Source organism: Dromiciops gliroides, chromosome 6 (genome assembly GCF_019393635.1).
Source record: "Dromiciops gliroides isolate mDroGli1 chromosome 6, mDroGli1.pri, whole genome shotgun sequence".
Taxonomy (NCBI): Eukaryota; Metazoa; Chordata; class Mammalia; order Microbiotheria; family Microbiotheriidae; genus Dromiciops; species Dromiciops gliroides.
In genome coordinates this window covers 102350658-102472553 of record NC_057866.1, presented here as the reverse complement: position 1 = coordinate 102472553, position 121896 = coordinate 102350658, and the positions used below count along the sequence as shown (strand labels likewise).

The following is a 121896-nucleotide window of genomic DNA, read 5'->3' as shown; positions in this document are numbered from 1 at the left end:
TGATAGCCATCTCACATACTCCCTCCCTCCTTAGCCCTACTACATGAGGGACCAAGTTTCACCCACAAGCCCACTGATCACATGCTGTCCTGTTTTCTTCACTCTTTCCAATGGGTGAGCCCTGGACTTCAGGATTCTGAATCCAGGACCCCAGTTCCTCCTTAATTTAGCCCTCTGGGACTCAGTTTTCTGATCTGTAAAATGAGAAATGGATTAGATGATCTCTAAAATCCCTGGTTCCGTCTACCATTCTATAATCCTATTCTCATCCATAGCATGATCAGAACATATAGACCAGGCATACAGGCAACTCAGCAGGTGGTTAACTGCGTTCTGCCTTCCTATCTCCCCCAGTGCCATCTCTGAGGAAATAAGAAAAGTCACAGGGAGTGAGATCATAGAATTCTTTATTGGCCGCTATTCCGTTGGAAAAGAACATCACATTAGTCACCACGTCATGCAAGAAGAGAAGCAGGCAAAGCACCATGGGGTGGACATCCACATGTCTCCACTGTGCACGGGTGGTCCTTGGCCCCGCACCGTGCACGGGAGGGGCTCCATGCATCTGGAAACTGGGAGGACAAGCTCATTGCTATTGGGAAATGCCCCGTCTACTCGGAGTTTGCATTTGTGAAAACAAGCATTTTGGATAGACATTCCCCTCCCACCCCCACCCCCCACCCCCATGATTTATTGACTGACAACACGATGCATTTCATCTCGGGGACAGGATAAAACGCGCAGAGACATAGAGCGGGGACACACAGGATGACAAATGTCACAGTCACAACCACGGCCAGTCACGATAGCAGGTTCCTAAAAACATAACACGCACACAAGGGAGCGGCACAGGGGTCAGCAGCGTTTTTATGTCTCTCCCCCCTACAGCTAGAAAGAGGGAGGGGGTGGGGGAGGTCCTTGGCTACGACACAGAGCTAGAAACACGGACAGAGAAACTCCAAAGTTGAGTTAGCACATGGTCTATTCTCCTGTAATGTAGAGTAGCATTCGTAATTAATATTGCGGTCTGATTTATATGGCTTTCTCTAAGGATCGATGTAAGGTCATGAAGGTCAGTGCCAAACTAAACTAACTGCCCTCCAAGAAGTGGAGATTTGGATAACGCCTTTATCAGGACAGAGAGGTTGCTTTTGCCAGATGTCTGGTGGATCACCCAAGGCTGGCCCCTGACTGTCTGAATAAAGACTCACCAAAAACAGAAGACCTCACTTACCTGAGATTCAACATGGTATATGGAAACCAAAGAAAATGGAGGACAAAATTAGGGTCAGAATCCAGCCTGGGGATCCTATACCTGCCTCCAGTCTGGGCACTGAGGACAAGTCCCAGGGCAAAGGACACAGGGATGGGTTTAGCCAAAGGTCCCTGCAGTTCTAGAAAGGCTATAAGAGCCTGGGTCAAATTAGTCTTGATTCCAGGAGCCAAAGGGCTATTTCAGCATGGATGGCCTCATTTTTGGATCTGGCGACAGTCAACTCTGTGACTAAAACAAGACAAAATCCCTTCTGTGCACTCCCACTCCCCAGGGATGGGTACTGGCAGGCCAGAAATAGGCTAATACTTCTAAGGGAGGTGGTGGACTCCAGGTTGGTTTTCTCTGGGAAGGACCCGAGAGAACAGGGCTTCCAGAGAAACTCCAAAAGGAGTTAGCATGTGGTCAGTTCTCCTGTTGAAAATGTTGAGTAGCGTTCTACTAAACTCCAGCAGAGAGGCATGTCTGTGTGTGTGTGTGTGTGTGTGTGTGTGTGTGTGTGTGTGTGTGAGAGAGACAGACAGACAGACAGAGAGACCACAGAGACACAGAGAGAGACACTGAGTGTTTGGGAGGAGAATGAAGCTCAAACAATGTGAGATCCAGACTCACTGGAGGGACACTAATAGATTTCGTGATTTATTTTCTGCACAAACAGTCTTTTCCCAGCTCCAGGTTGTCCCAGAAGGCACAGTGATAATGCAAACCCCAGGAGGCCTGTTGTGTGATTCTTGAGCTCAGTATTGTTTGGAGAAAACATGTCCAGTATATACCTAGGCCAGTCGTTTCAACCTTATCATCATTCTTGGCCTCAGCAATCCAGAACTGAGAGTTTGAATGGAAACAATGCATCCTCACTCTGGGCCTCCAAACACCAGCCCCTACCCTTCCCCCATTCTCACCTCTCTAGTACTGGTGGTTTGATGCAGACCTCCTAAGGAGGACAACCCACCCCTCAATTCCTCAATGGGAGGAATATGGAAAGTAGGAAAAATAACCCAGGAGAGTGCACTTAGGGCTGGAGCTTGGGTAGTAACCTCAGTGAGAGATTAGCAAACTGGCCTCCCAGAGCGGCAGTCACTTCCCCACCCCTTCTCGAACCCAAGACATGGGTCTCTTCCTCCCTGATCATGTGTACTATTCCCCTAGAAATAAATTTGAAAAGATCCAAGCTGTGACCTGTTACAGTTGTAACTGAACTGGTTTCTTTCCCTCACCCCTTCCCCACATCACCCCCTGAAAATACTTATTATTCCTGCCTAGTATAGAAGAGATTTCTCATGGGAATCTTCACAGGCTAAAATAGCCTGCGGCATGAATGGGAGAGAGAGGGAGATGAGAGAGGTGTGGATGGGAGAGACAGACAGAAAGACAGAGACAGAAAGTCAGAGATGAATGGTGGATGGATGGGTGGATGGATAGATGATGTACAGATAGATAATGGAGACATAGAAATGCAGATGATGTACAGATAGACAGTTTTAGCTCATTTGTTAAAAATTGAAAAGTCCATTTAAAAAGAAAAACAAATTGGGAAAGAAGTGGTGGATGCTACAATGTGAGATGGAGGACAGAGGCCCTGGAGCTCAGCATAAACCTGCTGAATCTACTTGAATCTACCCTGGAGGGGCAGAACAGTGCACACCGGCTTCCTCTTTGAAGGGAGTTTGCTCTAGGGACAGTTTCATCCTCACTTTCCTGAGTTTGGTTACCGTGACAGCAGAGTCTTGGAACAATGAGCTCCAAGCTCCCACTTCTAATGATAGCTCTGTCTTTCATGCAGGAAGAAAGATGAGGCATTAGAACATCGGCCTTTCCTACTTGTTCTGAGATCCTAATAGTTAATACCATTCGCCCCCTGACCTCTGGGCTTCCGTGTCCTTACCAGAGAGCATAGGAAAACAGGAAGGACAGCCCCTCCTTGTCCCAAGCAATGGGGCAATGGGAGAGTGTCTACAAGATGCTACGGGTGATGATAAGATAACATCATATGGTCCAGAGTGGGAGAGGACAGTTTCACAGTCTGTGTCTCAAGAGGTTTCTATGTGTGTGTGTATATGTGTGTGTCTGTGTGTGTATACATGTGTGTGTTCATGTGCACGCGTGTGTGTGTGTGTGTGTGTATGTGTGTGTGAAGCTCACAATATCAAGGCAGGAAGGGTAGCCTGGCCCTCTTCTAGGATGCTCCAAGAAGTTTTGTACGTAAAACCACCAGACTACAGGGAACACCCCAGAACCCCTTTTCTCCCCTCTCCCTGGTCATTCCCTTTCCTATTTTCCTCTCCTCTTAATTATGTGGAACAAGACCCTAGGCTGGATTCTGAGACCTGGGTGGCAGTGGTATTAAAACAAGGAAAACTTGGGGAGGCTTGTCCCTCCTACGGGAAGTTTGCATTCCAAATGATTGCCTTTCCAAAGGGTCCCTGCACAGAGACAAATTCCCCTTTCCCTGGGAGAGGGCAGCGATAGTGAAGACACCTACAGGAGTGGGGGAAACCCCATGTGACCAAGGCCGGTTGGTTGGCCCATTGGTGGTCATGGCAAATATCCCGTGGATAATTAAAAGAAGCCCCTGCTTGCTCTCCGGGAATGTGGCGCTGCCTATTTGAGGGCCAGAAGCCACTGGGAGGTCTCCCCTTTTCTCTGTCGAGTGTAGAGGTGCCTGATTAGCTGAGTTTCCTAACACACCTAGTACTATGGCTTATAATTAAAGTTGAGTAGACTGCGGCACTCTGCTCCTGACATCTGATGGATGGGAGGCATCTACTGGGGAGAGTGGGGAGGGGGCTATGTACAAATAGGCCTGGCCAAGGGGCCTGGGGCAGCCAGGGGAGGGAGGGGGCAGGGAGATGGAGTGAGCAGAGGGGTGCATGGTGGGTGGCGAGATCGAGAGCTCCCACCAAGTGGCGGGAACGGCATTGCTTTGCTGTTCATAGTAGAAACAGTCTGAGAGTTCGTGGGGAATTACTTCTTGAACATATCCTGGAGAGGCCCAGGGAGGTATTTGATGACAGTGTCCAGGATGCTTTCTTCTTCCTCCTCTTCTTCATCGCCACAACCTGGTGGAATGGCCTTCTTCGGACGAGTGAGGCTGCCTTCAGCGTTGGCTTCCATCGCAGCCTGGGCCTCGGCCTCACGCTCCTCCTTCTTCTTGATCCCATACTGTGGGGCAAGCACAGAAGGAGCAGAGTTAGAGTCGAGGACATCCTTCCATCAGCCCCACTGAGCTTCTGAAGGCTCCCCTCCCCAGGGCCCAGAGGAGTGCTATTCACAAGAGAGGCACAAGAGAGGCAAAGGTCCCCAACACTTGGGGCTCTGCTATTGGAAGATGAACCAGGGACGCTGCGGCCTCTGGCAGGGGTCCTGGGGCCAGATCCAACCCTAGCATGGATGTTGCTCTAACCATTGTCCCTATGGCACTGAGAAGAACTTCCTACCCTTGGGCTAGCAGCCCATGGTTTTCCCCTTCACAGCAGGGTCTTGGAAAGTTCTGGGGGTTAGAAGAACTAAGGACCAGGACAGGAAACATTTCAAAGGGGCACAAGGAGGCTATTAAATTTAAGTCAATACACATCTATGAAGCACCTACTATGTGCCAGGCACTGTGCTAAGCACTGAGGATACAAAGAAAAGTAAAAGACAGGTGTTCTCTCAAGGAGATCACAGTGTAATGACCACAGGCAAACAGCAATTTATAACCTGTTTTATATATATAATGTGTGTGGGGGAGAGAGAGATAGAGATAGAGACAGAAAGAGATAGAGAGATAGAGATAGAGAGATAGGTACATAGAGATAGAGAGATAGAGAAATAGAGATAGACAGATAAAGATAGAGATAGGTAGAAAGGGAGAAAGATAGAAACAGAAAGAGAGATAAAGATAGATAAACAGAGAGAGATATAGATAGAGAGATAGATACATAGAGATAGATAGTACAAATAGTATAGTATATATAGAATAAATTGGAAATAGTCAAATCAAGCGACGGAAGGTTCTAGAATTACAATAAGGAAAGGCTTCCTATAGAAGATGTGGTTGTAGCTGGAATTGAAAGAAGCTGGCAGAAATGCGGAGAGAGGACATTGCAGGCAGGAGGGACAGCCAAAGACAATGCCCAGAGTCAGGGAGGGAGTGTCTTGTTTGAAAAACAGAAGGGAGGTTGGTGCTGCTGGATTGAAGAGTAGGTAGGGGAGTGTAAGGTATGAGAAGAATGGAAACATGGGAGGGAGAGCACGTAATGAAGGGCTTTGAACACCACACAGAGGATTTTTATATTTGATCCTACAGAGGCTAGGGAGTCGCTGGGATTTATTGAGTGGGAGGAGGGGACTGACCTCCACTTTGACAGCTGAGGGGGAGAGACTTGAGGCACGCAGACCCACCAGCAAGCTATTGCAACAGTCTGGGGGTGAGGTGCTGATGCCCTGCACCAAGATGGCGGTCATGCCAGCGGAGAGAAGTGGACATATGGAAAAGATGTTAGGAAGATAAAATGGACACAGCTTGGCAGCAGGTTGGGGACCCCAGAATTCCACAGAGTAACACTCATCTTTCCTCCCTCCTCTTCCCCTCTCTTCTTCCCTTTTTCTTCTTCCTTCTCTGCTCCTTGCCTTTTCTCTCTCCCTTTCATGCTCTCTCTCTCTCTCTCTCTCTGCTTCTCTTTCCCCCACTTCCCCTCCCTCTTTCTTCCCTCTTCTGTCCATCCTTGTCCCCAAGGCCTTTCTCTCTCCACTTCTCCTCATACACACATCATGTCTCTCCCTCATGCCTTCTCCTTCCCACATTCATTCCCTCTTTCTCTCTTATCTCTCTCCCTACCACAAACAAGCTTCAGTTGACCATAATACAGCCCTCAGGAACCATCTAATCCAGTCTCTCCCTTCCCGAACCACAATCCCCTGTAAAAAAGCAACTAAGGACCCAGAATGAGGAGATTTAATCAAACAAGTTGAACTCCCCACAAAGGAGTAACTATGGGCAAGCTTCCCTCTCCCTCCTCCCAAACCAGATTGGGGGTGGGGTAGTGATTTTAGAACATTGAAAACGTTATGACAAAAATCAGTGAAGGCCACTGACTGAGGGACCCCTGGGCAAATAAGTAAACCTGTTTGCCTCAGTTTCCTCAACTGTAAGATAAGGATCAAATGAGAGAATATTTGTAAAACACTTAGACTAGTGCCTGGCACACAGTAGGCACTACACTATGTACATGCTAGCTATTATTATTATAAAGGAATCATGGATTTAAACTGGAAGGAACTTTGGAGTCCCTGAAACCTAAACCCCCCATTGTATAGATGAAGAAACTGAGGCACAGAGCTGTTTAAGTGACTTGCCCCAAATCACGCAGCTGGTTAGGACATGAGGTAGAATTTGAATCCAGGTCTTCCTGACTTCAAACGCAGTGCTCTACCCACCACACCATACTACTCACTTTGTAAACTGCAAAGTACCATAAAAATGGGATCGACTAGTGACAATATTAATGGCAGGATTAATTAAAGTATTGAGAGAATAATGACCACACTAATGAGAACATTAAGGATCGTATTAATGTGAATTCTAATGAAACCATTATAGACTATGCTAATGAAGCAATGATGAGAATATTAATGAGAGCAATAATGAGGGCATTAACAAGAGTATTAATGAGAACATTGGTGAGGGCATTATGGAGAGGGATAGTGAGAACAGGAATGAGTGTGTGGATGGAAAGAACCAGGAGGGCATTAATGGGGGTATTAATGAGAGCATTAAGGAGAATACTGCTGTGTAAATGGGCAGGAAGGGCTAATTGTCCTTGGGACAGGTGGCAGCCACAGGGCCAGGGGCTCCCTGAGGAATCACCAGCGCTCCCTCCCATTGTTTTGTTGGGGGAGGAATCAGACGCCCTTGGCAGAACATTTGGCTGAGCTGTTTCTAAGGCTGGAGCTGTGTGTAGGCGGTGGAATCGGGGGACACCTTGAGGAAACTAGGTCAGTCAAGAGTGAGAGAGTTTCTTTCTGACTGGGTAGTGTGTGTGTGTGTGTGTGTGTGTGTGTGTGTGTGTGTGTGTGTGTGTGTGTGTGGCTATGAGCTGATGAAATCATGTATGACCTGATGGCATCACATACAGACTAGTGGAACCATGTCTGGGTTAGCAAGGTCACATACAGATTGGTGGGCTCTTGAATGGACTGGTAGGATCATATATAAACTAGCTGTGAAAGCACGCAGGAGAAAATGGAAATATAGAAACATGACGGAATTGTATATGAGCTGGTGAGATCACACATGGGATGGTGGGAACCTGTACATGCTGGCAGGAGAGTGAGGTATTCCCAGTGCCTAGCATCATGCCTGGAACATGGCAGACACTGAATAAACCTTTGGTCCAGTGGGAGCCTATAGAAGTGGGCGAGCTCATATTTAGCTGGGGTAATGTTTTAATGAATGACAGGAACACCACCAGATATCTCCCAGTTACAATGCCTCCAGCCAATGCTGCTACTGCAGAAGAATGAAGCCCATTTTAATATCAGAATCAATTGATCATCCTTTATTTACATTCATAATAATGTTCCTGTGGAGCTCACTGATACCAGAAATGTCCTTTTCCTAAACACTTGTTTTATTTTTTTGTTTTGGGGTTGTTTTTTTGCACAGGGCAATAGGGGTTAAATGACTTGCTCAGGGTCACACAGCTAGTAAGTGTCAAGTGTCTGAGGCCAGATTTGAACTCAGGTACTCCTGATACCAGGGCCAGTGCTCTATCCACTGTGCCACCTAGCTGCCCCCACTTGTTTTTTTAAACACTTTGGGGGGGGCAATGGGGGTTAAGTAACTTGCCCAGGGTCACACAACTAGTAAGTGTAAAGTGTCTGAGTCTGGATTTGAACTCAGGTCCTCCTGACTCCAGGGCCGGTGCTTTATCCACTATACCACTTAGCTTCCCTAGACTTCCCTTCCCTCCTCTGACACTGATCTAATGACTGTCCCACTCTGGCTATTCCCTGTCCATGGAATAGTTTTCCTTTCTCATCTTACTGACCTCCCTGGCTTCCTTTAAGCCCCAACTAAATTCTCACCTGCTATAGGAAACTTTGCCTAACCCCTCTTAATTTCAGTGCCTTCCCTCTATTAATTATTTCCTATTTATCCTGTATATAGCTTGCTTTGAATATATTTGTTTGCACGTTATCTCCCCCATTAGATTGTAAGCTCCTTGAGAGCAGGGACTGTCTTGCCTCTTTTTGTATCCACAGCACTTAACACAATGCCTGGTACATAGTAGGTACCTTATTAATTGATATGTGTTAGAAGAACTATATATGGTTTGGGGGTATCATGTATGTTGTATTACATTGCCTGAGAGGAGCAAGGGAATGTATATTGTGTTAGTACCATACTGGTTAGCACAAGTAGTCTGTGAACTTTTTTGGGGTGCATATAATTGGTTTCCTTTACGCATTTGAAAACAATTTGGAGAAGGGTCCAGAGGTTTCACCAGACTGATATAGGAGCTCATGACACAGAAAGAGGATTTGGGCTCATCTCTGAAAGAGGGGGCTTGGAATAGGTGACCTCTAAACCTAAGATCTCATGATTCAAAGATGAGTAAAGATTCCCCCTGCCCCCTGGAAGGACCAGAATAATGGCTTCTCTGTCCATGAGAGAAGCAAGGTGAAAATTTTCTTGTGCCCTGGGGGCCATTGGGAGGGGGCAGGAAACTGCTTGCCTGTGCTTGGAATGATGAGTGTGAAGACTCTTTTTCTGTGTCTATGATGAATAGAATGAAGACTCCCTGTGCCTTGGGTAAATGACAAAAAAAGGCTCCCCTGTGCTTGGGAAGGTCAGTGTGAAGACCCTTCTATGCCTAGGATGAACAGAACGAAGACTCCTCTGTCCTTTAGGACCCCCCCCCAAAATAAAAAGGTTCTTTGTGCTGGGGGCAGGGGCAGTGTGAAAACTGTTCTCAAGATGAATAGAATGAATACTCCTCTGTTGTATCATGAGACAACCAGAAAAACTCCCCTGTGCCTGGACTGAGCAGTGTGAACTCTTCTATGCCTCTGATGAACAGAGTGAAGCCTCTCGGGACAAGCGGAAGGATTCACTTGCTTCCTGCTCAGCTCTTTCTTTACCCCCTCCTTGGGCCCCCGTTCCCCAGAGCGGAGGCGGGTTGGCTCTGAAAGCAGCCTGGAAAGAACCCAGAGATGTCAGCATGCCTTCATGGCAAAAGGCCTTTTTCCCGATTACAGGCACGCATGAACAGAGGTACATGGTTCCCACTGACTCTGCCTCATGGCTTGTGAAATCTGGCCAAGCCAACTGTATGGGGCCCGCAGGAGAAAGGAGGCCAGGCCATAGAGGCTGTGAGCCTAAAGAAAAGGGGGCTCTGTGTAGGCTTTGGGTGTAACCCATGAGCTGGGGAGAAGGTGATGGGGACTGTCTTTATTTGCTCTTGGGCAGGGGAAATTTGCAATGCTAACAGCAATAACACACATTAAATGACACTTTAAGGTTTATAAAATGGGTAGGAATGTGGGTAGAACACTTCTAAACATGCCATATAATTAGGAGTCCTCTTGATTAGTGATTATCACAGGTGCCTGGCACAGAGTAGGCACTTAATAAATGCTGATTGATTGATTGATTGTAGATTTAGCCAATGAGCTATATCCAAATTGCCCTCAGTGGATAAAGCACCAGCCCTGGATTCAGGAGGACCTGAGCTCAAATCCAGCCTCAGGCACTTGACACTTGCTAGCTGTGTGACCCTGGGCAAGTCACTTAACCCTTATTGCCCCGCAAAAAAAAAAAAAATTAAAAGAAGAAGAAGAAGAAAAGAAAGGAAAGAAAGAATCACAATAGACTAGCTTAGGAAAGTCAAGGACCACTCTGTCTGGGGTTAGGTGGTTTTACTTTCCCCTTAATACATAATAACCTTTCCTTGGTATATTATTTCTGAATTTGTATATTCTCTTTTCCCATGAAAGATAACACTAAAGCAGAAAGCTAACACTAGAAAACAGACTCTGTGGTGTGGAATGTGTAAAGATAGGAGGGAGAAGGAAAAGAGAGCAGAAGCCAGAACTGGGCCCCCAGTGATGGTAGCAGCAACATGAGGAGAGAAAATTGGGTACTGGGGACAGATCTCTAAGTTCCAGAGGCCCTGCTGAATCACAGGCCCTGGATGAGCTAGAAAACTTGAGGTCTGAACTGGGGTCTGGGTCAGGGTTTGAGATCAGTGCAATGAGATATTTGTAACTGTAATAAAATGAGATATGCATAAGAATGTTTAACACAGCGCCTGACACGTAGTAGGTGCTTAATAAATGCTTCTTCCCTTGCCTTTTCCCATTTTAGAAATTAATGAAGGAGGAAGTCTTAGGCTGAGAGCATAGGTCCCTTGGGTTGATGCTGAAGAGCTGATCCCCTGAGATGCTGACCCAGATTAGAAGCATAAAGCCCAAGGCTGCATCCTTAACGGGGGACAGACAAATGTTTCTGGCTATGCACTATGCCTGAGCTCTCGCTGCCAGGTGTCAGTTGGTGGCCTGAGAAATGCATTTCTTCTCTGGCTTAGCCCCAGAAATTCAGGTCTGAAATTTGCTAAGCCAGAAGTGAATGTCGGCCCGAACCATCTGCCTGCCCATTTGCCAATGTGGCTGTCTTGGATATCACACAGAGTTGGTCACAATGGCTCAGATGCCCCAGACCCTGAACGCAAATGATATCACTGAGTTCTGCCTTTCATTACTGCTCATTCTACTTCCTATCCCCTTCCCTGTCTTTCTCCCTCATCCCATTGGTTTGTTTTAATATTCTGTCTTTTATATCTGGAGCTCTAAGAACTCTACATGTGAAGTTGAAGGGTGGGGATTGGCTTCTTACCATATTGCAAACTGAGAAATGTACAGGAATCCCTGGATAGGATGAGAAGTTAGACTGGATGACCCCAATAATGGCTTCTAATTCTGATATTCCGTGGTTCTATGATTGTAACTCATCCATAGTCTGATGAAATCTCTACTGCCAAATTTGGACTCAGTCCAGGATATAGAGATAATAAAACTTTGAGGCTCAAGTAAACTAGAACTAACTGAAACTTGCTGACCATCTTTTACCTAAATCATAGACTAGTTAAAATTTAGAAGGAAATACAGATGGGGCCCAGGAGAAAGATTGGCAGAAATGTTTAGAGCCAGGAGAGAAACAGGCAGAGTTGTTTGGTGTCTAAAGAGAGACAATAAGGGATATTCAGAGCTGAGAGACAGAAATTTAGACAGACACAGACGGAGAGAGAGACACAGAGAGAAAGAGACAGAGATAGACAGAGACAGAGAAATGGACAGGGCTGCAGGTGAGTTGTGGAACCTGGCAGGCCAAGAGACATACAGAGACTGATAAGATAGGAGAGAAGTGGAGACAGCTGGGTCAAAAGACACAGAAAGGAAAGATGTAAAAAGTCGAGTCAGAGTGGGTGGAAAGATGCATAAATAGTCCTCAGTAAACCAAGTTACCACTTCACCAATAACCCTGCCTGGCCCAGGCTTCCCGCTCAGGCTGACTTCCTTTCTCCATGGAGCCAGGCACCTGGGGCTGCCAGTCCCACATCTGCCCAGGCTGGACACTCTCCTCCTCACCGACCTACTTTAGGGGAATGCAGGGAGATCTATTTAAAGCTCCCCGGATGTCTCCCTCAGGCAAGAGGGAGGGTGGTAAGAAGGGCTTTATTTGTACCAGGAGAGGAAGGGGCAGCAGCTGTAGGGCTGAAGCAACATCATCTCCTCCCACTCCCAACCCCACATGCAGAGTTCTTCAGACAGAAAAAACAGCACAGCCCAGAAAGCAGCAACTACCCCAAGGGCCCTGGGGGCTGCTTTGTCCTCTAAGTCAGAGACCCATGGGAAGTAAGGCAGTTTTTTGTTTTTGTTTTGTTTTTGCAGGGCAATGAGGGTTAAGTGACTTACCCAGGGTCACACAGCTAGTTAAGTGTCGAGTGTCTGAGGCTGGATTTGAACTCAGGCCCTCCTGCATCCAAGGCTAGTGCTTTATCCACTGCACCACCTAGCTGCCCCCAGTGATGCAGTTTTAAAACCACCCCTTTCTGTGGATGACGAGGTAGGTGCAGGTGTGAGGAGTCTTTTTTTTTTTTTGTGAGGCAATTGGGGTTAAGTGACTTGCCCAGGGTCACACAGCTAGTAAGTGTTAACTGTCTGAGGCCGGATTTGAACTCAGGTACTCCTGAATCCAGGGCCGGTGCTCTATCCACTGCGCCACCTAGCTGCCCCCTGGTGTGAGGAGTCTTAATGTTTCTTGGCTCAAGCTGAAGGCTTTGGTCCTTGTGGTGGTTACTCTACCCTTTCCTTCAGTTGGTAAAAAGGGCTAGAGTGTGGACCCTGTGGGAATCGTTCAGTTCTCCTGGAGAGAGCCACTAAGAGAGTTAGAACAGGAGTCCTCAGCAGCTCTGATTCCCCCAAACAAGCAGGCCTTCAGGTGCTATGGGAATGCAGAGGAAGAGAAACGTCAGAAACCCAAGGTCCAGGATTCCTGAATCATACTTAGATCACAAAAGAAACGGTGGAAATTTGAACTTTTCCCCCAAATCAGGGAAATCTGCTCACTGACCATCAGCACACCTCCTCCACCCACAGAACTTTGTCTCCCAACAACCTAAGCTGGTCACATGCACACCCTGCCCCATGTTTTGTTTCCAACCTCATTGTGTGGAGGGAGACAGAGAAGTGGCTTCATTCTACATTCTCTTAACGAAGAATTCACCTCACCTCACCTCACCTCACCTCACCTCACCTCACCTCACCTCACTTCATTCAACTTCATTCCCATTCAATTCTCTCCCCTCATTCCACTCCAGTTCAACTGTACTCTGGTCCTCTCACAAGAGCTGGACCTCTCTCCCAAGCTTCAGGATCATTTAGCCCTATTTCAGGGGTCAATTAGTCCAACTGCTAGGTGAAACATGAATGTCCTGTACAATACTCTCAACAAATGGCCATCTACCCTCTGTTACAATAACCCCAGTTTCCAGGAACTCACCACCTCCTGAGGCAGCATCTTCTACTGGAGGGGATCTCTGCCTCACTTTGACTTTCATTTATTGTTCCTAGTTCTATCTTCTGGAGACAGAAGCAGAGAAAATCTACTTCCAGTTCCACAGGTAAGCTCTTCAGTTGCTTGAAGAATAGCTATCACACATTCCCTGAATCCAAGCCAGACACCTCCAGTCCCTTCAAAGAGTTCTGACTTAGTATGGTCTTCAGTCCTCTCACCATCTTGTGGTCGATCTTTGTCAATGTCTTTCCTAAAATGTGGCCCTCAGTGCTGAACACAGCATTGAAGGTGTGGGCTGACCTGGGCAGAAGACAGCAGAACACCCGCCATGCTTGTTTTGGACAGTCTCTCTCAAAGCAGCCTAAGATACCACCATTTTGCACTGGAAGATCACTGAAAACACAGATTTTCCCCACATGAACTATGTGATCTAACCAAGTCTCCCCCACCATGTTGTGGGTTTTTTAACCCAAGTATAAAGTCTTTACATTCACTCCTATTTAATCTCATCATATTAGATTTGTTCCATTGTTCTATTTTGATGAGATCTTTTTGGATCCTAACTAACTCTGTCATTCAGTGTACTAGCTGTCCCTCCCAATTCCTTGCTAGCCACAATTTTAATAAGCTTGTCAGCTCTGCCTTCATTCAATTTATTAAGAAAAAAAAACGTCAGAACAGATCAGGACTAATGACATCCCTGGGGTAATCCCACTAAAGAGAAATCTCCCTCCAAACCATCATTGGTCCATTGGTCACTATTGTTTGGGTCAAATCATTAAGCCAGTTCCTAATCCATCTACCCATATGATCATCAAATGGACATCTTTCCATTTTGTCCATAAGAGTATCAGTAGAGACTCTGTTAAATTCATGCCCCTTAGGTCCCTTGTCCAATATTCTAGTACATATTCCAATACTTCATGGCACTGTCATTTCATTAGTGTGAATACAAATCACACCTCCATCTATATCTTTGTAGGAAGTCATTACAAGTTGCTATGGCTGAAAAAAATTCATCATCAGGTGGCCAAGCTACTGGTGATATCTCTCTGAGCCCAGCCAGGTTAGTCCATAGATCACAGACCCAGAATTGGCTAAAGGGACCATTCTTGAAGTCTTTCCAGTTTGTTAAGCCATGCCAAAGTTCTGGTTTAAACAGGAACCTCTGAGAATGTGGATTTCAAGTAAGGCTTTAATAAAATACTAGTCTAGTAAACCTGTCATAAAAAGGGAATGTGATTATTCTGGACACAAAAGGAAACAATTTCAATGAAGATGAAAAATGGGATTTGTCTGAAGAGACCAATGTGGATTGGCAAGGTACTCAAGAACAAACTTAGATATTTTTTTAATGTACAGAAGGCAGAAGCAAGGTCAGGTAATAAAAGATGAATATAATAACATGACATAACCCTGTAAAAATAGTGTCAGGAATGCTAAAACTCCGGACATTATGAGACTGACAGCAGAAGCTAAGGACAACAAAAAGGGATTTGTTGGTTTGTTAAAAGCTGCATTAGGGGGAATTTCCCTTCTAAGAAGAATGACCTTTGCACCTGAAATGACAAAACAAAAATGACTAACAGGGAGCTGATAACCAAGATAAGTTAGGAGATAGTAAGAGAGTAACTTAGTTATTCTTGATGAATTTAAAACAGCTGGCCCACATGGATTATATCCTCTGGTCTTGGAAAAAAATGGCAGCTACGATTGCCGAGCCACTGTCAGCAAGATTTGAAAGATCATGGAAAAAGGAGAGATGCATCTAGATCAGAGAATGGCCAGTGACTCAATTTTCCAAAAAGGGAAGGAAAAGAAAGTGTACAAAAGAGTATGCAAAGTATGAAAAGGTCAAGGAGCTTGACTTCAATTCCTGAGAAAATTCTAAAATGGATATTAAAGATTTGTCTAGTGAACATCTAGGAAAAGGAGGCAGCTAGGTGACACAGTGGATAGAGTGTCAGGTCTGGAGTCAGGAAGACTCATCTTCCTGAGTTCAAATCTGACCTCAGACACTTAGTAGCTGTGAGCCTGGACAAGTCACTTGACCCTGTTTGCCTCAGTTTCCTCATCTGTAAAATGAGCAAGAGAAGAAGATGGCAAACCATCTAGTATCTTTTCCAAAAAAAAAAAAACCAACCCAAATGGGGTCACAAAGGGTCAGACACGATTAAAAATATGACTGAGGGGCAGCTAGGTGGCACAGTGGATAAAGCACCGGCCTTGGATTCAGAAGGACCTGAGTTCAAATCTGGCCTCAAACACCTGACACTAGCTGTGTGACCCTGGGCAAGTCACTTAACCCTCATTGCCCTGCCCAAAAAACAAACAAACAAACAAACAAAAATATGACTGAAAAAAACACAAAAAATAAAAGGAAGTATTATAAAGAGGCAACATAACATCATGAAGAACAAGCCATGCCAGACTAACCTTATTTCCTTTTTGGACAGTTACTAAACGGACTAATCTATTCCTTTTGAACAGCCATATTTCAGTTCTGAGCTGCTTTCCATGTCACCTCAGTGATGCCTTATTTTTACATTATCACTGATAGGACCCTCACTTTATATTTCTCTCTTTGCATTCAGATCTCTGGCTCCCCTCATTGTCTACACATTGATATATAGACATCCGAGACCACAAATATAATTTCTATCACTCTTCCCAGTTATTGCCCCCTGCAAAGTATTAGGTACCCCCACTGTTTCTCTGTGTAATACTTGTCTATGGTATCTGATTGGGTAGTTGTATCTAGAACGTTTTCTCTCTTTCTTTTTCAGTTCAAAGCCATCTCTATTAGAACAGTTTGTCTCTGGGGGATTCCATTCTTAGACATACTTGTTAGGCATACTCCATCCCTGGCCAAGAGCCTGTCATGCCTGTATATAAAAGAGCACAATTAGAAAGCCAAACCCATCTCAGATATCACCTCCTTAACCAGCACTATACTTAGCATCATAGATGTTAGAGCCGGACTGGACTTAGAGATCACCTAATCCACTCCCTTCGTTTTACAGAGGGGGAAACTGAGGCCCTAAGAGGTGAAACAACCTGCACCAGGTTACATAATTGTAGAGCCAAAGCCCAAACCCAGGTTTTTTGACTCTGAATCCACAACTCTTTCAGTCATTCCATGTTGCCTCTCTCATTTTCTCTTTTGTTTGTTTGTTTTGCTTTTTTGCTTTTTGGTTTTCGCAGGGCAATGAGGGTTAAGTGACTTGCTGAGGGTCACACAGCTAGTAAGTGTCAAGTGTCTGAGGCCAAATTTGAACTCAGGTTCTCCTGAATCCAGGGCCAGAGCTTTATCCACTCCGCCGCCTAGCTGCCCCTCTCTCTCTCATTTTCAAAGGCAGGTATGTTATAGACTTGGAGTCAAGGTTTCTTTCTTTCTTTTTTTTTTTCAAAGATTTTATTTTGAATCCTTCCTTCCTCAGACATTTAGTAGTTATATGACCTGAGCAAGTCATTTGACCTCTCGAGCCTGTTTTCTTCTATAAAATGGGCAATGTGATATTTGCATCACTTACTTCATAGGCTTATTTATATAAGGATGGAATTTTGCAAACACTGAAAATCAATGTAAGATATTGGGATCATGCACCAAACCCTATCTTCAATCAATCAATCAATCAATCACTGATTGGACAAGTATTTATGAAGTGCCTCCCACGAATCATCAGCAATGATGAAAACACTACCCATGTCCTTCAATCTAAGGTCCACAAACATTTATTAAATATCTCCTATGTGTCAGGCAGGTCCTGTACCTTGTCCCTTGTACAAGCAAAAAAATATATATATTTTTAATTGGATTGGTTTGGAGATGCATAGATAAATAAAACACAGACCCTAATCACCAAGATTTTATCATTCAGGAACAGAAAGACAAGCAACCACTTAACTGTGATGCCTGGGAAAGTGAAATGGGTACAAGGGAGAGGATTTTGCAAAGAAATGGGAAATAGGAGGAGGGAGAAACCACTTTTACCTTCAGGGTTTTTGTTCGTTTTTGGTTTTGTTTTGTTGTTGTTTTTCCTTTCATTTTGTTTTTTTGCCCAGGGATTCTTCATCACTGTCCTAATTCTTCTTCTTCTTCTTCTTCTTCTTCTTCTTCTTCTTCTTCTTCTTCTTCTTCTTCTTCTTCTTCTTCTTCTTCTTCTTCTTCTTCTTCTTCTTCTTCTTCTTTGGTGAGGCAATTGGGGTTAAGTGACTTGCCCAGGGTCACACAGTGTCTGAGGCCAGATTTGAACTCAGTCTTCCTGAATCCAGGGCCAGTGCTTTATCCACTGCACCACCTAGCTGCCCCCATCTGGTCTTAATTTCCATATTTCTTTTGACGATGGCACCATCAGATTCATCTTTGACTCCATCCCTCTCTCCCAAACCCCACATCTAACCAGGTGCCAAGTTCTGTTAATCCTACCTTGCTTGGGGGTTTGTTTGTTTTTTAAAAACTTTTCTCCATCCTACTAATGTAATATGCCCACCACAATAGTTAGGGCCAACATCTCTTCTTTCCTATACTATACATATATGTATATATGAGTATATATAGACACATACATATACATCTATATGAAAATATATGCACATACATATATACACATATATACTCTAATATATGTACTATAGATTATTACATAGTATAGTGTATATATACACTAGAGTATATATATAAAATATAATAATGTATATTAGATATTAGATATTTCTACACAATATATATGCTATATATATCTTATACTCTACTATATAATACACAGCCTCTTAACTGGTCTCCTTGTCTCCAATCTCTCCCCCTCCAAATTGTACTACAGATTGCCAGATTAATCTTTCTAAAACACTGATTTGTGTGTGTTACTCCCATGAAAATAAAACAAAAATGGCCCCCTATGCCCAATAGGATAAAGTCCAAATTCCTTTCAGCCTAGCATCTGAGACCCTTCACAGTTTGCCCCTAATTTAAATACATGTGTCATTGCTCCCTCATTAGAGTTTGCTCTAATGGATTTCTGGTTTCTCAAAGACCCCCCACAAAAATTCAAATAGCCCTAGAGAGGGGAGGGAAAAAAAACTTTCAGTTATTATCAGCCATTAATACCTTAGCAATAGTTAGATGGGGGTAGCCAAAAGTCAGGCCCTTTGAGAAGACAGAAGGATGCTGGGATATTCTGATACCCCAGAAAGAAAAGGTGCTGAAGCCCACAGGATGATAAAAAAAAACTTGGCAAAAACTCATCATTTTGTAGCTAACACTGTTGGCCCTTGGACTTTTCTGGGTAAAATGGCCATAGAAAGTGATGTATTTCTACACTTGCTGCATGGGGTCACTGTGAATTGCTCTGACCCTTGTTAGGGCTTCCTCTCCAATGCCATGATCATAGATATCATTGCTCTTAGGAAGAAGTCACTGTGTGGGCCAATTCAGGCTACCCTGACTCAGTCTCCCCTTCAGAGTCACTGATAGTAGCCTTGGGAGTGGGACTTTGTACTGATCACTCAAGACCCTCAGAAATAACTCTCAGGGAGTCTAACAGACCTATCTTCAGGCTAGGAAATGAAAAATGAGCAGTGGGTGGGGCAAGTGGGACTATAGGATCATAGATTTAGAAATAGAAGGGACCTTGAAAGTCATAGAGTCTAACCCCTTTATTTTATAGATGAGGAAACTGAGACAAACAGGTTAAATGACTTGCCCAGGGTCATATCACCAGTGTCTGAGGCAAGATTTGAACACTGGTCTTCCTGACTCCAAGTTCAGCATTCAGAAAGTGATTTCACTGTTCTGAGAAAATTATATAAGAATCCGTGTCTTATTTAATTCCCTTTGTCCCACAATTAAAAATTGATTCTTAAAGAAAATAATAAACCCTTGAAAGAACCCAGCAGCCCCAGGGGAGCCTTCCTGTTTTTCTGCCTATGAGTGAATATTTCCTCCCCAGGATGAACCACTCCAGGCTGGATGCTGCTAATAAGAGCCTTCAGACCTGAGCATCCATCCTTTGGCATCTTTACTCCTCATTAAACCTAGTGTTTCAGGATTTCTCAAGCTGCGTCGACTCTCTAAGCTCAGGAATACACTCAAATAGCATTAAATAAAATTGGAAATAGAATTTCCTAAGAGTATAATGGGCTCTCTGCCCAGGCATGCATTAGTTGGCCTCTATGGGATCTCAGAGCCACGACCTCGCTCAGGGGAGGATGGGGATGGAGATAGCAGCTGGCAGAGCTGGGAGCCGGGGCTGGAGGAGACAATGGACCAAGCGGCAGTAGCGGCACTGTTGAACAAAGGCAAGGATGGGGCTTTGTTTCTTCCAGAGTGCCTCACATAGGACCCTGCTAGCTCCTGATAACACCAGCTGTGAGCTAGACAAGGTAGCAATCATTCTGATCTGTATATAGAATGGTGTTGGGGAAGGAGAACTGCACCAGGACAACTGAGTTCAGATCTCAGTTCTGTTAACTTAGTGGTCCTTTCTGAACCTCAGGTTTTTTTCCTTTTGTAAAATGGGCATAATACCCATAACATACCCACTTACATAGTTAGGGTGAGGCTCAAATGAGATAGTAAATACAAAGCACTTTGAAAACTGCAAATCATCATGTACAACATATGAATGTGTATATATGTATATGTATCTATGCAGAAACAAGGATCTGTCAACAGCCTTAGTCTGTCCTGAAATTTTTATCAATAACTTGAATGAAGGCAGAGTTTATTTTAAGCTTAATTATATGTTATTATAAATTATATATTACTTATAAGGTTATAATGAATTAAGACAAATATATTCAAAGTGTAAGTGGCAAGAAACTGGGAGGGATGACTAGTTCATGTGTTCACATACATGCACACATATTAGCTATTGTTACTCTTCCCATTTTACAAAGAAGGAAACTGAGGCCCTGAGAAAAAAAAGAGACACACAGGGTACTGGTAACAGAGCTGAGACTAGATCTCATTCTCCCGGCTCCCTGCCCAGGGCTCTTTCCCCATACTAAAAAAAACCCTGGGTATGGGCAGAGCCATGCTTTGGGACTCAGGAAGTGGTTAACTCGGGGTTATTGTTACCGCTGGCTAGTCCATTCAATTTAGTTCAACCAGCATGTCTTAAGCACCAGATAGGGGGCTGGTAGTGGACAGAGAGGCTTTGACATAATAGCTGTATCACCCTGGACAAGTCATGGAACCTCCTGGTAATTCTCAAAGACTCTAAGTTGCACACAGGGACTGATTTTCATCTACTGATGAAATCATAGGTCAGTCTGCGCCCCCCCCCCCCAATTGTACACAGTGGTAAAAACCTGTCTTCCTGTTCAAAGAGCAGACATTTCTACTGGGGGTGGGGTGGGTGGGCAGGAAATATAACATGTTCACAGATTCAAGGCGCTCTGACCAGGGAGAGAACATTAACAAGGAGGGGGTTGCAGGAGGCTTCCAGCGGAGGGGTGGGGCGGGGATGGGGAGAGAACCGGAGCTAAACTTCGAAGGAAGGCAAAGCTTCTAAGTGTCATGGTGGAGGAGAGAAGGCAGACCAGGCTTGGGGAACAGCCTGTGCAAATTCACAGAGGTGGGAGGTCAGTTTGCCTGGAATAGAAGAATACCTGAAGGGGAGTGATGTAGAATAAATCTGGAATGGTAGCCGGGAGTCTGGTTGTGCAGGGCCTTCAGCCTCGACCTGAAAAGTTTGTGGTTCATTCTGTTTGTTTTTTTGTTTTTTGGTGAGGCAATGAGGGTTAAGTGACTTGCCCAGGGTCACACAGCTAGTAAGTGTCAAGGGTCTGAGGCTGGATTTGAACTCAGGTCCTCCTGAATCCAGGGCTGGTGCTTTATCCACTGTGCCACCTAGCTGCCCCCTGTGGTTCATTCTGAAGGCTAGCCTGAAGGCCTCTGAGCAGGAGAGGTTTGTGACCTGGGAAGGTTATTTTGGCAGCTGTGTGGAAGATGGATTGGAGAGGAGAGAGCCTGGGCGAAGGATGGCCAATTAGGGCACCATTACAGTAGCACAGGCAAAAGGTGATAAGGGCCTGAATTAGGGTCATGGCTGTATAAGTGAAAAAAAGAAAAGAAAAACGGACGTGAATTCTACTGTGGAGGAAACACAGACAAGATTTTGCAGCTAAATGAATTTGGAGGAAGGGAGGATGACTCCATGATCACGACAGGGAAGGTAATTACATCCTGCCTGAATCACATTCCAAACCATGGTTGTTCCCCACTGTCTCTTATTACCAAACAACCAAAAAACCAAAACAGAACAGAACAAAAAGAGGAAACCTCAGGCGCAGCTAGGTGGCACAGTGGATAGAGTGCTGGCCCTGGAGTCAGGAGGACCTGAGTTCAAATCTGGCCTCAGACACTTGCTAGCTGTGTGACCCTGGGCAAGTCACTTAACCCCCATTGCCCTGGGGCGGGGGGGGGGGGGGGAGAAACCTCTAGCCTTATATTGTACAGTGCAATGTGCCATCTTTCCCCCATAAATGAGTCCAGTCTCTCCACGAATTTTTCCTCTTCCCTTCCCCCTTCCCCCAGTCCCCCAGACTGTAGGCTCCCTGAGGGCAGGATACACCTACTCCAAAACTGGGAGCATCCTGAGAGGAGGGCAGAGGCCCTTTCCTGTTCTGTTTCCCCCATAAGGATGAATGTATAGCCTGACACAGGCGTGGACATACAGGGAGGCAGTGGACCAATGGAACTGAATTGAATTGGGTTCAAAGCTAGAGACTTTGAGGGCCCTGCAGAAGGTGATGTGTGAATAGAATTGCCAGGAGACTAAAAGGTCGATGACCTACTTCTGGCTTCCAACACATTCTGCTCAGGAGGATCACAGACTGCTTTTGGTTAAGATGCTCTGAGCAGAGTTTAAGTGTCTTCAACTTTCAATGATTTCACCTCCTTCTTTGCTGAGAAGATTGACGGTCACAAGCTCCCTCCTATTTCCTCCAGTTTCAGAGGAATGAGATGACCGTGCACCTTTCTGAGAATAACACTTCCTCTCTTGCCCTTAACCCCATTCCCTTCTCCCTCCGTCTGATGCTGGCTCATCCATCTTCCACTATTCGTTCTCTTTACCCACTGCCTACAAATAGAGTCACATCTCTCCTGTTCTAAAACAACGACAAAAAAATTAAGTCCCTTGACCCTATTATATGTCTCCATTCTCCTTACCTGTGCAGCTAATTTCCAGAAAGAGTAGTCTACACTCCCTTTCTCCACTTATTACTGCTCAACCCTCTACTAACTGGCATCTAACCCCAGCCCACTACTACAGCATCTCTTTTCAAATGCTTCTTAATCACTAAATCCATTGAGTTTTTCCTCAGTCCTCATTCACTTTCCCTTCTCTGTGACAATTAACACTGTTGACCACCCCCTCTCCCTGTGGACGCTTCTCCCTTGGCTTCCTTTTCTTCCTTCCTTCTTTCTTTCTTTCTTCCTTTCTTTCTTTCGGGGAAATGGGGGTTAAGTGACTTGCCCATGTCACACAGCTAGTAAGTGTCAAGCGTCTGATGCTGGATTTGAACTCAGGTCCTCCTGAATCCAGGGCCAGTGCTCTATCCACTGCGCCACCTAGCTGCCCCTCTCCCTTGGCTTTCATGAGGTGGCTTTCTCCAAACTTTTCTGTTTCTCATTTATTTACTCCTTGTTCATCCTTTTCTGGTTCATCCTCTGCCTTCTGTCTCCAAAGTCTGGAGTGTTCCCCACGGTCCTGTCCCTCACCACTCCTCGATCTCCTTTGTGCATCTCATTTACTCACAGAATCGCTGGATCTAAGACCTGGGAAGGTACTTTGGAGGTCATTGAGTCTGACCCACAGCCTACTCCAAAATCCCTCATATGACATTCCCTCAAATCCTTTCATTTCTCCTTCATCAACCAATTCCTCTTTTGTTAGCGAAAATTGCAGATTCTCAGTTCCCTTGTGACTTCCTTTGCCTCCCGAACTATGAAATAATTATTGAGGCAAGTGCAGAATTTCTCAGAGTGCTCCATTTTTGACAGAGAGAACATCAGTAGTTGTCAAGGTAGTCGAAGTTCCCCCATCACTACAATATCACGATTCCAGAGAAGGCTTGCAAGCGGTTTATCTAATTCCTCCTCCTCACCAGGTGATAGAGAGTATATTCCCTACAACAACATTTCTTCTGTTTCTGCCTATGTCAATTCTCACTTGGATGCTCGCTATTGTGTCTCTGCCATGAGAGTCCTGGATTTATTTCCATAAGCATATCTTTTCAATTTATTATATCATCCCATCTCCCTCACCACCTCCTACCCTCATTATCTAGTCTGTTCTTTTTGAGACAGATATACCCTTACAGAGCCAAATTCCAGTCACAATCCCCATTCCACCAAGTCTTGGTGGTACCTGTGAGGTCAGATTTGCCTAGCTGCATTGGGATCTCTATGTAGTTCACCTCTCGTGTTACCCATAATTTGTGCATTGATATAAAGACATGGGTTTTATTATTGGCTCTCTTCTTATTACCCATGAATCACTAGTATTTCCTTCTGCTTGTTGAACCTGCTAGTCTTTGTGGTACCAGACTTGTCAGATCTACATGGGTAGTTTTTCCTCTCCCCCTTTCTTTTCAATCTAAAGTCCTTTTGATGAAATCCACAATACTCTAGATAAATATGGTTGTTGTTTTTTCTAGTCTTTGGTAGGTATACTATACCCTGCCTATCATTTTCATATTTTAAGCCATGATGAGCAACTCTAAAACCCATTCTCTACCACCATCTTCTTGACCAGCTGTTCACTTCCTAGGGTTGCATTCCTCTTCTGAAGTCTGCCTTTAATCAGAAGCAGCAGAACCAATGAAAATACCACCCCCCCCCCAGATCTTTTAGAACATAAATACCCATAGGGTCTTCCATTTCTTGCCAGAGACTTCATAACCCTTAGCAGTACTTTTTGTATTCTTCCTGGCAATTTCACCTGTACCCATGTGAATTGCTAGGAATAGGTAGTAGTCATCAGGTTTGTCAGGCACTGGGGGGGTTGTCTATTATGTCCCAGAGAAAGGCCCGGTGAAGACAGCAGACCTCTCAGTTGTTAATGCCAGGTCAAACATAGCTGCATTGGCATATCAAAGCAGAGAGTTGCCAACCACTACAACTGGTCTCTTTTTCTTCTGATCCTTATTGGATAAGTTCCCATCCAATAGCACCTGTGAATCTACACCATCACTCCTTGTTGGACAAGAAATTCCCTCGTCTTCAGAGGATGCAGTTTGCTCCTCTTCAGGAGGAGCCTTGGTTTAGCGGGTTTCTTCTTCCCCTTCTCCTATGTGCCTCCTTCTTTTACCCTCCAACGTCCTGACATGGGGCACGGATTTCCCTCTGCCATTTCAGATGCTTTTTTTCTCCTTGAAACTCATCTATTTTTACAGGACTGGACTACTTTTCTCTAATAGCCTGGAGAGTATAGAAGTGCTCCTCCAGCCCCCGTAGCCTCCCTTCTAGGATGGAAACCAGTTAGCAACTCAGCACAGGTGATATGGTTAGAGCAGGAAGGCAGACATCACACTCTCTATACAAGTCACTGCAAAATTCCCTGCGCTCTCCATAGTTGCTGGAGGCAAGAGCCTTCCTTGGTGTTTTGTTAGACCCACGGGTAGCTCTTGGGGCCAATTTCCCCAATCTGCTACAGCAGATTCACTGTGGTGAGTCTTAAACTTGGGCTGTCCTTCTTCTTACCATCCTGTTAGCACATAGTTAAACATATCTGATTTCATGTCGCTTGCTCTCCAATTTCCTTCTTATTTTTTCTCTTGGATCCTACTTCTTCTTAAGCACAGTTCCAACCATCGGACTCCCAAACTCAATCAACTCCTGTCTGACTCTATGTCTCTTTTACTCAATCAACTCCTCCTATTTCAGCAGCAATAGGAAGGCTTCTCTTTTCATTTTCTGACTGAAGCCTTTCCCCAGATTCCCTCCCAACCTGTCTTGTATTTAATTACTTTGAATACATTGGTATTTATTCACTTTATGCTGGAGATATTTGTTCATCTACTTGCCAGCTTCCCTATTTGAAAGTGGGCTACTTGGAAGTAGAGATGGCTTCGTTTTTTGTACCTGTACTCCCAGTGTCTAGCTCCTAGTAGGCTTTTTACTAAATACTTGTGATTGAGTTTGATCTAACTCAATTCCTTGTCCTTCACCTTAAGCTTGATCCCTGTCCTTCTGCTTTTCAGGAACCCAAGAGAGAGGTCAGGCTTACGTTTGCCCGATGCCCAGCTATTTCCCTTCTGGGCTACAGGGAGGGTGTGTGGTGGGAACTGGTGCAATATAGTGAAGGAACATTGGGCTAAGAGTTGAGAAATATCCTGGCTCCATCACTCTATGCCTTCATGCTGCCCATTCTAACCCACTTCTCATCCCCAGCCTCAAATTATTCATTGAGAAAATATTTCTTGAACTGTCTACTTCACAGAATTGGTGTGAAGCTAAAACAGGGTAACAGATGTTACCTTGGGGCAACTAGGTGGCACAGTGACCACATTACCATTGGAGCTTTTGGGGCCACCTTACTTGTTGCCTCCCAGAAAGAGGCTAGGTACTTTGTGGATCAGAATCTGTTCTAAATCATGGCTCACTAGTCCCTATCAACATATTTACTTTGACTGATCAGTCAGAGGACACACATTTTAAGGTGAAGGCTGAATGAAATAGTATAGGATTAAAAGTTCTTCCCTATTCTCCCCCACGCCACCCCCCCCCAATAAAAAATCTTGGAGCTTACCCACACCCTCACACATCCTCAGTGGGAAGAGGCATTCATAAAGATGTGGGGTGTACACAGATGAGGAACATGTGTGCTTAGAGTGCCCAAGTGAATAAGCCTGCATTCAGGGAACACATGACTCCAGGACACAGGCAGCGAGGGGTGTCTGAGCCTCCAACCCTAAAAAGCTGCCAATATCTGCGAGGCCTATTCCTTGCCAGGTGTTGCTCTCTGCTGCCACCATTGTTCTCCACTGAGTATCATTCAGCTCTAGTTGGTCTTCAGCAATCCAGCTATCCTCAGAGTCATCTAATATTCTTTTCATTATTCACTAATGATGCTATGGTTAGTAAGCCTCTACAGTCTGATTCAGAACATTCTTTCAATCTCCTATTAAATTTTAGCTGTAATCTTCGCTGGTGTTATCTTCACGGCCATCTGCTACTGTATCTATTATCCAATGGGGAGGGGTACTAAGTAAGACTGTTTCCATCTGGGGAGATCAGTGACTATAAATCGCTTACCCTCAGTTGGAATGTAGCACATGCCTAGAGAAAGACCATATCTACTCTTTAAATTCCTCTTTCCTATACTGTCTTATCTAATTCTTGTAGCTCCACTCTTTTCTGACTTAAGGTCAAAAGCCCATACATGATTTATAGCTAAAAGCCCAATTTTACTACTTATCATACTTCCCAGCTGTGGTAAGTGTTCCCAGGGCGCTACTTCTTCAACTGGAAAAGATTCTGAGTAAAACTGTAGTGAAGAAATTGCTTCCAATCTCCCCCTCCTTGCTCCTTTCTTCTATGAAAATCACAAGGACTGAGATGGTTAGAAAACACTAAAAAGCCTGGTGACCTCTTCCCCACTTAACCTTCCTTCCATCGATCAAAACTTGGTTTCTCTATATTATTAGATGTCAGAAGTGACTGTACCATGCATGTCCAAAGCAATCTAAATTTTGACACAAGCAATTACTCAGAACAGCCTAAATTGTCATTAGAATCAACTGATTATTCAAGTTAGAATAAAAAATTATATATTCAATTGAATCCAGTTATTTTTACTGAGTTGCCCATGTGCCCCAACCCTGTCATGTTTAATTATGGTTTGAAGGGCAGGAGAAGTGAGCTTTGTCAAAGGACAATCCTCTGATCAGCCAGAGCTGAGTCCTTTAAATCCCAGAAAGAACAGCTGTTATAGTGAAAAGACTTGTACCTTTTTGGTTTTCTCTATCTACCACAAACCTCCTCTTTGTGGGAGACAACCTCTCTTTGAGAGGAAGGACTAGGTTTTTGGTTTTGGCTTTTGTTTTTACCTATATTTGTATCTTCCTTTCTCAGTGCAGTGCCTGGAACATAGCAGTCACTTAATAAATGTTTATTGATTGACTGACTGACAACTACCTTCACTGCTTATGTAAGACAAAAGGATAAAGCCAATCGGTGGGATCATTCCCTTTCTCAGCTGACACCACTCCTACCACTTTGGGGTATATGGAATTACAGAAAATCAGAAGGGGAAGGGCTCTCAGAAACCGTATAGTCCAACTTCTTCATTTTGCAAAGGAAGCAAGTTCACAAGGTAAAGTTCACTGGGCTAAGGTGTCACAAATGGGTTAGTGTCATTAAGCCTCCTCCTGGCCAGAAGATTCCTGCCTGGTGACTTTTAGTATAGGTTCCTGTCCTTCACATCAGCACTTCAATTGCCCAAATCTTTGATGCTGCATAGAAAAAACAATTTGAGAACTATAAGGGATCATGAATTATTACTCCTTGTTTGTAAGCATGTCTCAAACCAGCCGTCTGGGGGCTTCCTTCACTTGACACAGAATGGTCAAGATAGCAGAGAAGGAGGGAAGCTGGAGTCTGACAAAGCTCTTTGAGGTTCACAGAGACCTTTCCATAGGTTAACTCATTTGATCCTCACAACAACTCTGAGGGAGGTTGTATTATTATCTCCATTTTACAGATGAGGAAACTGAGGCACAAAGAGGCTATATGGCTTCCAGGGTCATAGAGCCAGTAAGTAACAGAGGCAAGGCTTGAACTCAGGTTTTCTTGACTCTTAACTCTTGTGCTCTATTCCAATGCAGGGGCACTGGGAGCGATTCATTTAATTATACCACCTAGCTTCCATTTTCTCTGTTTGATGGCCAATCTCCTCCCACAGTGCAAGCCTGTGATTAAAGGACAGTAGGAAAGACAGAAAAAAAGGTTAGAGGGATGAAGGGAGGGGTGTGTAGGTATGCAAGGTGCCCAGGACAAGATCACAGGAGAGGCTTTTCTCATTGACAAAGAAGCTTTCCTTTGCACTGATTGGTGGTCTCCCAAGTCTGGAAGGCTTTTTCTTTTCACTTCTAACTCTTGGGATATAGGGCAGCTAGGTGGTGCAGTGGATAGAGTACTGCCCTGGAGTCAAGAGGACCTGAGTTCAAATCTCACCTCACATACTTACCGTGTGATCCTGGGCAAGTCACTTACTCCCACTTAACTCCAATTGCTTTAAACATCCGGGGCCACATCCAGCCACTCGACCCAGATGGCTCTGGAGGAGAGAGTGAGGTTGGTGACCTTGCACAGCACTCCCTCACTTAAATCCAATTCACTGTAAATCATGACATCAATGTCATGGTCCTCTTCCAGAACTAAGGACAAGCAACAACCATGTGCTAGGCATTGTGCTAAGTAAGTTCTGGGGATGTAAAGAAAGGCAAAAACAGTCTTGTCCTCAAAGAGCTTCCATTGTAATGGAGGAGATGATATGTCAATCACGAGGTAGATAGAAGGCAATCTTAGATGGGAAGCCACTAGCAGTTGGGGGCACCAGGAAAGGCCTCCTGCAGAAGAAGGGCTCTGAGCTGAGTCTGGAAGGAAGCCCGGAAAACCGAGAGACAGAGGTAAGTGAAGAAGAGACAGAGGTAACTGAGGAAGGAGAGCATGACAGGTATGTACAAAGGAAGGGAGATAGGAGCTGGAGTATTATGTGCAGGGAATAGATAGCAAGCAAGTCAGTGTGGTTGGATTGTAGCGTTCATGGAGGGGAATAAATTGTCAGAAGACAGGAAAGGTAGGAAGAGATTAGGTGGTGAGGGGTTTTAAATGTGAAACAGAGGACTATTTTTGATCCCGGAGGTGATAGGGAGCCACTGGGGTTATTGAGTGAGGGTGACATGATCAGACCTTCAGTTTAGGGAACTCATTTTGGTAGCTGAGCAGAGAATTATGTACACACAAATGCATCTGAACATCCGTGCACAAGCACACACATACACATATGTGCACACACAAAGCTTTCTTCTCCAGGGCTATCTGTTCCACTTCTGGTCTCCTTTGCAAATGGGCTGTTCTGACCCCAACCTTCCCCAAGGCAGAGACACGCTGCTTCATCCAGCCCTCTCTGCAGCATGCTGCCAGCTGGTGGGTGTTTTCCTAGTTATTTACTGAACAGCTTAAAAAATAAAACAGAACTTCCAATGTTGCTCCCAGCAGTGAGATGTGATCTTGGTGTCAACTCAGGCCTGCACTAGTGAGGGAGGGGCTAGGCCAGAGAATTCTGTGTGAGGCTGTTAGGAAAATGTCTCCAGATTATACTTGCTGGCTTGGGATAAGAAGACGAGGCAGGGGACAGGAGAGGGAGGGAGGGCAACTGTTTAGCGTCCAAGAGCCCTGCTAGGAGCAGTAATGTCAAGTGGTGCAGGCCTTACAGAGGTCACTGCAATGCCACGGCCGGCTCCTTCCCCTGGCTTCCTCCGCCAGCAAGCACTAATCCTGTTCCATCAGCAGGAAGCTTTCAGGGTTAATGGTCCTAATCAAGCAAAGTCTGTGCCTGGTTCAAGGCATAAATTAAATCCTAATTTCTCTGTCTCCAGACTCTCCCTATCCAGTCCAGCCCACAATGGTTACCAGAATATTCTTCCTAATATATTATTACTCCAATCGCATCCCTCCCCTGCTCAGAAATGTCCAGGCTACCTCTGTTCGCCGGGATAAAGTCCTTGGCCTGGCATTCAAAGGCCTGAACAAACTTACCCCAAATCCACCTTTCCTGCCCATTCTTTGCTAACTAAGGTCAAATGAATGAGTCACTTAATCACACCCCCCCACCCCCACTCCAACCAAAGTAATTAAGATGCCCTACTGCCCCATCCTTTCAACAGAGGTGCCACCTTTAGAGATTCTATCAATCCATGCAAGGCACTGGGCAGGTTCCAAGAGTTCTTAGTCATTTGGGAAGGAGGCAAAACCATTGGATCAGATGAAATGATGCTATACAGGAAATGCATGGGGATTGGGTGAAGAGACTCAGTCACGGCCAGCAAAGACTCAGATAAAACAGCAAGTCGGCTCAGCACCCAGTATTTCAATAGAGAGTCATGCCCTTAGAAGAGAAGTGTGAGTGGCAGCTAGGTGGCTCAGTGGATAAAGAACCAGCCCTGGATTCAGGAGGACCTGAGTTCAAATGTGACCTCAGACACTTAACACTTACTAGCTATGTGACCCTGGGCAAGTCACTTAACCCTCATTGCCCTGAAAAAAAAAAAGAAGAAAAGTACATAGAGATAGAGAGACTCTGTCTAATTTCCCCTCTCTCTGTATGTATATATAGACATATGTATACATATAAACACACATGCATGATACACATGTACCTAGTATGTACATATAAATAATACGATCTGTAATATGAACATAATGTGTACATGTACAATACTATACAATACGTGCATCTAAAATTTATATAAATAACACCACATATATAAATACATAAATTTTATTTATGTGTGCATGTATACACATCTATGTATATATGTAAAATATATTTATATGATATATAAAATTTATATATACATATATAAATGTATGTGTGTGTTTATAAAATGGGTTTGATGGACAAAAAAGGCTGGCCTTTTAGTCAGGAAGACCTAATCCAACCTGTCTCTCACACAATAGATGTCTCTCAATAGATGGGAGGTGCAAGGACAAGGGGAGGATAGAGAAAGGGTAAAAAAAGAAAGAAAGAAAAGAAGAAAAAAGAAAAGATCAATGACGCATCTCTTTTTTTTTTTTAAAGCAGAGAAGAAGACAGAAGCAAAGCCAGAAAGAAGCCCAGACAAACAGGATAGCTTTAAAAACTACAGGTTGGGGGCAGCTAGGTGGCACAGTGGATAGATCCCCGGCCCTGGATTCAGGAGGACCTAAGTTCAAATCCAGCCTCAGACACTTGACACTTACTAGCCATGTGACCCTAGGCAAGTCACTTAACCCCAATTGCCTCACCAAAAACTTCCAAAAACCAAAAAAACCTACCTTATTATATCCTTAGTAAGGTAAGTAAGCTGTACATAATGGAGATCTGCAGTTTTATGCACAATCCTCTTTTTCTTTTCTACTCTGTCCATGGAAACACCCATCTTTTTGGTGTTTAAGAATAAAAATGAATTTTAAAACAAACAGAACTATTTCTGCATCTCCTGATGCAGAGAGTAGAGCATTCCTCTCCCCACCCCCACCCCCACCCCCACTCAGCTCTCTGTGTCCCTTGGAAGCCAACAACAGAGAGCAGAGACGTCAGCCGGGCAAGTGATGGCTCTTGAGGGAGCTTCCATTTCTGGTGGTGACATTTGTTCTAGCATTCTGGCTAAGCTACATCTTGTGACTGGTCCTCAGGACCTCCTTTTCCTGAGCATGTGTACCCAAAGTGCTAGGCTGCTGGGCCAGATGAGGCCAAGGTCCTACCTAAACTCATACCATTAAACTCCTCTCCTCCTCTTTGCAGGCTACCCAGGGCAGGGCTGGGACCTCAGAGGCTTAGCCCCTCTCACCTTATCTCGGATCCCTTGTCTCATGACCTCCCGCTCAGCCTCCATCTTGGCATACTTGGCTTTCCTTTCCTCCTCTTCCTGCCGAAGAGCTTCCTGACGTTCCTCCTCTTTCTTGGCTGCATCAGGGTCCTTCTCTTCATCTCCACCAAGCATCTTCCCCATGTCCTTGGTGGCCCCTGAGGACAAGTAGCAGAGTCATTAGGGTGGATTAGTGGGGGCTCATGTATAAGTGAGCACAAATGTTAGTGTGTATTCAAGATGAGTGTGAGCAGACATCATCACAGGAGGCTACATTGTTCCCACTGGGGATCAACAGATCTCAGGCAGGTCCCAGCACCTACTGCCAGCCTAGGCTACCTACCAATGGTCATACAGGTAGTAATTGGCAAGGCCCAAGTTCTCTGACTTTAAATCCAGTGTTCTTTCTACTGCACCACACTACTTAGTAATGGATTGTTTCCTGTCCCCTCTTCCTCCATCATCCTTGGAATGCCAAAACTACCTGCTCACTCTACGCCTCTTACCCCTGCCCACCCTCATGCCAAGCTAAGAGTTGGTATACTGATGGGTATGAATATGTATATCTGATCTTTTTGGGGGGGGCAGGGCAATGAAGGTTAAGTGACTTGCCCAGAGTCACAAAGGTACTGAGTGTCAAGAGTCTGAGGCTGGATTTGAACTCAGGTCCTCCTGAATCCAGGGCCAGTGCTTTATCTGCTGTGCCACCTAGATGCCCCTGAATATGTATATCTGAGGGGCCAGGGGAAATTTGTGACTCAGTGTATTTTTCTCTGTGTGTGTGTTTTTCTCACTATATACATCTGTGTTTTAGGAGATCTGGACTGGGAATGATAGGTAGCCCAGGAGTGGACATCCTCCAAGCTTCCAGCCCTATGGCTTAGTGAGCACAGAGTAGACTGAGCCATGCCTAAGCCCTAGCCCTGGGACTCTGGGAGCTGTGCCTGGTGGGGGTGGAGGTGGGGGGATGCAGGGGCTGGTGCCAGAGTCCTCACTCCTGCCCTGACTTTGCCAGCCACCACTTTTCTAATGAGCAGCTGATTCACAGGCCCCTTGCATGCCGCCCTCAACGCCCTCCTTGTAGTCGGGTAATTACACCCCTCTCCAAGGCTCAGCCAAGACCCAGCCCAGCCTCTTGGCTCAGGAAATCCCCTGTCTGGGAACAGGGAGGTCTGGAGGAATCTACCCCCAGTGCCCAAAGTTGGGAGATATGGAAAATCCTCCCCCTCAGAGCTACAGAGGCAGAACTGGATCCCTGGGGCCATGAATAAACCAGTCACATTCCCAGAGTTGGACAACTGCCTACAGCTATCCCTGCAAGAGGGACTCATGGTGAGAGAAAAGTCATTCATGAGCTCTGTTGTTCAGAGCTTAGCACAGTGCCTGGTACACAGTAAGTGTTTAATAAATGCTTGTTGACTTGTACTCTGGATTAAACCTGTATGCTCAGAAACCTTCTTTGGCTCCCCACTACTTCTACGTCCCCATAGGACAAAGTCCAAACTTCTCAACTTGGCACTGAAGGACAGCTAATCAATCAATCCAAGGGCTAGGACCTTGCCCTAGCCGGTTAACATTATCTCCTCCTACTCTCAATACTTCAGTCAAACCAGATGATTTTCTGTTCCCTGAGTATACTTTGTCATTTCTTTCTCTCATGTCTTAGTTTGTGCTATTGCCTCCCATTGGAATGCCCATTCCTCAGTCTGGTTTTGTTAAAACCGTGTTGTTGTTGTTCAGTCATGCTTGACTCTTCATGACCTCTTGGGGGGTTTTCTTGGCAAAGATACTGGAGTGCTTTGCCATTTTCTTCTCCAACTCATTTTTACAGATGAAGAAACTGAGGCAAACAGGGTGAAGCGACTTGCCCAGGGTCACACAGCTAGTCTAAGGCTGGATTTGAATTCCGGTCTTCCCGATTCCAGGCCTGGCCCTCTATCCACTTTGCCACCTAGCTGCCCATACTGTGCCACCATGCTCTAAAAGACCAGGATCAAATGCCTCCTCTTTCATGAAGGCTTCCTCAAACTCTACAATAAGAACCAAACCATCCTGACTCTGTGTCCCGACAGTTCTGCCCTGATAATAAGAGTGGGTAGGCAGAACAAAGTGGATTGAGTCAGGATGATCTGGGTTCAAATTCTTCCTCTAACACTTACCAGGGATATAAACCTGAACAAGTCACAATCTTTATGAAGTTCAACTTCCTCATGGATAAGATGGGGTTAAAAATACTTAGAGCACCAACATTATAAGTTTAAGAGATTCCAATGGGAATATATATAAAGTGCTATGCAGACTTTCAATAGCTATTTAAGTGTTGGTTATTATTACTACATAGCTAGATTGTAAGCTCTTCAAGGGCAAGAAGAGTTTCACTTTTGTCCTGGTATATTGAGCTCTTAGCCTAGTGCCTGGCACATAGTAGGAGCTTCATAAATGCTTTTTGATTATCTCACTCATACATACTTGGGGTTCTAAGTTTAGAGCTTAGAAGGGACCTCAGAGGTCATCTGCTTTAGTGACTTCATTTTACAGAGGAGGAAACTGGAGTTCAGGAAGCTTATGACTTGCCCAGGGTCACATATCTAGTAAACATCATAAATAGGATATTTTTGTGTGTGAGGCAATTGGGGTTAAGTGACTTGCCCAGGGTCACATATCTAGTAAACATCATAAATACGATATTTTTGTGTGTGAGGCAATTGGAGTTAAGTGACTTGCCCAGGGTCACACAGCTAGTAAGTGTCAAGTGTCTGAGGCTGGATTTGAACTCAGGTCCTTCTGACTCTAGGCCCGGTGCTCTATCCACTGTGCCACCTAGCTGCCCCCAGAAATAGGATTTTAACCTAGGTCTTTTGTGCTCTAAATCCAGCACCTGTGTTTGAGGCAGCTAGGTGGTCCTGGGGCAGGAGTCAGGAAGACCCAAGTTCAAATTTGGCCTCAGACGCTTGTCAGCTGTGTGGCTTTGGTAAGTCACTCAACCTCTGCCTCAGTTTCCTCATCTATAAAATGGGGATTTAGTACCTACCTCCCAGGCTTGTTGTGAGGATCAAATGAGATCAAGTACTTAAAGCAGTGCCTGGCACATAAATGCTAGCTGTTGTTGTTGTTGTTGTTGTTGTTACTCGTGCCCAACATAGCTAGTAAGCGGCAGAACTGGGTTTGGAACCCAACTAACTTCAAATCCAGGTCTCTTTTCACTATGTAACACTACCTCTATTTTTATACCTATCTTCTTCCTTTCCCTACTAGACTGGCGGCTTTCTGAGGGCAAGAACCGGGTCTGGTTTATTTCTACCTCCCCTTAGACTAATAAAGCATTGAGACTTATGTAAAGGCTTATTGTGTGAATAAAAGGTCCAGGTCTTGTCAATTCTTGATTACTTGAACTAATTTCAGTTCCATAAACATTTAAATGCTTATTATGTGGGGCAGCTAGGTGGCACAGTGGATAAAGCACTGGCCCTGGATTGAGGAGTACCTGAGTTCATATCTGGCCTCAGACACTTGACACTTACTAGCTGTGTGACCCTGGGCAAGTCACTTAACCCTCATTGCCCAGCCAAAAAAAAAATGCTTATTATGTGCCCAGAACGATGACAAACCCTAGGGATACAAAAAGAGAGAAAAGACAGTCCCTGCCCTTAAGGAGTTTACAATCTAATGACTATCCAGAGGAGAAAGGATGAGGGATCAGTCCCAGACTCAGACAGGAAAGGACTCGGGCCCCAGAGTCAAGGAATTCTCAGATTAGGGGAATCAGAGGAAGAATAGACCCGGGCCCCACCCTCCTCAAAGAAGTCCAGGTACTAGATAGTGAAGGAACAGGTGTGGGTCCTGGGTGAATAAAGGATTGCACATATGCCCCACAACAGCACATTTGGGCAAACTAAAAGAGATCAGAAAATTATGAGATTTGGTGCTCAAGGGGCCTTGCAAAATATCTAATCTGATCCTCTTATTTTAAAGATGAGGAAACTGAGGCTTGCAGAGTTACTAATCATAGCCCAAGTTTATATATTGCTTTAAGTTTTGCAAAGTATCTTATACACATTTTTTCATTAGATCCTCACAATAGCATTCACTGTAAGATAATGTGCTATTATTAGCCACATTTTCCAGAGGAAGCATTCTCAGAGAGGTTAATGACATGCCTACTTATAATGAGACATGAGATTCACCTCCAAATGAGAGGTAGGTGGTAGTGAATTCGGTACAGATGGAGACAATTAAAAAAAAAATTTTTTTTTGACATAGCCAATGCAGGAATTTGCTTTGCTTAACTATTGATTATAATAGCTTTTGTTTTTCTTGTTTTCTCAATGAGAGGTGGGAGATAGGAAAAAGATAATACAATCCTGAAAATAAAATAAAATGTAATTTTTAAAAATTACTTACCGGGGCAGCTAGGTGGAGCAGTGGATAAAGCACCGGCCCTGGATTCAGGAGTACCTGACTTCAAATCCGGCCTCAGACACTTGACACTTACTAGCTGTGTGACCCTGGGCAAGTCACTTAACCCCCACTGCCCCGCAAAAAAAAAAAAAAAAAATTACTTACCTAGGGTTGTGGTGCTAGTAAGTACCTAGTGTAGGATTTGAATCCAGGTCTATTTTGGCTCCAAATCTAGTACTCTACCCACCATACCACTCAGCTTCAACTTTCCCACCATCCCATAGGCAATAAATGTACAAGTTGGGATTGATTGGTGCTCAAGTACCTTATTCCACAAGATAGCCGCAAGTGGGTACAAATTCCATTAATGCCACATCAGCGATCTCCCCACCCTACCCACTCTGAAGTTGCTGCTTGTACCAGACTGGATTGGTTTATTCACCTGGGACCCGCCTACCTGCTTCACCGCCTGTGGTTTCTGATCCTGCATTGACACAGATTCTGTCCCCGATCCATCCTCAAAATTCTGTTTTATGCCCCAATTTATCTTGCTGACACCCCTTCCTGAATGAGTAGGACAACGTGATTCTAGCTCAAAGTTCGATAGGCTTTGGTACTTAGAGGGTCCGGGACCTGGCAAGGCCTGACAAATTGATGCAGAGGCTTACAGGAAGGAGAGCTCACTTCCCATTGGGGTGTATTGGGGAAGATGTCACAGAAATGATGCCATTTGATCTAGACTTCCTGAGGATAGCAAGGAGTTCAGTAAGGACAGATGAGGGGGATGGCATGCTGAGAAGAGGTAACCGCAGCGGTAGAGGGCTCAGGAGCAGGAAGGTGAAGTATGTGTTTAGGCGAGAGTGGATAACCCAATCTGGCTGAAACGTAGAGTACATACATGGAGCGGGGCAGTGGGAGTGTGAGAGGTAGCTAAAGAGAAGATTTGAGGCAGCTTACAGAAGGCTTTGAATGCCAGGGTAAGGAATTTGGATTTTATTTAGTAGGCAATGAGGAACGATAGGGACCCATAGAAAATTTTTGAGTAGGAGTGTAATAAGATCAGAGTGTTCTATTCCTAAGACTATTTATAAACAGCATGTAAGATGAATTAGAGAGAAGAGATTGGAGGCAGGGAGACTGGTTGGAAGGCTGTTTCCCCTAAGAACTATATATTCCTTTCACATTGTTTTCAAGACATTCCTGGAGGTGGGATAGGCAACCCAGAGTCACATTAGATGAGGACAGTGGGAAATAGGACAACAAGACAACAGTCTACATTGAGAGATGCTATTCTCATTGCTTTGGGCCTGGCCAAACCCATCCATATGTGTACTTTTGTACTAAAAAGAGTTAAAAAGGGCCCATCAAGATAGGAGGTAGCTAGGTGGTGCTGCTACATCCATGGACCTGGAATCAGGAAGACCTGAGTTCAAATCCCACTTCAGCCAATTGTGTGACCCTGGACAAGTCTCTTAACCTCTGCTTGTCCCAGTTTGCTCTTCTGTAAACAGAGACAACAATAACACCTTACCTCCCAGAGAATCAAATGAGATATTACTTATAAAGTGCTATATGATGCTGGTTAATAAACCATGAGCCTAGTTTGAAAATATTTTTTGATTACTGTATCACAGTATAATTGGTTTCCTTTGTATTTGGTGCTTTTGAAGACATTATTCTGAGGATGGGTCCATAGGCTTCACCAGACCATCCAAAGGGTCTATGACACAAACAAGGGTTCTAGAACCCCAGGGTTCTAGGTCAACCTCCTTGTTATAAAATGAAGAAACAGGACTCAGAGAGGAAAAGAGGCTTTCCCAAGGTATCATCACAAGCTGTCGACTGAGCAGAGAACCCAGGTTTCCAGAACCCCAGCTCGGGGTTCTTTGCTCCCCCCAATCCACCAGCTGCCTGCTTTCTTCATCTTGGCTGTTTCTCAGCAGAGTTTTGCTTGTACCAGACGCAGTGTTGTCTCTGAGTTTGTGAGATGCCACAGGAGCTCTAGTTGGCCCCTGGGACACCTGGAATCCTGCCCAGGAGGTTTACAGACTGGGCCTGGAGCCCAGGAGCCATCGATCCCTTTGTTGCTAGGGAAGTTCAGGGCTTCCCGGATTCTGCAGTCAATAAATCCTAGCTCCCTAGGTGACCTTGGACATTTCACTTCTCTCTGGGCCTCAACTTCCTTATATGTAGAACAACAGAAAAGCTGTCTGAGGTCCCTTCCAGCTTGAAATTCTATGATCCCATCTCCTTTCAAGGAGACCGCTTTTTACTAGGCTATTACAAAGATTCTTTCTTCAAGTTTTCTTGTGTCTTCAACAGAAAAAGCCATCGCCACCCACCCATCATTCCTGAGCTCCCATTGAGCCACATGGTACCAGAGAAGTCACTGGGGAGCGAGAATTAGTCAACACAGAAACTAACAGAAAGCCTAATGGCTTGAAAACATCTTCTTGGCATCAAAATCTTAATGTTCTATTAAGTCTCCAGGCAGTGGCACTGGGGTGATGCCAGCTCCAGGCCCCCAGTACAGATAAGTCTTTCAAATGCTAATTCTGTGTGGCAGAGACTCAAGAAGGCAGCCCCCAACCAGGTTTGCTTAGAATAGTCTACCAACAGCCTTTTTTATCTCCCCAATTACCCATGTGTCCTTTGAAAGTAATTGGCCTACCCAATGCTTGGTGCCAGGCAGATGGAAGAGATGGGACTCTGCTACTCCAGGCTGCCAGGGCCCCAAAGGAAGGGTTATTGAATGCTTCCTACATACCCTGTTAAAAGAAATCCCCTCCCCACTCCCACCTCTACCTTGGAAACACCTATTAGGAAGGTCAGGGATGGTTATGTGGGCAACTATGCATCTCCAATGCAGAGCTGAGCTCAACCCAGGGCTCTGAATCTGCAGAGTCTTCCCGATTCTGGGCTGGTGATATCTGTTATAGCCACAAGTGATAAGCCCCATGAGTTCAATGGCGACATCAGGCCCATGAGTAAGTAACTAACAGAAGTAACTCCACAACATCTGTATCTCGCTTTGGGCTTCTTGAAACACTCTCACACCCAGCAAGGCTCTCAATAGATCCTGAGCCAAGCAACACAGGGACTATCACCCCCATTTTGCAGATGAGGAAACTGGGGTACAGAAAATGGAGGTAGGGCTGGAACTAGAACTAATATCTCCTGACTCTCAGTGCACTGCATCAGAGAGTATTCTAGAAAGAGCTGCCCACCAGGAAATGCTTCCCAGGAGCAAAAGTAATCGGACACAGAAGCAAAGGTGAGGCACTGAAACCCAAAGCTTCAACTCCATGAAAAAAAAAATAGATGACACTGATAGCTAGTCAGCTACAGAAATCTCTTCAGGATGATTTGCTTCAATTCAAGCACAGACATTTTGTCTAAATCACAAATAAGCTAAACAACCTACAGTCTATAAGCAGTTGAACTCTGTTAACTGGTCCAGAGGTATGGGGGATCTGACTCTCTCACTGGAAGAGCTATAATCTTTCCCTGAGGAAAGGGAAGCAGATGGCAGCAATTGAGGCCTCAGATGTTGGGTGGAAAAGCAAAGAGTTCCTGGAGCAAAGCAATGAGTTCCTGGAGCCAGCTGGGAGCTTCAGAAGCTGGAACTGGGGGAAAATGAGGCCTGGAGCTATGCTGTGAAGGCTGAACTTGGGCCTTGTCCCATACTAAATTAAATGGGATAATGATCATAAAGCATTTAGCACAGTGTCTGGCACATGGTCAGTGCTATAGAAATGCTAGCCATTGTCATTATGGTTATTAGCTATTATTCTGGTACTGTGAGTCATAAGGACCGTAGAGGTCCCTGGGTGATGGAGCACTGCTTCTCCAGCAAGGGTTGGGTGGAGTGGGGAAGGAGTGTCCCAAGCCCAGGTGGTACTAATCTAGAATGATCTTAGGTTTCTGGGGAAGGTGAGACCCACTGAAGAAGAAAGTTTTCTTGTCTAACTATGAGCTCAGGTACAAATCCTTTCTATTTGTTGTGTGTAATTAAATTATTCTCTATTCCATGCCTTGTTAGCTTGGTGCTTGCAAGAGAGCTAGGGACACCTTTAAAAGGGGGCTAGACAGGCAGCTAGGTGGCGCAGCTGATAAAGAATCAGCCCTGGATTCAGAAGACCTGAGTTCAAATCTGGCCTCAGACACTTGACACTTACTAGCTGTGTGACCCTGGGCAAGTCATTTAACCCTCATTGCCCCACCAAAAAAAAAAAAAGACTCACAGTACCTGGGGCTGGATTTGAACTCGAGCCTTCCTGACTCCAGGCCCAGCCCTCTCTATCAACTGCTCTGCTTTACTACCTATGACTCTAGAGCTGTTTTTCAGTGGAGAGGGCAGTCACTTTCAGCTTTGGGGGCAGGGAGGGAGCAGGACAGGGAAGGGGGACGAATCAGGAAATGCTTCATAGAGGTGATGGCACTTGAGTCAGGCCTTGAAAAAGGATCAGGATTCTGAGTAGTGCTAATGCAGGAGAGTGTTCTAGGTATAGGAGAGTGCCTGTGCAAATGAATGGAGGTGAGAGAGTCCAGAATGAGATCCAGGGATAGAGAGCAGTGGTACAGTTTGGTTGGAATGTTGGGTATGTGAAGGAGAAGAGCAGATGATAAGCCTGGAAAGGTATACTGGAGCTGGATATCAGAGGGCCTTGAATGTCAGGCTAGGGAGTTGGAATTTTGTTCTACTGCCAATGAGGAATCATTGAAGACTTTTGAGCAGGCGGGTGACACATTCAGCTCTACACATCGCCCCACTATGATCCACAAAGAGTATTCTGGCAGCCATCTGAGAGACAGTTGGAAATGGGAGAGTCTGGAATTAGAAAAATGTTAGTTGAGTGGTTCTTATAATAATCCAAGCTAGAGATGGTGGGAGACTGGACTAGAACTGTGGCCCTGTGAGCAGAAAAGATGGTGATGAGACATGGAGAGGCAGAAATCACAGGATTTAGTAAATCATTGGATGTGGAGAAAGAGGGAAGGGCTAGATGTTTGTTAGTAATGACCCTGAAAGGTTGATTCTGGATGGTGATAGAAATGGAGCAGATTGGTACCCTGCCCTTGGAGGGCTCAGAGTGCAGAGGAGACGGCATGTCTGGGTCAGACTCACTGAGGGGTCTACATGTTCATTTCATCAGTATTTCCTGAGTCCCTAGCACAAGGCTTCTTTAAATAAGAACCAGTTCAGGAGCTTAATTCTAAGTACTCTGTCGTGTGTCCATAACGCAGAACCAGATTTAGCACCCAAGCAGTGATGGATAAATGCTGTTGACTTAGTTGACTATAATGCTACATTCTCCCAGGTGTGTTAGGTGGTGTTTCCAAGTGAATCAGGGATTCAGAGGCCCTTAACAGGTCTTAAGCATTTTGTTCTCAAGTTTCTTATGCTCTTAGATTGTATTTGCTATGTAACCCTGGGCAAATCACTTAAACTGTGTCTGCCTCAGTTTCCTCAACTGTAATTATGGGGAAAATTACAGCACCTAGGGTTGTTGTGAGGATCAAATGAGTTAACATTTGTTTTTGTTGTCGTTGTTTTGTTTTGTTTTTAATCATAAAAGTGTTTTATTATTTTAGAGTTACATGTAGAGATAGTTTTCAACATTTGTTTTTATAAGATTTCTAGTTTCAAAGCTTTCTCCCTCCCCTCCCTCCACCCCCCCAAGACAGCAAGCAATCCGACATAGGCTATACATGTACAATCACATTAAACATATTTCTGCATTAGTTATTCTGTAAAAGAAGAATCAGAGCAAAAGGTAAACACCTCAGAAAAGAAAAACAAAAAAGTAGAAATAGGAGTTTCAATCTGCATCTAGATTCCAGTTCTTTTTTCTGGATTTGGAGAGCATTTTCCATCATGAGTCCTTTGGAACTATCTTGGACCATTGTACTGCCAAGAAGAGTCAAGTCTATCATGGTTGATTAACACACAATGTTGTTGATACTGTGTACAATGTTCTCCTGGTTCAGCTCATCTCACTCAGCATCAGTTCATGTAAGTCCTTCCAGGTTTCTCTGAAATCCTCCTGCTCATTGTTTCTTATAGCACAATAGTATTCTATTATATTCATATACCACAACTTGTTCAGCCATTCCCCAATTGATGGGCATCCCCTCAATTTCCAATTCCTTGCCACCACAAAAAGAGCTACTATAAATATTTTTGTGCATGTGGGTCCTTTCCCCTTTTTTATGGTCTCTTTGGGGAAAAGTCCTAATAGTGGTATTGCTGAGTCAAAGGGTATGCACAGCTTTATCGCCCTTTGGACATAATTCCAAATTGCTCTCCAGAATGGTTGGATCAGTTCACAACTCCATCAACAATGTATCAATGTTTCAATTTTTCAACAGCTTCTCCAACATTTATTGTTTTCCTTTTTTTTTTGTCACATTAGCCAATCTGATAGATGTGAGGTGGTACCTCAGAGTTGTTTTAATTTGCATCTCTCTAATCAATAGTGATTTAGAGCATTTTTTCATATGGCAATAGCTTTGATTTCTTCATCAGAAAACTGCCTGTTCATATCCTTTGACTATTTCTCAGTTGGGGAATGACTTGTATTCTTATAAATTTGATTTAGTTCCTGATATGTTTTAGAAATGAGGCCTTTATCAGAAATACTAGCTATAAAATTGTTTCCCAACTTTCTTCATCCCTTTTAATTTTGGATGCATTGCTTCTGTTTGTACAAAGCCTTTTTAATTTAATGTAATCAAAATAATCCATTTTGCATTTCATAATATTCTCCATCTCTTGTTTGGTCATAAACTGTTCTCCTTTCCATAAATCTGAGAAGTAAATCATTCCTTCCTTTCCTAATTTACCTATGGTATCACCTTTTATGTCTAAATCATGTACCCATTTTAACCTTATTTTAGTATAAGGTGTAAGATGTTGGTTTATGCCTAGTTTCTGCCATACTATCTTCCATGAGATAACATTTGTAAAGAGGTAACACAGTGCCTGGCACACAGTAGGTACTGTGGTAAGATTATTGGAATTTGGCAGACTGATTGGAATGAGCCACACCTGGCCTGGCCTGAGTGACGTAAGCTGCTAATGTCAGCAGGAGAAACCACTCTCCACAGGCAGTTTTGAAGGACCTCCCCTTTTTTGGGGAAGGAGAGTAAACGCTCGCTGAGGGGAGCTCAGTCTCTTCCAGAGTGACTTGCTTCCTGGTGGTGCAAGCTGCAGCAGGAGATGAGAAAGAGGTTCTTTCTTAGCAGTTTTTGTCCTGCAGGCCCTGGCTGTTTTCCATTGAAGCTACGGACCCCAGGTGGTGAGTTAACATATGAGCCCTGCTCTTTTGAATTAGCTGAACTGGAAGCTAGTTTGGGTATTGTATAGACTTATGTTAGAGTTAGGAGGGTTATCCATATTTCTTTTTCCCTATTCCCTTGTCTTTGATTTTATTAATTTCACCTTTGCTGTTTATTTCATTCCCATTAATAAAACCTGGTTCATTTGTGGAAAAGAGGCTGTTAGGCTCCTTTCTTATTGACCTGGGAGAAATATCTAAAAAGGCAGTTTGGAGGGGAGCGAGCTTTGGACCTAGAGGTCCCTCATTATTTCCGGGACCCCAATATTATGGTGAGCCACTCAATTAACTCTCCCCATATTAAATTTGGCCCCCATAGTACTATATAAATTCTAGCTAATAATAATATCATTATCATTACAGTTATTTGTGCCCATATCAGGATAGGGCAGCAATTGTATGTCTGTGAATTGATTTGAAAGTCCAAATCCTCTACTGGCTCAGTTTACCTTCTATGCGACAGAAACATGCTGTATTAAACTTTCATTTTTCTGCTTGACTTTCTTCCTTCTGGAACCAGTCTCCTCCATGCCCTTATGAGATAGACACTTCCCTACTTCCCTCCAACTCCTGTGCTGTGGGTCTCCTTTAGAGACTTCCCTGCAAGACCGTCTCAGGAGAGATAAATCATAGAGTCAGGTTTGGGGGAAATTTATTGGCATCCATACCCAGCTAAGAAGTTATGGGTGGATCCTTATTTGGAACAATAGCTGATATGATATATGTTCTTTCCCTTTAGATAGACCTCATATCCTGTTAATTAGTAATATTAAAATTAGTTGATTAATATACCCATCTAACCACCTGGAATGAAGTAAGGGAAGGAATCTACTTTTTGCTTTTTGCTTAGGAATCTTTGCACCTGCTGGATAGAGTTGTTTTTTATCTGTTTGTTTGTTTTTTGGTGTTTTGTGGGGTTTTTTTTGGTGAGGCAATTGGGGTTAAGTGACTTGCCCAGGGTCACACAGCTAGTAAGTGTCAAGGGTCTGAGGCTGAACTTGAACTCAGGTTCTCCTGAATCCAGGGCCAGTGCTCTATCTACTGCGCCACCTAGCTGCTCCCCTGCATGGAGTTTTAATGTAGAGTTGGCTTGGGGGTAAAGCTTGAGGTAGGAGCCCCTTGAAAACTTGCCCATTGCCAAGGGAACAAGTGATCTGGAATACCCCAAAATACATCAAAGAAAGAGGAAAGGAGATAATGTATGCATATACATACATATATGTATGTGTATCTGTATATATGCATGTGTATAATGTGTATGTATATATATACATATATATACACACACATATATATATACATATATATATATATACACACACAAATAGGTATAGAAGCTCTTTTTGTAGTGGCAAAGAAGTGGAAAGTAAGAGGGGGTTTACCCATCATTTGGGGAATGGATGAACAAATTATAGTACATGAATCTAATAGAATATTATTATCCAATAAGAAATGATGAAGGGGATCATTTCAGAGAAACCTAAGAAGATTTGTATGAACTGATGCAGAGTGAAGCAAGTAGAACTGAGGGAGCATTTTATATTATAACAATGATGCTGTAAGGATAAACAACTTAGAAAGTCTTAAGAATTCTGATCAGCACAGTGATAAACCATGACTCTGGAAGAGCAATGATGAAGTGTTCTGTTCACCTCCTGACAGAGAAGGGATGGATTCGGGGTACAGAATGAAACATGCATTTTTGGACATGGCCAAATGGGAATTTGTTTTGTTTGACTATGCAAACTTGTTACAAGGGAGGTCCCCCACCCCTATATACCCCCACCCCAGTGGAGAGAGAAGGGAAAATACATATACTTGTTGAAAAAAATAAATTGTAATTTTAAAAAATGATCTGAACCAGCTGATGTTGCCCCTGTGAACACTCCAGGAAGACTACAATAGAGACAGACAATGATGAAGAGCAGGCAGGCTCCTTTGGGATGATGTCCTTTTGTTGTTATGCACCTTTGACTACCAGCATCTGTAGTACCTCTCAGCATGAAAGATACCAAGGGCTTGGGGCTGGCTGTGCTGAGTGGGAGCAGATCCATCAGGGCTTGGTGGAACAGACTGTTCCTGTGTAACATTTGTAAGTCTCTGTGTGAGTCACGCCCAGTGTTCTGGAATTTAAATCAGAGCACTGATGCCTAACCCACCCGATTAGCTCCCCAGTTAGACTGGGAGCTCCCTGAGGGCAGGCTTCTGTCTTAATTATCTTTGTATCTCCCTGGGCTCTGCACTGAGCTGGTGCCTAATGAATGTCTGGGGAAAAAAAAAAAAGACTTCCCTCACAGACACCTGGTGTCCCAACAAAGCTTCTGGGTTCAGTTTCCTTCCTGTACCTTTCTCCAACACTCAGATAAACTCTCTCAACTAAAAACCTTCTCATCACAAATTTCATTACACTGGTTATGATTTTCTGTAGCAGAAACTTTTTTTTTTTTGCATTTAAAAATAAAACTACTATAAATGCTCTGTGGAACACATGCCTGGAAGAGCACCTGAAGCCACAGAGGGGAAATGATTTGCCCAAGGCTGCACAGTGAGGTTAGGGGCAGAACTGGTGAGAGGATCCAGATTTTCCAACTCCAAAGTCAATTTCTTTCCATGAAGGAGATAGAGGAGGCATCTCTTAGAGGCAAGAGAAGATGCAGAGAGAACATAGGGTCCCTTAAGCTGAAATTGGAAAATATTTTGGAAAGATCCAGTGGTCAATAAGGTCAAATTGAGTAGCTAGTAGAGAAATATAAGGCCTAAAAATACTACTAGATTTGGCTAGGAACTGGGTTGGGGGGACCCCTTCCCCACTCTCTCCTCCACACTTAGAAATCTAACGGTGTCTCCTTGGCCACGTTGTAAGAACACGATTGACAAGCTAGGGCACCTGCACATTTTAAGAAGTCACCTCCATATTGTAACCCTCCCCTTTATAGAGAGTGGTCACCCAGCTTCTGGCAGGAGCCTCTCAGGGATGGGGACTCATCGCCTGTTAGGCTAGGCCATTTCACTTGGGGACAGTGCTGATGGTCAGGAATCGTTTTCTTGTGTCAGGTTAAACTGGGCCTTTCTGAAACTTGCACCCATTGTAACCAGTTCTTCCCTCTGGGACCAAGAAAAACAATTCAATCCCTCTTTCCTGGACAGTCCTTCAGATGGTTTAGCAAAGAGTAACTCGAGTCTAGATCTCTTTGAAGGCCGTTATACTGCCTTCTCTCCTGCCACCTAAATAGAACTAGGTTTTTTAACCTCTCCTCACAAAGCATGGTGGCCAGTTCCCACATCATCCTGGCACCCTCTTTTGGACATCCTCTAGCAGGTCAGTATCCTTCCTACAATGTGGCACTCAGAAATGGGCACAATTTTCCAGAAGATTGGAATTCTTATTTCTTCCTTCACTGAAGTTATCCCTTGTTCTGGAAGGCTCCATCCCCGCTGATCTTTTCCTCCAGGACCTTACCCCTTGTCCTGGCCTCTATTTCCCTGGAAATGCCTTTTCCAAGGCCGTATTCCACTGAGTCACATCTGAGTCATGTCCAAACTTCAATGAGCTTCAAGTAATTTGTGAAAACCTTTTGCATAATGAATGAAATTTCAGCCCTTACCATGCACACGCACTGTCTGAGAATCTGTTTCCCTCACCAACAATTACCTCACTGCCACCATTGATTGGGCTAGAAGGGTCAATCAGGCTTCCTCCCACTAACTGTGGTCAGCATGCTTCCTAGAAGACTGCATCCAGATCCATGCAAATGGAAGTAGGTACTATATCAAGAAAATGAGGACTTCTGGGAAGCAGTAAGACTGCCTCTGTTATAAAGACTCATCAATCCAGGGACAAACATGAACAGGACGGGTTGGGATGTTCAGACAGCATGAGGAGCTCACTTAGGAGACAGACACCCACACTCCAAGCTCTCCCCCCTCCTGCCTATTCCAGATGCAGATTTCTCCCTGAGTTTCACACTGACACCACAAGTTCCTTGGTGGTTCCAGCTGTCTATCTGGTGCCTCCTCTTGCTGGGTATTTGGTGTTTGTCTTTCAGAATTCCCTGGTGGTAGTGTCTGCCCTATTTGACTGGTGGAACTGATGTAGGAGGTAAAAGAGCAAAGAGAAAGGAAAAGGAATAAGGATTAAGTAAGCACCTCATATTGCAAGACACTGTGCCACACACTTTACAAATATGATCTCATTGGCTAAAGACAAAGGCAAGAAAGGTGGAGGGTAGCTCATGGGATGCCAAACTGGGAGCTCTGCAAGAGAATAAACCTCACTGGGAAACATGCGTTCATTGGCTAAACATTTATTAAGAACCTACTATGTGCAGAGGCAAATGTGAATTTTGGCAAAGAAGAACAGATAGGCAAGTTGAGGGAAAACCTAGGGTGGGCATTCAGCTTCCACCCCCAGCCTGAGGACCCTCCCATCCCAAATACCCTTTGGCTGGGGCAGCAGACGCACCCTGAATGCCACCCTCCCCATGTGCCTCAGTCAGGCAGAGCTGTCTAGAGGTCCAGACCCAGACCCTACCCTTTGCATTTGTCGAACGAGATTAACGTTCCCTCTGGACTTCCTAATGGAGCCTTGCAAGTCAGGCCTGACTGCTTTATCAATAAAGCTGTTTCCAAGTGCCCTTCGAAAGGATAATGTGGTGGGGAAAATGCAAAGCCTTGTTTCCAATGAGAGAAAGCCCGCTGACCCAGAACGATCCAACAGAGGCAGACACAGACAAAAGTAAACAGCACAAGTGACATTCCACTTTCAAAAGAAATCAGTTAAGAGGTGGCAAGGAGCAAGGAGCAAGGAAACGAGTCCCAGGGCTGAAATTCAGGACACACAGGCAACTGCAAAGCAGCAGGAGAGAGCATTGGCTGTAGCTTCAGGGAGTCCTGAGTTCAAATCCAGCCTCAGACACTTACTAGCTGTGTCACCCTAGGCAAGTCACTTCACCCTGTTTGCCTCAGTTTCCTCATCTGTAAAATGAGCTGGAGAAGGAAATGGCAAACCAGTCCAGTATCTCTGCCAAGAAAACCCCTAAATGGGGTCACAGAGACACAACTGAACAACAACAACTTCCAGATATTAGAGAAAGAGAAGACAGACCTCTTCTAAAACACTAGTGACCGCATCCCAGCCCAATCCAGTGCTCATTTGTCATACTCCAGCTGCCTTGACCTCCTGGCCACCCCTCCTGCTGGCTATTCTCCTCTCTTTATAGCCATCCAATAGAATACAAGCTCTTTGAGGGTTGGTCAGAACTGTGTTCCTGGCATCTAGCCGAGTCAGTGCTTAACAAATGAAAGAGTGTAGACCCCTTAGCGTCCATCAAAAGGTTAAGTATAAATATTAGATGGATAGATGAACATCCACCCTCTTGGCGAAGTGGGTGATGTTGTAATTAATGCCTTTAAGAAGAACTCAAGTGTTTCATATTTAAAGTTAATGGACCAGAATGTTTGACATGTGTACAAAAATACTTTATAACATCCTGGATTGGCCTTGAGGGGACAAGCCTTTTAGGCAGAGCCTATTGCGGTGCCCCTCCCCCTCCCCCTCACGTGCAGATCTGTCTAGGAAAAGGGAGATTTCATTGGTTGAATTATCCTATTCCCACCCCCACACCCCCACTGTGAGGTCCCTGAGGTAAGAGCTCGTGTCTGTTCCTGCTCTGCCTCCTCCTCCTCCTCATGGGCGGAGCCTGGGACAGACACTCCCCTGACCCGATCTACAGAGCTTAGCACACAGTAGGTCCTTAGTGCTTCCAGAACTGAAGAGGGCCAAGGCAATGTTCTCTTCCCTTCCCACCCCCCACGCATTCTCCAGCTCCACAGAGAGAATGAAGCCCATCAAACCTCCTGACAGCTCCAGCTCTCTCCTCTCCTAGCCTCCGAGCAACTTTCTGCATTATTGATCACCTGTCATCCCCGGTCCCCAAACATAACTTTAAAAATAACAACGCTCATTAAAGTGGCTCACAAGCCCTTCCAAGTCAGCACATCTGCCGGGCCGTCACTGTATGTAGGCCATTTCTGGGGCGGGTCTGGAGAGGCCTCCTCCCGTGCTGGGGAGGTTAAGAGGCTCGGCACGGAGGAATCAGTTGGGGAGCTATTCCTGGACAACAGAGGAACATTGATTACCCTCACCCTTCAGCGATCTCTGTGTAACACTAACCCCAAGTCTCTGGCTGCCAACAAGAGTGGAAGTCAGCCTGCGGGGTCTTGCCTGCTTGGAGGGGTATTTGGGAGGAGGGGTTGGGGTAGGAAATGAGACATGTGGAGTGGGGTTTGTACAACATCATCTGGGGCCACCGAATCACGGGGATGGGGAGAGAATGATGAGGGAGGAGTATGCTAATCAATGAGGAATGAGTGCTGTGAGTTGGTGGCTGGAGAGAGTATAAGGAGACAGATGATTAGACTATCAAGTCCTTGGCTTGAATCCCTACCTAAGCTGGTAGCAGGTAAGGGGATAAGGGTAGACATACAGATCTGTCCTAGGTTGGAAAAAGGAGAGGTGGGTCAAGTGTTTCTATATCTTCTGTGGATCCCACGGTGGGCTTAAGGCGTCCTCACTTCCCTGGGCAGTGAGGTAGCATGGGGAATAATGCACCAAAGTCAGGAGGACCTGAGTTCAAATCCACCTCACACACTTACTAGCAGATCACTTAACTTCCATCTGCCTCCGTTTCCTTGTCTGTAAATTTGAAAATAGTAACAGTACCCACCTCAGGGTTATTATGAGGATCAAATGAGATAACATATGTAAGGTACTCAAAATAGAGTCTGGCATATATTAGGTGTTTAATAAATACTTATTCCCTTCCTGATTCGGTTTCTGTATCTGTAAAATGGAATAATAACAGCACCTTTCTTTTCCATTTGCATGGATCTGGATGCAGGGTTGTTGTGAGGATCAAATTAATATGTATAAGGCACTAAGTTCAATACCTGGCTCTTAGCAAGCACTTAACGAATGCGTTTTTCCTTCCTTCCTTTTCTGAAAGTGCAACGGAGAAAGGCAGTCATGGACCAGGCTCCTTATCATTCAGAAACAAGCCTGAAGTTACATACTGAACATTCAGTCCCCGAGTCTCCCTGAGCCTCAGTTTCCTTATCTGTAAATTGAAGGAGTTGAACTGGATGATCTCTAAGGTCCCTTACAATCCTAGATCTGTGATCTGCCATCTCTGTTCCTCTGGCTGCCTGAAAAACTGGGACTCCCAGTTTGTCTGACTAAATTTGTGAAAGGTTTTCCTGAGAGCTCCTCTCCCTCAGAGATTGCCTTCCCCCTCCCCTTCCCCGTAAGAAGCTAATTTTTCTTTTTTTTCTTTCTTTTTTCTTCCTTCCTTCCTTTCTCCCTTTCTTTTTGTGGGGCAATGAGGGTTAAGTGACTTGCCCAGGGTCACATAGCTAGTGAGCGTCAAGTGTCTGAGGTCGAATTTGAACTCAGGTCCTTCTGAACCTGGGGCTGGTGCTTTATCCACTGTGCCACCTACTGTCCCCAAAAAGCTAATTTTTCAGTCAGGACTCCTTGAGGCAGCTCTTGTGGGGACACAGACAGTTCCTGGGTGGAGGCTGCAGACCTAGCCTGTACACAGGCCCCTGAGGGGCTGAATGAGCCAGTGAGGGAGGAGTAGCCCCAGGTAAAGATACAGTAGAGCCTGTCCTGGCTGATTCCCCATCTCTAGCTCACATGTGTCTTTGCACCTAGGCACCCATGCTCAAAATCCAGGTTCCCATTCACATCCTTTACAGCAGTCTTTGGCTGTGTGTGTGTGTGTGTGTGTGTGTGTGTGTGTGTGACAGACAGACCGACAGAAAGATAAAGACAGAGAGACAGAGAGATATCCAGCAGCCGTTGGTTCTCAAATATGTATTTTTCCATGTTACATGGTAGTCAGGAGGGTACAGGAGATAAAGCCCTGGACTTAGTGTCAGGAAAACATGAGTTTGAATCTTGACTCAGTCACTTACGAGCTGTTTGTGTAATTCTAGGCAAGTTACTTTCTCAGCCTCAGTTTCCTCATCTATAAAATGGGGGTGATAATCATAGCAACTACTTCACAGGGTTAATGTGAGTATCATATAAAATAACATATATAAAGCTCTTTGCAAACCTTAAAGTGTTTTTAAAGGCTTATAATAATTTTTTTTTGTGGGGCAATGAGGGTTAAGTGACTTGCCCAGGGTCACACAGCTAGTAAGTGTCAAGTGTCTGAGGTCAAATTTGAATTCACATCCTCCTGAATTCAGGACCAGTGCTTTATCCACTGTGCCACGTAGCTGCTCCCTATAATAATTTTTAAAATAGAATAATGTCGGGGCGGCTAGGTGGCGCAGTGGATAGAGCACCGGCCCTGGAGTCAGGAGGACCTGAGTTCAAATCCGGCCTCAGACACTTAACACTTACTAGCTGTGTGACCCTGGGCAAGTCACTTAACCCCAATTGCCTTACCAAAAAAAAAAAATAGAATAATGTTGTTCAGTCATTTCAGTCATATCTGACTCTTCAAGACCCCATATGGGGTTTTCTTGGCAAAGGTATTGGAATGGCTTGCTATTTCCTTCTCCGGCTCATTTTACAGATGAAGAAACTGAGGCAAACAGGGTGAAGTGACTTGCCCAGGGTGACACAGCTAGTACGTGTCTGAGGCTGGATTTGAACTCAGGAAGATGAGTCCTCCTGACTCCAGGACTGGTGCTCTATGCAATATGGTACCACCTAGCTGCCCCAATAAAAACAATAATTGCCTCCAAACAATTCAGGAATGCACAACTATTTTACTGTGAGACCTTGGGCAAGTACATTGACTTTTCTGGGCTCTAGTTTCCTCCTTAACTAGAAAATGAGAGAGGGCAGACTGGATGGCCTCTCAGGTTCCTTCCAGCTTTCAAGGTTTCTGAAGACAGAATAATAGCATTGAGAATAGTTGGCATGTAGTTAGTGCTTTAAAGTTTACAAAGCATGTGAGTCACTTATCTCAGATGGACCCTGTCCTGGGATTCTTAGCGAAGAGGAAATGCTCTCTGGAAGGGAGTGTGGGGAGTGGAAATTGGGAAATGGGGGTGATGGGCAAACATAGGAATTTGATTAAAAATCATTTTTTAAAAAAGAGCACGCGGGGCAGCTAGGCGGCACAGTGGATAGAACACTGGCCCTGGATTCAAGAGGACCTGAGTTCAAATCTGACATCAGACATTTAATATTTACTAGCTGTGTGACCTTGAGCAAGTCACTTAACCCCAATTGCCTCACCACCCAAAAAAGAGCATGCCATCCCTGACTATTGGCATTTTCTTTTTTGACTGGTAGATCAAGGGAAAAGTCATAAACATAACTTCCCTATATCTTAAGTGGAACATTTGTCAGATACTCTCATGCTATTCTTGAGGAAAATGTAAGGAGATGTTGGCTAGGCAATAAGGTGGTCTATGGAACTGATTGAATGGCTGGACCCAAGAGCAGCCATTACTGGCCCATTACTAGAGGAAGGTTTCTGGTGAATTGCCATAGGGATCTCTCCTTGGCCTTGCATCATTTAACATTTGATGACTTGACCAAAGGCATTGATGGCATATTTATAAAATGCACAGGTCAAATGAAGCTAGGAGACGCAGCCAACACACTGGATGGCAGATTCAGGACCCAAAAAGCTCTCAGCAGGTTAGAGCACTGGGTCGACCCTAATGAGAGGATATCTAATGGAGATAAGTGAAACATTCTGCATGCACTTGGGTTCAAAAATCAACTTCCTTTGTAGGAGATGGGGAAACTGAGGCTACACAGTAGTTCCCAGAGAAAAAGACCTGGGGGGGGGTTTTCATGATCTGCCATCAATTATATCACAAGGCAACAAAAAAACCTAGTGTAGTTATCCCTTCTGCATCCTGATTTCGAACATCGAGGTTTTGCTATATTTCTCCTCGGCTTAATAGGTTAAATGGGAATTTGGGGGGAGGGGGAGTTTTGCAGAAGCTGAAGACAACACGTGAAGGCCAGCAGACAACATAGATCCAATGACCAAATACTTAACCCAAATTTTACAATAAGGTGCTGTAAACACTCCATAAAATAAAATAAAAGTTCAGACTTCTCTGGGATAAAGGGAGGGATAAAATTTTTTACATGGATTTTCTAGATCATGGGGGTGCAGTGCCCCTTAACCCCCACAATGTGGGAGGGATAGCTGTATAACCTTTAGGTTACATTAGAAGTAGGGAGGGATAGACCTGTTGCTACTCTGGCCCGGTCTTATCACATCTGGAATCTTGGGTGTATTATAGGGATCTCTTTTGAGGAAGGGCGCATACCCAAAGACAACAGAATAGCAATTGTGTTATGTAAGGAAAAGCTGAAGGAAGTAGGATGGTTGAGCTTAGAGAAAAGAAGAGCTGGGTCAAGGCTGGGGGCATAATGATTGGCTTCATTTGCTTGGATTCAAGGGGCAGGACCAACTGGTGGAAATCACAATGTGGGGTTTGATGTGAGAATAAAAAACTTCCTAATAAATGAGTTAACTAATTCCGTTCGACTATGCATAAGTGTTGGAGAGGTTTTGTTTTGCTTCTTTTTTGTTTTTTTCCATTGTGGGGGAGGTGGTTTGGAGGTAGTGAATTTGTTCATTAAGAAAAAACAAACAGGGTGCAGCTAGGTGGCGCAGTGGATAGAGCACCGGCCCTGGAGTCAGGAGGACCTGGGTTCAAATCCGACCTAAGCCACTTAACACTTACTAGCTTTGTGACCCTGGACAAGTCACTTAACCCCAATTGCCTCATTTAAAAAAAAAGAAAAGAAAAAACAAACAAAATACCCAAAAAGAAAAAGAAAAACTCCCCAATGATTAGGGACAACCTAGAACAGATTGTGTGCTCTTTCTTTTTATCAGGGATAATAACCCTGATGGACCCCTTTGGCCGTCCAGTGAAAGCTGTGGACCCCTTATCAGAATATTATTATTTTTATTATTATTTTGTGGGACAATGGGGGTTAAGTGACTTGCCCAGGGTCACACAGCTAGTAAGCGTCAAGTGTTTGAGACCAAATTTGAACTCAGGTCCTCCTGAATCCAGGGCTAGTGTTTTATCCATTGCACTGCCTAGCTTCCCCCTAGAATATTATTTTTTAATTCATAAAATACATGCGGTTACAAAGAGATTCAATAATATTGCAATACAGCTAATAAAATATACGAGTGAAAAAACAAGCTAGGCTAAGAACTCCTCCTAGATGGCCTCTCAAGGGAAGGCTCAGTCCCCACTTGGGAGGTGTATGTGTGTGACAGATAGTTCTTGTTCCAGCATCAGTTAAATGAGCTGACCTTTGAAGCTCCTTCCCCCTCTGACATTTTGTGATTCTGTGATGGGGCTGAGACACCGGACGCCCAGGCCCTGAGAAGTATTATCCAGACACATTCTGGGAGTCTGCCCCGCCCCCAGTCCATTCCAGATTGGTCATGCCCACCAGGCATGAACACTGTAGGAATCTAGGGGCCTTATTTATGAACTCAAAGCCTTCTCTGATAGAAGACAGCTGGAAGGTAAATGAGAAATTTGTATCAGGAAGCCTGAGGCTTCTTCCAGCTGGGGCTGAGCTTGTCCTCAGTCAAAGGTCTTGCCGCTTCAGGTGCCTGTGTCTGTTGTCTGGACTCTGTTCCTGGGGTACTGATCCCTGCCTGCTGACTCTGCTAGCCTCGGGGTGGAGAGGAGGGAATGGCCTCTCTCTCTTGACATCTTCAGTTTTCTGCTTCCCGACTACCTTCCTGATGTGCCTGGCTTCACCAGCTGTGCTGTCTTTCCCATCGCCTGGTCTTGCCCACTGCTTGGCTCAGATGCTGCCTCCGATGCCCTTTGACCACTGCCTGCTGGCTTGCTTTCAACTCATCACATTGCTCTCACCTCCATGATTCAGATGCCCCAGACTCCAGATGGCCCACCTGGCTGTTGACCTTGGCTCTTGCCCAGGTTCCAGCTGTTTCTCTGTCTAACCCCTCTGCTATATGCTCATAATCAATCTCACTCTGGTTAGGAAGGTTCTGGCTCCGAGGTGCCATTGCTAGCATTTGCATTTCACCTAAGCACAGAATTTCAGGGTTAGAAGGTACCTTAGTGGCCACATAGTCCAACCCTAGCTGGAAAGTCCTTTACACATCTTAAAGCACCAGAAAAATATTAGGTATGATTGTTGTGATTATAATCAAGGCAACAAGCCCTTATTAAAAGCTTACTAAAAATGCAGAACCAAAAATAAGATTTTTTTTTAAAGAGAGTTTACTCTGTATCAGGGACTATGCTAAGTGCGATAAAAACAACCAGTTCCTGCCCTCAGGACAACATGCAAGTAACTAAGTACAAAGGAGATGTAGGCTAGATGATTTGGGGAGTTGGGGTGGGGGGAGTCTCAGAGGGAAGGCAATAACCTTAAGGGGGATCAGGGAAGGTTTCTTGAAGAAGGTGGAGTTTTAGCTGGGACTTAAAGGAGGTCAGGGAAGCCAAAAGGGAGAGATGAAGAGGGAGAGAAGGGCAGCTATGGGAGACAGCCAGTGAAAAAGCCAGTTCAGAGATGGAGTGTCAAATGTAAAGAATAGAAAGAAATTTCCTATGATTGGAGTGAAGAGGAGGGGAGTGGGGTGTAAGAAATCTGGAAAGGTTGGGAGGGGGCAGGTTGTGAAGGACTTTAAAAGTCAAATAGAGCATTTTCTATTTGATCCTGGAGGTAGTTGGAAGCCACTGGAATTTATTAAATGAGGAAAGAATAGTCAGACCTGTGCTTTAGAAAGATCAATCTGACAACTGAGTAGAGGATGGAACAGAGTGAGAAGACACCTGAGGTAGGAAGACCAAACATCAGGTTGTCACAATAATCCAGGCATGAGGTGATAGGAGTTTGCACCGGGGTGAGGACAGTGGAGGATGAGAGAAGAGGCATACACAAAAGATGTTATAAAGGTAGAATTGACTTCAGTTGACAAGTCTCAGTAACTGGGGTAGGGAGGAGATGGTGGCAGGGTGAGAGAGGCAATAGTCAAGGATATTCTCTAGATTGCAATCCTGAGTGAACCAGGAGATAGTGATGCCAGTAATGGGACCCAGAAAGTCATTGAATGAAGACTTCTAAGACTCCTGAATCAGCCCATCACACCTTAGGAGAGCTCTGATTGTTTAATTTTCACAGCAGAGATTCAGTCGGGGTTTTGTTTCGGGTTTTTTTTTGCCAATATTTTCATTTATTGATTATAAAGGCAGATTCCTGAAGGTGACAAATCATGATCCTTCAAAACAGAAATGAAGAAGCAGGACCATGGAATGTTCCATTCTAATTATTTTTCTTTGCTTTATAAAATTTGCTTATGTTGCATCTTTAGCTAAAATGCCTATAAACATCACAGAATCATGGGATCTCAGAGTTAGAAGGGACCACAAGGGCCATACCTTAACAGGAATTCCCTCTGGGACATGCTTGACCTCTGCTTGGATACCCTAATTGATGGAAAACTTACTACTTCCCAAGGCAAATTAACACATGAAACTAGAAAAATGAAAGATAAACTGAGATATAGGGAGAAGCAACCAAGAAATGAAGGGGAAGCTGGTGCATAGGAAGAACTGGAAACTAGAACCATGGTCCCCAAGAGATGGGAGAACAAACAGTCCCCACATCTAACTATAACTCCCTTAGGATTGTCACTGACAACCTTAACTGCTGTTAACACCCTCTTATTAAAACTGAAATCCATCCCCACTTCCCAGCTGTCTGCCTGGCAGAGGGCGGCTAGGATTCTGCAGTGTCATCAGAGTGACTAGAATCAGATGAAGTCCCGATGCAGAGCTGTCTCAGCTGTGGGTACCAGGGACTAAATTGAGAGTCGGCACTCATCCGACAGCTCCTGGCCCATGCAACTGGCTGATTTGTCAGTTTCCTCTGATGCAGATTCTCTGTGATCTCTGTGGATGAGCCAGAGACATCTTTGGAGGGCAAGCAGTGCCCCCAGTCCCAAATCTATATCTGCAGCCCCCCAACTGGCCAAACCCAAACTTGTTATTTCTTTTCTCCACCAAGGTCCCAATTTTCTCAGTCGTCTTGGAGAGAAATCTGAGAGTCACAGAACTATAAAAACTCAAAGCTGAAAGGGTGGACAGCAAATCACAGCATGTTAGTGTGGCATATGACCTCAGAAGGTACCCGGTTCATCTCATATCTGATTGAGAATCGCTTCTACTCAAAAAGCATTTATTAAGCACCTACTATGTGCCAAGCACTATGTTAAGCACTGAGGATGCAAAAGGGGGGGGGGGCTTTAAAAGACAGTCCCTGCCCTCAATGAGTTTACAATCTAATGAGGTAGAAACCATGCAAATATGGACACACAAGCTCTCTACAGGATAAATGGAAAATAATTAACAAGGGGAAGGCACGAGAATTAAGAAGGATTGGGAAAGGCTTCTTGTAGGAGGTAAGATTTTAGCTGGGGTCAGAAAAGCTAGGAGGGAAAGAGGGATAGCTTTTCAGGCATGGGGACAGTCAGAGAAAATGCCCAGAGCCAAGACACAGAGTATCTTGTGGGAAGAACAACTGCGAGGACAGTGTCACTGGAGAACAGCTTGGGGGTGAGGAGGGAGAGAGAGCTAGGTGGTGAAGTGGATAGAACACCAGCTCTGGAGTCAGGAGGACCTGAATTCAAATGCAGCTTCAGACACTTATTAGCTGTGTGACCTTGGGCAAGTCGCTTCACTCTGATTGACTCCAAAATAAAAGTATATGGGAGGGTTTAAAGTGTAAGAATTGGAAAGATAGTAGGAAAAGGGTGGTGAAGGAGGGAGGAAGGGACCTTGTGAAGAGCTTTGAATGCCAAACATCTCCAATGAAGTATTAACCCAGGCACTGTTTATAGCTCAACCTGTTCATTTTACAGATAGGAAAGTTAAGATTCCAGAGGGAACACAATGAGGTAGTTATTAAAACTGGGACTGGACTCTAGACCCCCTGACTTCTGGTCTAGGACTCTAATTTCTCATGCTAAATCTCAAAAGTGTCCTATGGAGTTTCTTGGGAAACATACTATAGGGGAAACAGCAGCCTTTCTAGACTAGGGTTGGGACACCCTGAATGTGCTGAGCCTCATTTGAGGTGAGGAGAGAGCCAGGGTTGGGCTTGGAGAGTGCTTGTTGTCTTGGGGAGCCCAGTACATGAAGAGGAAAGCACTTTGGACTTGGAGTCACAGGACTAGGATCTACTGCCATCTCTGCCCACTGGTATGATGTTGGGCAAAGCACAGTTTCTCTGAAACCTAGTTTCCTCATTTGCAAAACAAGGGGATTGGACTAGCTGGTCTCAAAGGTCCCATCTAGCTCTAAAATCTAAGATTCTGTGATCCTAGTATCAACTCTTCCTCTCCCATCATGCCCCCAGCACAACCTGGCTGGGTACAAGGTTGGTGCCTAACTACAGACAGGTTGAGTTCAGCTGAATGAAGTTAAGTGCAATTGATTCAGACTAGTTCATCCTTCTGAAACCACACCCTATAAGGTGAAGATAGGCCTTTTTTAAAAAGCAAAAACGATACCTTTGGCTGATACTGATATTCCTTTTTAGACAAATGGTCATTGCTCTTTAACCGTCCTGTGTTAGTTTCTGAACTTGACTGTGAGCTCCCTGAGGTCTAAATATTTTCTTCTGCCTAAATTGCACTGTGAGCTAGCTCCCTGATATCAGGGTCTGCGTGTGCTTCCCCTGTCTCTCTCTACATCATGAGTTCCCTGAGGGCAGGCATAAGTCTATTCCCCATATCTGGCTCATTTCCCCATATGTACAACATTGGGGTTGGACTATGTGACCTCTGAAGGTTCCTTTGAGTTTTGTCAATCTAATATTCTAAATATTTTAGGCTGGCTAGAGTTAGACATTTCAGATCTATAGAAAGGAATCTGATAAATATTGACAACAACCTCAGCCCATAAAGGCTGCTTCATTCTGAGTCTGGGCTTTCTGGGTTGGAAATAGTTCCTCCCTATTATTGTCCTGAGCACTGTGCTGGGCTTGAGGAAGACACCCTAAGGTATCTTTGGGCTGGGGCAAGACATCCTTGGACTGGCAACAGGACACAAGTACCAATACTTCTGGGTCAGGGAGTCAGGGAGGGACCGACGGTCTCATTTGTGGAAAAAGTCTTGCTTGAAAAGCCTATCCTATTTTTTTCTAGACAGTTCTTTTTCTTTGGGTTCAAAATAGAATACTCCAGAAAGAAGTACTAATCACAGCAAATTATCATTGGCAACAAAATAATGGCTCTGTGTGCTTTGCCTGTGGGGAGGTATATTTGTGTATATGAGAACGTTCGTGTGATGAGAGATGTACTCATAAGTACATGAGTATATGAACAGTAGTGTGTACCTGCTATATGGAGGAGGATTTCAGGTGTAGGCATGTGCATATCTACGTAAGTGAGACTATAGGAAAATGGATTTAGGACTGAAAGGATTGTCTATGTTATACACAAGGACTCTGAGGCCCAAAGAGATGGTGAGTGCATACTTCATTTCCATAATGCCCAGATTTAGGATTCATAAAATCACAGAATCTCAGCACTGGAAGATACTTCAGAGGTTTCTTAGTCCAAACAGTACCTGAATAGAAATCTTTCTGCCTGAAGCCCCCCAGGGATGAGAAACTCACTATCTAACAAGTCCCCCTATTCTATTTGGGTGGGGGATTGACTTGTTAGGACGTTTTCCCTTAAATTGAACTAAAATCAACATTTCTGCAGCTCAGGCTTATTGGACCTCAGGGGAGAATGAAAGTCATTAATGGGAAGGGGGAAGAGGAGGAAAATAAGGTTCATTAATTGCAGGAGGGAAGACGGGGTGGGAAGATGAGGCTCATTAATCCTGGGGGAGAATTGAGATCATTAATCCTGAGGGAGAATCGGCTCATTCATCCCCAGGGAGAGATCAGCCTGATTTATTACTCAGCTTTAATGATGACTTCATGATGGGAATGGACAAAGAGCCTCAGAAGGGACAGCTTTCTATAAAATTAAAAAGGGATTGTCTCCTGTTCAAGTTGGTTTGTGATACTGCTGCTGCTGTCTCATGGCCCTGGGTAGACTTCATATTCGGCAGAAAAGAACAGGATCAGGAGAGCCCAGCCAAGCCTACTTTACTTTCCTTGGCATGGAGCCTTCTGCAATTTGCCTTCAGTCTTGGCCCTGGCTAGATGACAATCTAATTAGCCATGGGCTCTCTGAGATACAGTTGTCCTTTCTCTGAAACCACAGACACATTTCCATTCAGCATCTTGACAGAATTAATCCCAATCCCCACAAGGTCAAGTACATTGTCCTTATCCTACATCCCAAAGTGTGCGCTTTCATCACCAGTATATGTGAGATCTGTCCCTGCATCAGATGGATAGGTCCTCTGTGCAAGTCCCCTAAGCCTCAGTTTCCCCATCAATAAAATGAGAGCATTGCATGAAATGGTCTTTGAGACCCTTTCTAGTTTTGCTATTGTATTCTATTCATTTAAGGTCTTCAAGTTGCTGTTAAATGGTTATCACAGATATTGTAGAAGAGATTCCTATTTAGATGAAGGATAGACAGATTCTTTGGTCCTTTCGAGTTCTACAATTCCACCCCATCATTCCCCTCTTTATCAGCACTGGAACTAGCAGGGAGCAATTGTCCCAGACCTGAGCTACTCATGTGCTCTTGGGATTGAGAAAAGAGGGCTGGATATGGTTGGTCTGATCCTGTCTGATGCCCAGTTTCTTCTATTGTCCTGCACTGCTCTCCTAAATATGGGCTCCTAATTTGGCAGAAGTGAGTTTTTATCAGTGATTTAATCGATCACACCAGCCCTCCCCTGGTTCAGTGAGTGATTCTATTCTCCCTTTGGTCTTGTCTAAAAGGGGAGCTTATAAATCTTTTGTCTGGGAAGTCCAGCAGTACCTGGCACCAGGTTATGCTGGTATGAAATTATTCATAGGCTAGAAAACTCGTAGAATGGAAGGGACCTAGAGGTCACCTAGATCCATCTTCTGAGTGGGAAAAATGTTTTCTGTAATATTTCTTATTTATGCTCCTTTGCCCTCAAGTCTTCTCTTTTTCAAAATGAGCATCCCTAGTTCTAGGAGTGATCCCCACATGGGCTGCTCCCCAGTTTCCCATCATCCCAGTCACACTCCTTTGGATGCTTTCTAGCTTGATAATTTGAGGATTGCAGAGGGTGGGAGGTGGAAATATCTTACCTGTTAGTCACTGGAGTAGGTGACTCCTTGGTGAGGAAAGTCCCTTAGCCAATGCAGATCAACAACCACTTGGCAACTTAGGTCATAGAGACTCACCTGGGGCACTGAGAATTTAAATGATTGCTTACGGTTAAATAACCAGTATGAATCAAAGGTTGAACTTGAACCCAGGTCTTCCCAATGTCCTTGTTAGTTCTTTGTATGCTACAAATGCTGCCTCTTGGCTTGTCAACATTCATATTGTTGATTTATTGATTGATTCTGAAACTCTTTTGCCTCAATCAATACTCCTTGTTTGGTGAAGGAGGAAGACAGAAGGACTATGTATTACCTCCCCAGGCTTTGATGATAATCATGTTACACTGTCGACTCATAATGACCTTGCATTCCCCTAAAACACCTAGATTTTTTTCACATTAACTATTATTGTACATTAATCTCTATTAAATTTAATCTCATTAACTTCATTTGACTGTTCCAACCTATCATAGGAACTTGACTCTATTAGCCAACCATATTTATTAAGAGTATGAGAACAGACAGCCTGGTGCTTGGAACTCATCAGGGGCAAGAAGAAAAGAAGATGGGGGTAGAGACATATTTCTCTGTGCCTTGCTCAGGTCATTCACATACTTGAATTGACCTATTGTCTTCTCTCACCTGTCCAAGTCCAGCCCAGCTCCAGTCCTCCATGAAGTACCCTTCCAACCTCCTATCCCTTCAGCCCACACTGATGCATCCCTTCTCGGAGCTCATAATAATAGCATATAGTCCAAACTACTCATATTGGTGTTTCCTAATACACTTCAGAATGTCATTGTTTCTGGCCAAAGGCTGTTGTGAGGCTGATTTGAGTAAAAAGTAGGCACAAGGGGGAAGCTAGGTGGTGCAGTGGATAGAGCACTGGCCCTGGAGTCAGGAGTACCTGAGTTCAAATCTGACCTCAGACACTTAACACTTACTAGCTGTGTGACCTTGGGCAAGTCACTTAACCCCAATTGCCTCACTAAAAAAAAAAAAAAAAGAAAAAAGAAAAAAAAAGTAGGCACAACATGGTCTTGAGAAAAAGAATTGCAAAGACCAGGATGAAGGTAGAAGTGAAACAGACTGGTGGAGAGAATCCTAAGACTGGGAGTTAGGGGAGTCCATCTCAAATCCAAACTCTGATGCTTACTAGCTAAGTGACCTAGAGCAAGTCAACTGTACTTCTGGGAGTCTTCATTTCCTCATCTATAAAATGGGAGTACAAATATTTGCATGACACAAATCTTAGGATCTTGGTGAGGACAAAATTTTGCAAATCTCAAAATGCAATAGAAATAATGATCTGTTATTGGAGTAAGCTTTTTAACATAAGAATAAATAACTCTTTAGAGGGTTTTTTCTTTTTTCTTTCTTTTTTTGGGGGTGGGGCAATGAGGGTTACATGACTTGCCCAGGGTCACACAGCTAGTAAGTGTCAAGTGTCTGAGGCCGGATTTGAACTCAGGTCCTCCTGAATCCAGGGCCGGTGCTTTATCCACTGCACCACCTAGGCGCGCCGGCCCCCCCCCCCCCCCCCCCCCCCCGCTAGCTAGTCTTGTTCCCAAAACACAACAGAGAGCTTTTTGAGGGTATGGATTGTGTTCCTTCCTTCTCTTCTCTCCCCACAATATGACTAACCACAAGATGTATTGAATAGGACCCACCAGAAAGCACTTGATAAAGATGCATCAAATAGAACCTTTTGGAAATGGACGGTATTGTAGAAACAGTGACAGCTGTTCAGACATCTGGATCCACACCCACTTGGGCTGCTAGAGTATCCAGAGGCTGGAGGGGTGACAATCAGTTTTCTGCCAGAGGTGGCTTCTCTGATGGACCCTGATAGGACAAAAGCTAAGGGAACAGCACAGGTACCACTATGAGAAGTAACTTGTGCAAAGAGGATTCAGCACCATGCTTGAAAGACAGCGATGAAGCGTGCACATTAAGCAAGGGAGTTAATTAAGGTGGTGGAAGCTTCCTTGTCAGGAGGACCTCACAGCCAGTTATTTTCAAGGTTTCTGCTTGCTTTGAGAGGTTGTGAGGAAACTTGGAGTCACAAAACGTTTGTTACTTCAAATGGTTTGAAATGTTTGGAAAGGGAAACGGGAAGAAGACTGGCCCCTTTAGAAAAAGACTGGGTAAGAGATTGTGCTGTCAACCCCCACTGGGGAAACTGCAGAACTGTCAGTGATGCCTCAGTGTTAATGAACAATTGATAAGGAAATAGAGAGAGAAGGAAAACATTCCAGAAATACTCTGCACTGGAAGCTCTTGGGGGGTTGGGTGGGGATGGGGCACACAGGACTTTCTTTTCCAACTAAGGAGAAGAAAGAACACCAAACACCTAGTTCCCTGTGGAGGGAATGTGGTTAGAGAAACCCAGAGCATAATATGAAAGGTTAAGCAGAGGTTCCTGAGTAGGTCAGTCTACTACGATGTTGGGGGTCTGGTTGGGAAGGGAGAAGACTACCTTCAGCAATGGCTGCCTGAACAAAGAAACACTAACTGCATAGGAAATTCTCTATGTATTTCCTGTCAGTGGAATGTCTGTTTTGTATCCCAAGCCAGATTATAAACTCCTTGAGGCCAGGGTTCAGGCTCTACCTCTCACCCAAGATTAGGCTAACAATAATAATGATGATGGTGATGATAATAATAATAACTTATATTAATATAATATATAATATAACTTATATACTGCTTTTCACATTACAAAGCTTTTAGCCCTATGAGGCAAAATCATACCCCTAATAAGTAACAGGGCAGAACCCAAATCCAGGTATCCTCACTTCTGGTTGGAGCTCTTTCTGGAATACCATACTATAGGAAGATGTGCACCCTCCTCTCCTCCCTGAATGAAGCTGTGTCCTCCCCGCCTCCAACATACACACAGCTGAGCACTGGCCTCCTCCCCTCCCCAGCCCCCTTCACCCCATCCCCCCCCCCCCCACCCCCCCCCCCCCCCCCCCCCCCCCGCACAGACCCCTATTATGCAGGCGGAGATCCAAGCCTTTCCTTCTCCTTGCTAGGTTCATCTTCCCTACCCAGGCAGGCATCCCTAGAAAAAGAAATTGCTCCATTCTCCATATGATTTTTTTCTTGCTTTTAGAAACAGTCAAAGGCACAAAACCCATTATTTAACCCTTTTTACTGACTCTTCTCAGGCTTTTTGAAAATCCCTTGTTAGCTTGTCTGGACATTTCTTTTCCATCTTGAATAAATCCCACTTCTGTAACCTCCATTCACAATGACATGCTTCAGCCCTTTGCTGTCCCCTCTCTGAGGCACTTGTCCTTGTGGTACAATGTGGTAAAATGACCAAGCTTATTTTCCTGGATGCCAGGGAGTCACAGTATCATTGGACCCTAATGTTGGGACTTGGGAGAGAAACCCGTCTGGTTATTGGTTTGTGGGGAAAGAGCAAAGAGAGGGAGTTTGAAGGAGATTAGAGAGATGACTAGGAGCTGACCTTTCTCTGTTCTGCTCCCCTGCCTGTTGCCTCATCACCTCTCCTCTGTGCCTCTCTCTGTCCTCCTCCTCCTCTTCCCCATCTTTCTCTTTCTCTAATCCTTTCCTTCCTCCTTCCCTTCTCTCTCATCTTCCTCTCTCTCCCCTTTCCTCTTCCCTTCCATTTTTTCTTCACTTCTCTTTTTCTTCTGCCCCTTTCTCATCTGTCCTCCTCCTCATCTCTCTCCAACCCTTCTAACTCTATCCATTCTCTTTTCCTCTTCTCCCTCTCCCTTCTTTCTTCCTCCTTCCTCCCTCCTTTACCCTCAGTCTCTCCTCTTTTCTCTCCTTGACCTTGTTGTCTCTCTCCAACCTTTTCTCCTGCCCCTGTCCCCTGTCCCCTCTACCTTCTCTCCCCCTTGTCCTTCCCTTCTCTTCTCTCCCACCTCCCTCCCCTCACTTTCTTCTGCTCTTAGTACATTTCTCATCTCTCCATCCTAACCTCTGTCTCTCCCTCTTTCCCCTTCCACACTCCTTCTCCATCCCCTTATCATCTCCTCTCTCTCTCCACCCTCTAGTCTTGCCTCAGTCACTTTCATCTTCCCTGGACATCTTTTCTCCCTCCAATCCACTTCTCTTGTCCTGTCACTCATATATCTCTCTTCCTTTAGTCCTCTTCTCTTTCCACCCCATCTCTCCCCTCAATCCCTCTCTCTTCCCTACTCCACTCCATCTCTCATCTTATTCTTCCCACCTCAGGCCACATCCTTTTCTCCTTCCTCTTTCTTCTTCCTAGGAAGATGGTGGAGTCTCTCATCCCTAGTGATTCAAGTCAATTCACCAAACACTCCTGGAATGCATATTCTGTACAAAGGCTCATGCTCAGCATGGAGATGAAGAGGTAGATACAACACACTCTTTGCCCTTGAGGAACCCCCAGTCTCACAGGGAAGTGTCAAATGCACACAAATAAGTAGGATACACATTCAAATATTTCTAAGTACATTGGAGAGAAGACATAGGAAGATAGGAGACATTATAGAGGCAGTGAGGTAAGGCAGTGGATAGACTGCAGGACCTGGAGTCAAGAAGACCTGAATACAAATGTACCTTCAAACACTTGCTTCCTGTGTGATCCTAGGAAAATCAATGTCTGCTTCAATTTATTCATCTGTGAAATAGTGATAATAATAACACCCAGGTTGTTGTGAGGATAAAATAAGATAAAATTTGTAAAGCACTTTATAAAATTGCTTAAAGCACTACATAAATGCTGGGTTATTGTTATTGTCATTATCATCTGGACATTAAGGCAGATTTGCACCTTGTTGAAGGACAGATTAGAGAAGGGGTGGAGGCTAGAGGTAGAGAAATCAATCAGGGGGCAGCTAGGTGGTACAGTGGATAAAGCACCAGCCCTGGATTCAGGACGACCTGAGTTCAAATCTGGCCTCAGACACTTGACACTAGCTGTGTGACCCTGGGCAAGTCACTTAACCCTCATTGCTCCACCAAAAAAAAAGAGAGAGAAAAGAGAAATCAATTAGGAGGCTATATTAATAGTCCAGAGTTAGGGCAAAACCCAGGGTGGTCGCACTGACACTGGAAAGGAGAGGGTAGATGTCACAAATGTGATGAAGTTAGCTGCATATTTAAACTCTGATGAAAGTTTTGCCCTACACACACACATGGTCTGATTTTAGCCTCACAGTAACCTTGTAAAGCAAGTGGACTTATTATCCCTATTTTACAGGTGAGGAAACTGAGATTCAGAGAGCTTAAATAACTTGTTGTCACAGAGCTAGTAAAAAGTGTCTGAGGTAAGATCCAAACGCATGTCTTCTGGACTCTAAATCCAGTTTTCCATTTGATAAACCAGGGAAACTCCTTACAATCAATAGGACTTGGCAACCAGATGAATTGGGGTAGTGGTTGTGAGGATAGATTAGTTGTGAGGGCAAGAAGGAAGAGACAAAGATGCCACTGAGATTTCGAATCCTGGATGACTTGGGAGAATGGTGGTGCCTATATGTGTGTGGGTATATATACATATATATGTGTATATATCTAGTATATATGCATGTGTGTACACATATACATACATATATGTAAGTGGAAGTTAGGAAGTGGCCAATTTTAGGAGTGGGGAGGAGGGAATGATGAGGTTGACATGAGATTTGGGAACATGTTGAATTCAGAATGTAATTGGACATTCAGTTAGAGATATGGAAATGGATTTTAGAAGGTAGCTTAGGGCTAGAGTTATGCACTTGGAAATAATCTATATAGAAATGATCATTGAAGCCATGGGAGTGGATGAAATCACAGAGAGGGGAAAGGTAGAAGGGAAGAAAGGAGGGAGAGAGAAAGAGAGAGGAGGAGGGGGGGAGGGGAGGAGAGAAGAAGAGATGACAAAAGAAGAGAAAGGGAAAGAGGGAAAAGGAGAAAAGGAAAGAAAGTAAGAGGGAAAGGAAGGGGTAAATGGAGAAAAGAGAAAGGGGGCTGGGAAGAAGGGAGTAAGGAGAGAAAGAGAAGATTTGAAGACAAAATCTTGGAAGGCACTAATGTTTTAGTAATGTATGGGAGGAAGATAAGTAGCTAGCAAAAGAAACAGGAATGTTTATCCACCTAGGAAAAGAACCCTAAGAAAACAGTGTGAGGGAAGCCAAAGGAATAGAAAGTATCTAGCATGTGGTTGTAGTCAGTGGCAAACATTGTAAAGAGATCCAAGGGAATAAAGGCAGAAAAAAGATGAAGGGACTTGGCAATTCCAAGGTCATTAAGAGAACAGTTTGAGTAGAGGCAGAAAGAGGGGGGGAACAAGGCAAGTCATAGGAAATTGAAGAGTGAAGGGTGAGACAGTAGCTCAAGTAAGGGTCCAACAAGGTCTTCTCAAAAGAAATGAAGACTTTTATCCAGGGTAGAAGGCTAGAGTCAATGTTATATCAAGCCCTTCTGAGCTCTGAGATTCAAGGATCCTGCCATCCCAGGATGTATCTGTTCCAAGTCCATCCTTGCTGGACCAAACTGAAATAATTGTATTAATTAAGCCCCAAGGGGACCACCTACAGGAATCTGACAGGCCAATGAGCTGTCAAGCTGTACCTCGCAGCCCAGACCCTGGGCTTCTTGTGACTAACTGGCTAAACCTGCATTGTCCTTCCAGGAGTTAACCAGCAGAAAGGGAATAGCCCCAGACTGTATGTGGGAAGTACAAGAAATGGCCCAACATACCATTTTAAATATTTCCTTAGCTTCTGACACAAGTGAGCCAACCTCCACACCACATAGGGGCTTTAACACATAATTGTCACCTACAAATACCTGGTGTCCCACTGGGCTAGTCACCACTGGATGGCACAGGAGGGCCGTCCAGTGATGGGAACAGTCAATCGCATGAGCAGTGTCCTTATACAAGGGTTCCATCCCACAGCATTGTGCCACATAAGTCCAATCTAGCACATTACTCAAGTGTTACAGTACATCAGCATTATCTATGCCATCGGACAAGTTCCTAAATGTAATAATAAGAATGATTATTGGAAGCTAGATTTAGAGGTGGAAGGGTCTTTAGATATCATCTAGTCCAACCTCTTCATCCATCCACCTACTATCTATCTATCTATCTATCTATCTATCTATCTATCTATCTATCTATCTATCTATCTATCCATCCATCCATCCATCTACTAGCTATCTAGCTATCCATCCATCCACTCATCCACCCATTCACTCATCCATCCTTTTATCCAACTGTTTGTCTATTTGTTCATTCAGCCATCCATTTGCTTATTTAATTCCTTTATTTACTTTGTGTTTATTTGTTTATACTTTACATTGCTTCTTGGGCTCCCCTTCCACCCCCCACCATTTTCTTTTTATTCTGAATTTGCTAGACACCAAGTCAAGTGAGCATTTCCATATAATTTAGAGAAGGACACAACCAAAAAAGTAGAGAATAGTCTTCAATTCATGTACAAGTGAGGACAATGATGAGTTTGTTTTTAGACATGTTAACCATAAGGTGCTGGTTGGGTATACAAGAGGAGATGCCCTGTAGTTAGCTGAAGAGACGTGAATGGAGACCAGTGGAAAAGTTAGGACTAGAGTTATAGACTTGGGTATCATCTGCATAGAACTTATCAGTGGAACTAAGGGAATGGATGAGATCCCAGTGGGAGAGGGGGAAGGGAAAATCCCTTTGATTCCTGGGAAGGTTCTAGAACAGGTCATTAAAAACCCTAGAAGGTAGCACTAGGAACAACAGGGAAAGTTATCAAAAGGCAAATCCAGGCTTGAAAGCAGGAAAAACTTCCTAACAATTCAAGTTCTCTCACAGTAGAATGGGTTGCTTCAAGAGGTAAAGGATTCCTTCTCATTGAAGATCTTCAGATAAAAGCTGGATGAACAATTGTTAGGCAATAATGTTGTAGACATGTGTAATCAGGCATGTGTTGAATTAGATGGTCACTGAAATTCCTTCCAACTTAGAATTCTGTGAGTCCAAATCCAAAGAACTTTCCATCCCTTCAATATTCAAATAGAGAGCTCTCTCTCTCTCTCTCTCTCTCTCTCTCTCTCTCTCTCTTTCTCTCTCTCTCTCCTTTCTCCCTCCTCCTCTCTCTTCTTCCCTCCCTCTTCCCTCCTCTCTCTCTATTCTCTCTCCTTCTCTCTCTCCCTCTCCCTTGACCCGCCTCTCTCTTCCTCCCCCTCTCCCCTTCTTCTCCCTCTCTCCCTCTTCCCTCCTCTCTCTCTATTCTCTCTCCTTCTTTCTCTCCCTCTCTCTTGCCCCGCCTCTCTCTTCCTCCCCCTCTCCCCTTCTTCTCCCTCTTTCCCTCTCTCTCTTTCCCTCTTCTTCTCTCTATTCCCTGCTACCCTACTCTCCCTCTTCTCTCCCCTCTCTCTGTAATACTCAGCACTAATTAGTATACACACTATTGACAAATAATGCCTGCTGTGTAATATCATGAATCTGTCTCCTTCATGGTCTTTCCCACACATTCTATTATTTTAAGCCACTATATTATGCTGTTAAACACAGAGCACTGAGGCAGGTAATAAACTATTCAATTAGCAAATAAACATATAGATTTTTTACCCAGAAGGGCAGAAATAAAGGAGAGACCATGAAAGACCCAGAATATTTTATATATCCTTCAAGTTGTCACTAGAAAGCTTCCATTTCAGGGTGGGAGGTGGGGACTCATTACTTTACATGTCCAATAGGTGGCCAAATGAACAGCTGAGCTTCCAGGAAGCCTTTTATGCTTAGTGGTAGAGGAATAGAAAGCTAAGTCCAGTCTGAGCTCCCATATTCGATATGGCCTAGAGTATAGAATTCAGCACTTAGTCCCAATCTGTCATGCATTGGTCCAAAGTTATGTGAGTCTTTTCTCCTCAGACTGTGAAGTCTCCAAGAAGTTCAGATCCTCCTCACATTCCTCCTCAATATAGTCTAGTACAGGGCTGGACTCCTTATCCTCTTTCTATTCCCTTATGTGTCTACACACACACACACACACACACACACACACACACACACACAGAGCCCTCTGTTCTTGTCTCTTATTCATGGACATTACTTCAGCTGTCCCTTCTAAGCAGATACTCCAAAATATCATCTTTAGCCCCATCTCCCTCATGAACCAGGTTCCACATCCCTGGCTCTTGCCTGAGAATCTCCACCTAGACATTGAATCAACCCCTTAGATTACACATATTCCAGACCTAGGTCTTTGTCTTTCTCCAAAAACCTTGCTCCTCTTTCTGATTTGACAATTTGGGGAGCATGGTTATTACCATTCTGCCAGTCAACCAGGCTGAGAGTCTGAGAGTTTGCTGTTGCCCCCTCCCTCCTTCATCTCCACACCCAATCAATTACCAAGGTTTGATTCTGCTTCTCCAATATCTCTTACCATCCATCTCCTCCTTTCCATTCTTAGTCCTCCTTTGGTAGCCTAGCCCTTACCACCTCTCCCCTGTACTACTGAAAAAGCCTCCTAACTGGTCTCCTTGCCTCCTGTCTCCCCTCCCTCCAAACTACCTTTTACATGTGGTCAGATGAATCTTTCTAAAGCATATTTTTTTTTACCATATCCTGAGGCAGCTAAGTGGTACAGTAGACAGTGCCCAGGGCATGGAATCAAGAAGACTCCAAAGTTCAATCCAGCTTCAGACATTGAATTGCTATGTGTCCTTGGACAAGTCACTTAACCTCATTTATCTCAGTTTCCTCAACTGTAAAGTAGAGATAATTATAGCACCCACCCCAGAGGTTGTTGTGAGGATAAAATTAGATAATATTCATAAAGCACTTATCACATAGTAGGATCTATATGAATGCTAGTTGTTTGTTGTTATTGTTGTTGTTTTTATTTTTTATTATTATATGCTTCCTTACTCAGAAATCACCAAAGGCTCTTTGTTGCTTACTATATAAAGTCTAATTGCTCTGGCTAGGTATTCAAGATTCTCCATAATTTGGTTCTAACCTGTCTTCCAAGACTTATTTTCCCCTGCTCCAATACACATCCTTAATGTAACTATCAAATAGAACTACAAGCCATACCCTCCTGCCTTTAGACTTTTGCCTATGCTATTTCCTATGCCTAGAACACTCAGTCACCCAGTTAACATTTATTAAGTGCCTACTATGCACCAGGTATAGTGCTCAGTACTAGAGATACAAAGGCAGCAGACAGTCCCTGCTTTCAAGGTGCTCCCAGTTTTCATGGGGGAGACTACATGCTTCTCCCTGACATAGCCACTTTTTGAAATCCTACCTCTTCTTCACTGCCCAGATCAAATTTCACCTAATCCCTGAAGCCTGTCCTGATCTTCAGAACCTCCTAATATTTTGTATTCACCCTGTGCCCAATCCACCCCCTCTTTCCACGTACTATAGTTACTTGTCCCTATCTCTAATTTACCCCCTCCCCCAACTATACTGTGAGCTCATTAAGGGAAGAGCCCAGCACAAGGTCTGCATACAACAGACACTCAGTTAATGTTTGTCTAACAAGTGGCTGTGAAATGTTGATCCCATGAATGAATAAAAGATGGATGTGCAGATGGATGACTGGACAGATGGGAAGGTGGGTAGATGGAGTTACAGTAACCAAGGGCTCAAATTGGCTACATTGGAAATACTCTATTTCTCTGTGGTGTGTTTCTGACCTCCTAGGGCAAGGTGAGTAAAGAAGATACGGACAAGAACTAGCTTGGATCCAAATAAGTTTGGCAGTAATCATATCAGATGACTGGATGGAGAGACTGATTTGACCCTATGGGACAACAGCTCTGTTCATCAAAGACCATTGGCTACAACCAAAACTGTCACTCCCAGACAATGCTATTACAGCCTAAGGCCTGCTGGAGGAGGGAGCTAACAATTCATCATCGATGTTCCCTTTTTCTGAAGGCTTGCCTTCAAAGGAAAATGAGATGTGAACTAATCAAAGCTTCCCACAAGGTCTGCTTGAAAGACCTTGCAGTGATTAGCAGGGAGATCTGCTTGGCAGATGAAATCCCTGGTCCCCACAGCTCCAGAGATAGCAGAGAGGGCTCTATTCTGATATTCCATTTCTTCTCAATGTGAATCTGCACTCCCAAGGCAAAGCTGTCACAGTACTTTTTGCCACTCATGCTCACAGAATGATACCTTTTGTTCCTTCCTGAAAGTAAATGCTGCCATTCCAGCTCCCCTCTGAAGGATCTGTTGTTCTATGCACAAAATAGGGATTAAGTCTTCTTGCTCCCTGGGAAGATTAATTGACTTTCAGGGTTCTGAGGTCCCCATTGGTGTATCCGGTAGGTAGACCCGTAGTGACTATCAGATTCCCCTGAGGCAGCCACTGGTCTCCAGCCCAGTATATTTCTTACCTCTTTCAAGGGCACTGAGGGATTTCCTATGAAAGGCCAAGATTACACTCCATGAATGAAGGTGCATTTATTTCAAATTGAAGCCCCAATCTGAAGAAAGGATGACTTGCCCTGTCACCTCCCTTCTAAAGAAGTTTTCATTTAGAAATACAGACTCTCAGAGCTGGAAGAACGCTCAGATATCACCTAGTCCAAGCCTTATCTGAATACAGAATCTTCTCTACAACATCTTTGAAAACTAGTCGTCCAACCTTTACTGAAAGATGTCTAGTAATTGGAGACTCACTATTTCCTCGTGCTGCCCACTGTGCTCTTTACCAGCTATTAGTTGTTTTTCCTCACATGGAGTCAAAATCTGCCTCTGTAATTTCCCCCCAATCCTACTTCTGCCTTCTGAGACTAGGCAGAACAAGTCCTACACAGGAGAGCCCTTCACACACATGAAGATACCTGACAGTTGAATGTAAGTTTCTCAGGGGCAGGCGTTTTTTGTCATTGTTGCTCCAGGACCTAAAACAATGTCTTGTGCATGGTAGGCATTTAATAAATATTAGTTGAATTGACTGTCTCCTCTAAGCCTTGTTTTTTTCTAGGCTAAGCATCTCTTATTCCTTCAGCCTTTCTTTGTGCTCTCTAGTCCTTGTCATCCTGGCCACCAGACTTTGGTCTATAAATATCCTTCCTAAAATGAGGCATCTGCAACTGAACCCAGTGCTTCATATGTGCACTGACCAGGACAGAGCAGAGCATCTTCAATGCGACCCTTAAATCCCATGAATTATTTTGGGCTTCTTCTGAGTCACACTACTGCTGAATCATCTCTAAAGCCTTCATTTCTTTTTCATATGCTCTGGTATCTAGACATACCTTCTTTATTCTGAACGAGTACAGTTGATTTTTTGAACCTAGGCAGTAGATATTTACATCGATCTCTTTTGAATTTTATCTTATTACTATAGGTATTTGTTTCACAACCCTCATAGCAAGGGCCATACAAACATGCTGGTGAGAGGTCAGGACTCGAGATGTGAGATTATTTATGAGTCCACAGTTGTGATAAGTAGTGAGCTGAGAAAAGTAGAGGGTTAAGAACTGGACCTTGGGGAATGTCCACACTGGAGGAGGAGGAAGAAGAGGAGGAGGAAGAGAAGCTGTTGAGGGAAATGAAGAGACAGGAGGATGACGAGAAGGGAGATGGATCATCAGAATATTTGGCCACCTTTGCAGAATGCATAAAGTTTCCCTTATAACAAGACAACATAGAAGAAGCTCAAAGGAAGTATAAACATCCTCCTCATTAGAGCTGTCCCAAAATAGAATGAACTGACTCAACAGGCAATGAGGTCCCCATCACTGGAGATAATTAAAGGGAGACAGTAGGACTCTCCTTGTCAGGGATACTGTAGAGGGGATACCTGTTCAGATACACTTTGTAGAGATCTCTGGGGTCCCTCCCAACTCTGAAATTCTGTAGGATCCTAGTTCAGTACCAAATGACCTCTGGGAACCTTCCCAGCTCCAAATTTATAACCCTGGATTTCTAGAAAACTCCTGTGGTGAAAACTGTAAACAAAATAGATGAGGATTGTTTTAAAGAGAGGAGCTATATAGGTGTGGGGAATGGAGAGATAGTGATACTGCTGTTAATACATATTTTATGAGCCGTTTTCACATCTCCTTTCATCTAAAATCATGAAGATTCAGCTGAGGCAAGGGAGAAGATGAAACAAGATGAACTGAGCTGTGATACATAATTCCTCTGATTCCAGCACCCTCCTTTCCTTCCTGCAGGCCCTTGTCTCTTTGCAGGCTTAATTCAGCACATCTGACAGACTATATTCCATCAGTCAGTAGATGCATCCTGTTGATTCTACTTAGTACAATAGTCCCCCTATCTGTGCCCTTGTCTCGACTCCTGCTGCACCACCTTTGTTCAGGTCCTCTTCACCTCTCACCCATCCTATTGTAATAGATTCTGAATTAGTTTTTCTACCTTTAGTCTCTCCCCTCTCCTGTCTGTCCTTCATTAGGTTGCCAGGATTAATTTTTTAAAAAACTTCTCTGATTACATTACCCCTTTGCTCAAAAATCTTCAATTTTCCCTACTAAGCAAAATCCAGACTCCCTAGCTTGATGTTCAAGGTACTCCATATTTGACCCCAACTCATTTTAAAAATTTAATCATAAAAGTATTTTATTATTTTCCAGTTACATGTAAAAATAATGTTCAACATTTGTTTTCATAATATTTTAGTTCCAAATTTTTCTCCCACCCTCCCTTCCCTCTCCCTTTCTCCCTTCCCAAGACATAAAGCAATCTGATATAGGCTATATATGTACAATCACATTGAACACATTTCTACATTAGTCATCCCAACTCATTTTTTTCTTTCTTTCTTTTTTTTGGTGGGGCAATGAGAGTTAAGTGACTTTCCCAGGGTCACACAGCTAGTAAGTGTCAAGTGTCTGAGGCCAGATTTGAACTCAGGTCCTCCTGAATCCAGGGCTGGTGCTCTATCCATTGTGCCACCTAGCTGCCCCACCCTAACTCATTTTCTAACCTTATTTCTCATTACTTCTCTTGCCTCCATTCCCTGTGCTCCATCTTAACAAAATAACTGGACATTTCTTGACCATAGCCAGTGACTTCCTGCTTCCCTGCTTTTGCTCACACCATTCCCTCTACCAAGAATTCCATCCACCAATGTTACCCTCCCAAAGGGGGTATCTGGAACATTGGCCATGTCTGTACCAGACTGGAAAGTAAACATCTCCTATAATGCCTGGGATGTTTACCTGATGTTAGTTGCTCCCCCATCAGGAGCCATTGCCTAAAGGGCAGTTACATAGCCTTAGAAATGTCACTCTACTGGTGGGAGAAATCCAGACATCTAGAAATATGGCATCTTAGAGAGTCTGAAGAGGAAGAGACCAGAGATATCATTGAAGAAAAGCCATTCACTTTACATCTATGGCTCAGAGTTAGTTATTGGCAAAGTATCAGCTACAAACCCAGGTCCCCTGATATCCAGCCCAGCGTTCTTCCCATTACTAAAAGCAAAGTCTAAACATTAGTGGGAAGGGCATTTTAAGTGGAACTGTATTTTCCTTCTGCATTTGCCTGCATCCCACCCTGAGCCCCTCAAACCAAGAACAGGCTCTCAGCAAGAGCTTTACATTTAACTTAGAGGTAGGTGATGAGTGAATATCTCTAATAATATCATCCAAATGAAATGCCAGGCTACTTCAGGTTGCTAGAAATGCAGATTTCAGACTGTTCTCCATCAGAGCTGCCCTTTCAGCATCCCTCAGCAGGACCATGTAATGGGAAGAACACCTGATCAGGAGCCAGAGGATCTGGGTTCAAGTCCCACCCTGGTTACTGTGTGACAACAGGCCCCTCCATGAGCTTCAGTTTCCCTCTTTATAAAATGAGAATGATCTTTAAGGCCCCTTCCAGCTCTAAAGCTTGAAATATCCAACTGAGGGGCCAAGAGGAAATGCAATCTCCCATTGAAAGATATTTTAAATGGCATTGGGCACAGTGCACCTGTTTAGGCTGTATCCAGAGGATGGGGAGACAGCTCTGAGGACAGCTTCTGCAGAATGCTTTGCCTGGTGCTCTGGTCTCCCAGGCTCCGAATTAACAATCTTCTCTCTAGCTCAGTTTCTTTTCAAAGCTTCCACCAGCATGTTGTCTTATTACCCTGTGAGGTTTTCAACAGAGCCTTCCCCAGGGCCCCACAGCTCCAGTTACACTGAGCGGGCTCAGTGCCTTCCTCCAGACGACAACCTCCATGCTGGAAGGAACCAGACCTCCGAAGACTTTTGGTCCACTCTATGTCTGCACAAAGACTCCCTTGTACCACATTCATTCAGCTTTTATTTGAAGACTTATGAGGGACAGGGGGAGGTGGCAGCTCCAGCTACTGAGGTAGGCCATTCCACTTTGGGAAATGGAATCCATTAGGCAGGAAGTTTTTCCTCAAATCAAACTTAAATTGGCCCCTTCCATCCACTGCAACTTCCATCCATTGTTCCTAGTCCTGCCCTCTAAACTTGAGGGAACAAGTCTAATCTCTTTCCCATGGAGCGGCCCTTTAAATACTTAGAGGCAGCTATCATGTCCCACCTAAACCCTCTCCAAGCTGAGCATTCCCATTTCCTTCAAAAGATCTCTTATGTAGCATGTTGAGGCCCATCACCATCCCAACTAACCTCCTCTGGAAACTTTCCAGGTTCTTTTTTTTTTTTTTTTTTTTGCAGGGCAATGAAGGTTAAGTGACTTGCCCAGGGTCACACAACTAGTAAGTGTCAAGTGTCTGTCTGAGGCCAGATTTGAACTCAGGTTCTCCTGACTCCAGGACCAGTGCTCTATCCATTGCGCCACCTAGCTGATCCCTTCCAGGTTCTTAATACCATCCCTAAATCTGGGTGGCCAGAAGTGGTTTGACCAGGTCAGAGCACAGTGGGATTACAGTTTCCTCAGACCCTGACACCATTCTTCTTCATGTAGACCAATAGAGTGTTAGGGTTTGGGGCTGTCACATCACATTGCTGACCCACTGAGCTTTCGATCCACTCCTATCCTCAAACCTTAGTCATCTGAACTGCCATTTAGCCATGCCACACCCATATTGTACTTAGGAAGCTGATTATTTTTTACTGTATTTATTTTATTTTTTTTGGTGAGGCAATTGGGGTTAACTGACTTGCCCAAGGTCACACAGCTAGTAAGTGTCAAGTGTCTGAGGCTGGATTTGAACTCATGTACTCCTGACTCCAGGGCTGATGCTCTATCCACTGCACCGCCTAGCTGCCCCAAGCTGATTGTTTTTTAACCCAATTGAAAAGACCATTTAAATGTCATCTTCTTAGATTCAACCATACATCAGCCTGGACAGATTTTTTAGCATGCTGATTTCTATTATCTAATGTGTTACTAGCCCTCCTCACTTTGTGTCATCTGCGAATTTGCTGCATGCCTTTATCTAAGAGTTTATAGGAAGGAGGACGAGAGATGCTTGAACAATTTATTCCCCCTCCCCCAGTCCCCAGCTCAGATGATAACATCACAGAAAGATGTTCATGTGTAAAGTGAAGCACAAATAGGTGTTGCTGACTCCCCCCATGCCCACATCTTTTTTTTAAAAGTGTGACGTTTTCCTTAATGGAGTTGGAGGGCAATTTGCCATAGCTGGCTGTAGACTGGCCATAACGCTAGTGCTATGCTGGTGAGAGTGGAGGATGGGGGGTGAGAGATAGAGACACACAGAGAGAATTGAAAGTCAGTGAAGATGACTCTGGGCAGCTAGGTGGTACAGTGGATAGAGTGCCAGAACTGGAATCTGGAAAACCTGAGTTCAAATCTGGCCTCAGACACTTTACTAGCTGTGTGACTCTGGGCAAGTCACTTCATCCTGTTTACCTCAGTTTCCTCATCTGCAAAATGAACTGGAGAAGGAAACGGCAAACTCCAGTTTCTTTGCCAAGAAAACCCCAAAGAGTGGGGGGGGGGGTCTAAAGAGTCATACCCAATTGGAACAACTGAACAACTGAAGATGGCTCCAAGGAGTGTGGAGGCAGAGAAGAAAGCCAACTACAGATCAAAGAGAGAATTAGATCTTACATTTGGGAGTTGAGCTGTGAAGAAAAGCAAGTGATGAGAACTCGGCTGAGTGCCTTGCCCAGCAGAGATGTTGCACCCCAGAGGGAGCAGTATGAAGACCCTACCAGAAAGGAAAGGACAGCATAGAACTGGGAGCATGAATCCTCTTGACCACATGAGCTCCCTACAAGCATGCCTCACTACTAGTGCACTCTAGGTTTATGCCCACTCATAATGTGTGTATTTGTAGAAGAATGTACCTCAGCTTCAACAAGGGAATGTTTTAACTACTATTCTTATTTTGACATCTTAGTAAATATTTTTACTTTGAGTTAATTCTATCTACTAGCTGATTATTAAAGTGATCCATTGGAGGGGGCAGGTCATGAGCTAAGACTTCAGGAGCACCCCTGAACCTGCAGTTGTAGTTGCCCTCCTGGGAACTCAATCTGCATCACGAGAACACCAAGGGATAGCTCCAGAGAGGGTGCTACCTATGTCATTTAAAAAATGTTAAACAGCACATAGGTCCATTAACTACTTACTGTTCTCAACACTTCTATCCCAGCAGCCAGTTTCTCATTGTCAGTGGGTAGCAGTCAAGGGTATGCTGGTAAATGTTTAACAACTGAGCTCTCCGAGGGGTTAAAAATAGGCATGACACACTTTAAAGTATAGTCTGCATTATTAATACATTATTTTTTTTTGGTGAGGCAATTGGGGTTAAGTGACTTGCCCAGGGTCACACAGCTAGTAAGTGTCAAGTGTCTGAGGTCAGATTTGAACTCAGGTCCTCCTGAATCCAGGGCCAGTGCTCTAGCCACTGAACCACCTAGCTGCCCCATTAATACATTCTTAAGTCTAGACAATCAACAAAACAATACATCAAACCCTGATTTGTAGCATTTGCCAGTTCTGGAGGTATAAATGCTCACATTGAAAATTCGAACTCAGGTCCTCCTGAATCCAGAGCCCATGCTTTATCTACTGCACCACCTAGCTGCTCCTCATCCTGTTTCTTTCAAATCAGGTGTGCACTTCCAAGGCCATATTCCAGTCCTGAGTTCTTATCTTACTGAGGCTTAATCATACCTGTGAAGTCAAATTTACCCTTATGCATTAGTATATTTAGTTTATTTATTTAGGATATTTGTAGTATATTTATTTAATATGTTATATTTATTTAGTATATTACTTATTAGTATATTTACATTATACCTCTGTTTGATAATGCAGACATCTAAGATCATGGTTTTTAATTGCTGCTTCTCTCTTGAACCGTATCTACTCTGAATTAATAGGTATCCCTCCTAATATTCTTCTTCTTTCATTGTCACTGTTCTCTGTGGAAATTAGCCTCTGTGTGTGTAGGCGGTTTTAATCCTCCTTCTTCCTTTTCATTAGATGTCCTTTTTAATTAGATTTGCAAGACTCCAGGCAAAATAAATTCTTGCCATTAATTGTTGGAAACACTCCATCCCTGGCTTGAAGACTGTCATTCCTACCTTTTAAACAGTGCAGAAATTTCCATCCTAATTTTAAATTCATCATCTTCTTAACTATTCAACTCACTATTCACCATTCAATTTCCAAACCTCCCTCCTTTCTGAAGTCCTTGCCTTCAGTTGATGATAGGAATGGAAATACCACCTGTGCTCTTCAGGCTTTCACTTTCCTTCTGGCCTAAGACTTTGCAATCCTTAGCAATGCTTTCTAGATCTCTTTTTCGCAGTTCATACCCATGTGAATCCCCTAGAAGTAAATAGTAGCCATCAGGTTTGACAAGATATAGTCAAGTTTCTGTTATGTCCTAGATACCTTCTTCAGAAAGAGCAGATTATCCTTTGGTTAATATGTGACCAACAAATAGTTGCTTTGGTCTATTCAGCAGCAGGAAGTTGCTAGACTTCTACTAATGGTGTCTTCTGCTGACTATTACTGCATGGGTCCAACTCTCAACACCTGGAGATCCAGGTCACCATCCTTTAGAGAACAAAGATCTGCTTTCTCCTCAGAGGGTCTATCTCCCTTCTCTTTGGAAAGAGTCTCCTATATGTTAATAAAAATCTAATAACAGGGGGCAGCTAGGTGGCACAGTGGATAAAGCACTGGCCCTGGATTTAGTTCAAATCTGGCCTCAGACACTTGACACTTACTAGCTGTGAAACCTTGGGCACGTCACTTAGCCCTCAGTGCCCCGCAATATATATATATATATAGCACATCCTCTCTTGCTCTTCTGTGTCACCTTAAACACTCCTGATACAAGTCATTATTTCCCTTTTTTTAACTTGTGTTTTCATATTGAAAATGAACTAGGCAATGCCCAAGGACCCCTGAAAAGGCCACCAGTGTACCCCTAAAGGGAGTCGGGTCCAACTGCAGTCCTGAGAGGACCTGCTGTTGGGGTTTTTATTGAGGTCAATAGTCTCGACTATGCCCTTAACTTACTGTGACCTTGGGGAAATTATGTCAGATCTCTGGGCCTGAGCTACTTCTCTGTTCTGCATGTCCCAAAAGTCATGCAATTTTAAGCTTTAATGACTTGAGAAATATAAATGCTACCAACTTACAAAACCCCCAACATTTAAAAAGTTCATTATTTAAAATTTTCAAATATTTATATGTTTCTCATTAAAATTCAACATAGCTATCATCTTATGCTATACATTGCTGTAGTTGATTTTTGAACTTTGTAAAAATTTCAGCAGTTGCTCAGTGACTGAAAGGATTACCTTTGTTTTTCTAGCCTTAAGAAGATCCAATGGATGAGGGTTTTTTTGTTTGTTTGTTTTTGTTTTGTTTTTTTTAGTGAGGCAATTGGGGTTAAGTGACTTGCCCGGGGTCACACAGCTGGTAAGTGTCAAATGTCTGAGGCCGGATTTGAACTCAGATACTCCTGACTCCAGGGCCGGTGCTCTATCCACTGTGCCACCTAGCTGCCCCCAATGGATGAGGTTTTAATTCATGCACATCAGTTTTCTCTTTCTTTCTTTTTCTTTTTAGTGAGGCAATTGGGGTTAAATGACTTGCCCAGGATCACACAGCTAGTTAAGTGTCAAGTGTCTGAGGCTAGATTTGAACTCAGGTCCTTCTGAATCCAAGGCCGGTGTTATATCCACTGCACCACCTAGCTGCCCCAGATGCACATCAGTTTTAATGTGACCCCAAAAGAAGCTGAATGGAGGCCAAGGAAGAGTCGATCTGTGGGTCTGAGAAAATGTCATCCAGAAATTGTTGCATACACACCTACATAATGACAGGGAACTTCATATTGCCAAAATTTAAATTAAACATTTGTTCTTTTAAATACATAAAACTCAATAGATGTAAGGGAAATTTAAATCACTAAACTTTCAAAGAATGTTTTTGTAAATTTATACTTCTGAAATGTTGTTAAAGTTTAAAATAGCACTGAGACTTTTGGGACACCCAATACAAAGCAGCATATGGTGAAACCAACATTGTCCTCAGTGAGGGAGCTGTCTTCTAGGTTTCTCTGGGCTTTAGAGAACATGTTCTTAAGGCCAGGAACCTTAATGAGTCTCCGCTGCCTTCAATTTGAAGTCCAGGTGACCTTAAGGATGGCCTTTGGTGTCAAGTCCAACATGGGAGGTCAGGTAGGAGTATCCCCAAGGCAGCCAAGTATTAAATATGAGCACTGGAATTAATGTCCATAAGAAAACAAACTGGGGGGCAGCTAGGTGGTGCAGTGGATAAAGCACCGGCCCTGGATTCAGGAGGACCTAAGTTCAAATCTGACCTCAGACACTTGACACTTACTAGCTGTGTGACCCTGGGCAAGTCACTTAACCCCAATTGCCTCACCAAAAAAGAAAGAAAGAAAGAAAGAAAAGAAAACAAACTGGAACCCTCCTGAAAACCTTGGCTTCTCAATTTGGAGCTCAAAATCTTATAAAAACAAATGTTGAAAACTATATATAACTGGAAAATAATGAAATACTTTTATGATTAAAAAACCCCTTGGTTTCTCCAAGGTAGAGGCTACCCAAGTACTCATCTCAACAGGGAAAAGTCTATTCTGAAGAATTTGCCTTATTACTGGGTTGGCCCTTCATTAGCTTCCTAAACCCCGAGCAGACTGAAGCCCAAAGTCTCAGTGGTACAGTTTTGAGCTTTAGTATCTGATGCCCCTTCACTGTCATCATTTCCAGGTGACTCGGTTTTAGGATTTGCCTTCTCCACTTCCCTACCATACCTAAGTCATTTAAGGCACTATGATAGAGTACATGGAGCTATGAAATCTAGGAGTCAGAGAACTGGAAGGAATTTCAGAGGTATCTAGTCCAACCATTCCCGTCCTATTTATTACAGCCACCTCTGAAAACAGTCTTCTGGACTCTGAAAAATTCCAATAATGAGAACTCCCTTCCTCATGGGGCGCCACCCTCCATTTTGGGAGAGAATCTAATCGTTAGGAATTTACAGTGAGCTGGAATCTGCATGCCCCTCCCCACCCTGCAACTATGACACCTGATTCTGCCTTATGGAGCCAAAGAGAACACGTCTAATTCTTCTTCCACATGCCAGCTGTTCATTTCAATGCTGAAAATAGCTTGAAGATATCTCCCCTAAATCTTTTCATCAAGTTAACCATCTCCCATTCCTTCAGCCAATTTTCGTATAGCACATTTTCCCAGCCCTTATGATCCTGATCATCCTTCTCTGGCATACTCTAATCTATCAATGCCCTCTCTAAACTGGAGAACCCAGAACTAAATACAAAACTCAAAATGTAGTCTGAGGCAGAGGACGATGAAGCTATCACTTTTCTAGTTCCAGACACTATAGTTCTCTTAATGTTATTGAGAGATTATGAAAAATTATTTAAATTAAGAAATCAGCATTATTAAGAAATTAGCATTTGCCATTTGGAGGTTTGGTTTTGGGTTTGTTGTGGGGGTTCTTGGGGGGGGATGCTATAACTTACCCTTGACCCATATTGGCCTCGGTAATCTGCTAAAACTCTTAGGTGTTTTTAACCAAACTTTTATCTAGCCATGCCTCCATTTTGTTATACCTGGTTTTGCAACCCAATTATGGAACTTTGCCCTTACCTCGATTACATTTCATCTGTTTTGATTCATCTTATCCTTTCCAGTCTGTTCTCCAGTATGCTAATTATATCCCTCCAAGCTTCATGTCATCTACGAATTTAATTTTTAAAAATCTTTCTATGTCTTTATTCAAGCCAAAGGTTAGGAGTTCTTAGAAAAGCAAGGGGTGCAGGAAAAAAGGAGATGGTATGAATGAGCATAACTGGAGGGAATCAATGTGGCTGTATGTATGTGGAAATAGAGAGAGATAGAGAGAGAGAGTGATAGAAATAGAGATAGAGAGAAGTAGAGATAGAAAGAGATAGAGATAGAGACAGAGATAGAGATAGAGAGAGGTAGAGATAGAAAGAGATAGATAGAGATAGAGATGTACTTGTGGCCTTCCCCGCAAGTAGAGGCTGTTCCATTTTCTGTATTTATATCCCAGCACCTACCATAGTGCCTAGAACATAGTAGGAATTTAATCAGTGCTTGTTAATGACTAATAAAAGCTTATCGATTGTTTGATATTCTGCCTCCCCCCCAGAGCTCTTTTTTATCTTTGAGCTTGCGTTGATTGCATAGGGTTCAGGCCCTCCTGGTCAATGTGTAGGCAGATCAGAAAAGGGCCATGGGAGGAGGCAAGAGTGAGGAAGTAAGGAGTGGGGTGAAGAGCAGGGAAAACAGATTGCTCTCTCTTCTCGATGAGGAAGTTAAGATCAGCCATAGCACTAAAATCCTAGGACCACATTGGCATGCACCTGCTTTTATAGATGAAAAAATTGAGGCCTAGAGGCAGGAAGTGACTTACCAAAGGTCACACAACCAGCCAATGTCAGTTATCAATTTATGCTTTATGTAAATGGGCCATTCCAAAGTCCTCTACATAAAGTAATTTACCTCATGAGAATTTGCCCTTGGATGTGAGAAAGGGAGACAAAGAGGGAGGCAGGAAGGGAGCAGCCCACCACAGGAGGGAGGAGGCTGGCACACACTTCAAGGACACTTGGAAGTCAGGAACAGAGAAGTAGAGACAGACAGGAGACGACAGATGTATAGTACCCCAGCAGATGGACAGAATACAGACACTCAGGGGCAGACACGCTGGTGGTTTTGTAGAGCAGGCAAATATCTTTCTCAGCACTGAAGGTCTAAAACCAGCACTGAAGGCCCCCACCCAAAGTGGCAATCTCTATACATTTTTCTGCTTTCACTTGGAAGGGTTTTTTTTAGGACTTTTTTTTTCGGGGGCGGGGACAGCCAAGGGGCAGGAGCAGAGAGAGCTAAGTACTGTACAGTAAAATTAATGTTTTTTTTTTTCGGAATGCAGATTTCTTTCAGAATTCTTTATGAAGGGTCATAATGTGAATTAACCTAAAGCAAGAACTATCTGTATAGCTTCCTGTTCATCACAGTAGGACAGCATCTCATACTTTTAAGTGGATTTTTTCTCCTTGCCCAGAATTCCATCTATCTCTTTTCAGGCCAAAAGATTTGGGGGTGGGAACTTCAAGTGACCAAACCTTTATTTTCCTGTAAAATGTGGTACAACCCTACCAGGAGATGAGTCTGCACTGGTTAGGAAAAGGGGAAGTGCTCTGGGATCATCAGAGTCGGAGAGAGATCCCCAGATTGAGAAAAGAGTAAAGCATTCTTGTTATTGTCTGTCCTTCATTCTCAAAGAGGACCAGGACATTAGGGTGATGTCATGACTTGCACTGAATTGGATTTAAGTTCCTCCAAAGCCATCTGGGTCCAGTGGCAAGATTATCTATCTATCTATCTATCTATCTATCTATCTATCTATCTATCTATCTATCTATCTATCTATCTATCTATCTATCTATCTATCTCAGGAGGATTGGAGATGTTCAAGGCAATTTGGGGTTAAGCGACTTGCCCAGGGTTACATAACTACTAAGTGTCTGAGGTGAGATTTGAACTCAGGTCCTCCTGACTCCAGGACCAGCGCTCTATCCACAGTGCCACCTAGCTGCCTGTTAAGCATTCAGTGCTAATGAGGAAGGTCCTCCTAGTGGGGGATAAACATTATCAAACCTGAAGGATGTGCCTGGATCCTATTCCATCTACTTGAACTTCTTCCTCAATTTAATCTCATTAGTTTCCCACCTGGAGAGGTAGAGGCAAGGGTGAACGATGTGGAAGAGCCTCTTAACCATCATGAAAAACAAGAAGATACTATTCAAACACAATTCTTGGTTGTCCCTGAAAAACATAATGGAATTACTCACTAAAGGCTTACCATGAACAGCCTCTTGCTCAGCTCACGTACAAACATATTAGCCTGGTAGCAAGGTATCAAAGCTAGGCAGCCTTGCAGCTGTTCATCAAATCCAACACTCCATCTCCAGCCTCTAGACGTTTTTCACTGGCTGTTTCCTCATTCCTGGAATACTTGGGAACACCTCCCATCTCTGCTCCTTGACTTCCCTGACTTCTTTTCAAGTCCCAGTGAAAATCCCACTTTCTGCAAGAAGCATTTTCCAATCTACCTAAAATGCTGGTGCCTTCCTTCTGAGATCCTTGCCAATTTATCTTGTCTATATCTTGTTTGTAAATGGTTGTTTATACATGGTCTCTCCTATCAGACTACGATTTCTTTGGAAGCAGGAGCTGTGTTTTACTTTTCTTCATATCCACAGAACTTAGCACAGTGCCTGGCACATAGTGGGCACTTTAAAAGTCTTGTTAATTCAACTTTGCAGACCTCAGCAGTTCTAAGGCCTGAAATCTAATCAAGAAAGTGGAAGAATCAGCACTATAGGGAATCTTAGAGATAAAAGTTCAACCCCCTCCCCTTTCACTGATGGGGAAAACAAAATCCTAAAGAGATTAAGTAATTTCCCCAAGATCACATAAATACTAAGTGGACATGAGCTCTGAATCCAGATTGTCTGACTCCAAATTCAGCATTCACTACACTGCCTCATGCTTGGAGGCAATTCTTGGGTTATTCCTTCAGTCTTAGTTGGGCCCCAACATGGATATATTGGCTTAAATTATCATTAAATTATCATTGACTTTGGATTGGGCCTAAATCAGTAGGGTAAATAGTTGCTAAATCATCCCTTCACTTGGTAATTCAAGGACTCTTTACATGGTGCCCCGATGCAATAAATCTTGCTTATTTCACTAACATGGACAACTATTCTAAGCTAAAAATCCACTCCGGCATTTGCCCATTAGCAACACTGGCCCATTTGCAATTAAGGAGATTCAGCCAAAAGTGATTAAGAAGAATTCAGTCACCTTGAGATTGGAAGAATTCAATTGTTTGGGGGGGGGGGGGTTTCACAGATATAAAAACTAGCACTCAGACAGCTAACAAAAGGTAGAAACAAGATAGACGCTGCCCTGGATGGAGAAGGGTAAACCACAATACTTCTCTAAGGATTAACCATCCAGCATGGTGGAAAGAGCTCTAGTTTGGAAGGGGAGAGACCTGAGTTTGAGAACCAGCTCAATTTCACAGAATCTAAAAATTAGAAAGAAGTCAAAGTTCATTGAGTCCAAATGATCCCTGAATATGAAGCCTTTCTACCACCTTCTTAAAGTGGTCAACCAGCCTCCCCATGGAATTCTTAGCACAGTGCCTGGCACTTATTAGGTACTTAATAAATATTTATTGGCTGATTGGTGGGAATTCACATCTGTTAAATCAAGTCTACAGAGAGGCACTAGCTCACTGAATTTCTACCCATTGCTCCTCCTTCCACCCTCTAGGGTCAAAGGGAACAAAATATAAACATCTTCTCCTTGGCAGCTATTTGAGTACTTGAAGACAGACATCACATTCCCTCTAAGCATTCTGCCCCCCAGACTTAGGGCTTGGTCTCCAATCTTCTCATCCTATTTCCAGATCATGAGTTCCTTGAGGTCAGGACCTGGTTATCCTCTTCTCGACTTGCTCCAATCTGTCCAAGCCCCTTTTAAAATGCGGCACCTAAAACTGAACATAGTTCTCTTAATTCTGCAAATCAAAGATCGTCTTCTCCTGCAGTTATTGAGATATAGCCCTGCAGTGACTTTAAGAAGACAGAGAATTTTGGTACCATTACTTCATCTCCCACCGGGAGAAAAAGCTCCTATTTGTTAGAAGGGTTGGAGTATTTTGAGTTATAATTGTTAGAAAAAAACCAATGTATTGATTGATCTAGGAGCAGTTTTCTCCATTTCTTTCCAAGATGATTAGAGAGTGAAAGTGTGATACAGAATTGCATTTGCTCCAGAATACAACAAGATAACCATCCCTGGGGGTAAACAAAGGCTTGTTCTGTAATGGAGAGTCTCATCTCAGGCCCAGAGACTTGCTCCTTCTCCTTCCTAGAGCAAGTACTCAGGACCAAGGTCTTATATGCCAAGAACTCTTTGAGCTGAAGGGGCCCTTTAAAAATATCTCATGAGTAAAACATTCTAGAATTCCTCTGCATTCAACAAATGACATCTATTTGGGCAGTTAGAGACTGATGTTCCAGAGTTCTTATCAACATTTTATGTCCCCCATGACTCAAGAATGATGTGAAATCAGTCAGACAAAAAGTGACAGCACCAGAAAACTATTTGGATAACTGTCTGGAGTTGCCATGATTGGCTTTAATTATGACCTACTGGCTCTTGGGACCTGAAGCAGCCAGAAAAGTCTGTTTCATGCGAAAGAGTTCATTAATATCTCCCTTTTTGGTCATCTCTTCCTGAAAAATTTCACTCTGGCCTCTCCTTACAATTTTACTTACAATGTAACTAGATTTTGTTGTTGTTCAGTTGTTGTTTAGTCGTGTCTGACTCTTAGCGACCCCAGTTGGGGTTTTCTTGGCAAAGATACTGGAGTGGTTTGCGATTTCCTTCTGCAGATCATTTTACATATGAGGAAACTGAGGCCCAGGGTCACACAGCTAGTAAGTGTTTGAGGCTAGATTAGAATTCATGAAGATGAGTCTTCCTGACTCTAGGCTTGGCACTCTATCCACTGCACACCTAGCTCCCCCACCGAGATTTTTTAGACATCCATTAGAAATCTTTATTGTAATGTTTTGCATGATTTCACATGTATAATTGCTATCATATTGTTTGCCTTTTCAGTGGATGGGGGAGTGGGAAGGAGGGAGAGAATTTGGAACTCAAAATTTTAAAAAGAAAATAATGTTAGAAATAAAGAAATTTTACATTAAAAAAAGAGAAATCTTTATTGTGTGTACACTTTCTCTTTTCAATTAAGGAACATGTTGAGAGGAAGGGAAAATCAGATTGCCCTTGTGTCTCTTTCCCTAAGTATGGAAGAAAGAAAAATGTGTTTTTTCAGTTTCTAGGTAACATTTATTAAATATTTACTATGTGTCAGGAACTGTGCTAAAAAAGTAAAAAAAAACTGTTTAAGAATTACTGGTAGTCACATCTGTTTGAAATAGCATTAAGTGCTATTGGCCCCTTTGCCAATCACTTTGCTCCAGCCTGGTGGACCTAGGGCATCTTGGTTTGAGGTATAAATTAGAAAAGAGGGACTGCTAGGTGGCACAGTGGATAAAGTACTGGCCCTAGATTCAGGAGGACCTGAGTTCAAAGCTGACCTCAGACACTTGACATTTACTAGTTGTGTGACCCTGGGCAAGTCACTTAACCCTCATTGCCCCGCCCCCCCCCCAAAAATGGGAAAGAGACATGGACATTTGATTTTCCCAAACTTTTTTTTGTCCCTAAATATAACAAAATAGCCTGGATTGGTACTCCCAAAAGAAATAGGAATAAAAATGACTGTAGACTACTTGGAAGTTTGTCATAATACTTTCCCAAAACACATTGGGTGCACTCTGTATGGTGAGCTGATGAGGTGTGCATCACTGAAGGAAATGGCCACATCCATGAGAACACAGATCCATTGGATTCTATTTACTATTTGCTTGTCTATATACATGATGTTTCTTTCTAACAGACTGAAAATTCTGTTTTTGTCTGTATCTCCAGTGCCTGGAACAATGATTGGTTCATAGGAAGTACTTAATAAATGCCTGGTTAAAAAAATAATAAAATAAAAGAAATGCCTGATTAATGAAAAAAACAGCAAAACAGAAAACAGAATTATGCCTTTAATGTTATTGTGCCATGAGATGTGACCATTATGAGGAATTTAGAGAGGGATGGGAAGACACAGTATGGAAATTTTTGTGAGGGTATAGAGTGGATTCAATGGCACTAGAGGTCCTTTTCGGTGAGGGTACAACCTCTATACACTCCCCTGTCACTCAGTAACTACCTGTCTGTGAAACAACCTTGGGTTTATGGTTTCTATAAGACCAAAGTTGGGTCTTTCTGGGAGCACCAGGTCCCTGAAGGTGATGCCACCCCTTAAAAGTACAGAGGAAGGGGCTTTTCAGCAGATATCAAGCAGTCTGCAGTGTACCCCTGGGGCATTGCCAAGGGCAGTTTCTGCAGCAGTGTCAGGGATCTGGGCTGGATAAGGGAGCCTGGTAGTGGCAGGGTACAGGGAGATTCTGAGACTAACATCCAAGCCGGGTTCCAGCCTTCTTTGCCTCCCAAGCATACTCAACTGAGGCTAAAGAGCCATCCGTGTGGTTCAGACTAGAATAATTGGTACCTGTCAATAAATGGGCCTGGCACCAGGGGCATAGAATTGGTGAAGAGTGAAGTAAATAGAAGCAAGAAAATGATATACACAATGAATACAACAATGTAAATGGAAAGAACAAAATAATGAAACTCTAGGCTATGTAATTACAATGAGCAAGCATGGCCCCAGAAAAGAGTTAGGAAAATGCACCTCTTTCCTTTATTTGGAGAAAGGAGGGTAGGATATGTAAAAGACATGGTTGATGGATTGGTTGGTTTAGCTAAACTTCTTTTTTCTCTTTTCTTTTTTCCTTTTTTCTTTCTTTCTTTTTTTTTTGCTATTCCTTATTACAAAGCATGCTAGCTCAGCAGAGGAAGGATGGAAATGTATTTGGAAGTGAAGTTGGTACCAAAACAAAATATATCAATAATTTTCTTTAATTGTGCCCTTGCCTTGTGGGTGGATGCATCTGGATAATGGTAGGGTAATAGTAGGTAATGGAGTTAAATTCATTCAAGGTTAAGCAAGGCTTAGTGAATAGTTCCTACATGATGCCCTCTTTCCAATTTTAACATTGAGCATTTAAAAAATAGTTCTTTTTTTATTGGGAAGGTGGTGGCAGAGAATTGGTGCAAAGTGTTTTCATTGGTAGGCTAATGACTTTTCATTGTTTCCCCTCTGAATGGAGCAGAAGGCATAAAGAACAGAAAAGACATGAGTTAGGTAGGTTTACCTGGCAGCTGCCTACAGTGACTTAGATCATAGGCTGCTCCATGGGGCCCCTGAGATTGGTGATCAGAATCCTTTTCTGGTTTTCAGGTGCAGTTTGGATAAAATGAGAATATATGCTGTCAGTGTCTTCCAAATTCAGTGACCTGAGTCAGAACTCTGGTTGCCCAGCCATAGTTATGATTCTGCCCATATACTCTGCCTCTGTCAACTGGATGACCAACAAGATGCTTTTACAAGACAGATGTCCTGGAAGGAGTGAAATCTATCTATGCCTTCTTCAATTCAATTAATATTTATTAAGTGCAAGACACAGTACTAAGGCCTCAATAAGACATAGTCCTTGCCTTCAGGGAGCTTACTGTACAGTAGGAGGAATAAGGCATGTGTACAAATAACTATAGTACTTCTTCCAAAAAAACCCTACCTTCAAAAAACACTATGTAACATTCATTTATCCCCCCCTCTTTACCCCCCTCCCTGCCATCTCTCACACATATACATACACACCCACTAACTTTGGTTGGGTGTACATTTGTGTGGTGAAGAGAATAAGCATTTAGCACCTACCAAGTGCCAGGCACTTTGCAAATATTATGTCATTTGATCCTCACAATAGTGCTGTGAGGTAAGTACTATTATTATCCCCATTTTAATAGTAGATGACACTGAGGCATACAGGGGTTTAAGTGGCTTGCCCAGGATCGAATAGCTAAGTGTCTAATGTCAGATTTGCACTGAGGTCTTTTTGACTCCAGGCACCAACTGGCTGTTTCAGATGCTAAGAAAAATTAAGGCTTATTTCTGTGCCTCTGGTCTAGTTTTTCTGAATTTGAGGATAAAAACATAGTAACCTCTCAATGAGCTGTCTTTGCTGATGGAATTCACCTGATTGTTCTTCAAACTCTCCACTCCATCCAACATATGACTGTAAATACGTCACTTTCCCACAGTGTTTCTAAGCAGCTCTGGTATGATTCGTTGTCTCTTATAACCTGTCAATTTAATTAAAATGAACTCTCTCCCATGTAAGACTAAGAGAAATAATTAAAGATCTATGTGGTGAATTTAGAACCATTCATTCAACATTCACTTAAATGTTGGTAAAAATGACTCAGCATATTTATTACAATTTAGTTTGAAGATTAATCTTATTAATTTTCATTGTAGTGTTTTTGATACTGAATCCCACAGGTGAAATTCTTAGGTGATCATGATAGCTGACATTTATATAATACTTTAAGATTTCCAAAGTAATTTACAGATATTATCTCATTTAAACTTTACAACTCTTTGAGGTATCTTTGGTGTTATTATTACCCCCATTTTACAAATAAGGAAATTGAGTCTCTGGAATGTAATATATTTCTACCACTCTGTACTTGTGCATTTGATTTTTTGGATCTAAGGTCCTGACTTTACATTTATCATTACTACAGCATGTCCCAAAAATCTTAGTTGTAGGTTTAAGCTATTAAAACTCTACTAAAGGGGGCAGCTAGATGGCGCTGTGGATAGAGCACCGGCCCTGAAGTCAGGAGTACCTGAGTTCAAATCCGGCCTCAGACACTTAACACTTACTAGCTGTGTGACCCTGGGCAAGTCACTTAACCCCAATTGCCTCACTAAAAAAAACAAAACAAAACAAAACAAAACAAAAACACTCTACTAAGCTTTAAACTGCACTGACTTTTGGGACATGCTATTATCTCATCTTATTAAGTTAGTTTGCCGTTCTAGTCCATTGAGGTATTTTTGGATCCTGTCTCTGACATCCAATATACATGTTAGCTATCACTCTCCACTTTGTTTCAGCTATAAATTTTATAAACATGCCATTTATGGCTTAATCTGAATCAATGATAAAAAATATTAAAACAGTACAGGGTCAGGGACATATACCCATGGCATTCCACTACCAATGCTCCCTCCAGGATGAAACTAATCCATTAATGTCTGCTCTTTGAGTCAATCATTCATCTAGATTTGAAATCATCTAACTGATCTGTCATCTAGCCTGCATTGTCATCTTGCCCCATCAGGATATCATGAGATACTTTGTCACATGCTTTGCCAGACATATTGTGTTTATAACATTGCCCTTATCTATGGGTCTCATAACTGTAAAAAAAACAAAAAGGAATTGAAAATTAGTGTGACATAACCTGTTCTTAATGGTCTTGGTAAGCTCAGAAACCATCCCTTTGATAACACATTCTAGAATACTTTCAGGCACCCACAAGCATACCTGTCTCTTCCTGGTTTGGAAAATCTAGGCATTTACCCATCTTTAGTTCCCAGACTATGAGCACCCAGAGGGCAAGGCCTGGGTTCACTCCTCCTACCTCCCCTCTGAGGGTGGTCTGCTCTTCCTGTTCCTCCAGTCTAGTACAGAGAACAGAGCTGGGCACACAAGAAACTCAACAACGACTTATAAGGTGATTCATTAAAACCTCACAGCTTGTAGAAAACTCTTCAAATGTGATTCTTTGACTTGTCCATATATATTAGAGAACAAGCCAAGACACTAATCCATTGTAAATGGAACTTTGTGAGTAGTAGTGGAAGGGAAAGAAAGTGAGAGCTTTTACCTAAAACCTTGAATCCCTGATGTGGGAGGACACTTCAAAGAAGCCATCATTTCTTGTGAAGCCCTGAAGAATGTCACTTCTCCTGCAGAGATGGAGCATTAGTTGATTAAACTGAAACTCAATTATAAATGTTTTAGCTCCAACATGGGAATAAAGTGGATGTAACACACTTCAACTGATAAAGTCATTTATTTTTTGCTTTTTTGGTTGGCAAGAAATTATTGTCAGGATTAAGCAAACAGCATTAGTTTTAATAGCTCCTGGATGATAGGCCTTTCACAATAATCTTTTACATACATCAGGGATGGGCTAGGCTGGTTTGGAGAAAATTGTGCACTTAATGCAAGGATGTGAAAGGGAACAGGGAATTAACAAAAAAATTGAAATGAACATTAAGGTCCAAGCAAACACAGACATGGAAAAGAATTTCAGATTTCTCAGCAGTCCTAGACTGCAGCCTGATTTAAGATTAAAGGAATGATGTGTATAATTCAAGGCAAAAGATAACTCTGTTTAAATTCCACGAGTGGTGTGACTGGCTCTTCTCACTGTGTCAAGGCCACGGCCAAAGGATCGTATGAGGGGGTGACCTTTTTCCTAGCCATCTAGTACCCTCAAGGAAATTGATTCCATATTCTAGGTCCCTGTTCATTCATGAGGAGCTCCAGAATAGACTAAAAGAAATAAGAATGGCGAAGAAAGGTGGTGGGTGAAGAGGGACATACAGAGAGGCAGACTGAAGCTCAATGTAAGGAACAATCTTCTCACTATGGGAGCTGTCCAAAAAATGGAAGGGCGTGCCTTGAGAGGTATCAAGTTCCCCATGGCTGATAGTTTTCAAGTGAAGTCTGGATGGCCACTTGTCCGGGATGTTGTGGTAGAGATTCCTATTCAGGTGAAGCTTAGACTAGATGACCTCTGAGGTCACTTCCAATTCTAAGATCCCATGATCTTCTTTGCTTTTCCCCAAAAGCCCCCAAAGTCAAAACATCCCAGGGAAGGGAGGCCGTTTGGAAGATGACATCCTGGTTTATTCCTCTCCTGTTATTCATTATTATTTTCCCCAATTTTTTGAGATGACTAACATTTTTTTCCTATGGAAAATCAACCAGCTTTTTCTTAGAGCTCAGTGAATCTTAATAACATATTTTTTAAATGGTAAAGCTACAACCTGATTGAGCTTCTGAAAGATGTGCTCTAAAGGTTGCTGAGGAAAACGAATCTGATTTGGGATCCTGGAGGCAAGACAGAGTCTGACCAATAGGTCCATCTGACCATCTCTCAAGTGGCTTTGAGTCAGCCCAGTCTCCTGAGGGTGGCATGGGTCAAAGGAAGCAGAGAAGTCTTAACACATGAATGGACGGACAGAGGGAAGGCCCCAGTGTGTGAGCCTGTGAAGGGCAAACTCCTGAAAAGAATAGGAGCCATCCAAGAACAGACAGGAGCTGGGGAGGTGGGAGGAACTGGCAGGGACAAAGGGCTAAAAGAGACCAAAGTATCCCTGATACCTTGTGCTAGAGGCACATGGTCTGGCAGATTATTTAGGTATGAAGAAGAAGAAGAAGAAGAAGAAGAAGGATAGCTGACACTTCAAAAGTGATTTGAGATTTACAAAATGCTTTCTATTATTGATCCTTATAACGGTTCCATAAGTTTAGAGCCACAGAAGCTAGAACAGTGTAGCCTTAAAGACAGGAAGCACTTAATACATACTTGATTGAATTTTACAAATGAGGAAACTGAATTTCAAAGAGGTTAAGTGACTTGCTGAAGGTCACACAACTGGTAAGCATCAGAATCAGAATTTGTACCCAGGTCAGACTCTAGTCCAGAACTCTTTCAACAGCACCATACATCCTGGCAGAAAACTCCCTTGTACTTGTATCCATAATGGTCTTATCATTATTAATTCAAGAATTGCTAGTTTTTACCCTATTGTATCTTTGTTGTTTTTTTAAATAACATATATTTATAGTTATCTACATACAAGGCTGTATTTTATATTCATGTTATCATGCTTTACTATTACCAGGTATATATGTATCAAAAAATTCTGAAATGAATCATTATATAATAACACCACTTATAAATCTGCACACTTTAAACATTGTTTGAATAAAAGCAAAATATCTGTTCCTTATGCATAATTGCCAGTGTTTTCACAGACCCTAGGCCTCTTCCCTTTTGGCTCCAAAATTGCAAATTGAAAGCAAGGTGAAGAGTGGGAACTGTGAGAAGAAAGTTCTCCCTACTGCTCACCTTAGCTCCGATGGCTGGAGGTAGGAGTGGGGCTGGAGGTGGGGCAGTATGGGACACAAAGTCCTAGACATTGAGGCGGAGCCTGTTATTTTCTTTAAAGGAAAGGAAAAGGAAACCCAGAGAATACAAGGTAGTTTAATCTGGCAGAAGAGAAGTCAAGTTGAGTCAGGTAGATGCAGTAACTCGGTATCCAAACCTTGCTCTTGGTCCTCATCCCATGAGCTTCAAGTCTGGCATTCTCCTCATCCACTTGGCAAATACCAAGCTGAAAATCCACCCCACCCCCAGGCATAAAACCTGGAGACCAGCTCCCAGTGAGAGCCCCCAGGGAAGATGGCTAGGGTACCTTACAATCCCAGAAATCACCACAGAATCTGGTGTCTGCTGAAGCACGCTCAGAGCAGCAGATGTCATCCTTCAGCCCTTCCATACATTTCTGGATGAACAGCTCCATTAAGGGTCACTTGTCCAGGGTGTGGGAGAATCATGATGCCCAGCATCTCTTCAAATCTCAAGAGAGATGTCATTGAATCTTCTCCAAGAAGTGGAGCAAGAAAAAATACACAAGTGGAGGGGGGATGAATTGTTATCTGAATTTGTTAGGGGCTAACACAAGTCCCCCTTTTACTGTTAGAGCAAAGCTCACAGACAGAAACCCCCCTTCCAGAAAATATGCGATGATTCTTAGTTAGGCCTTGATAAGAGGGCTGTAACCCACAATGATCCTTCTCGGATGCAAATGCATTTGCTCAGCACCAAGGATGATGCATTTGCATAGGTGCCAAGGAAACTTCAAAGGACAGAAACATGCTCCTCATCATAGATAAGGCCTACATGGCCCAAGGTCTATGAAACAATCCCCTCATCCTGTTCTTTTGGCACGAACTTCACACAAAGACATTCCTTTTGCTCACCTCAAGTATAAATATGTCATACTGTCCAAATAAACTTTGCCTTTTGCCTCCACCCAAGTGCATGGGGCCCTTCCAATCCCATGTCTCTGTGTCTTTTTTCCTTAACATCTTACCTGTAGCAGCCTTGAACCTGTTTCAGCAGCCTCCCGGCTCTGAAACTGTCATGAATTAGTTATGATAACCTAGATTGGAGGCTTTCTTAGCCCTCCCTTTTCCCAGCTGGTCCTCATAGAGCTACAACCGGCTGGACAGTCACCTGAATGGGCCAGCTGACCCATCTGAGATGACCTCACCACAAAAGACATAAATTAGCTGTGACTACCTTATAAGAGTCTGACCATCCTGACACCAGAGTTGGGATAGCTGATCAGTACCTCAGGGACTGCCCTGCCTGGTGACATACTTGTTTATGTCTGTCTGACTTGTGTGCATGCTTATAGAAGTATGATATAGCACAAAGAAAGAAAAAAAGCCCACACTAGATTTTTTTTTTTTTTAGTGAGGCGATTGGGGTTAAGTGACTTGCCCAGGGTCACACAGCTAGTAAGTGTTAAGTGTCTGAGGCCGGATTTGAACTCAGGTCCTCCTGACTCCAGGGCCAGTGCTCTATCCACTGCGCCACCTAGCTGCCCCCCACACACTAGATTTTGAGTCGGAAGTCCTAGGGTAGAATCTTAAGAGCTGCATGTGATTTGGGGCAAACTCTCTGGGCCTTGGTTTCCTTATCTGTAAGATGAGGGGGTTGACTAGATGAGCTCTAAAGTTGTTTCCAGCTTTAAATCCTTTCATCCTGAAATCTCCTGGAGGAGTGCTCACTTTAAATCCACATTCCCAGATATACTGGTTAGTTTTTAGAGAATATGAACTTTATGAGGGGCCGTGGATTTGAGGTGAAGGCCATTTCAAACATGGTTCCTGTTGCTGATTCCTTCTTGGGCCCCTTTCCCTTCCTTTCCTCCTTCCTTCCTTCCTTCCTTCCTTCCATTCTTACCTTCCTTTTTCTTTCTTTCCTTTTTCCTTTTCCTTCCCTCCTTCCTTTTGTTCTTTCCTTTCACCCTTCTTTCCTTCCACCCTTACCTCCTCTCTTCTTTCTTTCCTTTTTCCTTCCTTTCTTCCTCCCTCCCTTCTTTTTTCCTTTCTTCTCTCTTTCTCCCTCCCTCCTTCTCTCTCAATCTTTCTCTCTCTCTTCCAATACTTTATAGGGTCTGACCCTTTGGTGAGTGCCCCTACCCACCTCCTTCCTCCCTCCATCTTTGGTCTCCACCCTTTCTCATCCTGCTTCTCTTGATGGAACTCTCAGGATGGAGAAGTCCAATCACACAACAGCCTATCCAGTCAGAGAATTCCGGCAGTGGGGCATAGGATGTTTGCAGTGGCTCTGCCGATGTAATCCAACAAGATCAGCCCAAGTCTCCCCTCAGAACAACAAACAGACTGAATAAATAGTGCAAGAGCCAGGAAGGGCTGCAGCAGAAGCAGTTTGCTCTGATGCCCAGGGGCCTCAGCTTGTTCCTTCACACAACAGTGCTGTCCAAGGATAGAAGCCACAATGCCTACATAAACAACATGCAGAACTGAGACAATTAAGCAGCTACAGACTTCAAAAAAGGAACAGCCCATCAATGAGTATTTATTAAGAGCCTATTATATGCCTGGCCCTGTGCTAGCCACAGAAGACACAAAAAACAAAATGAAACAGGCCTGCCCTCAAGAAGTTTACTAATTCTTTTTTTTTTTTTAGTGAGGCAATTGGGGTTAAGTGACTTGCCCAGGGTCACACAGCTAGTGAGTGTGTAAAGTGTCTGAGGCCGGATTTGAACTCAGGTCCTCCTGAATCCAGGGCCTGTGCTCTATCCACTGAGCCACCTAGCTGCCCCTAAGTTTATTAATTCTAACACAGCTACTAAGGAAGAAAAGGCTTCCTTGGCCTGGGGTCCCTGGATTCAATTTCAATGCGGGCCTGAGTCCACTTAATTCAATTCAATGCAACAAACATGGACTACACACCCAGTTGCTTCAAGGCACTAGGGGAGCTGTCCAGCGGGCTCCCTGCTGGAACATTGCCCCAGCACATATGTATATCCAGACGAAGACAATGGAGCTATGCAGGGTTCCATGGAATTCTTCTGCAGTAGCTGAGAACAACCCAAGAGCTTTATTCTGTCTGCATCCCTCCCAAAGGGAAGCCTGGTCAAGCACATCCTTTGTGTCTTGACTGTTCAAAACGCCTGCTCACAATTGTCCCCATTTTAAAAATGTTTTATTTGTGTCTTTTGTTTTCACATCACAGTTGTTTCTTACCATTCTCCCTCCCCCCATGAATTTTTCCTTGTCACAAAGAAAAAGAACAGTTATGAAAAATGAAACATTCCGTGCCCATAGTCCCCACTTCTCTACTGGAAGGAGAAAGAGCACCATTTCTTTTATTTGAACCTCACAGCAGTCAGTCGGTCATTTATTCAATAAACACCTACTATGCATCAGGCATTCTGCTAGGTGGTGGAGATGAAAGATTAAATCCAAACATTCCTCATGCTCCAAAAATCAGACATTCTATTGGGGGAAACGGGAACTTTTTTTTTCAGTCATGCTTGACTCTTGATGACCTGTGGTTTGCCATTTTCAGCTCATTTTATAGACAAGGAAACTGAGGTGAAAAGAGTTAAGTGGCTTGCCCAGGGTCACACAGCTAGTAAGTATCTGAGGCCAGATTTGAACTCAGATACTGCTTATTTCAGGTCTGGTGATCTATCCACTATGCTACCTAGCCACTCACAAACAACAGCTACAAAGTTAGGTCCAAAAAAGAAGTTGTCATTTTGATTGGTGGAGGGAATTTCTTTATCCAGAGATTTCCCTATGCCAATAAAATCACAGGTTCAATCCTATCCCTATCCCTATATACTAAATAAAAGGTGGATTTTTGTTTGTTTGTTTAGCAGGGCAGAGGTGGAGGGCTAGGGACAAGCGCTAGCAACAAGACCCTATAAAATAAATAGAGCATATATCTATATGATGAGGCTCTGTGAAACAAAAGAAAGAGCTCTGGCCCTGAAGTGGGAAGATCTAGGTTCAAATTCCCCTCTCACGTTTACTACCTACATGACCTTGGGAAAGTCACTTAACCTCTCTGGACCTCAGTTTCCCCTTCTGTAAAATGAGGAGTCCTTTCTAGCTATAGCTCCTATGACTTCATCTGATGGGGGGAAACTGAGGCCCAGACGTGCCCAGCGTCACAGAGCTAGAAGGAACCTCAGATATCCAACCCTCTCACCTGGAGTATGAATCATCATGTCAGCCTTCCCAACAAATGGTCATTCACCCCTAATTGAAGATTTCTTAGTGAGAGGGACTAGAATCTCAGAGCCAGATCCATCACCCATTGTGCTGTCCCCCTCCATCTCAGTCAATGTACAAGATGACATCTGCATCAAATCTACCTTCTATCCTTACTTTCCACCTTAGACCTCAAAGGGCATTTGGTTTACACCTCTCATATAATGATAGAGTTATGTGTCTTATCCCTTTTTATTTCTGAACTGTAAGGTCCATGGGGGTCGGAGACTTTGCATACAAGAAGCACTTAAAACATGCTTGTTAAATGAAATACTTGTTTAATTCCTCTCAGCTTGCTTAGCAGAGATGGCTGCCCACTGGTGGGAGCATAGGTTGGGCTGGTGCCCATACCAGAGCCCAATTAACAGCTATGGGGTTTTGGGGGGATCTCTGACCTATGCACTCAAATTTCCTTAGTGACAGTTTTCCTGAATGATTGATGGATTAATGGATCATTGATAGACTAATGAACTGAGAATAAGAAAATGCTGTGGAAGAGCCAGGTACTCTGTTAGGGAACTCTGGGGTTTTGGTGAGATGCTTTTTGTTTTCTGTTTGTTTTTTGGTAATAGTTCTCCCTCCCGCTCAATTGGTAGTACTAGGACCAGAAGGGCAGATGACTTTGCAACAGGCCATGGTAGAAACCCTCACTCTCTTGGAGCAAATTGTGGAGCTTTCCCAGCCCTTCCCTTTCCACAGAGTGTGGGTGTATACAACACACCAAGGCAATACCAACACCAGTAACTTTCCCAATGCAGGGTATTAACCACAGAATATCAGAGAAACTAGCTAATTCTCACCCCCCACCATTTTACAGATGGAGAAACTTAAGTCCAGAGAAGAAAAAAATAATTCGTCCACAATCATACAGAAACTCAAGAATAGACCAGGATTTGAATTCAAGTCCCAGAAACAAGGCACACAGTGCCTGGTGTTCCATAGGAGCACCAGCAATTCAAAGCTTCCTAGGGATGGATCCTGAAAGGTGATATCCACACAACTCACTGCAATTCGCCTATTGGCATCATCCATCTGGTAGTCCCATTTCTGTTCCCCCCACCCCACTCATTTTCATCCTCTACACTTAGCACAGTTCAAGGTATATAGTAGGCACTTAATAAATGCCTTTGATGATTGATTGTCTCTTAAGTGTGTGTTTAGAAAGTATGTCAACATAGATAGAATATACACTGCCTTCTTGAAAATTCCAGGGAGAGGGGTTCCTTTGTGATTATTTAGAGAAATAGCCTAGATGCTAGGACACAAGATGAAAAAAACTCTGGGCAATTATCCTGTTCATCTCCACAGTGTGCAAACCAAAGTTAGATGTTTCAAAACCTCCTAATGAAGCTTCAATTATATATCACTTGAATGACAAATGTAATATCTGAGCTTCAGTGGGGCAGATTCTGGACCACACCAGATTTAAACCAGAAGGATAAAACCTTACTTGATGCATGATGTGTGTGTGTGTGTGGGGGGGGCTCATGTCCCCTCTAGGGCCTCAGTTTCCTCATCTGTAAAATTAGGAAGTTGGGTCAGATGCTCTCTAAAGGCCTTTCTTGTTCTGACATTCTATGATCCTAAGTCCCGATAATTAGCCTGAAATCTCCATGTCCTTTGGCCTGGGGAAATTTCCAGAGGCGGGAGGCCCTGATATAAGGTTTGAAATCCTCTGACTTAATTTAAGTAGATGAGAAACGCCACTATTCATGATGAACCAAATTATTTCTGAAGACCATGGAGAAGCCCTGGCCCTGTCGGTCCTACATCAGGCTTTCCACGGAGGAGAAAGGAAGTCTGCAGAACCCCAGGGCAGGCAATGAGAGGGAAGCGCTAGGAGGAGAAGACTGCAGATCAATGCCAATCATTGGGCAATCCCTGGGGCAGGCAGAGTCTGGCACCCATCTGGAGCTGGTCCACAGCAAATGCTGAGCTACAGTATGGAATGATGGATGATTCCAGCCGATTTCAGGCACTGTGATGGGTGCGCAGCCTCTTGCCCCACTCTATTCAAATCATACCACCAATACAACTCTGCAAGTAGGCTAAGTACCATCGTTTGGGGCTAACCCCAGACCCCTAGGCCTAGGAAGTGCCTATTTCAGAACAGCTGAAAAAGACTTTAAGAAATAACAGCTAAGGGCATCTAGGTGGCACAGTGGATAAAGCACCAGTCCTGGATTCAGGGGGACTTGAGTTCAAATCTGTCCTCAGACACTTGACACTAGCTGTGTGACCCTGGGCAAGTCACTTAACCCTCACTGCCCCACAAAACCAAAACAAAGCAAAAGAAATAACAGTCTACAAAGCACACTATCTCCCATAACCCTGAACTGTACATTTTCCTCAACTCTAAAATGGGGATAATACCCCATCTATGCCCCAGGGTTGTTGTGAAGATAAAATGATGCAATCTATGCAAAGCTCTTTAGCAGTGTTTGGCACATTGTAGGTACTAAATAAATGTTAGCTATTTTTGTTGTTAGGGCAGCTGGGTGGCACAGTGGACAGATTGTTGGGCCTGAATTCAGGAGTAGTCCTCCTGAGTTCAAATCTGGCCTCACACACTTTCTAGCTGTGTGACCTTAGGCAAGTCACCTAACGCTGTTTGCCTCAGTTTCCCCATTTCTAAAATGAGCTGGAGAATGAAATAGTGAACCACTCCAATATCTTTGACAAGAAAACCCAAATGGGGTCATGAAGAGTCAGATATAACTCAGAAACAATTCAACAACATTACTGTGGTTGTAGTGATAGGTTCTGGAAAAGTGATTATCCTCATTTTACAGATGTGGAAATAGGCCACTTGATGACTTGCACAAGATCACACAGTATGTTGGATTTGAAATTGGAACTCAGGTCTCTTCACTCCAACTTGATTTCTCTTTAACCTCATCTTACAGATTTGGCTGGTGAAGGTACTAGCAGCCCTGTGATTCTTTCCAGTCTTCATAATCCATATCTTCAGTCCCATCTCTGCAAAATTCGAGGAGATAGTGACTTTTGTGGAGGAAAGGAAAATGTGGGAGGTGGGGCCACTTTAAGCATCCTTGAATATTCTAAATTCATAGAGGTTTGCTTGGGTTTGGGAGAAGGTAATAGGGAAGACCCATCAGGATCCTCCTGTAACAGGATTTTACCAAATCTCAAGAGTCAAACTTTGGCCAACTCTCCTTTGTTTTCATGAGTTCCCTCCATCTGGAACTGGCTTCCAGTTAGAAGTAGGTACCTTGACTAGAGTGGGTGCCAGGATATTTCTTTCCAAACTCATAACTGGGGTGGACTTGAGCATTAGAGAAGAGTTGGGGTTTGGGGGGAAGGAGTAGGGCTGAGTCAGCCTTGTTTACAGACTTATGTCTTCTTCTTTTGGGAGGGGGAAACTTATACCTTCTTAGTACCCCTGCCCTCCCTCTGACTAAAGAGGGTAGAGAGTAGAAAGAAAAGAGTACCTCTATTTAAGGAAGGGGCTTAGGATAGACAATTCATCATTTCCCACCAGGCTTCAGGACTTCATCATTCCCTGGCACTGGGCACCCCTCCTCCTCTTCTTCTCCTCTCTTCCCCTTTTCCGTTTCCTTTTACATGTTGCTTTCCCCCATTGGATTCTGAACTCCTTGAAGTGAGAAACTGTCTTTCATTTTTCTTTGTAGCCTCAGAGCTTAGTGTAGTGTCTGGCAGATGGTAGGTAATTAATAAATGCTTGATGACTGACTGACTGCAGTCCTGGTTTCTCTTACCCATGACCTGATACTTGGACTTCTCCATTGTCTAAACTCAGACTAGAGCAAACTAGACACTGAGTCTTTAGTCACTTGTCACCTGAGCATCCTCAAGAAGCTATTTGAAGTCAAAGCACCTGGCTTCAAATCCAGACTTTGCTCTTCACTCTTTGTGTGACCTGCTGCAAGTTAATTGCCCTCTCTGTACCTCAGTTTCCTCTCCTGTAAAACAAGGCAGTTGTGCTCAATGATCTCTAACAGCTCTCTCAGCTCTAAATCCTAATCTAAAGGAAAAAGAGACAACATCCCAGAAAGGGGAGCAAAACCTTTGTGTCCCCCCCCCCCATACTTCTCTGGGTCTCCTGTGTGGACAATCTAGTAGTTGCACTGAACATTTTTAGGAATGACTCAGAATCAGGTCATTCACTGGGGGCAAAGTTGGACTGTTCTTCTGTCTTGTGACTGCATCCTAGGCCCAGGCCGGGGGTGTCAAGTGATATTGGGGGTTTGGAAAGGGAATAGATTGTAAGGGAGGCTACTTTATCGTGTATATGCTGGGGTGTATTAAGAACAGGTTTGAGACAGTCACAAGGGCTCCTCTCCAATTCACATATTAATATATAAAATAATGTCAGAATAATAAAATCACCACAAAAATTAAAGAAAAAGTTTAAAATGAGATAATTCTCTTCTATTGCAAGGAAGTGTGGGGGGTTTTTCCCTTTAAAAGCAAAGATGTAACTTTGAGGCCCAGGGGCAGCTGGCCTTTTGTCATTATGTTAATCTGTCTGTGTATGGAAGTGGGAGGAGGGAGGGAGTTATGCTCCCAACGAGGACAGCCTTTGTCTTGGCTTTTCCAGGATCACGGAGCCCTGGGAAACCATTCAGCTCTCAGTTTCCTAAAATCCTTCAGGGGTTTGGCTAAGAAAGGGGGAGAGGAGAGCAAACATCATGGGAACCAGAGATGCCGCTGGGTCACAGAGCCTGGGATACAATTCACTTTCAGAAAATCCTTCTGGGATTTGTAAGGAAAGGGTGGGATTGAGAGAGCAAAACCCATGGGAACTGGAGATGCCACCAGCCCACAACTGGTGATGAACCAAACCCATTCTTCTCCTGAGAAGAGCGTATGGCGCAGCTAACTGATCTTTCTAGGGCTAAAATAACCAGACATAGCCTTGTCTTTCCCAGGAGGTAGCCACAGCTTGAGGCCTCAGCCCGACAGACCCCCTCCTCCCAGAGCTCCAGTTAGCTCTGGCTCTCCTAAGCAGTTAGAGTCTTACCCAACCTCCCTCAGCCCCCAATCAAGCTTTCCCCACCCCCACCCCCACCCCCCAAACCTGGGGAGGGGCTTGCTCTTCGGCATCCATAGATTTGGCCATCTGTTGTTCTCACCACCTCCCGCAATTCACACATGCTGTCAAACACACACTTTCATATATTCCCCATTTACTACTGTCTTACTCCCACCCTCTCCCACTGCACAGACACTGATAAAAGAAAGCCAGGAGACCTAAGGACATGCTCCATTGTGACCTCTGCCTTATTGTAAATAAATCAGGGAGTGCCTGTCTCCCCATCACCTCTGCACAGTATAGGCCGATGAAGGCTTTTGTGTTAATATTTATTCCAAATATGAAGCAAGCTCAGCTGGATTGCAATGGGGGGGCTACAGTCACAAGTATAAATTTTCATAGGTAGGTGTCAGTCAATGCCGTGTGACAAATAAGCATGGGAAGGTTGGTATAAGTGCGTCAGTGCACAGTAACAAAACTACAGGGAAGTACTTCTGAGTGTGCTGGTGGTGTACTGTAATAAAAGATGGGAGGGTGTGAATGTTTGTGGCAATACATCATAATCAAAAAGTATGTGTTTGAATATAAGAATGCACCAAAGGGGGTGGGAGAGAGAGAAAGAGAGAATGCCAATCATTCAGAAGGAAATAAGTGTACACAGACTGTGGGTGTTTGAATTGGCCTCCTTACCTCCCAGAGCTTGCTTCATAACGAAGTCCATGGTGATGGCTTTGATCCCGTGTGAGGCTGGTTCAGACTTTACATGCAAGTTTCACAGGCCACTGGTCCTGGATGGTACCCTGTGAGGAGGAAGGGAGGAGGCCATAAAAAATGTGGAAGGGTGACATGGGAGGATGCACCAGCTTTTCTTTCTTTCACAGGGTACCGTTTCTGAAGTGATGGTACAAACCTACAGTTGGGATGACAGCCCTTTGTTTCCCTCTCCACTTTGGTTGGAAGGGAGGGGTTCTAGTTAGCTAGCCAGTGATTACACAGTACTATGAGTAAAGGACAAAACTTGTCACACCTTTCCCCTTTGAGAAGAAGCCTAACATTGTTGAATGGACCAATTCACAGTTCCAGGGAGAAAATTCTTCAGGAACCATAAGGGATTTGGACCCTCTGGTCCTAAAAGGATTTTCAGGGAGCCAGGCTAAACCTGGGAAGCCAAAATTCAATAGAATTGCCTGGAAATTTTAAGGGCTACTTAGTCTGGAATTGAGTGGATTTCTTGGTTGGGGGGGGGGGGCTATGATCCTATTGATAGAGAAATTACTTTCCATTTATGATTTTTAGAGAGTTGCCAAATACTAAGCCTTTCTTTTCTTTTCTTTTTTTTTTTGTGAGTCAATTGGGGTTAAGTGACTTGCCCAGGGTCACACAGCTAGTACGTGTCAAGGGTCTGAGGCCAGATTTGAACTCAGGTCCTCCTGAATCCAGGGCCGGTGCTCTATCCACTGCGCCACCTAGCTGCCCCCAAACACTAAGCCTTAAAGGGCCCGAGATGACACAGTGTGGGCCAGACTAAAATCCCCACCTTTTTGACTTGCACGTTAATAAATGATCCACAACACATCCTGACATCTAATGTCCATCTAATGATATTTCTCTCTTATTTTTGAATCTGTTTACTCTTTCCCCCAGTGAATAAACCTTAGAAAAGTCACTACTAGGGTATGTGTAACAAAGAGACAAGGAGAAAGAGGGAGCAGATATCAGGATTGGTATTCAGTGATCTAAACAGCACCGGAAGGGGAGAAGTCATTAGGAATCAGGGTAATTAAGGAGCTTCAGACCTAAGCTTAGAGAGCCCAGCATGCTTTGGAGGTTGCAGAGAAGGGGGAAGAGGGAGCTTAAAGTAAAGGGCGAGTGTGGGAGAGGGAACTGGGAAGGTTTAGAAAATAGAAAAAGGATAAAGCCCCGGAGACAAGGACAAAGGTCAACTAGCTTGCGCCTGGTTAACTGACCCAGACAAAGCTGGGAAGTCAGATGTCCAACTTGAGATCCCTTCCCTTCGGCTCCGTCACTAAGCGAAAGAACAGTCTCAGTGACAAGGTAGAAAGCAGTCAGTCAGCCACTGGTTGGCCACTGGGGTCGCTGTTTGTTGCGGGTTTGAGAGCAGGTTAAGGCATTAATTTTGACATACTAATCTGTCTCTGTGGGCTTGGACAAGTCATAGAGGTGGGCGTCAACGTTAGGCTCTGGTTTGGGGAATCAGGAAGAAGAGGTCGGGGCGGGGGGGGGTTCTTTGCTTAGGGAGTAGAGTATCTAAGGATCATAGGACCCTACATTTAGAGCTGGGAGATGCTTTAGAGGTCATCTAACCAAATTCTTCATTTTTCAGATAAGGAAACAGACTCGAAGTTAATTTACGTGCCCAAGGTCAAGTAGATAGTGGAAGAATCAGGATTCAAACTATATTGCGCTGACTCCAAATCCAGAGTTCTGGGGGCGGAGTGGAAGGAATCACTCGACGAGCTCTGGTTTAGGGGTAAGAAGGAAGAGGTCACTCATCACCAAGCTCTGGTTTGGAAGGAGGAAGCAAAAGAGGACGCTGGGTTCAGGTTTGGTGGGGAGGGGCTAGAGGAGTGCGGGACACTCACGAGCTCTGGTTTGGGGATTAGAAAGGAGCAGGGAATGGAGGGAGAAAGGAGCATTACTGGCGGCCCGTGGAAGAAGGGATTCTGAAGAGTCCTGGGCGGGGCGGTATAGAGTGACTAGTGAAGGGGCAGGAGCGGGGCTTCTCTGTGCTGCAGAAACTACCCGCAAGATCAGGTTCATTGAATGTCAATTTTCCTGAAAGGCCCTTTGGCTTCAGATGCAAGTGTTCCGTCCTTCAAAAGGTTCATTGATTAGAGAATTGAGCTGGGGGAGGAAACTTTGGGGCGGGGGCTGAGCAGGGAGCGAGGAGCTCGCGCCCGCCTGGTAGAGGCGGCAGCGAGCAGGGAGGAAGTGCCGAAAGGGGCGTTTGAAGGTGACTCGCGCTGCGCTTGGGGAAACGCAGCGGGTTCCGGAAGCTCTAGGGTCGTTCAGTCTCCAGGGCGATCAGGGGGAGCCCAGTTAGGGGCAGGCCCCAGTTCGGAGTACCAGGACTGGGGGACTGCACGCCTTGGAGACCCTCTCCCCAAACGTGGGCGTTAGGGTACTGGGAAGTACGGACTCTCATTCGCCCCGCCCAGGCATCCCCTCCACAGAAGCTTCTTGCCTCTCTCGGGAGCGTGGCGAGGAGGATGTTGGAGGAGGGGGAACCATAGGGGGCTGGGGGCGCAGTCCTAGCGTCTGCATTCTCCCGGGTTCGGGGTGGGTGGAGTCATGGAATCCCAACACCTCCTCCAAGCTTAGTCTCTGCAGACTTGGGTTCCTATCCCTCCGTACCCTGACCCTGCCTTTGTCCTGACGCTGTTCCAAACTCTCTTCCAAACCATCACCCCTTCCTTGACCCTGTTCCTAAATTGTCCCAGTCCTTGTGTCCTTGCTTCTACCCAGCCTGGCTGGCGGACCCCAAACTCAGGACGTGTATGCCTGGGGAATGGAAGTAGTACTGGGGCAGCTTCCTTCCTGCAGACTCCCCTAGGAGAGAAGAAGGAAAGAATGGGAGATTGGCTGAACGTGGGCCCCCTGCAGTCGCATCCCTGCACGAACCGACATAGAACCGCGGAGACAGAAGCGGACCGCAGCGCGCTCTGGCTCAAGCTCGCGCACACGCACGCGCGCCACAGAGGCACACGTGCGCGCGCGCACACAGACGCGTGCCCTATGCTGCAGTCCTGTATTTTTCTTCCGAAACTTCTCCGATCCCGCTGCTTTCATGTCCTCCGGAAAGCAAAGAAGCCCGCGAGTAATCACCTCCAAAGAGAGCTCTCGACTGAGCTTCTCAGCCCAGGGACTGGGATCTGCTTTGGCACAAAAGACCCTCGGACACCGCCCCCCCCCCATAAAAATTAAAAAAAAAACAAAACATGCTCAAACAGACCAAACCAGATCGGATTTGTTCGTATTTCGCTCAGCATATTTCCACCCCACCTCCTAAACCTCTCCCTACTCTAGGTTCTCCCGGGTGGACCTGGAGCAGGAAGAGGGGACCCGGTTACTCTGGGTGCAAACAGAGAGGGATGTGGGCTTGGGGGACTCCGGTAGAGGAGAGGGAACTCGGGGTGCAGAGGACCTAGTGAAGTGGCCACAGTCACAGGGGGTGTGGACAGAGAGGACCCGGGTAGGGGTGTGAATAGAAAGAAGGACCGGAGGTAGGGAAGAGAGGGAGCAGAGGTAATCACGGTGCTAAGACTAAGAGCAGAGTGGACCCAGAACAAGGGGTAGTGAGCAGAGCGGTCGCGGGATACTGGGGGCGCGGGGAGAGTGGGTCCCGGGTAGGCAGACGAGGTGGAAGTGCAAGGAAGTAGGCATGGTGGTCCTTTGGAAGAATGAACCCTGGGTGCAGAGAGCGCTGGAAGAGGGGATCCAAGACACAAGGGATGTGGGCGAAGCTCACGCTGGGTTGGGGGAGGTATAAGCAGAACAAATTTTAGGTATGGGTAAGGCGGGGAAGAGAGGACCCCAGGCTCAGGGGAGCGGTCAGAGGGGACCCGGAGTACAGGGGGCGCGGGTAAAGGAAATTCCAAGTCCAGGGGAAAGCAGGGCTTCCGCGGGCTCCAGGATTCAGCACCACGGCCAGCGGACAGCTCTAGATGGTGGAAGGAGAGAGAGAGAGGAAATAAACAGGAAAAGTCGGTTACCTTCCCGGGCGGTGCTGGGGGCTCCTTGTGGGTCTTGTCAGTGACGGAGCTTTCTCCGGGGAGCCGGGTCCATGTGGTGTCTCCGGAGCCGCAACCGATGCTGAAGGGCGTTCAGGGAAGGAGCAGTCACATGAAGTTATCGCCCTCCTTCCTCCCGCGTCCGAGCATGACAGGAAGGGAGGAGGGGCCGGGGAGGGGACAACGAGGGAGAGGGAAAGACACGGAGAGAAAAGGATAAAAGAAGCACATACAGAGAAAAAGAGGAAGAGAGGCGCAGAGAAAAAGGAAAAAGAGATATATTGAGAGGGAAAACGGGAGGGACACAAAAGAGAGAAGGGAGTAGGGAGGAAAAGACAGAAGGGGAGACTAAGAGAGAAAAATAGAGAGAATAGACAGAGAAAGAGAGAGGCAAACCATATTTTCAGAGAGGGGGTACACACATAAACTCCAGAGATATATGGAAAAAGAGAGGAGAGATAGATTGAAAGAAAAGGAGAGAATGAAATAAAATTGTAAGAGAAGACAGAAAAAGAAAGAGAAGAAAAAGAAGCAAAGTCAGAGAAAGGAAGGAAGACAGAGAGCAGGGAAATAGAAGAAAGAAACAAAAACAAAGCAGAGAAAGTCATTGAGGAAAGAGAACATACTGAGAAGAGAAGAAGCAAAGGAGAAGAAAACAAGAGGTAGAAATGGAGAGTACTTTATCCCTCTGGGCTCCAGGTCCCTCAACTCTAAATGGGAGGTGGGAGGGGTTTGGATTAGATGACCTCTAAGATTCCTTTCAATTCTAAATGTATCCTCCTTTGATCTATGGTGAGACAAAGAAATCAGTAGCAGAAATCTTTCCACTCAGGGTTTTGGTATATAGATATATCCCTTTAGACAGTACTGGGTTAACATCCATTCTTGGGATATAAGAGATAGAGTACGCAGTTTGTACACTATACATCCTGCCCTCCGTCTTAGGCCTTGCTGATCATATCAGCTTCCAGGGCAGTTCATTTTCTCCACCGCCCCCCCCCCCAAACAAATTCAGGTTACCTTTGCTTTTGGTTCTAAGGTCTTGTCCTTTACTAATTTCTAAACTTCAGTGATTCCTGAACCACATTAGAGTCTCAAATGCCATCTCCTAATTGGCTTATTCGTCTGGTTACCTTGACTCAAAAATGTACTGCATCTGCTTTCTAGTTACCTTCTCTCTTCTGCTATTTCTAGCATTGAATGTTGGATTCTTACTCCATCTCCTTCTTTCTATTTTCTCCCCCAGCTCCACATACTCTAGGCCACAAAGATTCATTTTTGAGAGTACATCTTAGCACATTAGAAAATATATTGTCTAGTTGAGATTTGGGGGCTCTACGCACATTCCTAAGTAGTCACTTCTTCCTCTTTCTGAGGCAGGAAGAAGACAAAGTTCTCAGGAAAAATAATAGTTTTGTTCCATATAAAGAAAGAAGAGTAACTCAACCTCCTTCTAATTTACCCACAGAGTCCTTAGAACTTGTCACACTCAAAAATAAAGATTTGGGGGTCCACTTGTCAGTACAGATCACCTGGCAAATACCAGGGTGATCCTTGTTTATTTCTGTTTATTTACCTTCCATAAAGGATCCACCCAAAGTAATTCCAGCATGGTGGTTCCTACTCTACCACAATACAGTTCATAGGATCATGGAGATGGAGCTGGAGCTGAAAGGCCACTGAATCTGTTCTAAACACCTCCTTTTACATGTGAAGAAACTGAGTCCCAGAGAGGGGAAGTGATTTGGCCAAGGTCATACAGGTAGTAAATTATAATGTGGTCCAGGTACCAATGTAGCATTCAGGCTAATGTTTGTCTCTCATATCTGCTACATGGGCACCGCCTCCTTTTCCAACCATACATGTCTTTTATACCCTGTTTTACATAATATATCCAACATTTGACATTGTGTTCAAGGTAGTATGATAGGAGCCATGGGAATTACAGAATTCAGATAAAATGTGGTTCTTCATTTCATGCTGCTCACAGCAGAATAGGAGAAATAAGCTTGCAAACACAACTAACTACAATACATAATATTACACAGTAAATACATCAAGAGATGCAGAATGGTATAGCAAATAGAAAGCTGGCCTGGGAGTCAGCAGAGCCTTGGCTGAAGTCCTTCCTTTGATGCATACTGACTATGGACAACGAAGACCTACGTGTGGTTGGGTAAATCACCTAATCTCTCAGTGCCCCCAGATAATTCTCTATGGCTATAAGTTACAAACTAGCTAGTGTTTTGCATTAGGAGAGGGTGTTTTTCATCAGTCTCCCTTCATTAATGAAATCACAGGTTCAGACTCCCTCCTTCCCCTTCCCTCCAAAGTGCATTAGAGAAATACAAGCCAACCACTGCATAAGATCTGAGGAGAACCCTGGCTTGAAACATGTGCCTGGTATTTGACCCCAGGCTAGAGAAAGCATTCTGAAAGTAATCACCAACCACAAGCTAAACTGGAGCCAACTTTTCACATATGATCCTTTGTCTAAATAACCTATCGAAAGGGTGGGTCCCCACATGTACAAAAATATTTATAGCTGCTCTTTACGTGGTAGCAAGGAATTGGAAGTTGAGGGGGTGCCCATCAATTGGGGAATGGCTGGACAAGTTGTGGTATATGAATACAATGGAATACTATTGTGCTGTAAGAAATGATGAGCAGGAAGAGTTCAGAGAAACCTGGAGGGTCTTACGTGAGCTGATGATGAGTGAGATGAGCAGAACCAGAAGAACATTGTACACAGTATCATCAACATTGAGTGTTGACCTACTGTGATGGACTATATTCTTCTCGCCAATGCAATGGTACAGAAGAGTTCCAGGGAACTCATGATAGAAGAGGATCTCCAAATCCAAGAAAAAAAAAGAAAGAAAGAACTGAGGAGTATAGATGCTGATTGAACCATATTATTTCTTTTGTTTTGGGTGCTGTTGTTTTTTTTTCTATTTTGAGGTTTTGCATCACTGCTCTGATTCTTTCTCTTGTAACAGGATTAATGTTATTATGTGTATATATCCATATGTATATGTATAGAGATATATAGATATAACCTATATCAGATTACCTGCTGTCTAGGGGAGGGGGGAGGGAGGGGAGGGAGGGAGAAAAATCTGAAATTGTAAAGCATGTATAAACAAAAGTTGAGAACTATCAAAAAAAAAAGAAAAGAAAATGCATTCCTTAAAAAAAAAAAAAAAGAAAGGGTGGGTCCCTCAATTCCAAGAGAAGTCCTAATCAGTGTAGAAAAAACTCCAAGCATCAACTGGAACATCTCTGGAATTTAGGACTGATCGGATGGAGAGGTATGGTGTAGAAAATAGCTCTGATTACTTAGAGTCATTTAGAAACTGGTAATGTCTTTCTATCTCTGTGTAGCTTTCAATAAAGCCTGTGTCAGCTAACCAACCATGAGGATACTCCATTGTGTCAGTCCCTAGGAGCTGTCAGAATCCATTACCAACTCAGGGCCAGACCATCACCTCGAAAATCAGAATAATTCAACCTGATAGACAGGAAATCCTCAAAATTCACAAGGCTAGATTCTTTCCTTACTCACTTCCCTGGTTTATAATAAGTGCAAGAAGAAGCCCCAAACTTGCAACTCCTAATGAAACAGTTGGGCACATGAGCCTGTAAAGGATAGTTTGGCTTTTATGAACTCAGGAGTTTGCTTGCTGTGTGTTAGGTTCAGTGCCTTTAGCTAGGGATCAGTGATAAGGAAAATTAATAAAGGAGAAAGTACTTCATCGAAAGGCAAGGGTGGTCTGAACTGAGGCCCCATCCAACTCTAAAATTCTATGATCCTGTCACTTGGGCTTGCAACTCAACTGACATTTGGACAGCATGGTTGGTATTTTGTCATATGATCTCAAAGTTGAAAAGAACTTGAGAGTCCATCTACTCCAACTTGGACCCACATAAGAATCTCTCCTGCAACATCTTTGGTCGCTCTAGTATGAGCTTCCTGAGATCATGTACTGTTTCTGTCCTTGTAACCCCCAGTGACTAGGATGGTTCCTTTCCCATACTAGTCATTTAATAATCGTTTGTTGAACTGAATTACATTTGTCATCTAGACCCCCTGTGATAAGAAGACATCTATCTCCTGAGGCAGCCCATTCCACTTTTGGACAGCCTAATTATTTTTCTTTCATACAGATGTTTAATGATTTTGCCCTGATCAAATGAGACAGTGCCATGTAAGTATGCACTATTATTATTAGCATGCTCTCTTTCCCCTTTTGAATAATCCCTGGAATATAGAATGAGAAAGCAGAATAATAGAATACAGAATAAGAACAAGCATGGCATAATGGACAGAGCACCGGACCTGGAGTCAATAAGATGTGGGTTCAAATCCAACCTTAAAGTGTGACTCTAAGGTCTTTTTACCTGCTTCCTCACAAAATAAGGGGAGTTGTACTAAGTGATCTCTGAGGAGCCTTCTTACCTTTATACCCTGTTTTACATAATATATCCAACATTTGATTCTGTGGGGGCAGCTAAGTGGCACAATGAATAAAACACTGGCCCTGGATTCAGGAGGACCTGAATTCAAATCCAGCCTCCTCAGACACTTGACACTTACTAGCTATGTGACCCTGGCAAGTCGCTTAACCCTCATTGCCCCCCCCCAAAAAAAAAATGATTCTGTGGCATCTACAATATGGACTTAAATGTGTAGAGATGGAGATAGAAAGGACACAGAGAGGAAAAACTAGACCAGGATGCCTAGTTATGATGATAGTGGAAAGAATAGGGGACAAATGTTTAAGAGTTGGATTCAGGGGCAGCTAGGTGGCGCAGTGGATAGAGAACCGGCCCTGGATTCAGGAGGACCTGAGTTCAAATTTGGCCTCAGACCCTTGACACTTACTAGCTGTGTGACCCTGGGCAAGTCACTTAACCCCAATTGCCTCACTAAAAAAACCAAACAAACAAAAGAGTTGGATGCATCAGACTAGAGTTCTCTTCATTTAAAGGGGCTCAGAAGTGTCTGTCCAAGGTTTTCTGGCTATTACATTAAGAGTGTTGAGTTGGAAAGCTTAGCACCACAGGAAAGAAAAAATATACCTTTTTCCTTTTTTATTTTAGTTAGAATTTTATTTTTTCCAGATTACATGTAAAAACAGATTTTAACGTCAATTTTTGAAACTTTGTGTTCCAAATTCTCTTCTTCCCTCCCTCCCCAACCCTCCTTAAGAACTCAAGTAATTCAATATAATTTATACATGTGTAGTCAAGCAAAACATTTCCATATTTGTCAGGTTATGAAAGAAAACAGACCAAAAAACTTTAGAAAAAGGAACTAACAAAAAATTATGCTTCAATCTGTGTTCAGGTACCATCAGTTCTTTCTCTGTAGATGGATTGCGTTTTTCATAAGCCCTTCAGAGTTGTCTTGGATCATTGTATTGCTATTCCTTTTTATTTTTACAGAAGTAAGAAATTATGGATTTGGAACATTGTATCTACAGGGTGTCCCAAAAGTTTAAAATTGCACTAAGACTTTTGTGATGCCCTATTCTGTAAGACTCAGTTTATATGTTTGTTTAGCTTTGCTGAACCTCTTTTTCACCCCTCTCTCCTTTGTTCTTTGTTACAAGGGATGGTTCTTTGGAAAGAGGAGGGATGAGAAATTGGAGCAGAAGGTGATATAAAAAACAAAATATATAAATTAAATATGATTAATAAAATAAAATGTGGTACTCAGAACTTGGGTAAAACAGTGTTGAGCTGGGAAGGCCAGGTGGCCTCTGAGGATCTGGCTACTAGGGCTTTCAGGTTATGAGTTATGCTACCACCCATAGCACCAAAATGCCCCTCTCCCTTTAAAAATGATTTATCTGAGTATAAGAATTTACTTTTGTGACCAAGAGAGAAATAGTTATGGCCTGTCTATTCATACCTGGCTCATCATACTTAGCAAACAATTAAGGTGTGCTGATTCAGTGCCTTCCAATCCATTCCTTCATTTGTTCAACCACACATTTTTTAAGTGGCTACTGTATGCAGAGCCCTATGCTCATTTTAGATAAGACATGGTTCCTGTACTCATAAACCCTGAAATCTAGGAAACAACAAAACACAAATGCAGGTATTTGTAATGCACACCATTACATAAGAGCATGTGTGTGAGAATGTCTCTGTGTGTGAGAGACAAAGAGAAACAGACATTGAGAAAGAGAGAGAGAGATAGTCTACACCTTGTAAAGTTCTATGTGAGGTCTAATGAGAAAAGTTAATACACAGTATGGGGCTTCATACAGGGGTTAGTGTTTGAGTTGGGCTTTTATGGAGGGGTAGGAATTTAAGATATAAAGAGCACAAGGAAAAGGGGAAGAGAGCACGGTCCAAATAATAAGAAATAGCCTTAGCAAATTCAGTGAATCTTTGCTGATCCCTGTGTGTTTGCCTAGCCTTAAGCCAGCCACTAAGGAAAAACAGAGCTAAAAACATTCGTGGCACCTTTATATTATATGTCTTCCTTGTGGGGAGGGTATCATCAACCTCTTGTGAACTTACTGTGCCAAGCACCATCAAGAATGGTGGAGGTACTGATGATGTCCTAGAGGGACACCTAGATTTGTCCATTGTGGTATCACCTCACTTCACACATCACTTGAAAGTGTCATCAGGATGTCTCTGGGAAAAGGAAAAGGTAAAAGGAGGCTGAAGATGGCCTTTGTTGTGGGGATTAAGCATGAAGGATCCTGGGGGAATGACAAAAACACCTTATATCGTAAGCAGGCAATGTGAATGCTTTGAAATAAATGTGTAATGCAGCTCCTTCGTCCCAATACCCCACATGCAACATTGGAATTTGCCAATGCTCAATTTTGCTATGCTATTTGAAGCTAGCAGCTATACAAATTCTAAGCTTCTAGCTCCCACCCAGTGACTTTTTGTAAGACCAAATTGGATGACAGTGAATTCAGGGCAAAGAACATTTAATTAAAACAATGTAAGGTAAATAACAAGAAGCTGAATCAGATCCTAAATGTTCCCCCAATTAATTCCTCTGATTGCCTGACACATCAGTTCAAATTCACCTCTGAAATAGTGTCTCTTTTTAATCACTTCCCTTTCCTTCTTGGCTCAGTGCTAGAGAGTTCTACCCCTTTGAAAACCAGAGTGCTAGGATGTCTGAGACAGGCTAATGCCCCTTGGTATCTGATTTTGCCTGAGTCATCTTGGCTCTTTCAGTCCATGTCAATGCCCTCAGCACAATCTAGATGTAGCTGCCATTTTTCCTTATCTCTCCATTCTCTCTCGCTACACCTATGGCTGATATCAAAAACCGAATCCCACCAACCCTTCCCCATCCAGCCCCGAAACTCTCATATCTTGCCTATACTGGAATCACTCCTTCCTAATCATGGTAGATGCTGGGTGGCATAGCTATGCTGTCAGACTGGTGCCTCACCTTCTAGGAGCTTCAAGAGAGATAATTTCTCCCAATATGTGAGATTCTCTTTCAGTCCAAGCACTGTGTTAACATGGGATCTATCCACAGACACACTCTTATACAAAGCCCATGTGGGTGACAATTTTTCCCACTAGTCAAACATCTTCAGTCAACCAAATTTCAATTCAGCAAGTCTTTCGCAAGACATCACGAGCAGACAGTCTCTTCCAGGCACTGTCCCATGGAGCTTCTTTTCACTTCTTTAATCTAAATTTTGATAAATCTGGAAACACCAGATTGAATAATACAGTTGGGGCAAAATTAAGGGAATATTGTGACAGTTTGCCTCCCTGTCTTGGTGAAAGAGGAAAGACAGATGGAGTTCCATGCTGCTCTATGGGATGGCAAAATATAGTCAAACATAACATCAACTCAAAGAGCCTAGGGAGTCAGACCAGTCTCTAGTGTCCAAGGATTTGGGCTTAAAATCTAACTGCCACTTTCCAGATGGCAAGTCCTCTGTCCACTTTATGCTTCAATTTCCTTCTCTATAAAATGAAGGGTTTGGATTAAATGACCTTTAGGGCATATTCCACACAACAACTCTGCACTTCTCTAAATGTTACCATGTAAACAGAAAAAGTTCATTGGATAGCACAGTCTCAGAAGTGACCTTTGTGGTCATTTACTCCAATTACCCACTCTTTTATCCCCCAACATCCTCTTATCACATCCTGTCCATTTTACTTTTACAGCATTTTCACACCCTTGCTCTTCTCTCTATTCCAGGTGAGGCCAGACTGTTTCAGGTTTTTGTCATGTAGCATCTAAACGGTTGCAAAACTTTCAAACTGGTCCTTCTTATTAGTCTCTCCTCACTCTGCTCTTCATGGAGTGCTTGATGGATCTCCCTAAATCATAGGTCCAACCATATCACTCTTCTGCTCAAAAACCTTCTTTGATTCCCCATTGTCCCCAAGATAAAGTCCATATTCCTTGGCATGGAATTTATGGCCTTCCACCATTTAGCACCAACCTGTCTGGCTGGCTTCCTATCATACTACAAACCCTCACATGATTTCCTCCTGCCAAAGCAGACTATTTGCCATTCCCCAATAGTTGCCATGCCTTCCTGGCTTCATGCCTTTGCTTGCTTACAACTGAAGTACATTTTCCCCAACCTCTTCTTTTGTTGTCCTAATGATCCTTTATGTCTAGGAGAATGAATAAAGCATTTATTACACATTATGTGCAAAGCACTATACTAAGCAATGGTAATAGAAATAGAAAAGGAAGACAGTTCCTGTTCTTAAAGAACCAACGTTCTAATGCAGGAGACAATGTATATGGAAAGTTTCACCTGCAGGACATGTGATGGATAAGGTTTCAACTTTTCTATGAAGCCTTCCATGGTATACCTATGAGCCCAAATAGCCCATCAATGAGTGATCCCTTCCTCGAGTGATTATTGTGTCTCTTATACAGATCACATCTTATTTTGTGTAATGTTTGTCTTCATGTCTTACTCTCCTTCTTAGACTATAAGCTCTTCTTTGCATTTTCTTCAGTACTTAGCAAAGTACCACACTTATAATATAGGTGCCAAAACAATGTTTATGGAAGGAAGAGAGAGGGAAGGAGGAAGAGAAGAAGGAATGGAGGGAGAGAGGGAAGAAAGGAAGAAAAGATCTTTGCATCTCTATTCAATAATGATTGAGCACCTGCTGTGTATAGAACTCTGTGTACCAGGGGAGATACAAAGTTTAGTGAAGACATGGTCTCTGCCCCCATGAACCTCACAGTCTAGTACAGGGCTTCTTAAACTTTCTCTACTCATGTCCCTTTTTCACCTGAGAAATTTTTACACGACCCCAGGTATATAGGTATATAAAATAGGTATATATAACCTTTTACTGTTGTCAAATTCTTCATGACCCCCCCCCACATTCAGTTACCACAGTTTAAGAAGCTTTGGTCTAGTAGGAGAATATGACAAACACAGATAACTGTAATACATAATAATGATGCGCACAGAGATAACCGTAATATTAATGATATAATTCACAGATAATTATTGTACACAACAAACATGATCACTGCACTTAAAAAGATAAAAAGTGAAATGTCAAGCCCAAGGAGAAAGTTCTTACTGACTAGTGGCATCCCTTCTGAATTCACCCAGCTACAAGTCCATCTAGCCACACTATTATCCTATTCTATTTCTTCACCTTGTCAACAAGGAGATGATGTTTTGTCTGATTATCATGGTTTTTTTTCTCAGTAAATCCACCATGGATCACAGGGATCATGGCTGCCCTTCTAAGTGTCCTCAAATCATTTCTGTAACATTAATTTTAGAATTTTACAAGGAGCTAATAGCAAACCCACTGGTCTACAAGTTCCAGAATATTCTGCCTTTTTTTTTTAACAATGTAACTTTTTTTTTTTTGGTGAGGCAATTGGGGTTAAGTGACTTGCTCAGGGTCACACAGCTAGTAAGTGTTAAGGGTCTGAGGCTGGATTTGAACTCAGGTCCTCCTGAATCCAGGGCCGGTGCTCTATCCACTGTGCGACCTAGCTGCCCCAACTCTACCTTTTTAAAAAAAATGGACAACATTTGCCCATTTCCAGTTCTGTGACTATATGATAGGAAGCTGGCAGGATAGGTTGATGCTAAATTGTGGAAAGCCATGAATTCCATGCCAAGGAATGTGGACTTCATCTTGGGAATCAAGCAGAAGAATGGCATGGTTGTACCTATGCATTAGGGAGATCCCTCAAGCATTCTATGAAGAGCAGAGTGAGGAGAGACTAATAAGGGAGGCCAGTTTGAAGTTTTTGCAATAGTTCAGATGTCATATGATGAGAACTAGAAATAGCCTGGCCTCACTTGGAATAGAAAACATCCTGTTTTCTAGAATTACACAAAGACTGTTGATAATGAGAGGTTCCACATTCACATCTTCCAATTCTTTCAGTGCCTTTTTCATCTCCCCTAGTACACAGAGCTCTGCATACAGTAGGTACTTGATATTTACTGAATTGAATTGTGATATAAGGATCCTTTCTTCCTTCCTCATGCAGGGTATAGTTTCTATGGGTGAACAAAGTTGAACTTGATCAGGATAGATAGTGGGGGGGGTCTTCCTATTTCCTTACTTATAATGAGTTTCAGCTCCCTACTATCCATTTTGGTTCTGTCCCTTCCAGTTTCTTTTGGCATGGAATTCATGCCAAAGCAAAATAAAAGTAGAGCACTTCTGCCTTCTCTTTATCCTCCATTATTTCCATTGCACCTTAAGCAGCAAGTCTATCCCTCTTTTGATTTTCCTCTAGAGCTCCACAGAGCTTTTTTCAAAGCCCTTTTTTGTTGTCCCTGTCCTTGCTATGCATCTCCAGTTTCAGCTTGCTCTGGATTTTAGTACTCCTGACACCCTTCATAACATAGGATCATGCCACCCATTTGTGTTCTCCCTCACTTAGAGACACTTACAGGCCTTCTATTCCATCTTTGGTACAAGCTGTGTCTGTTAAGGCTGATACTTTGGAGTGTTTGAGGAAACTATATTTTGGAAACAAAAAAAGACTTCCTTTCCTACAATGTTGAATCACACGTCCTTGCAAACATATGGTAGGCACTGCGGATGCATTCAGATGATCATTAATTCAAAGCATTTATGTAAAATTTGGCATTAAGATTTCACTAACGGCAGGAACCCATCCTGCTGAGCTATTCAGCCCTGGCTTAAGGAAACCCTTACCCAGGTGGTTATTTGGCATCTGTATGGAGAGGAAGAGTGTTTGTCCACAAAGCTCATTTTGTACTATGAGGCAGAATCATTCAACTCAGGTGTTTTCCTATTCAGTTCAAATGCATTAGGTGTCCATCCCTCCAGCACTGACTGCCTAGACAAGACTCAGAAGCCCCTCCCCTCCAAACTTTTGTTAGGACACATTGTTTTGGGTTATACATTAGAGGGAGGGAGGGAGGGAGGGAGGGAGGGGGGAGAGAGAGAGAGAGAGAGAGAGAGAGAGAGAGAGAGAGAGAAAACATTTATTAAACTTTACTATATATCAGGTACTGTGTTAAGTAAGCCCTGGGGATATGAATATAAGCAAAAAGACAGTCCCTACCCTCAAGTAGCTTACCATCTAATGGAGGAAGATAACAAAGAAAAGGGAGCTGAAAAAGGGATGAGGTGAGAGGAGCATAGGTCTCTACACCCATCCAGCCAGCTTTTGCTGGCCCTGGCACATCCTCAAATAGAGGCTCCAGGCAGGTACTCACCAATGGGAAGAGAAGGTTGGATACAGAGATGGAGGTATGTTTATGGTGTGGTCTGGGGAAGGGATGGAAAAGTCTAGAGTCAAGAGGTCAAGGTCAGAA

At 43.8% G+C, this 121896-nt stretch overlaps 1 protein-coding gene across 1 annotated transcript; it reads right to left on the bottom strand.

Moving 5' to 3' along the window:
- Positions 1 to 390: 390 nt before the first annotated feature.
- Positions 391 to 110264, bottom strand: CPLX1 (complexin 1). Its single transcript, XM_043970890.1, has 4 exons — positions 110075 to 110264; positions 106032 to 106141; positions 31896 to 32071; positions 391 to 4435 (listed from the first exon to the last, which is right to left on the bottom strand). The coding sequence occupies exons 2-4, from the start codon at positions 106060 to 106062 to the stop codon at positions 4238 to 4240; spliced, it is 405 nt and encodes a 134-aa protein (XP_043826825.1). The 5' UTR covers positions 106063 to 106141; positions 110075 to 110264; the 3' UTR covers positions 391 to 4237.
- Positions 110265 to 121896: the final 11632 nt, after the last annotated feature.

Coding starts and splice junctions, on each gene's coding strand:
- CPLX1 (XM_043970890.1), bottom strand. CDS start 106,062: ATGGACTTCGTTATGAAGCAAGCTCTGGGAG. Junction 32,072..106,031: donor TATGAAGCAAGCTCTGGGAG/GTAAGGAGGCCA, acceptor ACTTGTCCTCAG/GGGCCACCAAGGACATGGGG. Junction 4,436..31,895: donor GACAAGGGATCCGAGATAAG/GTGAGAGGGGCT, acceptor CTTGCCCCACAG/TATGGGATCAAGAAGAAGGA.